The sequence below is a fragment of the Miscanthus floridulus genome, chromosome 3, assembly GCF_019320115.1.
Source record: "Miscanthus floridulus cultivar M001 chromosome 3, ASM1932011v1, whole genome shotgun sequence".
Lineage (NCBI taxonomy): Eukaryota > Viridiplantae > Streptophyta > Magnoliopsida > Poales > Poaceae > Miscanthus > Miscanthus floridulus.
This window is the reverse complement of record NC_089582.1, coordinates 122343283-122481155: the sequence shown is the minus strand read 5'-3', so window position 1 is coordinate 122481155 and position 137873 is coordinate 122343283. Positions and strand designations below refer to the sequence as shown.

Below are 137873 nucleotides of genomic sequence, written 5' to 3'. Positions count from 1 at the left end.
AAAACATTTTCTTCATGTTATCCATCAAATGCCTAAAGCATTCCCTCTGCTCTGCCCTTGGGAATACATGTTTAACTGTAGCCTCTAGACCCTTACAAGCATATGTGCACATAGCTAGTTTGTCTAATGGGCCAAGTGTCTTGCATAACTGCTCCATGAACCAAATCCAGTTCTCTTTGGTCTCAGAATCAAAGAAACCAAATACTATTGGGAACATCTAATTGTGTCCATCTATAGCATTGGCTGCAGGCATGTGTCCATTCCACTGCCCATTGAGAGTAGTGGAATCTATACTAATGTATGGCCTGCAACCCTCTAGGAAGCCATCTATACTACCCTTGAATGCACAGAAAAATCTACTGAAATGAACCTTCTTGCCTACTTTCACAATATCTATCTCAACAACACTATCTGGCGGATATCTATACCCGGATATCCGAGCCAAAGGATTAAGGAGCGTCACGTCGCCTCATCCGATGGTTAAAGGCGCAACTACGACCTCGTTCGACTCTGAGGGTGAAGTTTCCGCCTCGTCCGACCCCCAGGGGCCGGGCCATGCCTCGTCCGACTCTAAGGACGAGGTTTCCGCATCGTTCGACCCCCAAGGGCCGGGTGAAAGCTCTAGTTTGATTTTGATGAATTGATGAAACCCTAAGTGCTAACCTAGTTTATCAAGTGATCATGAGATAGGTAGCACACTCCAAGTTGCGAAGCAAACAAAGATCATAGCATGATGAAGATGATGTCATGGTGATGATCAAGTGCTTGGACTTAAAAAGAAGAAAGAGAAAAACAAAAGGATCAAGGCAAAGGTATAAATTATAGGAGCCATTTTGTTTTAGTGATCAAAACACTTAGAGAGTGTGATCACATTTAGGTTTGATAGCCGTACTATTAAGAGAGGTGGAACTCATATCGAAATACGGTTATCAAAGTGCCACTAGATGCTATACTCAATGCATATGCATTTAGGATCTAGTGGAGTGCTAATACCCTTGAAAATTGTTTGTGAAAATATGCTAACACATGTGCACAAGGTGATACACTTGGTGGTTGGCACATTTGAGCAAGGGTGAAGAAGATAGAGTTAAAAAGGAGTTAGTCGCGCTGGTTATAGAGTGACCGGACGCGTCCGGTATGGTGACCGGACACGTCCGGTATTTGGCAATGAACTCAGCGACCGGACGTGTCCGGTCGCTACACCGGACACGTCCGGTGTGAATTAGCAAACGTAGTGTTTGGTAGGACAGTCGATCGGACGCTGGCAGCATCCGGTTTGGTGTGACGGGACACGTCCGGTCGAGCGTGGATGCTTACTGTACTCCACCGGACGCTGAGGCTCAGTGTCTAGTCAGTTTCTAACAGACGCGTCCGGTCAGCCCTGATGGCTTACTGGACTCGACCGAACTCGACGGCTCAGCGTCCGGTCATTTGTGTTTGTGCGTTCGGTATGAGCGTTCGGTCGTCGGCAGAATGGGTAGCAATGGCTATGTTGGTTTGAACTGGACACGTGACAGTCTAGGAGCTACCGGACACGTCTGGTAGGCTGACCGAACGCGTCCGGTATTCACGAACGGAGCGTCCGGTGCTGCGTCCGGTCAATCGGACCAGAGCGTCCGGTCACCCCGCGCTGTACCCAGTGAAGGGGTACAACGGCTCTATTTCGTAGGGGCTTCTATTTAAGCCCCATGGCCGGTTGAAGCTCACACCTTTGGCCATTTTTATTGACATATCAACCTTGTGAGCTTAGCCAAAGCCCTCCCACTCATCTCCATCATTGATTCATCATCTTTGTGAGATTGGGAGAGAATTCAAGTGCATAGCTTGAGTGTTTGTATCTAGAGGCACTTGGTGTTCATGTTTCGCTTGCAGATTTTGCTTGTTACTCTTGGTGGTTGCCGCCACCTAGACATCTTGGAGCAGCGAGGATCGTCGAGCGGAGGTTGGTGATTTGTCTCTGGCTCCAATCATGGTGATTGTGAGGGGTTCTTGACCTTTCCCTGGCGGAGCGCCAAAAGGTACTCTAGTGGATTGCTCATGGCTTGTATGATCCTCATCTTGTGTTGGTTGTGCGGCACCCTATTGAGGGTTTGGCGTGTGATGCCAATTAGCGCGTGAACCTCCAAGTGAGTGAATTGCCACAACGAGGAGTTGCTTGCCGGCTAGCAAGTGAACCTCAGTAAAAATCATTGTGTTCATCCTTTGATTCCGAGGTGATTGGTCTTTATTATTATTCATCCTTGTGATTGATTGATTTCTTCATCTATATGGCTGTATAACCTTCTTGATCACTCTCTTTATTTTACTGCAAACTAGTTGATAAACTCTTTAGTATAGCTAGTTGTGAGAGCTTGCTTGGTTGGTTGGTGTGACTCTTTAGTTAGCCTTTGAGAGCACACTAACATAGGGTAGTGTCATAGCTTTTGTGTGAATAGACACTATCTAAACTAGAATTATGGTAGGTGGCTTATATTTTGAGTAGGCTAGCGCAACACTTGCTTTGCCTCATAACTGTCTAACCATTTTGTTAAGTGTTGTTGTAGAAATTTTTATTAGGCTATTCACCCCCCTCTAGCTATTAGGACCTTTCAAGTGGTATCAAAGCCGAGGTCACCGTGATTTGAGGCTTAACAACCTTCGGTGTAAAAATGGCTTAAATCAACAACACAAAGAAGTCATCCTAATTTGATGGCTCCAACTATCCCTATTGGAAGGCCAAGATGACAATTTATATCAAGTCAATCAATAGGAAAGTTTAGAAGGTGGTAGAAACCAAAATTGAGATTGAAGATCCAGAGAATCCCACCGTGGCTGAAAAAGTACTTCTCCAAAACAATGACATTGCTCTAAGTGCTATTCATGATGCAATTGATGAAAGGACATTTGAGCAAGTCAAAAATATTGAAATGGCTCATGAGGCATGGAAGAAGTTGGAAGAATCATTTGAGGGCACTCAAGTCATGAAGGGTGCAAAGGCATACATCCTTAAAGAGAAGTTTGCAAGCTTCAAGATGAAGAAGGATGAAAATATGCCAGAGATGTTTCATAGGCTTCAAGTGCTTGTCAATGATCTTAAAGCACTTGAAGAAGAGGTGAAGGACAAGGACTTCTCACATAAGTTTTTGAGATGTTTGCCCTCAAGATTTGGTACATTAGTCACCATTCTAGTGAGAAGCGGTTTGGACACCATGACACCAAACCAAGTATTGAGAGGTATAATGACCGATGATACTTATAGAAATAATGATGAGAAGGAAGAAAAGAAGGAAAAGAAAGATGACAAGAAGGATGACAAGAAAGAAGTCTTCATCCAAGAACAAAGAAAAGTCAAGAAGGTGCTTCAAGTGTGGAAGCAAAGATCATCTTATTGCTCAATGTCCATACAATAGCGACAATAATGATGACAACAAGAAAAACAAGAATAAGGACAAGAAGGAAAAGAAAGAGAAGAAGGACAAAATGGCCTTCAAGAAGAAGAAGAGTGGTTCATATGTGGTCACTTGGGATAGTGATGCTTCCTCAAGTGATGATGATGATAGTGATGATCACAAGACCACCAAGAAGAAGGTTCTAGCAAGCATTGCTATCAATGAGAAGTCTTCTCTCTTTAACTCTTCATCATGCTTCATGGCTAAGGCCACTAAGGTACAAACTTATGATGATGAAAGTGATGAAGAACATGATGACGATAATGAAAATAAAAATGAAAATGATAGTGATAGTGATGATGATGAACCTACTAAGGATGAATTATTTGACATGCTAGAAGATGCTAGAGAACACTTTGATATCAAGAGAAGGGAATGCAAAAGCTTGCATAAGGAACTAAAAGCCCTTAAGCAAGCCTTTGATGAGCTCAATGCATCTCATGAGAGGCTAGAGGAAGGCAATGAGAAGCTTGGCAAAGCTCACAAAAAGCTTAAAAAGGCTCATTCCTCTTTGCTTAATGAGCAAAATAAAAAGAAGCATGTTGAAACTTGCAATGTAGGTTTAACTTGTGATATAATTGATGAATCACTATCTATGCCTATCATTGTTGCTCCTACTAACCCTTCTTATAGCACTTTCACTTCTACCTCATCTAGTAGCGATGGTCTCACTTGTGATGCCTCACTAGTGGTTGAGAATGAGAACCTCAAGAAGGAGGTCACTAAGCTCACTCACACCTTAGCTAAGGCTTATGGTGGTGAGGACCGCTTACTTATGTGCTTGGGTAGCCAAAGAGCTTCTCTCTACAAAGAGGAATTGGGCTATACCCCTAAGAAAGGCAAGGCAGCCTTTGCTCCTCACAAGACTAGTTTTGTGAAGAACAATGATTGGTTTTACACTAGTTGTAAGCAAGTTGGTCATAAAGAGCAAGAGTGCAAAAACAAGAGCAAAAATACTAATGTATCCTCCCTTAAGCTTGATTCATGCTATATGCTTACTAAGGGTACAAATGATGTGAAGGCTAAGTTCATTGGTAAACCATGGATGGGCTCAAAGAAGAAAGTTATTTGGGTACCTAAGAGCTTAGTGACTAACCTTCGAGGACCCAAGCAAGTTTGAGTACCTAAAAAGAATTGATCTTCTTTTGTAGGTAAATTACAAAGTGGAGGAAGGCATTGGGTTCTTGATAGTGGGTGCACTCAACACATGACCGGTGATGTAAAAATATTCAACTCAATCAACACCAATGACAATGATGGTTATGATAGTATCACATTTGGTGATAATGGCAAAGGCAAAGTCAAAGGGCTTGGTAAGATTGCAATATCCAATGGCATGAGCATATTCAATATGTTGCTAGTAGAGAGCTTGAATTTCAATTTGCTATCCATGGCTCAATTATATGATCTTGGATTCAAATGCATATTTGGGATAGATGATGTAGAGATCATAAGTGTAGATGGCTCTAATTTGATCTTCAAAGGCTTTAGATATAAGAATCTATACTTGGTTAATTTTAATGCTAGTGAAGCTATATTATCTACATGCTTGTTCACTAAGTCTAGCATGTGTTGGTTATGGCATAGAAGGCTTGGTCATGTTGGAATAAAACAATTGAATAGATTGGTTAAGCATGACTTAGTTAAAGGCTTGAAAGATGTTGTGTTTGAAAAGGATAAGCTTTGTAGCTCTTGTCAAGCCGGCAAACAAGTTGGAAACACCCATCCTAAGAAAAGCATGATAAGCACTAGTAAAGCATTTGAGTTATTGCACATGAATTTGTTTGGGCCAACACAATACACTAGTATTGGTGGAAATAAATATGGCTTTGTGATAGTAGATGACTACACTAGATACACATGGGTATTCTTTCTAGTAGACAAAAGTGATGTGTTTGCAATATTCAAATCATTTGTCAAGGGCATTCACAATGAGTTTGAAACAACCATCAAGAGAGTTAGAAGTGACAATGATAGTGAGTTCAAAAATACTAGAATTGATGAGTTATGTGATGAATTTGGAATTAGACATCAATTCTCGGCTAAGTACACACCTCAATCAAATGACCTTGTTGAGAGAAAGAATAGAACACTCATTGATTGAAAGGTCTATGCTTAGTGAGTACAATGTGAGTCAATCTTTTTAGGCCGAAGCTATCAATATGGCTTGCTATTGTAGCAACCGCCTCTATTGTCACCGATTGAAAGAGAAGACACCATATGAGCTCTTAAATGGTAGAAAGCCCAACGTTGCATATTTTTGGGTCTTTGGTTGCAAATGCTATATCTTAAAGAAAGGCACTAGATTGGGTAAGTTTGACAAGAAATGTGATGAAGGATTCCTACTTGGCTATTCCACCACAAGCAAAGCATATAGAGTTTAGAATTTGGATAGTGGTACTCTTGAGGAAGTTTATGATGTTGAATTTAATAAAACCAAGGGTTCACAAGTAGAGAATGAGAACTTAGAAGATGTTAGAGGCATTCAACTTTCAAATGCCATGAAGAACATAGATGTTGATAAATTGAGGCCTAGGCAAGTGAATGATGATGAAGATGATTAAGTACAAGTGCTCTCTAACTCAAATGTGCAAGATGATACAAATCAAGCTAGTACAAATGGCTCTCATGACAATGAACAAGATCAAGTGGCTAGTATATCATCTCAATCCAATGATCAAGCAAGTGTAAGCAATCAAGTTCCAATACTCCAACCAACCAATGTTGTAAGGGATCATCCATTGAACACTATTATTGGTGATATTTCTAGAGGTATACAAACTAGATCAAGATTGGCTTTATTTTGTGAGTATTTCTCATTTGTGTTATCCATTAAACCAAAGAAGATAGATGAAGCATTGAAGGATATTGATTGGGTAAATGCTATGCATGAAGAATTGAATAACTTCACAAAAAATCAAGTATGGGGATTGGTAGAAAGACCAAAGGGACACAATGTGATTGAAACAAGAAAGATCAAAATGGGATAGTAGTAAGGAACAAAGCAAGATTAGTAGCACAAGGCTATACACAAGTTGAAGGTCTTGACTTTGGAGAAACATATGCCCCGGTTGCTAGATTGGAAGCAATAAGAATCTTGTTAGCATATGCTTGTGCCCACAACATCAAGCTCTATCAAATGAATGTTAAGAGTGCATTTCTAAATGGCTACATCAATAAAGAAGTATATGTTGAGCAACCTCCCGATTTTGAAGATGACAAGAAGCCCAACCATGTGTACAAGTTGAAAAAAGTATTGTATGGCTTAAAGCAAGCACCAAGAGCATGGTATGAGAGATTAAGGAATTTTCTACTCTCTAAAGGGTTCACAATGGGCATGGTTGACACCACTCTTTTTATCAAGAAGATTGGAAAAGATCTATTTGTATTGCAAATATATGTTGATGATATCATATTTGGATCAACCAATCAAGACTTTTATGATGAATTTGAAAAGATGATGGCTAATGAGTTTGAAATATCCATGATTGGAGAGTTAAGTTACTTCCTTGGTCTTCAAATCAAGCAATTAAGGAATGGTACATTTGTAAGTCAAGGGAAGTATATCAAGGACATGATCAAGAAGTTTGGCATGAGTGATAGCAAAGTCATTAGCACACCAATGGAACAAATGGCAACTTGGATAGTGATGTAAGTGGAAATATGGTGGATCAAAAGTTGTATCGGTCTATAATTATAAGCCTACTCTATGTGACCGAATCAAGGCCGGATGTCGTGTTTAGTGTATACATATGTGCAAGATTTTAAGCCTCGCCAAGAGAAAGTCATTTGAAGGCTACAAAGAGAATATTGAGGTACTTGAAGCATACACCAAATATTGGGTTGTGGTATCCCAAAGGAGCAAAGTTTGAGCTAGTTGGTTACTCCAACTCGGATTATGCGGGATGCAAGGTTGAAAGGAAGAGCACCTCGAGCACATGTCAATTGTTGGGAAGATCACTTGTTTCATTGTAACACCTCGGGTGTTTAAATATTAAAATCTGACATGTCATCATATGCATTGCAAAGCATTTGGCATTTGGTGAAAACTTTGATGTACATTTACTAAAACAAGTTTACAATTGTGTAATGAATGTTGAATTGTATTGTTTGACTCAAGTTCAATATTTGTTTGGGATTTTGAATTTTTCCAGAAAACCCCGCTTTTCAACATTTAAACCCTACCCTCAAAATCCATTTCAAAATCTAAGCATATTTTGGGGTTGGGCCCAAAAGCAAAAGTGTAGAGCTTGGCAAGTTATACAAAGTTTGTTTTTGGAGTTTTTCAAGTTGTTTAGAAAAATTTTGAGTAATTCAAAAAGGCGTAATTCATTAAATATCCCCTATTTGAATTTAAAAGATCATTTCAAAATCTAGATAGAATTAGGGGTTGGTTATAAAAGCAAAGTTGTAGAACTTTTGATTTTAAACAACTTTTATTTTTGGAGATTTTTGAGTTGCTATACAAATTTGGGAGTAATTTGAATTTGAATCCGAATGGCAAATCTGTAAATTCGGTGAACAGTACTCACCGCCCTAGCTACATGGCCGGCGATCTTCGGTTTGCTTCCAAGCGTGGTCGTGGCCGTCTCTGACGTCGCGCTGGTGCGGTGAAGGCCACAGCGCAGCTTCCTTGCGCTTCTGAGCCGCTCTACTTAGCCTTGGCCGTCGCCGTTTGCCTCCGCTCTCTTGCTCTGTTTTTCCGACGCCACGGCCATAACTCCGGCGAGCTCGTGTCGATGCCGTAGTGCTTCACCGTCGCTGATAAACTTGTCCTAGCTCTCATCCTTGCGCACCTAAATAACTAGCCCTGGTTGCTTGCCATCATCGGGAAACGCCGTGCGGCGCTTTTCTTCCTCACGGCCGGCAGCACCACCATGGAGTGCGCGTCGTCGTGGCTAGCGCGCTACGGTGAGTCTCTGCCCTTACTGAGTCTTGCTTCGGCTTCGCTGCAATGATGTAGTGCTTTGTGACCCATTGGTTTCTCATTTTGACCACCACAGCTATCGGAGCATCGCCGTCGTCGATGATCGCTCCGTCGTGACCGCTGTCAACGTCGACCCATGTCACCGAAGCTTATCCAGTCTCGTTCTTTGCTCCAACGTGTTCGTGGTGAGCTACTAGACCTTCCCATGCCCTCTGTTTTATCGTTTTCGGCTTCATTTCACCGGCATAGCATAGCCACGCCATCGTGGCCGCCATGGCCGATGTAGTGCTCGGTCCAGTCCATAGTTAGTCGGGCTTGTGCTCAAAATGGATGCGCCTAGTCTCGAGGAGGGTATAGGTACCTCGGCCGTCGCCGTTGGACTCACCGGCGGCGAGATATCGCCGGTCAGCGCCATCATCGCTGTAGTCAAAGCGTGAGGTAGAAGATGACAGGTGGGGTCACCATGTCAGTGACTCAACGTTCAAAATGAATTTTCTGTTTTTCAGATTTAAATGAATAGTGCTGTAATTTGTTATTTTTGTGTAGAATTATTTAGAGCTCCAAAAATTATAAAAAATTTTGTGTGAATTCTCTATGATGTATATTATATGACAAAAATTTGAAATATTGATTTTCAGTATTTTTGGAATATGATAAAAATTGCTCAATTAATTAATAAATGACTTTCCATGATTTTTCTAGGCTTATTTATTTATCCAAAAATTATGAAATTTATTTTGCCACTTAGTCACCAGGTAATGAACATGTACTAAAATTTTGAGCTCAATTAGAATAAGTTGATTTATTTCATAATTTTGAATTAAATAATTAATTCAAAAAAGCGAATAGTAACTTTTAATGATTTAGGTTTTTGTTTGGACTTTTGGATTGAGTGATGACCTTGGGTCATTAGTTGATAACGATCCTTGGCAATTGATTTGGGTGTTGTGAAAAAGGTTTGATTAGTTTGACTTGCAACTGTACCGCGAAGGAAAGTTGTATTCAAATTATTAATTTTGCATCCATTATAGAGCATCATGTTTCGTATTCCGCATCATGTTAAACATGGCATTGTTACTACGTGTAGTGAACAAAGGTGAACACGTGGTAGTTAATCAAGTCGTGGAAGAAGTTAATCCGTCTGTTGAGGTCGGATCGAATACTTGTGAAACATCGCAGGAACTGGACTTTTCCGTCAACGAAGGCAAGCCCCGGATGCATACAACCCTACCTTGTGTTTTACAAATTAATTTCGCTTTTGCTTTCCGTTACTGCATTAAGTGGTTAGGAGTTAAGTAAGAGCCTAATTGGTGCATTACCACCCTTGTTATTCCATATTTACCATATTACCAGTCTAAAACCCGTATATGCCTAGTTTTGCTTAGCTATGCGTAGAACGATGAAAGTCGGATGACTACCTGCCACCTGCAAGTAACAAATGGAACATTGGTTAATTTTGTTAGCATGTGATATGAGAATGTAGAGTAATAAATCTAGACCGGGCGGACTCGGTGTGTGTGAGCCACAAGACATGGAGGTCTTGTGAGTGGGTTATTTCCGCCTATGTCGATTAAGGCATGTCCGTTATTGAATTGTATGAGGTGAGAATTTGTAGTACTAACCACATACTCCGGTAAGCCTGAACTTGGAAATTCTATTATGAGAATGGCTACTCGCGCACTGGGAGTGGAGAGATGGCGGGAATAGCGTGTACCCACGTGGCCATGGGCTGGAATGGTGGAGTACTGTGTTCTCGGGTGGCATGGACCCGTTCTTGTTTTAGGGGATCTAAGGGTAGGTTGGTTTATGTAGGTCGGGAACCTGCATATGTCGTGTGGTCTGGAATCCCCAGCTGGGCTTAATCGATTCGAATCGTCGTTGCTCCTCGGTTAAGGAGACTCAACTCACTGTTCATCATCGTAGAATTAATAACCGGAACTTGAATAAGGCTTGTGAAGACGTTGGATATGAAGTTTCATGATCTCAGTGCGGATCGTGTCAACTTTGTATATAATTCTTGAGAAGTTTTCTATATAAAGAATGTTGTTAAAAGAGCTTTTCTGCAAAAGAACTTTGATCATTGTTAAAGCTATACCTTGAATCCCTGAGCCTGCATTACTGAGTTTATCAGTTAATATTTCGGATAAGTCTTGTTGAGTACTTTTGTACTCAGGGTTCGTTGACCCTTGTTGCAGGTGAGCCTCATGAGTAGATCTGTTTTGGATCGTGCTGCATGACTATCGTTCATTCTGACGATGAGAAGTAAATGTGTGATCCTTGGGCAGGATGTTTATTTTGTGTGATATGTCTATATTAATTATGCCACTCCACTACTACTATGGTTTGTAATAATTATCGAACTTAGTTTGTAAGGTTTGAAACAACTGGTTTGTAAACTATGTTATCGTAAGACTTCCGCTGTTTTTACTCTGGTTTTGATATTTGAATAAATGTTGTAATACTGCAATGACTCTGTAACGTGATCCTGCTTGGAAATCATGGATGATTCGGGGTTCCCCGAGGACACCCGATAGTCTTTTTAAGTTATTGGAAACATATGCATAAATGTCAAAAGTCATTGGACAGTGACAGGTACATGTGGGCCCTATAACTTAGGAGGTTCTGCCACATTCATGGTCATCAAAAAAGCAAAATAGTGTTGCACTATCAACCACCGAAGCCGAATACATATCCACCGGTAGTTGTTGTGCACAAATACTTTGGATGAAGGCCACTTTAAGTGACTTTGGAATCAAGTTCAAGAAAGTGCCATTGCTATGTGACAATGAGAGTGCAATCAAGCTAACCAACAATCCGGTTCAACATGCAAGAACAAAGCACATTGATATCCGCCATCATTTCATAAGAGATCACCAACAAAAAGGGGACATTTGCATTAAGAGTGTAGGCACCGAAGATCAACTTGCCGATATATTCACCAAGCCATTGGATGAGAAAAGGTTTTGTAAGCTAAGGAATGAGTTGAACATATTAGATTTCTCAAATATGTGTTGATGCACTCCCCACTCATATGACATGCCTCTCCTTCAAGCAATCCAAGATAAAAGTTGATTGGCATGGCATACATTTTTGCTAAGGACATGTTTAGTGCATCTAGTCATATTTTCAATCTTATTAGGACCTTCAAATGGTTCAATTTTATTAGGCTCATTCATAAAAATCAAATGAATTTGATGATCATATGGTATCACTATTGCTTCTATGCTTGACTTGATCTAGTGATGGCATATGACGTGTTTATGGGCTTGTAAACCTAGTGTTTAATCTAGAAAATGAGCCCTAAGTGTTTAACTCAATACGGTACAAGATAACCCTTATCTAGAGGTGTGAAGAAGCTTGTCCTTAGATCAAACCGAGTTAAATATCTTTGGCATATATTCTAGTTTGAACCAAATTTAGAACTTTGATCCTCATCCCATTGATTGACATTGATAATCTCGACCCTACAAGTAATACTATCTATATTTTAAACCTTTGTGGTCATTGATGATAAAGGGGGAGGGAAACAAAGATAGTAGTAAAGATAGTGAAAAAGGGGGAGAAATATCATAAAGGGAGAGAAACATAAAGATATCTTGATATATGACATAGGGGGAGAGATATGACAAAGGAAAGGGATCAATTAAAATTTTGAGTACACAAGTAGGGGGAGCAAGCTCATGAACTTGTATGGTGCATTTGAATGTGCATTTCATATGTTTGCTTGCATGGCATAAGTTCTAAATTCAAAATATCCATGCTTGTGTGATGTATGCTAGTTGTAAGATTGAATGATGAAAAGAAATCACTAGATAACTTTCATTTTTAAAGTGTTGTTTCCAAGTGGTATCAAGCTAACCATGATGCTAAGGATGGTATAATGGTGCACTCCGATTGGTATCACGCTTTAAAGGTCCATCTTTTATACCTTAGCATCATTTGGTAGACATTGACTCCTATATTTCCTATCCAAGCATATGTGCAAGCTACAATCCAAACTCTTAGCACATATGTAGGGGGAGCAATTGCTACCATTTGGGGTTCATGAAACTTGCTCATATCCTTTTACACATGGTAAATATGCCTAGGCAAGCAATATGGATTCAATTAAATTTCAATTCATATATTTGTGAAAGGGTTGTCATCAATTACCAAAAAGGAGGAGATTGAAAGCTCTAGTTTGGTTTTGGTGAATTGATGAAACCCTAAGTGCTAACCTAGTTTATCAAGTAATCATGAGATAGGTAGCACACTCCAAGTTGTAAAGCAAACAAAGATCATAGCATGATGAAGATGATGTCATGGTGATGATCAAGTGCTTAGACTTGAAAACAAGAAAGAGAAAAACAAAAAGCTCAAGGCAAAGGTATAAATTGTAGGAGCTATTTTGTTTTAGTGATCAAGACACTTAGTGTGATCACATTTAGGTTTGATAGTCATACTATTAAGAGGGGTGGAACTCATATCAAAATACGGTTATCAAAGTGCCACTAGATGCTCTAACTCATTGCATATGCATTTAGGATCTAGTGGAGTGCTAACACCCTTGAAAATTGTTTGTGAAAATATGCTAACACATGTGCACATGGTGATACACTTGATGGTTGGCACATTTGAGCAAGGGTGAAGAAGATAGAGTTGAAAAGGAGTTAGTCGCGCTGGTTACAGAGTGACCAAACACGTCCGGTATGGTGACCGGACACGTCTGGTATTTGGCGATGAACTCAGCGACCGGACGCGTCGGGTCGCCACACCGGACATGTCCGGTGTGAATCAGCAAATGCAGTGTTCGGCAGGACAGTCGATCGGACCGAAGCATCTGGTCACCCCGCGCTATACCCAGTGAAGGGGTACAACGGCTCTATTTCATGAGGGCTTCTATTTAAGCCCCATGGCTAGTTGAAGCTCACACCTTTGGCCATTTTTATTGACATAGCAACCTTGTGAGCTTAGCCAAAGCCCTCCCACTCATCTCCATTATTGATTCATCATCTTTGTGAGATTGGGAGAGAATCCAAGTGCATAGCTTGAGTGTTTGCATCTAGAGGCACTTGGTGTTCGTGTTTCACTATGGATTTCACTTGTTACTCTTGGTGGTTGCCGCCACCTAGACGGCTTGGAGCAGTGAGGATCATCGAGCGGAGGTTGGTGATTGTCTCTGGCTCTGATCGTGGTGATTGTGAGGGGTTCTTGATCTTTCCTCGGTGGAGCGCCAAAAGGTACTCTAGTGGATTGCTCGTGGCTTGTGTGATCCTCATCTTGTGTTGGTTGTGCAGCACCCTATTGAGGGTTTGGCGTGTGATGTCAATTAGCGCGTGAACCTCTAAGTGAGTGAATCGGCACAACGAAGAGTAGCTTGTCAGCTAGCAAGTGAACCTCGGTAAAAATCATTGTGTTCATCCTTTGATTCCGAGGTGATTGGTCTCCATTGTTATTCATCCTTGTGATTGATTGATTTCTTCATCTACATGGTGGTATAACCTTCTTGATCACTCTCTTTATTTTACCACAAACTAGTTGACAAGATATTTAGTGTAGCTAGTTGTGAGAGCTTGCTTGCTTGGTTGGTGTGGCTCTTTAGTTAGCCTTTGAGAGCACACTAACATAGGGTAGTGTCATAGCTTTTGTGTGAATAGACACTATCTAAACTAGAATTGTGGTAGGTGGCTTGCATTTTGAGTAGGCTAGTGCAACACTTGCTTCACCTCATAATTGTCTAACTATTTTGTTAAGTGTTGTCGTAGAAATTTTTATTAGGCTATTTACCCCCCCTCTAGCCATTAGTACCTTTCACCGGGACACGCCTCGTCTAGTTCCACAAGGAGGGCCCCACCTCGTTTGACCCTGGGGGGGTCAAATTTTATCTCGCCCGACTCCTAGGGAGAGATTTCTGCCTCACCCGATCCTTGGGGATCAGATCTGCTACTGGACCAAAATAGTGGTCCTAGAGTAGGGCTCGAACCACTTCAACCACTATAGCATGGAGGCAAATGCCTAGGAGCACGTCTCAGACATGCCCTGATGCAATTGGTGGTCACATCAAGCCATGCTAGGAAACTCATGTCGCCCATTGCGTCAACAGGCCAGCACTGTGCTGCCAACTCACTACCTGAGCATTGATCAACATCAGTCAACTAGTATTAGTTGACTAGCGCTGTACCACTAGCCCCTCGTATCGTCTTTGTCAAGGAACCCTCTGACCATTTTGTTAGCTCAGATGGGATGGAAGACAAGAATGGTGCATGACTCCCACACGTAAGTTGCAGTGACCAACAGGACCCCGGTACAACACTGTTGCCACCACGATCTATAGGGGTAGCGGGACCCATGTGAAGAGGAGGATGGTATACCCCTAGGACCCTTGTTTCTTTCTCTTTATCTCTCTTCCCTTTGGCTATAACCCCTACTTGCCCTTGGCCTATAAAAGGGAAAGCAGGGCGTCCCACTTAGGGCATCGGTTCACCGCGCTGCATCAGACATCGAGCACTAAGCAACCGAACTTGAGACTTGGGAGCTATCTCCCTCTCTTGCCAGTTTGTAACCCCCTACTATAAACTCAGTGCTGGTAACACGAGTAGCCCAAAATTGGACGTTGGGACATTCGGCCTGAACCAGTATAATCCTTGTGTCCTCTTAGCACACCATCCGGGTCTGACGCGCAATATACAAATTTACTAGTCAGTGTTTACTCAAAACACTGATAGTTGGCGCACCAGGTAGGGGTCTTTTGTGCGTTTCAACTTCAACATCAGGCCTCTAATGGCTAGTCACGGCATCAGCTGGGTCTCGGGCACACACATGCGCTTCAGGGACCTAGACTTCATCATCACGACAGAGGGAAAGCTACAGCAGGTGACCATCGTCATTCAACCCTTCCACTCCACTAGCCTCGATGCGATCACCGAGGCACTTGAGGAGCTATAGCTACATGCACCAGAGGCTCAAGCCTCCAAAAGCGACCAGCTCCTCGACTTTGACTACGAAAGGTTAGAGCATCAGCTCAGCGTCTTCCTAGGACCCCAACCGTTCCGGAAGGACCTACACCACCTCACCTTCTCACTTGCCAATGTCATGATGCAGCTTGCCGGGGGAGAGCCGCTCTCCCTAGAATATCTCATTTAGAGCGCCCGATAGTGCTCCCATTCGGTCTCCGCAACGCCGCAGAGACTGCTAGCTACCTTGTGGTGCAACGCATGATTTCGTCCCCCACGAGCGATGAGTTCATGGGGGTGATCAAACATGTCATGGTATCTTTCCATGACCTCCTCGCAGAGGATCCAGAGTTGCTCTCTGGCTCTAACTCCAGCAGGGGAAGCCATCACACCTCTCGTGAATGCTTCATGATAGGTACCCCCGAGGGACATGTCGAGAGCATCCACGAGGAGGAGGCTACCCCGACCAACAACCTCGACGACAAGGTTGAGGGGGAATGTAGGAGCCCCACCTCGCTTGTGGGTGGAGCAACTAAATGCCTGACACCAGAAGCTTGAGAAAGCATGACTCCAGCTCGAGCAGGAACACGCAGAGCTTGATCAAGAGATCGAGCACCACGAAGACGAAGGACGCGCACACACCATGGCCCATGACGTGAACTAGAGGATCGTCGAGGATGATCAAGCACTCCCGCACTTCGCTCAAACAAGCTAGAACATCACTGCTACAATAGCCTTGCTCTAGGGGCTTTCAGAGCCCACGATGCCCGAGGATCAATGGGCCCACCATGAGGTTCGAATGCTGCTCGAGCGTGCGGCTATGCAATAGGCTGAGAGCTCGTTGTCTCGGTGATAGGAGCTCGACACTAGCCAGCACTCACCCTCTGTGTGGCACGATAGGGACGCATCAGTCCACCAAGCATTGCACGGTGGCAAGCCGTGCATCACGGTTCTAGTATAGGAGTGCCTCGGCCGCAACCATGACGCGTAGGACACCCTTGACACTCACTGGTGTACCCACAATGATGTGGGGGAAGGGGCCAGCCATGGTGACCACCCTTGATGGGGTGGACGATATGACCATGAGGAGGACTAGAGTCATAGCCCCGAGCCGACAGGGCCTAGGCTTTCGGTTGGTAGATCCTCAAGGCAGCACTCCCGCCCCGATACCGCCCGTGGACTAGCATCTCGAAATACTCTGGGGAAACAAACCACGGCCTATGGCTTGAGGATTTCTGGCTCACCTGACGAGCTGATAGTGTGGTCAGTGGCGACTTCATCATCTGCAATCTCCCCCTGTTCCTAGCTGACTCGGTGTGAACATGGATGGAGGACCTTTCGCCCAACTACGTTCAGAGTTGGGCAGACCTGAAACAAATCTTCACGGGAAACTTCTAGGACACCTACGCATGCCCTGGGAATCCCTAGGACTTAAAAACTATTGATAGAAGTCGGGAGAGACTCTCTGCAAGTACATCCGATGCTGCTCCCAGCAGTGCAACGAGCTCCCCAACATCGCCAATGTCGATGTCATCGGAGCCTTCCTATTAGGGACCCCCTGTGAGTCTGTGGTCCACAAGTTGGGACCTAAGGGCCCACTGTAGGGTCGAGATGGTGGACTAGAAAGGGGGTGAATAGTCTTTTCTAAAATTATTCATGTCGGCTAATCGAAACATGTGTAGAATTAAAACTATCGGTCTAGCCAAGACTACACCCTTCTATCTATGTTCTCTAGCACCTTCCAAAGATACTAATTAAGCAACAAAGGTGCCGAGCTAGCTAGAGCTCACCTAACCAATTCTAGAAGCAAGGTCACACAAACATATGCCACTAGTACTTCAATCAATAAGGGAGCTCCTACACATGCTAGTAAGCAAAAGCATAAAGCCACCTAATGCTCACTAACAATGCTCAATAACAAGGCAACCAATGCTAAATTAGAGAGTGTAAATACTTAGCTACACAAACTAAGCAATGTGAATAACAAGGTTACACAAACCAAATTAGCCACGTAAGGGAGCTACTTCTATGCTACATAAGCAAGAAGGTAACTAGTGAGCTACACAAGCTAACTAATTACAAGAGCAGCTACATAAGCACAATGTATATAAAAGGAATCACAAGCTTGTGTAAAGGGATTGCAAACCAATGGGAAGAACAAGGTTAACATAGTGATTTTCTCTAGAGGTTCATGTGCTTGCCAACATGCTATGTCCCCGTTATGTCGGCCGCTCACTTGGTGGTTCGGTAGCTAATTGGCATCACCTACCAAGCCCGCACGTCAGGCACTGCAAGAACCTACCCTAAAAGTGAGGGTAGCTCAATGACATGCTCAACTAGAGTTGCTCTTCATGGCTCCCGTGGGGCAAGCACAATGCCCCTCACAAAGCTCTTCTTCAGAGCACCACACAAGCTTCTTGCGGGCTTCGACGGAGACCACCACTAAGCCATCTAGGAGGTGGCAACCTCCAAGAGTAACAAGCACCACCGGCTTGCAACTAGATCACCTAGTGCCACTCGATGCAACCTCATGATGCAATCGCACTAGAATCGCTCTCTCACACAATCGGATGATCACTATCAAGAATATGTGAGATGGAGGGCTCCCAAGCACTCTCAAGGATGGACACAAAGTCCCTTGAGGTGCTCAACTCTAGCCATGGTCGAGACCACCTTCTATTTATAGCCCCACGGGCTAAACCAGCCGTTAACCCTTCACTGGGCAAAACTCAGGATGATCGGACGCTCCGGTCAGATTGATTAGACATAGGACCCCAGCATTCGGTCGCTCTACGCCGTCCACGTATCGCTCTATGTTCAATCGGAGCCACCCGATCTCAATGGTTAAGTTGTGACCGGACATTGCTGCGCTTGAGTCCGATTGTTTCCAGAGAGCTCCCTGAGCCTTTGTTTTGCGACCAGACACGTCCGGTCCACCATGACTGGATGCAAACTAGTGTCCAATCAGTTCTGTGCCCGTGCGCCTAACTCCAGCCCTGCCTAAGTCACCATATGTTAGCACTGACCGGACACATACCTTGTGCATCTGGTCACTCTTCGCGCTAGCGTCCGGTCATGAGACCAAGACTGCACGCTCACTGCTACCACTAACCGGGCGCGTCGGTCCTATCGAGGCTAGCATCCGATCAGTTTTGTGAAACCCTATCTTTTATGTATAGGGCGTCGATGGAGTTTCGAACCTTTCTCGCCTCCATTCCATCGCCGAGTTGATACACATCAACTCCATCTTCATCTCCTTTGTAAATGTGCCAACACCACCAAGTGTACACCACCATGTATATGTGTGTTGGCATTTTCACAATCATTTTCCAAAGGATTAGCCACTCAACTTGCCACGCCACTCAATCCTAGCGACGATGCAAAGTTAGATCACTCGAGTGGCACTAGATGACCGATATGCAAACAAGTTCGCCTCTCTTGATAGTATGGCCATCTATCCTAAACCAAGTCATCAACTTCTCTACACACCTACGACCGGTGAAATGAAATGCCCTAGGTTATACCTTTGCCTTGTGCATTCCATTCCATCTTCTCCAATGTCGATGCAACACATGCACCAACATGATCAACAATGATATGATCCACTTCATATCATCATGTGATCATATTAGTTAATCAATCTTGACTTCACTTGCTTTTCACCATTGCCTTCATCCATCGGTGCCAAGTCTTGCTTAAGCTTCACCGCCACACGGTCCATCACTCCAAAGCCTCCAACTTGCCCTTCACACTTGCAACTAGTCCATCAAGCCAAGTCTTGTCTTGATCTTCTCCACCTTGATCACATAACTTAATGTCATGTCTTATGTGCAATGAGCTCCTTCATCATCACATGTGTGAGCTTTGCAACATCTCCGCGCCATTTTCACCTTCATGGCATATGTTGCACACACACATGTACCTATGGACTAATCACCTATGTATCTCACATAAACACAGTTAGTCCACCTAGGTTGTCACTCAATTACTAAAACCACACAAGGACCTTTCATCCACAAACTACCAAGTAACTCCTCGACATCATGACCAGCCACGCTTCCGGCGAGGAGGCGGTTGGAGTAATTTTTGATCGCTCTAGAGGCAAAGCAAAGCGGGACGAGGATGCTGACAAAGGCCCCTCCGACTGTTCCAATAAGAAGAACCGGAAAGAGCATGGGGGCTCGCTCATGGCCACCGCCGAGCGAAAAGTCAGTCATACGATGGCTAAGGGCATCCCTGATCACTTTGATAAGCTGCTCGAGGGGCCATGCCCGAACCACACCTTCCCCATCAAACACATGTACAAGGACTACTCCCTCATAAAGTGCTTCACCGGTGGCTCCAAGAAATGGGAGCAGAAGAAGAAGCCTGAGGCAGAAGTCGATGATGCTAGAGAGAAGGACGGTGGCTTTCTGTCATCGGATGGCTACCTCATGATCTTCGGTGGTCCAGAGGCATATGGCTCCAAGCACAGATAGAAGCTCGTGCGCTGGGAGGTCTATGAAGCTGAGCCCACCATGACCACTTTCCTCAAATGGTTAGGGTTTCCCATAACCTTTGACCGATCTAACCACCCAGACAACATCACACACCTAGGTAGGTACCTACTCATGGTTGACCCTATCGTCAGCATGAAGTGGCTCACTAATGTACTGATGGATGGAGGCGGCGGCCTCAATATCATGTACGCTGAGACACTCAACGCTATGGGCATCGACCGAGCACACATCTAGCCGACCGGGGCACCTTTCCATAGCATCATACTAGGAAAGCAGGCCGTACCGATCGGGTAGATCGACCTGCCCATCACCTTCAGGAATCCATCCAACTATAGGACAGAGACCCTCACCTTTGAGGTTGTCAGGTTCCCCCTGGTCTACCATGCCATTTTGGGGCGACCATGTTACGCAAAGTTCATGGCCTTCCCAACTACACCTACCTCAAGCTCAAGATGCTGGGCCTGCGTAGGGTCATCACCATCGACACTTCTTTCTAGAGGGCCTACAAGTGTGAGGACGAGAGCTATGAGCTCGCTTTGGTGACCCTCACTTCCAAGGAGCTTGCGACCATCAGGAAGGACAACACTGAAGGAGCACCCGACGCAAAGCAAGCGACTGGATCCTTTGAGCTTGCAGAGAACGTCAGGGAGGTCCTCATTGACCCCGACAATTCCACCAACAAGATGGTGCGCATCGGCACCACCCTCTCCCCCAAGTAGGAAGGCGCGCTCGTTGACTTCCTTCATGCTAATCGAGACATCTTTGCGTAGAAACTCTCGGATATGTCAGGAATTCTAAGGGAAGTCACTAAGCATGCCTTGAAGATTAGGCTAGGTTCTAGGCTGATCAAACAATGCCTGCGTTGCTTCAATGAGAAAAAGCGGAGGCTCATCGGTGAGGAAATCGCTAAGCTCTTGGCAGTCAGTTTCATCAAGGAAGTATACCACCTAGAGTGGTTGTCCAATCCTGTTCTTATAAAAAAGAAAAATGCAAAATGGAGGATGTGTGTCGACTACACGAGCCTCAATAAGTCATGCCTGAAGGATTCATTTCCTTTGCCATGCATAGATCAGGTAGTCGGCTCGACCTTGGGGTGCGAAACCCTATGCTTCCTTGATGCGTACTCTGGGTACCATCAGATCGCGATGAAAGAGTCCAACCAGCTCGTGACTTCTTTCATCACCCCATTCGGGTCATTTTGCTACGTTACGATGCCATTTAGACTCAAGAACTCTAGGGCCACGTATCAGCGTTGCATGACCAAATGCTTTGGAGACCTCATTGGGCGAACCGTTGAGGCTTACATGGATGATATCGTAGTCAAGTCCAAGCAAACCGACTAGCTCATGGCTAACCTAGAGCAAACCTTCAGGAAGCTCCGAGAGAATAGCATCAAGCTCAACCTCGAGAAATGCGTCTTTAGGGTCCTAAGGGGCATGCTGCTTGGATTCATCATCTCCGAGCATGGCATCAAAGCCAACTCGGTAAAAATCTTAGCCATCATGAAGATGGGCCCAATTCCAAACCTAAAGGGAGTTCAAAAGATTATCGGGTGCCTCATGGTGCTTAGTTGCTTCATTTCACGCCTCGACAAGCAGGGGCTCTCCTTTTATTGGCTCCTAAAGAAAACTGACCGATTTGCGTGGACGCCTGAGGCTCAGGTGGCGCTTGACAAACTCAAAGTGCTCCTAACAAAGGCCCTAGTTCTAGTCCCGCTGGCTGAGGGAGAGCCACTCCTACTCTACGTCACAGCTACGACTCAGGTGGTCAGTGCCACCTTGGTTGTAGAGTGGGGAGAAGAGGGAGACACCCTTAAGGTACAGCGCCTCATGTACTTCATTAGCAAAGTCTTGTCTAACTCCAAGACACGCTACCCCTAGATCTAGAAGCTCCTTTACACCATCCTAATCACTAGGAGGAAGCTACGCCACTACTTCAACTCACACTAGATGACTGTTGTGTTGTCCTCCCCCCTCGGCGAGGTTATCTAGAACCAGGAGGCCACAGGGAGAATCATGAAATAGGTGCTCGAGCTAATGGATCAGGGCATCATGTACGCTCCACGAATGATCGTCAAGTCTTAGGTACTAGCTGATTTTATGGCTGAACGGACTGAGACCCTGATGCCACCGATGGCCGTCGATCAGGAGTACTAGACGATGTACTTCGACAGATCACTGATAAAGAAGGGCACCAGGGTTGGGCTAGTTTTCATTTCCCCCCTTGGGGTGCACATGAGGTATGCAATTCGCATCCACTTCCTGGTTTCAAATAATGTGGCTGAGTATGAGACACTCATTAATGGCTTGCACATCGCCATTAAGTTGGGCATCCGATGGCTTGACGTCCGAGGTGACTCACAACTGGTCGTCGACCAGGTCAACAAGGAGTCAAGCTGTCACAATGCCAAGATGGTTGCGTATTGTCATGAAGTTCGATAGTTGGAGGACAAGTTCGATGGCCTCAAGCTCAACCATATCCTGAGGCCGCTCAACGAAATAGTCGACACATTAGCAAAGATGGCATCAAGCCAAGAGCCAGTCTCCACTAGCATCTTTGCTAGCGACCTGCATAAGCCCTCGGTCCAACACGAGGAACTAGAATAGATTGGCAATGAGCCACTAGTCCTAGGCTCGAGGGCTGACTGACTCTCAGTTCCATTTGACCCAGAGGTCATCATCGAAGACCTAGTGGTAGAGCCTGACCCTTTGACCGACTAGAGAACACCTTATCTTGATTGCCTCCTCCATGAGGTGCTCCCTGGCGACAAGATGGAGGTCTAATGGCTCACGCGTCGTGCCAAGTCCTTTGTTGTCATCGAAGGGGAGCTCTATAAGCTAGCCTCACCCGAATCCTATAGTGTTGCATCCCCACCGAGTAGGGGAAGGACTTGTTGGAAGACATCCATAGAGGGGTCTGTGAACATCATGCCGTACCTAGAGCCTTGGTCGGAAATGCATTTCGGCAAGGTTTCTACTGGCCGCCCGTGGTGGCCGACGCCGAGCAGGTCGTACGCACCTATAAAGGATGCTAGTACCACGCTCAGCAAACTCACCTATCGGCCCAAGCGCTCCAGACGATCCCTATCATGTGGCCATTCATAGTCTGGGGCTCGACCTAGTAGGGCCCCTCAAGAGGATGCCTAGGGGCTTTACACACTTACTTGTCACCATGGACAAGTTCACAAAGTGGATAGAGGCTCAGCCGATCACCATGATCAAATTTGAGCAGGCCGTGTTGTTCTTCATGGACATCATCCACCAACTCAGAGTCCCAAACTCCATCATAACCGATAATGGCACATAGTTCACGGGGTAGAAATTCCTCTAATTCTATGATGACCATCACATCCGCGTTGACTGGGCCACCATAGCGCACCCCCGCATGAACGAGCAGGTCAAGCGTGCAAATGGCATAGTCCTACAGGGCCTCAAGCCTAGGATCCTCAACTAGTTGAACAAGTTTGGTGGACGGTGGGCCGCCGAGCTTCCTACAGTACTCTAGAGCCTAAGGACGTCCAGTAGGTGGGCAACTGGTTACATGTTGTTTTTATGGTCTATGGCTCTGAAGCCATCCTCCCAACCGACCTTGACTATGGAGCGTCAAGGGTCAAGGCCTACAATGAGCAAGGAAACAAAGCATCTTTGGAAGACACCATGGACCTTCTTGACAAAGCATGCAACATTGCCCTGCTCCATTCAGCCAAATACCAACAGGCACTACGATGGTACCATAGCCGATGCATGCAGGGTCATACCTTCGACATAGGCGATTTAGTCCTTCGCCGCATCTAGAGCAACAAAAATAGCCACAAGCTTTCAGTGCCATGGGAAGGACCGTACATCATCGTAGATTTACTCTGACCTGGCACCTAGAAGCTCAAGACTGAGGATGGCAAAGCCATCGCCAACACCTAGGACATCGAATAGCTATATCGCTTTTACCCTTAATCTTCTAGTTCCAAAGCTTTCAATATGCTTATCAAACTAAGTGATGTTTTTGCAAAAATCGAAAAATGTTACCTCCTATCAGGTTCACTTTCGATCTAATTGGACTTTAGTAACACCCAACTCCGACGACTACCTAGGGTCGAGTTTTGCTCGAGGGCTGATAGGAGTATATATACTCAAAAACATTTTCCCATCCAACCCTAGAAATAAGAGTTGTCGAAAACTAACGATGAGTAAAACTGGTCGGAATGCAAAAAGCCTACACCCCGATGCCTACGGCATCGCTTGCTCACCAGCGTGATCATTACTTAGTCGCTCACAACCTATGTTTCTAATGATATAACATAAAACAAGGGTTGGATCACAACGAACTTTATATAGAGAGAGAGGGGGGCTAAACAATGTTTCTGGCCATAATAAAAGTCTTTACAGAAAGATCGACGCCAGACTCGGCTATCTAATTAAACATTCTTGGGTAGGATTTCTTCTTCAAACTTCTCTGCCAAGCCCCACATCAGGGGCTCTGCTTCCTTCTCAATTTTGTCTAGCTTGGCTTGAGTGTAGCCAGGTGTGAAGCCCTCACTAATCACCGGTAGGTCAATGTCAATGTAGTGGGAGCGGGCGATGGTGAACGCACGATGGACAAGCGTGCGCACCCAATCTAGGATCTGGGTAACCTAGACTATGAGCGAGCTCATCTCCATGGCCAGGGTGACCCTAAGGTCGTCGAAGACCAACCTGATGGTAGCGCGTAGGGCCATATGGTCATCGCTCTCTGACTAGAGTTGACCCCACACCTCAAAGAGTTGCCTCTGAAGGGCTACCCAAGCCGAACACCAAAGAGTGTCAAAAAATCAACTTTGAACGTCAACCAAAAAGGTAACCAGGGCCGTCTTCTCCCTTTGGAGCACGCCAACATCCTTGGCCAAGGCGGCGGCTAGGCCCTCGGCCTCTTCCTTCGACTTCTACTCATTTTTAGCATGCGCCGAGCAAGGTCGATGGCCGAGCAGAGTCATCCAAGCTCCGCAGCATCTTCCCCACCCTAGGCAGTCACAACCTTGAGCTTGACCTTAGCCTCATCAGCGTGTTGATGGGCTTCCCATTCCTTGGTCTAGAGTTTCGCCACTTCCTCCTGCAGTCGTGGCACTTCGGCAGCAAGCCCTCAGACCTCCCTCTCGTGATGTATGAATAGGGACTTCTCCTGGCTGCACATCATAAGGGACTATGACAAAATTAGGTTAGAATCATATAAACAGGGCTTGAAAGTAGAAAATGTGAAGACACAGCAAACCTGGCTGGCTAAGGCAATGTCATCCTTCAACACCCCCAATGCGTCGGTCAGGAAGCGGACTATGGACTCAAGTCCCAAGCACATGCTCATCCAGTCCTTCTCCTCTGTCAGGTCGTCGAGGGTGAACACCGAGTCACTCGGGTCTAGCCACCTGGCCCATCAGAGCTGGCCTCCTCCCCATGTGAGCGGATCGTCACCCGACCAGACAAGGGACCAGGAGGACCCAACCCCAACCAAAGGGGCGCCCATGGCAACCATCGGCGTCGGTTCACCACCATCGCTACTTCTTTAGGGGACGCCTCTGTCGCGCCTCCTCTTATTAGCCCCACCTTGGGCGCGTTGACTAGTGTGGACGCTGATTCCCTCAATGCCTTCCCTGGCACAATCGGTGCCTCTGCCTCCCCCACTTCCTCACATCATGCCATGTCCGCCTCGGCGCCATCACGGCGTGCCCCGATGAAAGCTCTAGTTTGGTTTTGGTGAATTAATGAAACCCTAAGTGCTAACCTAGTTTATCAAGTGATCATAAGATAGGTAGCACATTCCAAGTGGTGAAGCAAATGAAGATCATGACATGATGATGGTGATGATCAAGTGCTTGGACTTGAAAAGAAGAAAGAGAAAAATAAAAGGCTCAAGGCAAAGGTAGAAATAGTAGGAGCTATTTTGTTTTGGTGATCAAGACACTTAGAGAGTGTGATCACATTTAGGTTCGATAGCCGTACTATTAAGAGGGGTGAAACTTATATCAGAATGCGGTTATCAAAGTGCCACTAGATGCTCTAACTCATTGCATATGCATTTAGGATCTAGTGGAGTGATAACACCCTTGTAAATGTTTGTGAAAATATGCTAATACACATGTGCACAAGGTGATACACTTGGTGGTTGGCATATTTGAGCAAGTGTTAGGAACTTCACCGGTGCAGTGTCCATCTGTAGAGTGTGGATAGTCCAACGGTGCCACTGGCACCCTAGACAGAAAAGACGGAGGTCACTGTAAGTGACTAGACGCTGGTCTTGGTTCGACCGATGCATCCGATCAGTGGCAGCAGAGGGTGAGCAGCGTCGGTCTCTGACCGAACGCTGGGTCACTCAATGACCGGATGCTGATAGGGTGCATCTAGTCCTACTAATGTGGCAGTGGATAGAGGAGTCACCGAGTGATCGGACATTGGGTGTGTTCGGTCAAGCTTGACCGAACGCGTCCGGTTGTGAAAAGTCATCTCCAGATGCTTACTGGAAATGACCGGACGCTGGGGTTCAGCGTCCAGTCACTTTGAGCTGCTGCGTCCAGTCGTCACTTGACCGTTGAGATCGGGCAATCAACATTTGAAGAGAGGGGACACGTGGCACGCATTGCGTGATAGGATGCTGAGGTCCAGCATCCGATCAATATGACCGGAGTGTCCGGTCACCCCGTGTTGTGCCCAGTGAAGGGGTACAACGGCTTTATTTCGTGGGGGCTTCTATTTAAGCCCCATAGCCGGCTCAAGCTCACTCGCTTGGCCATTTGCATTGACATAGCAACCTTGTGAGCTTAGCCAAAGCTCTCCCACTCATCTCCATCATTGATTCATCATCTTTGTGAGATTCGGAGAGAATCCAAGTGCATCGCTTGAGTGTTTGCATCTAGAGGCACTTGGTGTTCGTGTTTCGCTATGGGATTCTCTTGTTACACTTGGTGGTTGCCGCCACCTAGATGGCTTGGAGCAGCGAGGATCTTTGAGCGGAGGGTGGTGATTGTCTCTGGCTCCAATCGTGATGATTGTGAGGGGTTCTTGACCTTTCCCCGTTGGAGAGCCAAAAGGTACTCTAGTGGATTGCTCGTGGCTTGTGTTATCCTCATCTTGTGTTGGTTGTGTGGCACCCTACTGAGGGTTTAGCGTGTGATGCCAATTAGCGCGTGAACCTCCAAGTGAGTGAATCGCCACAACGAGGACTAGATTACCGGCAAGCAAGTGAACCTCAGTAAAAAATCATTGGTTCATCATTTGATTACGAGGTGATTGGTCTTTATTGTTATTCATTCTTGTGATTGATTGGCTCCTTCCTCGACATGGTGATATAACCTTCTTGCTCACTCTCTTTACTTTACCGCAAACTAGTTGTCAAGCTCTTTAGTGTAGCTAGTTGTGAGAGCTTGTTAGTTTGGTTAGTGTGGCTCTTTAGTTAGCTTTTGAGAGCACACTAACTTAGTATAGTGTCATAGCTATTGTATAGATAGAAACTATATAAACTAGAATTATGGTAGGTGGCTTACTTTTTAGTAGGTTAGCGCAACACTTGCTTCGCCTCATAATTGTCTAACCGGTTTGTTAAGTGTTGTTGTAGAAATTTTTAATAGGCTATTCACCTCCCTCTAGCCATTAGGACCTTTCACCCGGCACCACACCAGCCAGCTCCTAGGGGGTTGGCCGATGCGCTAGGATCTTTTGCGGCGCCAACATCGGGGGTCTATAGGGGCTGGTCCTGCGGAAAGCACCAACGTCACAAAACAAAATCCGAGAACACAACAAAAGGACGAAGAAGTCGTTAACTCACCTCGATGCCATTACCCAAGATCATTTTGGGGGCTGGCCACTCAACTCTGACCCCACCACATCAATGATTGGCTGCTTCGATCCCCTAGTAGGGTCGGTCAGAGCAGGGCGGACTTGCTCCGCCAACCTTAGGGGCGCGTCCTCCCCCACCGATCTTAGAGGCGCATCCTCCTTAGTTTGCATCAAGGCGTGCTATGGAATCAGGGTCAAGTTGACCTACCTCGTGTTGGCCTGCTCATCCTCGAGCGCCAGCACACCCCATGGAATGTTGGGGTCATCCTCCTCCTCCTCCTTGTCATTGCTCTCCTCTGAGCCTTGCCGACACCTTCTACGTTGGAGGTTGGTTCTCTCCTTCTTTGCCTTCTTCCGATCCTTCTTCGCCTTCGCTGCCTCAACCGTGGCATGGTTCGCCGCCCTCCATGTCATGTCCTCTAGTAGTGGCGGGTTAGAATTATGGGTGATGAGGCTGGGCTACAAATCCCGACGGTTACAATTTGAGAACAGAGGCGGGTCGCCCAAAAAAAGAAACTCAAAGAAGGCTTACTAGTTCAATGAAACCCATGTCTGGCCACATTGCGGGATGCCTCGGGACTAGGTACACCAGGGCGAGATCCACCGATGGATCCATCAAGAACTCCATCGCCTCCTTGAGGCATTGTGCCATTTCACTGACGCTGAGGGCCTCACCGGTGACCATCACCGTTCCTTCGAACATGGAATTTGGTATCATCTTATACATTAGAAGGGCGTGTGCCATCAGCAGTGCCAACCTCCTAATGTGGTATGCTTCGATGATGTTAGTCCCATGAAGGCCACAGCGCTTCAGAGTCATGATGGCCTTAAGCAGGTAACTGAGCCTCTTCTGCTCCTTCTCGATGGGCCCGTATCTCCATGCCTCTGGCACCTCCTTGATCAGGCGGCCGGTGAAGATCGGTAGGGGGGCGATGGTGTCGTTCTTTAGGTAGAACCAGAGCTTATGTCACCCCTTATTGTACTTCAACAAAGGGATGGACATATACTCCGATGCCCGGCTGCCCCATAGACGGATGCTCGCGCACCCCATTGGCACCACCAGGTCCGGCTTCTTCTTCTCTTTCTTCTACAGCTTGATAGCAAAGAAGTACTTCCATAGCTCGAAGTGGGGCTCAATCCCTAGATACCCCTTGCACAGCGCAATGAAGGCCGAGATGTGTTGAATCCTATTGGGATTCAAATGCTATAGCTCCAGCCCATAGTAGTGCAGCAACCCTCGGAGGAATCGGTGGGGAGGAGTCACGAACCCCCGCTCATGGAAGGGGATGAAGGAGATGATGTAGCCATCAGGCGACAACACATCCTCACCACCAGGTATGATCCACTCATTCGTCGTGATCCTTACGCAGAGAAGGCCCTTCTTGACCAGACCCTCCATGCACACACAGAGAACATCGGAGCGAGGCCACGGCTCCATCGAGGAATGGGGATGGCAATGTAGAAGATCTAGTGGCAGCATAAGGCTGGAGAGCAAGAACTTCATCGGTGGTGGAGCGGAAATAGGGAAACAAAGGTTGGGACTTAGGAGCGAAAGGTAGAAAGATTGGAAGGGTAAAGGATACGGCTGCGCGTACGAAGGCTAGGAAGAAACCACTTTGTTTATAAGGTAAGGGCAGAACAAGCAAGAGGCAAAACGTCCACCTAAATTAACACGCCATAAGCCCCACCAGATTCATTTCCTTCGAGGCTCGAGCCCTCATTATTTCTTACAACATCAATCACCTCGCCGCCTCGAGAGAAGAGCGCATGCCTATCCCAATCTTCCCCATGAAGGATTCGTCGGGCGATGGTTTGACATCAAAGGCCACGGGCCGTCATAGGTAAGAGGGATACGGAGATAAAACGCTCCTACGACCCATTAACGCCCAGGAGTTCAAAGGCTGGCCCACTAGTGGGTTCACAGCCGCTCTAGGGCACCTTAGAGTGAGGGGAGGTTAAGGATGGGTCTACTAGCGGCCAGCACCTAAAGTGCATGAAGCGCCACAGGTGTCTCAACCCTTGTTTCGAGTCTTGGATGATGCAAGGTCCATGGTTTTTCTCCGAAAGAAAGGCATCGAGCCCTCGAACCGGTCAAATGGATCCAGGAACTATATGAAGCAGCCACCAAGAATCTAGAGTCAGTCATCAGCTGACCTCGAATTGGGCCTCCACAAAGGGCATGCCAGGGCTCCACTCGAACAAGCCTGTTAACAACGCACTGAGCATTGTGCTCTGTCTAGCCAGGAAAGCATGGCACGACTCAGCCCCTTCATTCTAGCGAATGAACGCATAAGGGATGATGATCACAAGACAAACCAACCCCCCGGCCAGACCCCTGCTCGGGGGCTCAGCATCGCAAGGAGACCGAAAACACGGTCGCAAACAAACAACGAGTGTCATACATAGCTTGCCATCCTACAAAACAATAATAACAAACAGTACTCCCATGCACCCTCAAGCAACGAATCACAAAAAGCCTTTGCAGGAGTGTCTCACTCCTCCAAAGACTCGGGGGCTACTATCAGATATCTATACCTGGGTATCCAAGCCAAAAGATTAAGGAGCGTCATGTCGCCTCATCTGATGGTTAAAGGCACAACTACGGCCTCGTTTAACTTTGAGGGTAAAGTTTCCGCCTCGTTTGACCCCTAGGGGCCGAGCCACGCCTCATCCAATGCCGAGGACAAGGTTTCTACATCGTCCGACTTCGAGGGCAAAGTTTCCACCTTGTCCGACCCCTAGGGCCCGGGCCACACCTCGTCCGACACTGAGGACAAGGTTTCTGCATTGTCTGACCCCCAGGGGCCGAGACACACCTCATCTATGGCATGGAGGCACCCCCAGGGTTGGATTTCGTCTTGCCCAGCTATCAAGGAGAGATTTTCGCCTCACCTGATCCTTGGGGATCAGATCTGCTACCGGACCAAAGCAGTGGTCCTAGGGTAGGGCTCGAATCGCTTCAATCACTATGGCATGGAGGCGCACGCTCGAGAGCACGTCTCGGACGCGTCCTAATGCAACTGGCGATCGCATCGGGTCATGCTGGGAAACTCATGTCGTCCATCGCGTCAACAAGTCAGCACTATGCTGCCAACTCCCTACCTGAGCACTGACCAACGTCAGTCAACCAGCGTCAATTGACTAGCGTTGTACTGCTAGCCCCTCATATGGCCTCTGTTAGGAAACCCTCTGATCATTCCGTCTGCTCAGATGGGACAGAAGACAAGAATGGCGCGCGAAACCCGCACATAAGTTGTAGCAACCAATAGGACCCCGGTACAATGCTACTGCCACCACGATCTACAGGGTCAGCAGGATCCACGTGAAGAGGAGGACGGTATACCCCTAGGAACCTTGTTTCTTTGTCTTTTTCCCTCGTCCCTTTGGCTGTAACCCCTGCTTTCCCTTAGCCTATAAAAGGGAAAGCAGGGCGTCCCACTTAGGGCATCGGTTCACCGCACTGCATCAGACATTGAGCACCGAGCAACCGAACTTAAGACTTGGGAGCTATCTCCCTCTCTTGCCAGTTTATAACCCCCTACTACAACTCAGTGCTGGTAACACGAGTAGACTGAAACTAGATGTAGAGACATTCAGCCTAAACCAGTATAATCCTTGTGTCCTCTTAGCACACCATTCGGGTCTGACGCGCAATATACAAATTTACTAGCCGATGTTTACTTGAAAAATCGACACTATCTGGGGACTAAAGCTCTATCTATACTTTGAACCTGAATAACCAATCAAATAAATCATCCCACTTACCAAAAAGCTTATCTATAGCCATCTACCTACCATACCAGCAAGTCTGGTAATTTATGTTGATCTTGTATTTCTTCTCAAGTTCTTCTTTGAGCTCCTTTGCCCCTATCTAAGACTTGTCTTTAAGCAGAGGCACTGCTCTCTCTGCAATCCATGACTAGGATGGCATCTTGTTCAAAACTCTCCTTCTTAAGGCACAAGTATGCACATTAGAGTTTAATTGTATCTGCAAACAAACAAGCAAGCAAGCAAGCCAACATTAGACTATATTTATGAACTATGTTTCATACAAACCATAGGACAAGATAAAAATAGTGACATGTCCTAGAACAAAAAAATAGTTAGTAATATATACCCTGACACTGTTATCTCTTTGAGTTCTAGCTCTAATAATACACTTGCATGCTTTTAATTTGCAAAATCCTCTAAACCTTTCAGGATCAGATTTCTCAGTGCCCAACTCAAACTCTTTGACTATAGCATGTTGCTTAACTACCAATCTGAATTCAGGCATTGATGGATATAGTGTGCCTATAGACATGTCAGGATTGTCTTTATCATAGAAAAACAAGGGCTCAATTGCTTTATTGTCATCAACAGGGATAGCTGCTGCTTCTATTTCTTCTTCCACCTCAGGAGAAATCTCTGATGGACCATCAACACCTGCTATCCCCTCATCTGTAGCTTTGAAGCCCATGACTTCATATATTTGTTCCTTATCTACTAAAACAGTAGCATCCCATCTAAGTTTTTCTCAGGTAATATTGTAAAAGTTGACCAATCAATAACAACATCATTTGATTTTGTATGCTCTGGACTGCTACAAGCATCATCTGTGCATTCAACATTTCCTTGCTCTGCTGTTACACTGGATGTGGCATGAACACTATGCTTATTTGGCACATTTCCTGCTGCTGCATCTCTGTTCTATCTGGATGATACCTTATCCTTGTCAAGTACTTCACAGCTAACATCCATTTCCTTCTCATCCCATCTAGCTTCTATCATCTCCCTGAACTGCTCATCAGTAGTAACCTTTTATTCTGTCCCATTCTTCTTGTCCAGACCCCAAACAACTAGCTGCTGCCCACTACCCCAAATGACCTTTCCATCCATTTCATCCATAAATTTAGATAGAGAGCAGTGACTGGTAAGATCAATCCAAACATCATGCTCTTGGTCATCCATTTCGATAGATCCATAATCAACATTGGTTGTGTACTTGGCAATGCTAACGTGGATTCTAAACGCATTGCCAGGATCAATCCTGACAATAATCATAAACAAATAAAGAAACATGTGAAGTTAGGAGACATCCAATTCCAAAACACTATCCTAAAAACTACACCAAACACTACAACACATCGAACTTACCAAGGAGGACAGTCAGTCCACTTCATCTTAACGCATACGATCAACAACAAGGGCTACCGAAACGTCACTACAATCAAATGGACCACCAATCAAATCGAAACCGAATCAAATCGAAACCCTAAATTGAGGAACGCAACTGGAGAAATAGGGTTTAGGGGAGTGTGGACAGTACCTATTATGGTCGTCCTGCGTCTAAGGAAGGGGAAGGAGACTCGATGTCGCCGCCGCCGTGTCCGCCACAGCCGCTGCCGCCACGTCCCCCATAGCCGTCGTCGTTGTCACCAGGAGTGGGGAAGGAGGAGTGGACCGGGTTTGACTCGGGGCTGAACCGTCTGGAGACAAAAGGAGGAGGCGAGGGCAGCGTGGTCATTTCGCATGCCAAGTTAGGCCTCACTGGCTCCCTACCACGCTGGCATGCCCATTTGGCGTGTCACCTCAGCAAAAATGAAAAAACGTAGGATGGTTACTGTTTATGATAACAAACGTATAGAGACGCGCACAAAGCTGGCTAACGAATGAGTGTCATCCTACGCATGGCAAAAAGTTAAAAATCGCGGAGCAGAGGACACGAGTACACCACTAGTGTGAAATCGGATGTACGGGTTCGAGCCCATTAGTTTCCACGTGCCTGTTAAACTATGGCTCCGTTTAGTTCACCTAAAATCCAAACTTTGACACTATGCAAAAAGAAGATTCCCCATCATATCAAACTTGCGGTACATGCATGGAGTACTAAATGTTGACGAAATCAAAAACTAATTGCACAGTTTGGTTGTACTTTGCGAGATGAACGTTTTGAGCCTAATTAGTCATCGTTTGGACAATTATTACCAAATACAAACGAAGTACTCCAGTGATTACTGTGGCTACAGTGTCTACGGCGGCGCCGATTTCGCCCGCAACTAAACGAGGCCTATACCAGGATAATGGACGCGTCCAACCTCCACTTGCCCCCGCAACACGGGGGTGATTTGTAAAAATAAGACTTGAAACATCGGTCCTTTCTGAAGCTATATTCATAAACACTTATGGATCACTGGTGATCCACCTCGTAATCAGGAGTCAATCTTTGGAGGATCATTTTTGCGATTTTTTTCCAACAACGAAGGTCGGCGAGAGCAGCAACCGCGGAAGCCATGGCGAACAAGGTGACGGCGGCGACCTCCTGGCGGTGGCAGCTTCTGCTACTGCTTCTCGTCACCGTGGCCGCCCTGTGCTGGATTCCTCCGGCGATCGCTGCGGCGGCGGCGGCCGCAGCCGCATCGACGGCCAATGGAGCGCGGAGGTCGCTGCTCGGCTTCGTGGAGGCGCAGGGGAACGCCTCCTACCACTGCACGCCCTCCGGTCCCTGCGTTCCCTGCCAGTATTCTGAGAAGGTTGGGCGATTCTCTCTTCTTCTGTGATTATGGGAACGCATTTTATTGGGGTTTCGCGTGGAGAAAAAAAATCGATCTTGGTAGGTGACATAAGAAGATCGTGTTAGGTTGCATCTTTCTAATAGGACCTGGGGATGGCGTGATTTCCTTATTTTCTGCTTTTCAGATGTAGCTTATGTGATTCGTGTTACTGGGTTAGAGCAGTGAAAGTTTATCATGAAAAGTTCAGATCTTGGTTAAAGTTTACTGCAAAAGACGAGCCTTGTTTGCTGCGAATGTTCTATCTTCTGTTACCTCGATTCATACATAGTAAATTTGCTTCGTGGCAGTGGTTAAAATCAGGTTCAAGTTTGGGTACAATTTAGTTGCAGAGAATCTCACCCTATCCATGTTCATTGTTTTGATATGATTGATATATTGATTGAGGTACCATTCATGAAGATGAACCAAAATTAAGGTAGCACGGAGCAATAAGAATTATCTGGTGATGTTTAGTCACTGAAAGATTTACACAATGGTTTTGGAGAGCACAAGTGGAGAACAAATGTAAGATCCCTGGATTCTAGTGCAGGACAAAATTCTTAAGGCGCACAACCTACAAAAGAGAGGGTGGCCACACCAAGAACACTGCGTGCTTCGCAATGGACCCTTAGAAACCGGCCTTCACCTTTGTTTGTGTTGTCCCTTTGCAAAGGCGGTTTGGGACCAAATCCTCTCTTGGGAGAACTTCACTGAGCTGCAGTCACACCTCCAAGCTGCCCCTGTCCACATCAGGACATTGTGGGAGGAGGCGGTGAACAGAGTGCCTAACTCTGAACGTAGAAGGCTGAACGGCGTGATAATCTACACATTCTGGAATGTTTTTAAAGAGAAACAGGAGAATTATCAACAACGCAACTGAAACAGTACTACAAGTGGCTGCAAGAATTAAGGAAGATACAGAGGAGAGAAAGAGAGCTTTCGCTTATGCATAGCCGCTGCCTCCCCTAGTGGAGAGTGCTTCCCTGTTTGCTCCACTATGGAGTGTGCTTCTCTTTTGCTTGTACATAAACTCTCTTTCATTCTTACTTAATTGAAAGGCAGAGCTCCTGCCATTGCGTTCAAAAAAAAAAACACAATGGCAGCTAGGCTAAGTGATTAGTGGATTTAGTTGACTTGATAATGGACAACTTCTCTTCAGGGAGTGATACATGAATGAGGATAATATGTTATAGCTAGTTATGCTTCATTAGTAAAATTATTACACCACTGGTCTTTGAAGCTAGTATAACGGTCTTCATGACATCGCAAAATGTAGTTCTTGGTCCATGAATTAGGAGCCTTTGTATTTCATTGATTTGTCAATCACATTGTCTGGTACCTTCATATCCTGATTTTCTGGTTTATGCTACAACATTTATGTCAAAATGTGCGATATAGTACTTAGTATGTTTTTGAAAGTGTGAAGATCATTTGTAGCAAGTAGGGAATTTCTATGCTTCAAGTTGCTCCAAAGGTTTCTTTGTGCCCCCCCTTTTGGTTGAAAACAATGTCATATAAGTTGTGCATAGAATGCAAAGTTTCTCCATTGGAACTGATGGTTGAACCTTAGTTTTTATGCTGCCTCTTTCTTGGCCTCATAGAATACAAAATGTTTCAAAGTTAATAGGGTTACATGAGTGCTACCCCTCATACATTGCATTTCTTTGATTGCTAAAATAATCTCCCTGTGGAAGTTGTTTGATTTACCCATAAAGATATTACAGCTTCAGACAAGGTAATCTTATAGACCTTATCTTTATTGGTCAGAATCCTAACCATCAACACTCGTCCTCACCCTTGTACCCCCCCCCCCCCCCCCCTCCAACTTATCAATTCTTTCATGGATCCTTGGTTCTAGTTTCAGAATTGCTTGTCGTTGAAAAAATATGACCTTAAAATGGTCCATAATATATTTTCAGAAAATAGGCTTATAGTTACGCTAATTTTTCACACTATCTGTTTGGAAAAAATGGCAACCTACTGAATAAATTGGTCTATTATTTTTTGATAGACCATGATTTGCTCAGAATTGAGGTAACATGAATTTTCCGTGGTCAGTAAGCAGTACAAACGTTCGGGCTTATCCATATATGCATGTATGAACATACTAGGAAATTTAAGTTGGATGATAGTATGTGCAAATACATGTGGCAAACAGTCACAACGTCTTTGCTTGGCCGTTGGCCCACTAGCGAACATTGCAGGTCTATCTACTTTTAGCTGGTGCTTTTTTGTATCTACTTAATTGCGTTGACAAGTACATGTATGAAGCCTGCGTTCAGATTACACTTTACAACCATGTAACACCATTTAGGCCCTGTTTGGTAGATTTATAATCTTCTAAACATGTAAATGTCTTCCAGGTGTAACTAGTGCACAAGAACCCGTGCCCTTGTAAAAGAGTTGTTTGGATAAGTGATAGAATTCTTGCCGTTCTCAACCTGATCCTGCAAAGCAGGGAAAAACAAAATAAAAACAAAGAAGCTAAATGAAGTGGCGGGGAAACAATGGAGAACAGAGGCTTTGGGAGCTTGCAGTGGCACTGGCAGATCTGTTGAGGAATGGTTGTGAACTGAAGGCCACCAATGTGTGGGATCATTACCTCGAGACGAACTCACAACTGCGCAGACTTGTTGCTCGACGCCCTTGCCAGCTGACGCAGGCTCGCCATAGTGCCACTTGGACTTGCAATCATAAAGGTGTAAAATTATTAGATTTATAACTCATTCAAACATGTTTTTTAGTGTGCCCTGTAAAAATTGCTGGGCCTGTATTTTAAACCGGTATTAGCCCCTAAAACCGGTTTAAGTGTTAACTAAGGAAATTTCATGCTTGCATATTTGTTTCCCATTGTACAGGTTCTACCGGACTGACAATAACATATCATTTTTTCAGAATGATGAAAAGTATAGCTGCAGCGAAACTGGCTATCGCCTGCCCTTGAAATGTGTAGAGGCACAAAATGTTACAAAAGAAGGAAACAAGAGCAAGCAGAGGAAGATATTGGATGATGCATCCACATCAGGTGGCACAAAATCCACATCAGGTGGTCCAAAGCATTATATTACGTACAGAAGCTGTGTGCCATTGGTTGGAGAAGAGAAGTTATCTGTTCTTGGTTTTGAGGTATTAAAATTGCAAAACTTCTCTTCTATTATTATAGATATTGTTGGACTTCTATCGAATTCTTTATTTACTCTATAATGTTGTTTTTCCTAATGTTAATGTAATGATGGCTGCGGTAAATGCAGCTGCAGCCGCAGCCGCCGCCATCAGTGCCGAGCAGGCTGGACATGGACTGAGACCAAAGAACTGATAGTAAGAAATAACAGTGGAAGAAAACTGAGGAAAAATCTTAGTAAATTGAGAAGCATTTCTGGGCTAGTTTGATAAACTTGCAAAACTGGGCTCTGAATCTTGCCCTTAAACATGCAACCAGACCTTACCTTTTCTTTGCAGCTGCGATAGTAGATATCTAGACCTTTTTGTTTTGAGCATGCTGTTAAATTCCAAATACTTGTGAAATTGAGGGTCCGTTTGGTTGGGCTGTTGGCTTTGGCTTTTTGCCCCAAAAGCCAAAAGCCCAACCAAAGGGGCTGTTTTTGGAGGCTGCTTTTTCAGAAGCTACTGCTTTTCCGTAGTATATTTTTGAAAGCTGGTTTGATCCTGCTTTTGGCTTTCTGCTTTTCGAAATTGGTGGAATAAAAAATTCTTCCATAGTTGTTTCAAGAGAGATAAAGATAGAAGGTATATTTTATACTTGTTTAACCAAACAGCTTTCAGCTTTTCTACAGTTCACAGCCCACAGCAGCTTTCCCACAGCTCACAGCCCACAACAGCTTTTTTCCACAGTCACAGCTCAACCAAACACACCCTGAAGCATCCGAGTGAAAGGCGAGCCTGTGTAGTTGTGTACTGTAAAAGTGCAAAGCATGTGTTGCACCTACCTTTGTAGTTGTAGCACAATCTTGCTCGTTCTTCTGCACTAAAAATGTAACATCCTGTTGATGGCTTGTTTACTTTCTAATCTTCATTTGTCAATGAGAATCCAAGCAAATTTGTCTTTATTTCTTAAAGCACGAATCATATAGTTATGTTCTTTTCCAGGTAATGATGGCTGGGATGTTGCTAGTAAGTGGCCCGTTTGTATATTACTGGAAACGGCGTACAAATCTTATGCAGGGAGCTGCAAGAATCCCGACAAGTGATCCTAGGTTCTAGTATGGGATAATAACAGATTGCATACTTATGTTGATTTGGTGTACCTTTCTTCCCCCTTGTCATTGTACTATTGTATTTTACACATGTAAGAGGCAAAGAGCTTGTTAGGTCTCACAGGAGTAGGAACCATGGTGGTTAGTCTCATCGTACCTGGTTTACTTGGGTCGGGTCAAATCTCTTGTGTTACATATTCAAATTTACTGTTTTGTTACCCAAAAAAAGTAGCTCTAACCGAGGAACTACTTTGTTGATGTTGATAATTCATGCGACCAGTGCAATTTTTATTTTTATTTTCTGAAAGCTGCAATGCTTAAGTTGAGTACTTGATGTGTCGAATGCGATGTCCTGAATATTATAGGCTGGACATGCAAAACTGCATTTTTCTGGGATAACATCATACACTGATCAGTACCTTCTGTATAATCCTTGGCTTTCGCTGGGAAACATATTTTCATTCACGTTTAATATAGATCCAAATCATAACAATTTTGTTTTGTTTATTGGATTCACGTCAAGTGTTAAAGACTTAAGACCTATGTTGATCATGTTTCAAATCGTAACAATTTGAAAGTTGAAGCTTCATTTTAGAAATACGAAATGTGCTGGATGCAGTTGATTACTTTATTTCACATTTGAAACCAGATAATTTACCAAATTTCAAAGAGAAACTGAGTTCCCTTTACACACAAGTACGTAGTAGAACTTCAAAATTTCCCAAACGGTAGTGTTGGAACATAATTACTGAAATCAGCAGGGTCTCTTGTGCAAACACCCCGTGCACAACCAATTCCCCATCGAGACGTCGGCCCGTCCGCACGAATCACTGCTCTGCGCTCATCCCCACACCGAACCTCACCGCCGATCTGACTGAACCGAAGGCGGCGGCGGTGATGGGCGGCGACCATGGCGGTGGGCACGCCGGCGGCGACTTCCGCCAGAAGGTATGGAGCATGACGGGCGGGCCCTACTGCCGCCCCGTTCACTGGCGCCGTAACACCGCCATCGCCATGTTCGGCGTCTTCCTCATCTGCATCCCCATCGCCATGAAGTCCGCCGAGCTCGAGGTATACATGCGTATCCCTATCACCCAGAGCGACTTCTCCTTACCGTACATGGTCTTGATGATTTGAGCTGACGCTTGGTCTATCCTAGATATTAGATCTGCGGCGAACGTCTCAATATTTACGGAGTTCTTGGTAGTGAGACTTTTCTTTGGAACTAGGAACAGCTTATCCATTCTGTATGGCACATAATTCGAATGTGGATGTGAAGGCCAGTTCGTTAATAGGGTACTTTTGCTCTTCATTTTGCTGTAAAATTCCAAGATTGTGACTGGTGAGTGCCAATGCTTGTGATTCTGTTGGAAGTGCCCCTTGAATCTTTGATCTAGTATTGCAATGAAATGCAGTTTGGGATGCAAGTTCCACTTATTTTCGGCCATTGGGTTGGCCCAAAACTTGCTAGAATGAACTAAAACGGCCTGCCACCTAATTAATTTAGGGGGAAGAAATGAACTAAAATGGCATACCACGTAATTAATTAGCTGAACCCCAAAACACCGTTGGGTACCCCTCTGCATCCCTAAATGCACTTTCAGAATATGATGCTACTTCATTGGAGTGGGCTGGCTAGAATGGTTTCTTTCAATTTTCTGCTATTTTCTGTCTGTACTGAAATGATCTGTGGTTAAATTCCTTGTGATGAGTGTGCTTGTTTCCATTTGGATGACGCGCTGACATGCTTATATTAGCGAGGCATGCACGACAGGTGCACATAGATGCTAATGGATCAAATAGCACCTAGAAGTAACTCCATTGAAATTCTCTGATAGCCATGATGCATGCTCTCTAGATAGCTAATCAGTGTAGGGGATGATGGAGGAGATAGGGGAGTGAGATGCTGCAATTTGAGGTTACCACTTACCAGTTGCCACTTGTGTACCTTAGCTGGTGGTGGCTATTTGATGCAAATTCATTTCTCCAGGAAAGCATATAGGTCGACCTGGTTCCAGTGATTTACATAATAAACAATCAGAATGTAAGCCATATGTAGAATATGGGGGCAAACCATCTTGTACTGTTTCTTGTAGTTTGTCTAAGTTCATAGCTGAGTGGCTGACCCTTTTTCAATTGTCTCTACTGGGTGCCATCCTGCTGCCCACCTAGTGGCCATGCTTTTAGAACACTGGAAAAAATAGCAGAATATCATGTAAACATCATTACAAGTCAAGCAATTCATGTATATATTTTGTGAAAAAAGCATTCACCAGGAAGTTAAATGGAGCATTTGTGCTTTCTAAGGTCCAAAAGGATTTTAGACTACCTATAACAGGCATGAGGGTGGCTCGCAAAGCACATAATCTACTTATTTCTGAGAAGAGTTTTACAGATGTATGATAGGTTTGTTCTGTCTTATGGTATCTTTCACAGAGAATGGAAATAACCAATGTAGGAATGTGCATTTTCTGTTCTGAGCAAATGATATGCTGAAACATGGATTTGTTGTACTACTTAGGGTATGGCAAAGGTGCAAATAATGTGACTGAAGCTAGGTGAACAATAAAATTATGTAGCATTTGGTTTGTCATTGTTTGATATGTTGGAAACTTCACCCATGTCTTTTTTGCCACCCATGTCTTGAATGGCATGTTGTGCACCTGTGAGAGCATGATAAACCGAGCAGAGTCACTCTGAAAAATGTGCTGCATTTGAGCAAATTCTTTTCTTTTTCCATTCGAGAAATGTATTGTGTTCACAATTTAGAACAATCTGAAAATTTCATATTATTAGTTTTTATGTAAAGTGGGCTATGAATACATGCTAAACTGAATATCTGCTTGACTGAAATCATCTACGTATATAATACAATAAGGAACTGCTGTTTGTGCTATATGGTTCAGGTTCCAGAGCTTGGCCTTGTTTGTTCAGGCTGGAGCCATGTCGCTAAGAGACAGGCATACTGACTTGATGTGTTCATCGTTTTGTTTTAAAATAGATTGTGGAAATCACATTGCTAACAAATGTAATATGATACTTTTATGCAGCAACGCCCGCATCACCCAGTCCGGCCAATCCCATCTCAACTGTGGTGCAAAAACTTTGGCAAGAAGGAATACTGAAGGACCTTCCAACTAGCATGAAGTGCGGGCACCTTGCTTCTGCCTTCTTTTTGTGAAAACTTGTGCTTAGCGATAATGCTGGGTGAAGTGTTACGAGCATACTCTGAAATGCTTCATGTAGTATCTTTTGATTCTCTTTCGTTTCGCTCAATCATGTTATATAAGGAATGCCTGTTGAACTCGAATAAACCGGTGATTCAAAAGCCTCTTATGAATTTACCTGAGGGGTTTGACGCTGTGATTGTAAACATGGCATGTTGTCCTCTGCACACTTAATGTTGAAGGTTGATTCATGATAAGCATCTTATATGTGTGGTTGACTGACGGTGATGGTGTGCCTTGGGTTCGTTTTCAGAAGCGAATCTACTTAAGATCTGATTTGATACATCTGTAAACATGAAACTTTTTTTTTTAACCTTGACGTATGGCCTGAACCCTACTCGGGAGCTTTTGGAGCATAGCATGTCGCAGTGATCGAGGTTTTGAGTACCAGAGCGAAAATAACAGTGGAAGACGGAAGCTGCCATGGGGCACGATGACGAGGAGGGGGAAATCCGTAAAATGCATATGGGGCTGTTGGGACTTGGATGATCACGGCCTCCTAGGCATATGAGGCGCTGCGCTCACCCCCCAGGTCCCCAATTTCAGGCTCCGGGGACGGTTCTCATGATGCAGCTATGTGACTGCATAGGCAATCATCTAACGTCTAAGAGAGCTGTATTTTTCTTTTGAACTGTCTATCTTTTAGAAAATTAATCCCTACTATAATTTAATCTCAACATGTAAGTCATCCATTTTATTTCTCACTAACTATCCACACTATCTCTCACTATTAGACATGTTATTATATACTCTTATAAAGCTAAACCTCACTATAGATTTCTCTCAACATGCAAGCTATCCACATCAACGATCCACTAGAACTTGCAGTTATACTCTTATAAAGCTAAACCTCACTAGAGATTTCTCTCAACATGCAAGTTATCCACATCAACAATCCACTAAAACTTGCAATTATAGCCAGTTAGCACATGTAATTATGATAGTTATCTTTTCATCCACTAACATGCATTTAGCTGTACACATCGATGTGTCAAACCATTCACCAAAATTAATTTAAGATAGTTTCATTCATATAACTATAAATATAAATAGTCTAATTTCTTTTTAAATTATCTAGAATCCCCGTAGCAACGCGCGTGGTATTTTCCTAGTTCTACTAACTTTTAATATTTTACAAGCTATCCACGTCATCTCCACTTAGTTTCATTCTAAATCCTTCATAATTCCTGTAGCAATGCGTAGGATATCTTCTAGTTACTTGTAAATCTACGTAGCAACTCTATGCATTAAATTATTGCACATGTTCATTTGTCGTGAATTCATCTAACGTCTAAGAGAGTTGTATTTTTCTTTCCAACTATTACATCTAAATCTATGTAGCAGACCAGCAGCTCCATGCATTAGATGATTGCACATGTTCATTTGTCGTGAATTCGTGCTAGGTGAACATGGTTATCCGATAAGGACCATTTTCACTGATTTTTTTTTTCTCTCTGGCTGTGGCTGGTCTCGTAATCCAAACACGCCAATAATACCATCATAGCTGGCAAAGATATGAGTTACATGCCACCGTGTACATCCTTTAGACGTCTGATCATTTTGCATTAGCGGCTTGGCGCTAAGGTGTGGTTTTCCCGTGTGTGGTCTCATCAACACTAGCCTCTTATGTCCAGTCCTCTCGCCGTCCCACGTCTACTAGCTAGTGCCATCGACGCGTGCCATATGAGCTTGCCGTGTACGCGATGCACGCAGCAGTAATCATGCATATACATGACACGAACGGAACAGTATGTACTGGTCCTACTAGCTAGCTCTCCCGTATGCTTAGGGTTGTTGGCGACTTGCGGCATGGCGTGCGTATAGTACTAGTTGCATGCATTGACTTGACTTACTTGACTATGGGTCTTCGCCGCCGGGTCTTCTCACCTACAACGTGTAATACATATGAGCTATCCATCCCAAGCAAGCCGGGTGTGAGTGAAGCCACGCCGTGGCAATGGACGGCATGCACATGGGGTGCATGGGCGCGGCGGCACGGGCGCCACGCCGGCGGTGCCTGCCGTTGCTTGTCGCCGCCGCGATCGCCATGGCGTGCTGGTGGTGTGCAGGGATGAACACCTGCATTGCTGCTGCTCCCACAACGCCGCCCATCAGGGCCGTCAATCTTGGACGGTGGCTCGTGGTCGAAGGCTGGATTAAACCTTCTCCGTTTGGCGACATACCAAACAACGTGCTCCTGGTGTGTGCTGTGTGCTGCATGCGTGTATATGCATACATACATATATGTCACCGGCCTGCATATATAATGGAGTTACAGTTATACACACGTGTGTCTGCCCGCAGGATGGCACGCAGATCTTCCTCAAGTCGTCGAGTAAGAACGCCTACTGGAGCGCCACGGGCGGCGGCGGCGGCGCGGTCGTCGTCGGAAAACAGACCGAGGCTTCGTCGTGGGAGACTTTCAAGGTGAGCTGGCGCCGTATACATATCCTTCCAATCTTCTCTGTTACGCTTTTCATCAATGGCTCAGTGCCTTTCAATAATTGGTCGGTCATATACGTGCTTAACCTGCATATGCTGCTGCCAGATCTGGCGACGGCCAGGCGCCACTGACTCCATCAAGTTCAGGCTCCGTGTCTTGGGCGGCGGCGGCCAGTTCGTCGGCATCGCCAAGGACGGCAGGACCGTGGTCGCCGCCGAGACCGACCCCAGAAACGAAACGCCCACGACTTCGAAATCATTGCCAATGCCGACGGAAGCAAAGTCCGGATAAAGGCGCCCAACGGAAGATTCTTACAGCTGCTCTACTGGGTCAATCGTTTTCAATTCACCTATGCTGATTTCTGGCCTTCTGGGCCGTTCATGTCATAATTGTTCGTTCACGCTCTACGCATGGCATGGTATACTAGGCCACAGGTACGGCGGATGCGTTGACTGCAGATTATGGTTCAGAGAGTACGAGCTGGGATGACAGTGACCCCTCGATGTTCCTCATGACGATTGACAAGAGGATGGAAGGCGAGTTTCAGCTCTGCAACTACTACGGACTGGATAGCGCTGCCACCGTCCTCAAGGCATGCAATTTTAATTTGTCTTTTCCTAAAAGCCTACCAATAATCTTGATACAATTAAATGGTCGAATATAACACAACACGCTTCCTATAATCCAGGTGACTGAAAACGATCGTCTGCTTCAGGCGACGCGCTCCCTCTCTCCCCATGTCGCTCTCCCTCTCCCCAAGCCCCTCCCCAACTCCGGCGAGCGGATCCGGCGGGGCGGTGGGCAGCGGCGGCGGCGGGTCGAACGAACCGGACTTCAGCTACATCTCGTCGCAAGGGCTGAACGCTGTGCGGATCCCGGTGGCGCGGTGGATCACCGTGCAAGAAGGCTCACCGGAGGCCACCGGTTGCCATTCTCCCTTCTATCCGGGTTACCTAGAGATGCTAGACAAGGCATTCGATTGGGCAGAGTAAGCATCTCACGCATGTCTGCATCTCTGTCTGTCTCTGTGATAAACCATTGATATCGTCCGATCAGTTTGGGCGTCATCCTGGATCTCCACGCAGCTCCTGGCTCGCAGAACGGCCACGACCACAGCGGCTCAAGGGATGGCTCGTTGCTGTGGCCCACCGACGCAAACATCCAGCGCACAGTGGCAGCCATCGCCTCGCTAGACGACAGGTCTGCTCTTCTTCTTCGGACAGACCCATCGATCATCAGCTGAGACTGAGATCGAGCTAGTAGCTGTCATGTCAATAGAATACTCTCTGAACCACGCCATTCTCTCCTTTTAATTTATTGCAGGTACTGTTCACTGTCAGTTGATCTCCACCAATAGGCCCAACGGCCTATTGGGCTCTATCTCTGCTCCCTGATCGGGGGAGCCCAACCCTAACTCGGTTGGAGGGCCCCTGTCGCATGGCACACATAAAAGGAATGTGGGGGTGAGGGCTCGAAAACACGAGGTTGACCGGAGCCGCCACACCCACCTACAGAGAAACCCTAATCCGATCCTAAAGCGTGCTGCCAGCGACGGGATGTGCTCGCCACCACCACTGTCGTCGTCTGCAGGGTCACCGCCGGCGCCACTGGACTTCTCTCCACCGCGCTGGACTACTCCTACTACACCGCGGCACCGGCGTCTACGTTGCTGTGCCGCAAGGAGAAACGTAAAGGAGCTTACCCAATCCTACGGTTATAGAGGTACACACACTTCGATCCTAACAATGGCATCAGAGCCAGGTTACTAAGTGTGTAACCCTAACCCTAATCGGGTAAAAGTAAAAGAAAGAGAGACCGGCTCATGGTGTACCGGTTATCACCGCCACCGCGCGTGGGGGAAAGGAGCCGCACCGTTCGACGGCGCACGGCAAAAGTAAAGGACCGAACAGATCAAGTTCGAATCTAAGGAATGAAGAAGGATGGGTTCAATTTTGGCCGAACTCTTAAACTCTAACCCTAACTAGGTTAAAGAATGGATGAAAAGAAAGAAAAGGTTTCGGCCTTGAGGAAGGGCCCTCGGCACCGAACCCTAACCCTAGATCTCGATTCGATTCGGAAGGTTCAAAAGTACCCTAACCCTAACTCGCGACGAGGAAGGGGAAAAGAGGGATTCGGTACAAATAAGAAAAGAAATGAAATGAAAAGAAAACCGAACCCTAACCCTAGATCTCGATTCGATTCGGATGAACTCTCCGGTTCGGAAAACAGAAAGAAGAAGAGAAACGGGGGTTGGCATACGAACCCCTAACCCTAACCCTATTCCCCACATCAGTTCAGACAAGAGAAGAACAACCAAATCGAAAAGAACTAGGGGAAGAAGAAAGGGAAGGGAGAAGAAACCCACCCGAATCGGCTTTTCGCCGGCGCGGGAGAAGAAGTGCCGAGCGGGGCAGTTGCTCGCCGGGCTCGGTCAAGGGGGCGCCGCGGCCAGGCCGCTCGACGGCGGCGTGCTCACCTGCAGGGGAGCACGCGCGCCGGCGAGGGGGCCGGCGACGGCGCCGTGGCTCGCTGCTCCACCGTCTCGCTCTCGCCGTCTTGCTCTCGGTCATTCGCTCGGGAGCCGAGTTGCTGCGCTAAGGTAGAGAGAGGAGAGAGCGGCGAGCGAAGAGAGAGAAGGGCAGGGAGCGAATGGCTTCTAGGGTTCGGGACCGTGGCCGGATTAGCCATTTTGTTCGGCCGAATCGATCGGATGGCCGTCGGATGAAATCTGACGGCGATGGAAGCATGGGCCGGCTTTCAGCCCAGGCGGGCGCGAGCCGCACGCAGCTTTGGCAGCCCAGGCCCAGGTTGCGGCCTGGGAGCCACAGTGATCGCGTCAAAGGAGTTGGGCCGGGCTGTTTTGGCGGCCGGGCCGAAAGAACAGTGAAATATTTGAGTCATATTTTTTCGGTTTTTCATTTTCCAGTAAAGGTTTCATTTCCTGGAAAATGAATAAATTGGCTCAAAAGAAAAATAGAAAAAGGTATTTTACCTGTGGGTAAAATTCAAGAAATTGAGCATATGTTTTCCGCTGCGAAAGAAAAGTTCATCCTCCAGTGATTTTGAACCGACATGATATTTAACTGGAGAAAAGAAAAGATTTTCCAGAAAATGTTTATTCCCTGGAAATTGATTAATGGATTAAAGAAAATAGAAAAAGAAATTTTCCCTGTGGGTAAAATTAAAGGAAAAGAGAGTTTTCCCACAGCTAAAGAAAAGTATATTCTCCAGTTATATTGAACCAACATGCTATTTACTTGGAGAAAAAGAAAAGGTTTTCCGCTGCTAAAGAAACTGTTGATTCTCCAGTTATTTTGAACCAATGTGGTATTTAATTGGAGAAAAGAGTTTTGATATAATTACGATGTTGTTATTTTCTGACCAACGTTGTTAATAACAATATCGTAATGATAATGATTTATGCATTAATTCTGCTTCTGCCCAACGGTGATGTAGAATTAGTGTATAAGAAAAGTTGATAATTTTAATGATTTATGCATTGATTCTACTTCTGCCCAACGGTGATGTAGAATTAATGTGTAAGAACAATTGTGAAAGTTAATGATTTATGCATTAATTCTATTTCTGCCCAACGGTGATGTAGAATTAGTGTATAAGAATAGTTGTATGTTTTGATTTTGATCAACGTTGGAATCAAGGCATGCAAATGGTGTTATTTCTATGTTAAGAAAAGTTTTAACCTGGTTTTTTATCTTGTTTGAGGTGGACTGGGTAGTCACCTCACCGTGTTCCACTGAGTTTGTGGCACCGGTGAGGGAGACAAAAGTGAATGATGCATTTGGGCAACTAAAGAGAGGGATTTTGAACCCCAAAAGATATCCTATGACTCCTTGGGCATAGGAAATGAATCACTACCAACAAGAAAAAGTTTGGCTGTGATAAAGAACATGATTGAACCTGCAATTGTAGGCTAAATCCCAGAGTGTGACACGGTCACCGAGTACCTCGATAGAATAAAGAGTCAGTTCACTGGCTCTTTAAAGACATATGCTACTCAGCTGAAGTGGTGGCATAAGAGAGCTCACGATGCGTTGTCGAAATTATGGCACTATCGTTCAGGCCATATTTCGAGGGGGAGAATAGAAAGACAAGTTAAGAATAATGTTCTTCCTCCATTAGAGCTCTCAGATTAAGAACAATGCAGAGAATGCATAAAAGAAAAAGTATGTAAAGAAGCGCATGAATTTTATAGATTATTCACACAGACATCTGTGATCAGCTTTCACACAGACATCTGTGATCAGCTTTCCTATAAAGAGTGTGGATGGTTATGATTCGTTCATAACATTCACAGATGATTACTCCCATTATGGCTATATTTATCCAATCAAAGAAAAAAAAGATGCATTGGATAAATTTAATCATATTAAAGATTAAAGACAGTCAGGTCTGACCGTGGTGGAGTACTACGGTCGGCATACCCTAAAAGAATGATATAGTAGCCCAGTATTCTATACCGGACGAACCTCAGCAGAATAAAGTAGCTAAAAGAATCAATCGTACCATGATGGATATGGTGGGCAGTATAATAATTTACTCCACCTTATAGTTGAGCCTATGGATGGAGGCGTTAAAACTTCCATTCATATTCTCAATAGAGTATCAAGAAAGTCGGTGCTCAAAACACTGTATGAATTGTGGACAGAAAGAACACCCTCACTTAACCACTTGCGTGTGTGTGCAGGAGCCCTGCTGAGGCTAAAGTGTTTAACCCAAATATTGGGAAGTTATATCCTAAAACAGTAAGTTGTCATTTATTTGGCTACACAGAAAAGTCATAAGGTTTTCGTTTCTACTGTCCAGAGAGATATACAAAGTTTGTGGAAACGAGACATGTTGTCTTCCTAGAGGACGAATTGATGAAGGGGAGCATGGTAGCTCGAGAAATTGACCTTGAAGTGAAGCGGGTGTAAGCGCCCACTCCAATGATTTATGAGCCAATTTTCTCACTACCTGTTGTAGCTGCACCGACAGTGCTAGATACTATGGTGCCAGCACCTGTTGTTATTTCACCTGTGGCAACAATGAATGAAAATGAGGAACCTGTTCTTCAGGATTCTATAGAACCTATTGCCACACATGAGGGGGAGCAACAACAGCCTCAAACAGAAGATGTGTCAAAAGTGGAGGCCCCTAGAAGGTCTCAAAGAGTTAGAAAATCAGCTATTTCTGCTGATTATGAAGTGTATAACACTAAGTAATTTCAAATAGAGGATGATCCTACCTTATTTGAAGAAGCCATGAGAAGTGATCATTCATCAATGTGGCTTAAGGCCATGGAAGATGAAATGAAATCGATGAATGTTAATAAAGTTTGGGTTTTGGAAATAATTCCTAAAGGAGTCAAAACAGTAGGCTATAAATGGGTCTACAGAACAAAACTTGGCTCTTAAAGGAATATAGAGAAATATAAAGCGCGACTTGTGGCAAAAGGCTATATGCAAAGAGAAGGGATTGATTATAATGAGACTTTTTCTCCAGTCTCATGTAAAGTTTCCTTCAGAATCATAATGGCATTAGTGGCACATTACGATTGAAAATTACATCAGATGGATGTAAAGACGGCATTTCTCAACGGAGACTTGGAAGAAAATGTTTACATGGCACAACCGAAAGGTTTTGTCATGGAAGGAAAAGAACGAATGGGATGCCGCCTAAAGAAATCCATTTATAGATTAAAACAAGCTTTAAGACAGTAGTACTTGAAGTTTGATCAGACAATAAAGAATTTTGGGTTTTAAAAGAGAATGTAGAGGACAATTGTGTCTATGCAAAATTTAAGAATGGGAAGTTTATCTTCCTTGTCCTGTATGTAGATGATATCTTACTTGCTAGTAGTGATGTCAGTCTACTACTGGAGACAAAGAAATTTGATATGAAAGATCTTGGCGAAGCCTCGTTCGTTCTAGGGATCGAGATCCACCAAGATAAAAGAAAAAGGGTATAAGGACTATCACAAAAGGCATACATGGAAAAGATCTTAAAGAAATTCAGTATGCACAAATGTAGTCTCTCATCTGCTCCTATAGTCAAGGGCGACAGATGTAGGGATTTTCAATGCCCCAGGAACCAATATGAGCTCAATCGACAAAGTGAAAGTGGTTCCATATGCTTCAGCTGTCGGAAGCTTGCAACATGCTCAAGTATGTACGCGCCCTGACTTTGCATTTGTTACCGGGTTTTACTTGGCAGATTCCAGAGCAATTCTGGAATAGAACACTGAAATTAGTAAAGAAAGTCTTGCATTATTTGCAAGGAATGAAAGGTCTCATGATGACATATGGAAGATCTGATTCACTCCACATGGTGGGATATTCAGATTCTGATTATACGAGAGTGAATACATATCCAGACGTGGATTCTCTATCATCTCGCAAAGGGGAGCTATTTCATGGAAAAGCTCAAAACAAACTATCACTACATCGTCCACAATGTATGACGGTTTGTAGCGTGCTATGAGGCAACGGGCAGGTGAACTAACTAACGAAGTTCATACCCGGTTTGAAGGTGGTTGACGACATCTATAGACCACTAAAGTAATACTGCGATTATAATCTGGCAGTACAGGATGCTCACAACATAAGTCAAGTGGTGCTGCCAAACACATTGACATAGAGTATTATGTTGTGAAAGATTAAGTTCGGGATCAAGTCATAAGTCTTGAGCATATAAGAACAGAAAGGATGCTCGCGGATCCACTTATAAAAGGCTTACCACCCAATATGTTCAGAGAACATGGTGTTCAGAGAACATGTAGCTAGCTTGGGTTTAAGGGAAAGCCTAAAATATTCCTGGACAAAAGAAGGCCCAAAGATAAGTATCTATTTCAGAACAGAGTAGTGAGTTGTAGCTATTAAGTCTATCGGCAATGGACCGTGACGATGAGACATGCTCTATGAGCTAATCTGTAATGGAATGAACAAAAGCAAATGATATGAAAGTGAAAGATGGAATGAGATCAAAGGGGAAAATGTTAGTTGATCTCCACCAATAGGCCCAACGGCCTATTGGGCCCTATCTCTGCTCCCTGATCGGGGGAGCCCAACCCTAACTCGGTTGGAGGGCCCCTGTCGCACGGCACACATAAAAGGAATGTGGGGGTGAGGGCTCGAAAACACGAGGTTGACCGGAGCCGTCACACCCACCTACAGAGAAACCCTAATCCGATCCTAAAGCGTGCTGCCAGCGACGGGATGTGCTCGCCACCACCACTGCCGTCGTCTGCAGGGTCACCGCCGACGCCACTGGACTTCTCTCCACCGCGCTGGACTACTCCTACTACACCGCGGCACCGGCGTCTACGTTACTGTGCCACAAGGAGAAACGTAAAGGAGCTTACCCAACCCTACGGTTACAGAGGTACACAAACTTGGATCCTAACATTCACGAGACAGCCTACTGGCTATCGAGCTCCTCAACGAGCCGAGCGACAGCATGTCAGCATCCCACTGCAGACGCTGGGCGGCTACTACAGCGCCGGCTACCGCGCCGTCCGGGAGCACACGGCGGACGCGTACGTGATCATGTCGGCGCGGCTGTCGCGCGACCCTCCGGAGATCCTCGGCGTCATCGCCGTTGGCGGCTTCCGCAGGCACGTCGTAGACGTGCACTACTACAACCTCTACAGCGACACCTTCGACCACATGACGCTGGAGGACAACATCCGGTACGTCAGGGACAAGCGGCCCGCGGAGATGGGCGGCATGCAGAGGGCGGACGGCCCGCCCGTGCTCGTCGGCGAGTGGGCCGCGGAGTGGGCCAACAAGCCCCGCGGCGGCGCGAGCAGAGACGACTACGGCAGGTTCGCCCAGGCGCAGCTGGATGTGTCCTGCGCCCGTCCTTCGGGTGGGCGTACTGGACCTACAGGAACGACGACGCCGGCGACCCGGGCTGGAGCCTCAACGAAATGATGCAGCGCGGCATTGTTTCCTTTACCTGACGGAGCTCAGCTCGTCGTAGGCCATATATATACCGAAAATATACGTCGTCTGCGTCAACTCGGTCGTCGGAACACGAGTGAACTATCTAATAAATATTTAATAATGTGGTGTAATAATATTGATTTCAGATTTGATGTTGTTTCAGAGCAAGTTCACACGTCGCTTTGATTAAAATCATGTTGAACTTTTGAAATTTGACTATTAGTAGCCTTTTTTTCCCCTTCGGTTTCACGGGCAGCTCCACTGGTGGAGCTAGAATTATTTTGGTAAAATATTTAGCTAAAAAACTTGTCTGGTATTACCAATTACCATGCATTGATAGGAGCTGGTAGCGGCTTGTTTTTTTTTTTAGCTTCGTGTGTGGTGCACTCCCGATGAGAGCACCATTAATTTAAGGAGCTTCGCGTGAGGAGATATTGAGATTTTGCCTTTTTGGTAAAAAAAAAAAAAGGGTTGACCTCTTTCAGAAGCTGGAAAAGAATATATACCCATCAGGGCCATGCTCTCCCCGTTCCAAATTAATTGTAAGTTATTTTAGCTTTGTTCTAAGTCAAATTAATTTGTTTAACTTTGACCGAGTTTATAAAAAAACATCTATAATGTCAACAAATACGCTATTAGAATATATTTCATGGTGCACCCAATGAATCTAGTATGCTGTTGTAAAGGTATGTCCATTTTTATAAACTTGGTCAAAACTAAAGAAGTTTGAATTAAGACAAAGCTAAATCTATACCTGATATCGAAGAGCTAAAATTTCTCTCGTTCGATCTATCGTCCATCACTCTTGGCCTCTCTTCTTCCACCACTCACTCCCCCACTCTTTTCTCTGTTCCTTTCTCATCCACCGTTTTGTCCGCCATTTTTTGTGTGCATTTTTTCTTTTTCTTATCAGAAACACTCATTAGCAGTCGTCTGATAAAACACTTTCGCGTTAGTCACCCGCTCTCCACGCCCCGCTCTCTCCCTCCCACGCTCTGCCTCGCCCCGCTCTATCTCCCACGCCCGACGACAGCACCTCTCTCTCCCATGGCAACCTCCCTCTAGCGACCTCCTCCCGACGACCGGGGCCGCGCCTACGCCCCACCGCTTCCCCGTGCCCCCGCGTCGAGCTCCTCCCCCAACCTACGCCGGCCATGGCGTATCCCGCGATGGCCATGGCGAATCCGACGAATCTGGCGGCGACCATGGGAGATATGGCGAGGTAGGCCTCCTCCTCCTCCTCATCCTCCTATTCCTAGATCTCGGAGTTTGGGCGAGCTCTCCCTCCCTTCTTCCCAAATTTCAGCGGGCTTAGAAGGAAAGTGGGTTTGGGGAGGAAGGTCGGCTAGGCAGTGGGGATGCCGGCGGGCGGTTTAGGGGCCCTAGCGGCGGTGGATGGTGGCCGGGCCAGGTCGGGACGAGGGCGCCATGGGCAAGGCGGCGGCGGTGGGGGCGGGGGAGGGTAAGAAGGTGGCACCGCGGGCAAGCTAGGGTTTCACCAGAGCTCCTAGCTCGCCACGGTGGGGCGGTGGGCGGCGGCGGGGGCAAGGACGAGGAGGAAAGCGCGGCCCTTCGGCGAGGAAGAAGAGGACCAGGTGTGGCGCGCGCGAGGACCGGACGAGGTTGAAGCATGGGACGGAGGGGGCGAGGTTGAAGACGACCTCAGCTTTGTTGGATTAGGAGCCAACGGCTCTCAGCGTCGCTTGATGGATATTCCATCTGTTTGTCGACTGTGCCTGAGACACACCCTTTTCTTATATGTTTTTCCTTAACATTTTTCTTCTTTTTTCTCTATCTCTCTTTTTTCCTCTTTGTCTTTTTTTTTCTTGATTTTCTCTTTTTTTTCTCACGCCTTTTTATTTTCTTTCTCTCACGTGCTTCCCCTCCCCGTGTGTTCTCCGATTTTCTTTTTGATTTGTTCGAAGCGGAGAAAGCAATATAAAAGAAGACAATAATGAAGGCAAAAAAGAAAGTTCTAATGTCAAGATAGGAAATTAAACTTATGACATTAGCTTTAGATACAAGCTAGGATTTCACAACCAAAGCTATTGTATTTGTGTTAGTTTAGTGCATAAATTTTCTTATTTAGCCGGCGGTTAAATCATGCCTAATAACCAAACAAATCAAACAATTTAAGAGATAAATCCAGCGAACTTTTGTCTATACTAATAGACATGCACATGCAGCACACATGTGTCTTAAAAATTATTTGAAAAAAGTGTTATAAAAATAATTTTCTATTAGTAAATTTCTATATGATACTTTTCCTTGAATTTATATCCAAACTTAGAATAAAAAAATGTCAACAATATTCAAAAACAAATATGGCATCACTTATTTTCTTGGGTAGTTGCATACTTGACGACAACAAGAATTTGCTCAATGGGGATCTAAAAACTGACATAGTCTCCTCCCCGCCGGCAGGTCGTGCCTCTTCCCTGTCGGCTTCTCTTGCCTGTGTGTCTCCTCCTGTCCCCCAGACGTCTCCTCCCTGCCGGCTTCCTCCCGCCCCCGCGCTTGAGATGGTCGAGTTTTTCAATGGCGATGAGGGAAGGAAGAGGATGGCATATGGGTCCCACATAACTATTCTATGCCGGAGAAAACAACAAAAATGAGTAGTATCAGAATAGTAGGGGCCCTATTTTAAGTACTAAAATGTGACACTATGCTAGAATTATATTATTTCTTAGGACGGAGGGAATAGAAAAATAGGAGCTCTATTTTAAATACTAAAACATGGCACTGCTAGAATTATATTATTTCTTAGGACAGAGGGAGTAGAAAAGTAGGGGTCCTATTTTAAGTAGTATTGCTAGAGATGCTCTAAACCTACCTTTATTGTCACCCCAAAACCCAACCAACCACTCACACGCCTCTCTCACTTGGAGGCCATGGAGAAAAAGGCATCAACGACATATAACGCTGGGGTGCTGCTGGATTGACATCTCAAGCAGGTTTGTGCTGTTGTGGCTTGAGACCACGATCTCAAGTTCGACCTCGACGACACACTGCTACGATCTACCGCAAAGATACGTCAGGGCCTCCTGCCCACGGGGTGCGAAGACACCTACATAGCTGTGGTGGAACCGACGGGACGCTTTGTTGTCTGTGTCAGAGCAGACGTCGGAGGTCACCACCCCAGCGCAGCATCATCGCTAGGTCCTCCTCTTCTGCAATACAATGGACGGCACCGTGCTCCCTGCCATCACAAATGTCGCTGCCCTCCACCACAGCAACATCGATATCATCACCGCTTCCAACGCTCACTACCTAGTGGCGGGACTCCACACAGACGACGCCGACTAGGCCAGCAAACTCTACTGCTTGCGCACCAACAGTGATGGCGAAGCCTGGATGCAGCTGATGCCCGTGAACTTTTCGTTGAATGCCCACAGTCCGTGGTGGGGGCACCACCGTCATCGCCCATGACGTGCAGGTTGTAGTTGTTAACGCTGAGGGAGGGGCGATATCTTTCTTCCAAAGGCTAGTATCGAATACCACATCAAATGATCACATGCTAGCCAAACAAACTTTAAACAATGTAATCCAATCCCACTGTAAACTGATACCAGGCTAAAACGCTTGAACCAAACATGTTATAATTTTGGATATTTGTCAACAGGAAACTACTGGGCTCTCTATTGATTCCAAGAGAGTGGTATATACAGTCATGCTCCAACCGCAGCAAGTTGCTAGACCTGAAAGTATCTACTACTAAACTTTGTAAGAGAGGACAAATGGGACAGAGTTCAGGACTACTATGTGGAATGATGATGTGGTTATCTCTTAAGGAAGTAGGCTTTGGTGCTGTGACTTATCTGATTCCTGCACTCTCCTCTTTTGCGATCCTTTTGTTATACGAGAGAAACTCGATCACTTAGTGGATATATGCCCATGTGTAAGGATGAACTCTATATTTCAAAGGACAAACTTGATTAGGTCACAATAAAATCTTCTATACAAGATCAGGTCTAACTTTCTCTCTTCATCCCCCCTCTAGATCCGTAAAACTAGAGCATGAGGTGCCCTCTCTACTTCTAATCTCCTCTAGATATGAAACACTTGGCTAGCCTAAGGAAATGACGGGTGGGAGAGATGACTGTCTTGGGCACCCTCTATCCTTATTTATAGGGCTATTACACATTTCAAGAATATCTCTAGATATTTTTTCATGAACCACTTAACCCTAGAGCGAAATGGTCCAAGTTGTTTTCTGAACACTTGACGACCACGACCCCTTCATGAAGAAGCTTCACCTTGACGCAAGCTCTCTGATGATTCCACGTGCCACCCCAAGATCCTCTCCTAGGTTTTGAGGCCCAAACCCAACAATCTTGTCGCCTACTGTTTTGAGGCTGAAACTGTCAAACCCAACTAGAGTCGTGTATCCACTATGCCTGCTCCATGATCTCGACACTTGTCACTTCTCGTCCCCGATCGCCCGATTACCAAGTGCTCGTGTTTCCGCCTTGATTTGGTCAGCCACCGTCTTGACTTCGGTCAACATCGTCTACGCTCCATCGCATGTACACTTGATTATCGACGTCGCCAAGTGTTAGCCATCCACGGGCCATTCTCCGGCCCTCGATCCCTCGGTCTAAGCCTCCACGTCCGTCCTTCACTGCTCCTAGCCCATCGGCACGAACTCACTTGACCTTCTCTATTGTTGTCGACCGTCTCAACGCTCAACACCTGCACATCACAAGACAAGAGACAGCCGTCTCCTCGTCCTCGCCTCCGCCACCTCCCCATCCTCGTGCCTCGTCCTCGTCGTCCTCGCGCTCCACCCCCGCTTGCCTCAGCGGCAGCCGCGCCCTCCTCGTCCCCGTCGCTGCCCACCACCTGGCCGCGAAGGTCCAACGAACCCTAGCGCGCCCATGGTGGCCGCCTTCTTCCCCTCCCTCCTCCTCCTTCCGCGGCAAGCTCCGGCCATGGAGCTCCCCCGTCCCGACCTGGCTCGGCCGCCTCCACCGCCGCCCCTAAACCGCCCTGCCGCCATCCCCACTGTCTGGCTGGCCTTCCCAAACCCCTTCTCTTCTAAGCCCGCCAGAGTTGGGGAAGAAGGGGGTGGGGCGGCCGTGGCCGCCAGGGAAAGAAGAGAGGGGCGCGGGGGGGGGGGGGGGGGGGGGGGGGGAGCTTTGGAGGCAGCCACTGACTGATGAAAATGCTTCACGTCAGGCGACTGAGAAGGAGTAAATCTGTTCAAAAATATGTATGTTAACATGAATCCAATGGACCATTGTTTTGTTTGAACATTGGATGCTCCACAAGTTGCAGCGGAAGAATGAGACCAGAGGAGGAATCAGACTATCAGACGCAGTGCCCAGCGGAAGAAGTGTGTGCGCGTGTGCGTTATGGAGCAGTAGTTACTTTGAGAGTTCGAGTCTGAATTTGTCGCTTTGTTCAGGTTATTTCATTCCTTCTATCCTTATCTTACGTTCCTTGACTTCGTTTCAAGCTTAAGGCTAAGGGCCACATTTACGTAATTTATGTTGCTGGGAAAGTGGGAATAACGTTGCAGATCACCCCTCTGCTCTTCCCATTAGAAAGATGATCATCATATGAAAAGAAAGCACGGCATATGTACTGATGTTTTCCTTGAAGCATTCATCAGATTTATTTCACCCGGACAATACAAATCATTCGATCACTCATAAGTTATAATCATAGGCTACATAATCGATTGCACAGCAAGTATTCAACTGGTATACATAATCACTGTCCAAACTACCACAGTAGGCAATCTCAAGCAAAATTGGCAATCTTTACCATGAGGGATTAGGCCATGGGGCCTTTGTCTTCTATACCACACGAAAGGGCAGTTGAATATGCCAAGGAAGCAGCACGAACCATTGGCATTTGGTGAAAATATGAAATGCAGAACCGCGAGTCCTTGACCCCTGCACCGGCCGGTCAATGGACTAGCTGGGCTCAGGCTGCCCTCAGCTCTGATTGGCGACGATGCTGGACTGGGGGCCAGGGACAGGCTTCAGTTCCATGAGAAAGAGATGATGCCAGACTTGGGTTGTCTGACGTATACTTCCTCGGCTTACTACAGCTTGCATCGGTTCCTGCACGCATTCACAAAAAGGTGTGGGGCATCCTTCTCTCTGTTCCTAGTTGGAAACCAACTCTTTGTAATTTCTTCTTAAACCTGTAAGAACAATATGACAACAAAATTAACATACAACTGAGACTGAGAGACTTTGCATGGAGAAAACCAAGCTTTACAGTATTTTTCTCTCACAACAAAACGACTACAGCTGGCTTATCAACCGGCTTTAATGCCAGCCGAACGTGCCCCAAAACCTTGAATGAAGAAGTGTTCTCAAAACCCAATGCTTTGCTATTTTGGTATTGAGTTAACAACATCACTCATCAATCTATATTTGTACCTGTAACTTTTGTTAGGTGACTTTCATGAGAACAAGTATTACCTTCTTAATACTAAGCATTGGAAAAGTGCCTCCCATCTGAAAACAGCCTCACCAATCCAAGCATAAAGCTGTACGGCTTTGGCATAGCACACTGCATGGTTTGATCTTATAAATCCAGAAATTAACCGCCTATGCTTGATTGTAGAGGTTTCTCGAGAAATACTCCAAGTCCCAAGTACTCTTCAGCAAAGAGTTCATCGTTCTTTGCAAACATCTCCGTCAGAGTGCAGTCTATGTTTCTACTCTGCAGTACCCAAAACCGGGGTTTGATCTTCCCCTCGAGTGAATAACTGAAGTACCTTGGGTATTCTACAACTGCTTTAAGTGGCTTCTTCATGGTATTCTACAACTGCTTTAAGCGGAATTGTCACTGTAGCCTTCTTTGGTTGGTAGGATTGAGCTGCAGGAAATTTGGAGGAAAGAATCCTTTATCATGGGTTTCTAGGAGACCGAGGAAAACAAACATCTACTTGGAGCTCTTTTTTTGCGTAGGACCGAGGCAAACACAGAGATTATGCAGAGAAGAATAGCTGGACTGCTGGAGCAGCTGGTACTCCGCACGGCAATGATGCATGTGGGAGAGAGAAAGCTAGCCTGCCTACTCTCGACGGAAACGTACGAGCACCTGGTACTCCCGATGCACGCACGGAAATGTTGGATGGAAACAACCAGAGTTGATTAAACTAAACATGAGGGGATTAGATGTTTCCATTCCTATGAATTTCCTATGCCCAACCAAACAACAAACTTTGAGTTTCCTATGGTTTTCAATCCTCTGTTTTCCAACTCAAATCCTATCCTATTTCTTTGTTTTTCCTATCCCTTGTTTTCCCCATCCCAAGTTCCAAAGGAACCCTAAAAGGTGTTCGACTCTTTTGTGGAGCCGAAGCCATTTATTTTTTTTATATAAAAATAGCTTAAGTGACAGTTTTATTTATGATTTGTGCCAAGTTTGTGGAAAGGAGCAGGAAGAAACTATATTTTCGTGGCTTCAGCTCCTATGAGCTTACGGCAAGGAGCCGTTTTTAGGTGCACCGTGGCACGGCTCCACCATAAGAGCTAAAAAAAGCCAGGCAGGAGACACCGTGCCAAATGAGTAAAGTTTAGCATAAAAACTATAGATATATTCTCTCTATCTCAAAATAAATAACCGCATATCTATAAATTATTTTGGGACGGAGGGGATAACGTTACAAACATATCACTAAATCATACCATGCAGGGTAATATGTTTCAATTCAGATTTCAGCAGCAAATCGTGGCTTTTTTTTAGCAGAACAAACCGTGGTTGTGATGGAACTTTTGGGGCCTGTTTGATATGGGGCTCCGGGGTGGCCCAGCGCCCTTCAGCTGCAACTTGCTTTGTTTGATTTGTTTGGCCCACTAACGAGCCAGGCCTGTGGGCTACAAAATACCCACTCTCTCATGGCCAGCTTCAGCACTCGCGCGATGCCTCGAGTCACCTTCCCAGCTCGGTGGTGTTTCTCACCCACCGCTGACCGCTCAGGCGCTCCCTTCCTCCTCTGTTTGGTGTCCTGGCGGATGCCCACCACCGATGCCCCCCGCACCCCAGCGACCACCACCGACGCCGCGTCGTTCGTCGGACGTCCTCCTAGGTGCAGCTAGTCAGCGACGGACACGAAGGCGGCGAGCTCGGCGATGAGGTGCGGGTTGGGGAGCGTAGAGGCGTCCCGGAGCAGGAGGAGGAGGTACTCGGCGGAGACGTCGATGAGCGGGTTGCGTCCGGAGGCCGGGTGCCGGACGAGCACGGCGAGGAGCTTGTTGCGGATGATGAACGTGCCCCGCATGAGGAGGATCCTGAGCCATGGCGGCGGCGTAGGCAAGCGGCGAGCATGACGCGGTGGCCGCGCGGGCGAGCAGCGAGCAGATGAAAGCTCTAGTTTGGTTTTGGTGAATTGATAAAACCATAAGTGCTAACCTAGTTTATCTAAGTGATCATGAGATAGGTAGCATTATTCCAAGTGGTAAAGCAACAGTGAAGATCAAGATGATGGTGATGCCATGGTGAAATGTCCTAATGGCTAGAGGGGGGTGAATAGCCTATTAAAAATTTCTACAACAACACTTAATAAACCGGTTAGACAATTATGAGGCGAAGCAAGTGTTGCGCTAGCTTACTAAAAATACAAGCCACCTACCACAATTCTAGTTTCTATTGTTTCTAACCACACAATGACTATGGCAATACACTAAGTTAGTGTGCTCTCAAAGGCTAACTAAAGAGCCACACTAACCAAACTAACAAGCTATCACGACTAGCTAAACTAAAGAGCTTGACAACTAGTTTACGGTAATGTAAAGAGAGAGAGAGCAAGATGGTTATACCGCCGAGTCGAGGAATGAACCAATCAATCACAAGAATGAATACCAATTAAGACTAACCACATTGGAATCAAATGATGACACAATGATTTTTTACCGAGGTTCACTTGCTTGCCGGCAAGCTAGTCCTCGTTGTGACGATTCACTCACTTAGAGGTTCACACGCTAATTGGCATCACACGCCAAACCCTCAATAGGGTGCCGCACAACTAACACAAGATGAAGATCACACAAGCCATGAGCAATTCACTAGAGTACCTTTTAGCTCTCCGTCGGGGAAAAGGTCAAGAACCCCTCACAATCACCACGATCGGAGCCAGAGACAATCACCAACCTCCGCTCGACGATCCTCGCTGCTCCAAGCCGTCTAGGTGGCAGCAACCACCAAGAGTAATAAGAGAATCTCGTAGCAAAACACGAACACTAAGTGTCTCTAGATGCAAATACTCAAGCAATGTACTTGGATTCTCTCCCAATCTCACAAAGATGTTGAATCTATGATGGAGATGAGTGGAAGGGCTTTAGCTAAGCTCACAAGGTTGCTATGTCAATGCAAATGGCCAAGAGAGAGAGCTTGAGCCGGCCGTAGGGCTTAAATAGAACCCCCACGAAATAGAGTCGTTGGCTTCTCAGTCCACTAAAAAATGGGGCGACCGGACGTGCCGGTCAGATCGACCGGACGCTGGACCCCAGCGTCTGGTCACGCGATGCACGCCACGTGGCCCCTGCTTCAAACGATGATCACTCGATCTCAACGGTCATTTGTACATTGAAGTTGTGACCAGACGCGCTGCTTCAAAGTGACCGGACGTAGGACCTCAATGTCCGGTCGTTTTCAGTAAGCATCCAGAGATAATTTTTCATGACCGGACATGTCCGATCACCCTTGACCGGACTCACCCAGCGTCCGGTCAGTCACCCTCTTCACTGTGTGCTGCCATGTCAGCAGGACCGGACGCGCCCCATCAGCGTCCGATCGAAGACCTACACCAGCGTCTTCGCTGCTTCCACTGACCGGACGTAGGACCCCAGCATCCGGTCACTGCGTGACCAGCGTGACTAACTCCTTTTCAACTCTATCTTCTTTACCCTTGCTCAAATGTGCCAACCACCAAGTGTATCGCCTTGTGCACATGTGTTAGCATATTTTCACAAATATTTTCAAGGGTGTTAACACTCCATTAGATCCTAAATGCATATACAATGAGTTAGAGCATCTAGTGGCACTTTGATAACCATATTTTGATACGAGTTTCACCCCTCTTAATAGTATGGCTATCGATCCTAAGTATGATCACACTCACTAAGTGTCTCGATCACCAAAACAAAATGGCTCCTACTATTTATACCTTTGCCTTGAGCCATTTGTTTTTTCTTTCTTTCTTTCAAGTCTAAGCACTTGATCATCACCATGGCATCGTCATCATCATATCATGATCTTCATTTGCTTCACCACTTGGAATGTGCTACCTATCTCATGATCACTTGATAAACTAGGTTAGCACTCTAGGTTTTATCAATTCACCAAAACCAAACTAAAGCTTTCATATGGTGATGATCAAGTGCTTGGACTTAGAAAAGAAGAAAGAGAAAAATAAAAAGCTCAAGGCAAAGGTGAAATTGATAATACCCCATTTGGATGTAGATATTGGGACTCAGGAATTGGAATTAGTATTGTGTAGCTGTCAATTCCGTTGTTTGGATGGCTAAGAATTCGAAATTGGTATTTGAACACAATACCAATCGTTATTGCCTATATCTGATCCTCCTCATCTCTAATACCAAGCCAGACCCCTTCGTATTGTGTGACATTCGTCCCTCGATGCCCCCCGACATGCCCCTTCTTCTCCATGGCCGGTGTGGCCCTGCCATGGCCCGTCGTGATTCGACCTGCATGGGGTCGAGCTCCCCCATGGCCGCATCTGCCGAGATTCGACCGCCTACCTGGGGTTGAGCTCCCCCATGTCCGCGTCTACCAAGATCCAGGTGCCTAATTGGGTCAAGCCCCCCATGGTCTCGGCTACCAAGATCCGACCGCCATGGCTGGGTTTGAGTTCCCCCAGTCCGCGGCTGCTGAGCCCGAGATTCGCTCGCCATGGCCGGTGTTAAGCTTCCCCAGCGTTTCAATTCCATGCTTTTGCATCCAAACAAGAAATGGATTTGGGCTACTTGCTATGATTCCAAAACCCAATTCAATGGTCATCCAAACAAAAATATTCAAATTGTGGCCATTTCAATACCATGGCTGCTTTGGTATTGAACTCAATTCAATTCTAGCCCCTCCAATATCTACATCCAAATAGACCCTAAGAGTTTTTTGGTTTGGTGATCGAGATACTTAGCAAGTGTGATCACATTTAGGATCGATAGCCGTACTATTAAGAGGGGTGAAACTCATATCGAAATACGGTTATCAAAGTGCCACTAGATGCTCTAACTCATTGCATATGCATATAGGATCTAGTGGAGAGCCAACACCCTTGAAAATGTTTGTGAAAATATGATAACACATGTGCACAAGGTGATACACTTGATGGTTGGCACATTTGAGCAAGGGTAAAGAAGATAGAGTTGAAAATGAGTTAGTCGCGCTGATCGCAGAGTGACCGGACACGTCCGAAATTGGTACCGAACGCGTCCAGTATTTTATCCACTCTTGGAGTAGTCAAACAGAAGTGACCGGACACGTTCGGAATCTGTACCAAACGCGTCTGATTTTAGACCCGAGGTGAGCGACTAAGTGAAAGTGATTGGACTCTAGCTCAGTGGAGTGACCGGACGTTGACAAGTTACTGTTCAGTGTCAGGTCAAAGTGATATAGCCCAAAGCAGGACTGTAGAGTGCATGTGAACTAGCTAGTCTCGGGTTTTCAGCGCAATAATTGATCAGACCCTGGGAGCGTCCGGTCCAGTGTGATCGGACACGTTCGGTCGGGCCTGAGCGGCTCTAGGAGCTCTCTGGACTCGACCTGACACTGCATCTCCTACGTCCGATCATTTTCTAACAACACGTTCGATCACGTAGTATTATTGTGCGTAGAGATAGCCATTGGGCGCCGATGGCTAAACAATTTGAAAGGGACACGTGGCGGTCAGGCTGCGATCGGACGCAGCGACCCAACAACTGTATTGTTTGGGTGTGTCTATAAATATCGTTTGGCCGGCTCTAGCCCACTCTCTTGGCTATTTGCATTGACATAGCAACCTTATGAGCTTAGCCAAAGTCTTCCCACTCATCTTCATTATTGATTCATTATTTTTATGAGATTAGGAGAGAATCCAAGTGCATTGCTTGAGTGATAGCATCTAGAGACACTTGGTGTTCGTGTTTCGCTGTGGGATTCTCTTATTACTCTTGGTGCTTGCCGCCACCTAAACGGCTTGGAGCAGCGAGGATCGTCAAGCAGAGGCTAGTGATTGTCTCCGGCTCCGATCGTGGTGATTGTGAGGGGTTCTTAACCTTTCCCCGTTAGAGAGCCAAAAGGTACTCTAGTGAATTACTCATGGTTTGTGTGATCCTCATCTTGTGTTGGTTATGCGGCACCCTATTGAGGGTATGCCATATGATGCCAATTAGCGCGTGAACCTCTAAGTGAGTGAATCGCCACAACGAGGACTAGCTTGCCGGCAAACAAGTGAACCTCGGTAAAAAATCATTATGTCATCATTTGATTCCAAGGTGGTTGGTCTTCATTGGTATTCATTCTTGTGATTGATTGGTTCATTCCTCGACTCGGCGGTATAACCATCTTGCTCTCTCTCTATTTACGTTACCGTAAACTAGTTGTCAAGCTCTTTAGTTTAGCTAGTCGTGATAGCTTGTTAGTTTGGTTAGTGTGGCTCTTTAATTAGCCTTTGAGAGCACACTAACTTAGTGTAGTGGCATAACTATTGTGTGGTTAGAGATTATAGAAACTAGAATTGTGCTAGGTGGCTTGCATTTTTAGTAGGCTAGTGCAATACTCGTTTCGTCGTATATTTGTCTAACCGGTTTGATAAGTGTTGTTGTAGAAAATTTTAATAGGCTATTCACTCCTCCTCTAGCCATTAGGACCTTTCAGCAGAGCACCGCGGCGGCGCAGGCGAGCGGCGAACAGGACGCGGTGGCCACACGGCCGATGGCGGCCGCGAAGGTGCCGTTGAGCTAGGACAGCCAGAGCAACACGCACGCGGCATTCTGCCGCGCGGCCGTATCTCTCCCGCCTCGACGATGCCTTGGTCTCGTCGCAGATGGAGACGTTGAGCAGCGCCGTGACACCGTGCTCCAGCAGCAACTTGACGGCAACATTCTGGCGCTAGGAAGGCTGGGAATGAGGTGCCATGGGCTTGCTCGTCATCTGCTGTTGTCGCCGAACTTGCCCCGGCCATTGCCGACTCAAGCTCACCACGACCATGGCTAGCGCCTAGCAAGTGCTCGATAGAATGCCGAAAAGAGAAACAGGAGGGTAACTTCACCATATTCCAGATGCAAGGGCATCCTATCCATCTGTACACCAAATCAAACGCAATTCCAACCTGACCTGACTCACTAGAAACATGACAATCAAATAAGAGGGGTTGCACATGGGAGCCCGGCTTTGGCTGGCCACAGCCAGGCCAGCCGTCGAGCCACCCAGGGGCTCCATATCAAACATGCCCTTGAATTCCGGGCTGGGCTCGGATGGGCCGGTATGCGACTAAGATATGACTCCACGGGCCCGAGCTGGCTGCCTTTTTGTCTAGCCCGCTGGCAGCTAGTTACCCGCGAGTTCGAAAATATGTCTCTTGCCTGTGGGCCCGTACCTATATCGTCACAATTTCACAAGACGACTCCTGCATGCGCTCCCGTATCTGTCCTGTAGTGGCAGGATTCAAACAAGGGAGCGAATCTCCGGGCAGTGTCACTGAACTGTGGGCCCACAACCTATGGCCCACATGTCAGGTACAGAACCACGGCGAAATCCGAATCCCGGCACCCAAAAGCGCGAAAGCTGCGGCAACTCGCCACCTCGATCGACTTCATTGCTCCGTTCACGGAAGCTCTCACGTCCCCTCTCCGTGACAAGTGGGGCTTCATCCTCCACATGACCCACATGTCAGCGCGAGAACGGCGTGGGTGAGAAGGGGAGAAGGCGCCCCCGGTGATACCGCCTCGGAGGCAGAGAGGTCAGGAGGACTGGAGGAGCCGAGGGGGGAAGATGACTTGTCCTCGGAGTTGGCGCTCTCCTCGGCGTGGGAGAGAGAGGAAAAAAGTGTAGAGAGAGAAAGTGAAAGAGCCGGAGCCCAACCAATTCAAATCCCTACTAGGCGTAGGCGAGGGCTTCCGTTCCAAGCCTGGGCGTGCTGTGGTGCTCCTCCGGGCGGGCTCTCGCACGGAGAGATCTCCGAGCATCCCTGCTACTCCCGCTGTACGCGCTGCTCCTCCTCAACCTCAACCTCACAACCTGCGTGGCATTTGCGGCTGCTTAATTAGTCAAGTGGGTGTCCTTGTTTCGCTACGCGATTTAGTTTCTGTGAGATTCCTCTTGGAGGTAGGACATACGGGAGTGGGGATGGAGCCGGGCAACCGGCGATTTCACAAAAATTTCCCTCCCAATGGTTGGTGGGAGTAGTGTGCTTCCGTTTTTAGGCTACTCTCGTATGCGTGTGATTTTGTTTTTCGCTTGGATGTGCCCAGATTGCTCTCTGATCTCTATATTTGTAGTGTTTAATGCGCGAGCAATGCGGCAAGTGTAAGGGCGAGATACGGGCCTGGTGTTGCTTATCTGAAGTTCACTGACGCTTAGTTTTTCTTGGTTGGTTTTAGTTAGTTATTTTATGTGTCGGTACATTTCTGAATCGAACCAGTGTTCCAATTGGATCTTCGTGTGGATGATCTTATTGTTTTCGGACTCAGATTTGTCATTCTCTTACTGAATGCTCAATTTTTGTTGCCTCCCAGGTGTATCTGATTCCTTATTTGAATTCATGTATGTTTTGTGTTTCAGATCAGGTAAAGGAATGGGTGGGCAAGGTACAGGAAACACTGCCTCTGTTCCCCTGTTGGGGAAGGCACTGTCCCTCTCCTTGTAAGTTTTCCTGTGAGCTCTCTGCTGCTGTTCAGGGAGCGTTATCCTGTGATAGTATCAAAGCACCAAGATGAAGTCCAGTGTGGTTACTACAAAGGGCAAGGCCGTATTTGAGTTGAAGCACAAGCTGTTCCAAGCTGTTAACAAGATTGGTGACCGAGACACTTACCAGATTGGATTGGATGAGCTCGAGAAGACGGCGGATACCCTGGCCCCTGACATGATTGGGCCCTTCTTGTCATGTGTCATTGACACTGATGCTGAGCAGAAGAGTGCAGTGCGGAAGGAGTGCATCAAGGTGATTGGCACTCTGGCACGACTACATGGAAACCTATTGGCACCACACATGGCGAAAATGGTGTCCAGTGTGGTTAAGCGCCTGAAGGACACCGATTCAGTTGTTAGAGATGCATGTGTTGACACTTGTGGTACCCTTGCAATGTGTGCCAGAAGTTATGGGGATGGTGGTGCAGCGTTGGTGACATTGGTGCGCCCCTTGTTTGAATCATTGGGTGAACAGAATAGATATATTCAGGCTGGGGCAGCACTGTGCCTGGCCAAGGTTATAGATGAGAGCAATTACTTCCCTGGGCCTGTGCTCCCACAGATGCTTGCCCGTGTTGTTAAGCTGCTCAAGAATCCCCATTTCATGGCGAAGCCCGCTGCGATTGACTTGATAAGAAGCATTATTCAGGTTTGCACTCTTGCTTTTGTTTGTGTAAGCAATACCAATCCACTAAGACCTCTTCGTGTGTAAGCACATTTTCACAGGCTTTTCATGTTATACAGATGACTTTGCATGTTCATCTGACCTTATAATTAGTATCATGAGAAAGAAATATTCTTCTGTGTAATATTTGCTATTTAATCAATGGTTAGTCAGATTGGAAATACTGCAATCTTCCTACAAAGCCGCATGGCTTTCTTGCTTCCTCAAGTCTAGATTCATGCATCGGATTGCTAGATTGATTGATCACTAATATATGGTGTAAATTCAGCAGCACTTCTTAATATCTTTCAAGAAGTACAGTAATCATCTTCATCTTCAGTTTGGTTTCATAGCTTATAACTACCAATCTACCATAAGATCTTACATTGTGTTAGTGTACTTGTTTTTTCCTGCGCCCCTCTTTTTCAGGCTGAAGGTGCTTCTACAGAGCAGGCGTTATCATCAGCTCTAACAAGTATTATGGATGCGCTGAAGAGTACTGACTGGAATACAAGAAAGGCTGCCTCACTAGCTCTTTCAAGTATTGCGGTCAGTTCTGGGTATTTGGTTTCCTCTTTCAGAACTTCCTGCCTTCGCTCCCTTGAGCGCAGTAAATTTGACAAGGTATTGTATCCCTTCACTCCCTTGTACCTGTGGAATTTATGCTGTAACATATTTCTTTTTTTGGTTTACTGACTTCATGCCTCCTATGCTAGGTAAAACCAGTACGTGATGCCATTATACATGCAATTCAGCTGTGGAAAGCTATTCCAGGGTCTCATACTCCTGAACCATCAGAAGCTGGATCATCAACAAAAGGTACAAAAGATGTTCCTTTAATTTACATTTAACAGTTGATATTGATCAAAACAGATATAACACTGTTTGTTTTCTTGATTTATTTCAAATCCGTTAATCTTTATTTTATAAAAAGTTAACATACATATATCTTTCTTGTTCTTCATTAAAAAATATTTTATTACCAAAATAAATAAGCTAAGCAGAACTCACATGATGTTTCTGTATATAAGCAACTCTATTCTCATTTGTCAACTCTTCCAAGATTATGCATCTTAACTCAGATAATTAATCAACTAAAAGAGTCAAATAACTGAAAAAGTATCCTAGTTGCTGAGGCAGCAATTGCTCTTAGATTTTTTTTTTTTTGCGGATCATGGTTAATGTTACACAACCCATGGATTCCAACCTTTCTTTGAGTTCTATTATTCAAAAGAAAGTGTGAGTTTAAATGGCTATTAAAGAATACTACAATACCATGTTAATGCCTTATGGTTTATGATTAACGTGTAATGCTGCTAGCTAATGAGATCCTTCTACTATTTTTTTCACATGTTCTCTTTATTGCTTCTGCATTTTGCTTGTAGTCAAACAGAGTCACTAACATAGCTTATTTTCTATTGCCTATCAATGTGTTCTCACAGAGAACTTCTTTGGAGACCATCATGACGCTAGAAGTATACATGATGGAGGATCAAGAGATACTTCTTTTAGGAGAACAGACCATGGGCCTTCCGTATCTGTTATCAGTGGTAGTTCTATCAGTTCAGCAAAGCGGAGGTCTCCTTTGTCTATCAACAAAGTTGCCCTAAACAATGCTGCAAATTTGCAGCGAATGAAGTCTGGTGATTGGCGTGTTGAGGTGTCAGTTCCAAAGCAGAATATGATGCCACTGGTTGACAATGATGAGAAGGGATCCAGTAAAGTCTGCATCCTAAAAGATGCAAAGAGAAATGCATATGAAAGCGTTGATGTAGACAGTAAGTTTGACTATGACATTATGGATGATAAACAAGAATGCTCCTCTGTGTCAGAAGTAGCCAGCAGGAGTTGTGAGACAAAGCATGTCACTACTGCTCAGGAATGCACTGAAGATTGTGATTCAACACAAGTTACGGAACAATGTCCCAGGGGTCGAGAAAGTAAGAGCATAGACTCGACAATTACAGATGTTACTGCTCATGGCGCACATAGTTGTTGTCTGAGTGCTATGAATGAATTGGCCATTGTTAGGAAGCAACTTCAAGAGATGGAGAGGAAGCAAACAATTTTTTTTGATTTGTTGCAGGTAACTGTCATGCTTTGAGTTGTGAAGATATTGTCAATTTGATTTGTGTCTATATTTACCTAATTATGGAGTTGTATATATATCGATCAATGTGGTAATAGTGTAAGTTATACTGCAAAGCTAATAATTCCAGCTATATGGGATGTATAATATTTTTTCTCGAACATGTGGGATGTATAATATCATTTCAAATTAGTTGCAGTTCTTCAGTGTGCACTTTATGTTCTTATACTAGCCTACAATATTGTTAAGCTTCTTGGTTATTTATGATTTTGTTGAACACTGGCACCCTGAACTGTGAATCTGTTGTCTTATTTTTACATTTTACTTTCTTCAAACTCTCCACTTGCCAATTTAAGTAAAAATGGCAATGCATATTGATGGTAAGGATGATCGTCATCAAATTCTGTCAAGTTTTACCTTGCCACTGCATCATGTAGGAAAAAACTATGCACCATCTGCAAATTCATATGAAGACACCATGTATGTAAAGAAGTGACTTCATATCTTTTCTCAAATGATTACCCCCCTCTCATTGTAGGAATTTATGGCTAGCTCAGCGGAGAACATGTCTGTGCTAAATTTGAAGGTGCACAACTTGGAGAATGCTGTAGACAAAACTGTGTATACAATTACTCAGAGCGAAAGCCGGTATCATCTTCCTGGCTCCAAATACTTTAAGAACCAAAGCGTCTCTTCTTTGCCTAGGCTTTCTACTTCTACACCTAGATCATCTGTGGATGTTAACTACAAGCCACCACCAATCTCACAGTTGAAACATGAGAAGAAGTGGATGCGTGATCTACCATCTCGGGGCTCAAACATGTGTTCTAAAGAGGGAGCTGAATTTCCAAAGGATCATGTTCGCAGTAAAGTTAGGAAGTTTGAGCCTGTGAGCTCAGAGAGTAACTTGGGAAGATATGTTCCAAGCTCAGCAAGAAGTCGAGCACCAGGGGTTAAAGGGACTTATCCAGTTTCATTTACCAGTTCCTGTGAGCAATCAGGACTGCGAAATGCATTATGTGCCTCTAATCAGCCTGGTGAGTTTCAAGATACTGATGGCATGGAGCCTGCATACATGGAAGCCCTGAACTGTCGTGATTATGATGATCTGATTGACCTAATGGATAGAACTGGACCAGTTCTTGAGAAGTTGTCGTGCGAGACAGCAAGTGAGCTTTTGAGGGTTATAGCCGACCAGTTTCTTAATAAAAAGTTCTTCGACTTGGCACTGCCTTGGCTTCAGCAGGTAACTTCACTAGAATTTGTTTTACATATTAGATTGGAACTCGGTTTCCTTGCTGTGCAAGGCTAGTCCAGGACTATATATGTAACCCGTAGCTTATTCCTTTCATGCTTTGCAATCCAAAAATTGCATCTGGGTATCTGCTATCGTACAGTAATGAGTCTAACAAAAGCTTGTGGAACTTACTCTTGCCACTTTGATTTGCATGTGTTGCCCCAGTTAGCAGATTTAAGCACGATTTATAAGCCAAGTCAGCTATTTGCATCTGTGAGAGCACAAAAGGAGTTCCTTTCTGCATTGGAGGAAGCTGCAGCAGGTGTATCCACGGAACCAGCCTTGAGGATTGCAATTGCACAGCTCGCATTTAAACTGACCAAAGCTTTTGAGCTTGGCCCATGCAGGTAATAAATGTTGTTCGTTGCCAAAAATTAAACTCATGTCATCAATCCTCCTACTTAATCTGGATGTCTTGTGTTACTCACACACCCATTCTGTTTTTGCAGGAAAATTTCAACCAGAGTGTGCAGAGAAAATGAAACTATCCTGGCCACTGCAATGTGAAACGTTCCTAGGCCATGAAGCAGTGCTTTAGTGAGCTTAAGTTCTTCACTTGTAGCTGTACAACCTTTGTAACGCTGTATGATCTGTTTAATTAGTGTGTGAAAGACTAGAAGATCTCTATAGAGGTTGATAGTTTGGTAGTTTAAAACATGCGTGTTTTGGTTCTGTACTGTAGGTCTGGAAGCTTTTGACGTGTAGCAATGTGGCATGACTGAGCTTGTGAATTTATGCTTGGTGCTTGTAGACGAGGCCGTACAGATTTTTGCTTGAATTATCTATGACCCAGAAACACTATCATATTCATACCTGCATTTCACTTCCTGTCCACAGCATCAGGTCTATGTCCTTTTCCATAGTTCTAGTCCTAACACAATTCTTACAATGGAAAATAAATGCAAAAGAAAGAAGAAGAGTAAAATACACCGGAGGTACATTAACTTTCGGTGAAGTGTCATCTAGGTCCAACTTTGAAACTGCATGTTTGGGTCCATTAACTTTCGTTTTGTGTCATTTAGGTCCATCAACTTTGACTCATGCATTTTTGGTCCATGACCTTTTAAAATGGTTCACTACAGGTCCACGCATGCATGCACGCACGTTGACTTTTTACGTCGGTGGAGCCATGCCTGCACTCGCCGCCGTCGCTCGTCTGCCGAGCATGCATGTGTGTTTTCCTGCTCGAATCATGACGAAAATGGAAGCTCCGACCCTACCATGGCTCATCTGCAGCGCCGTGGGGGAGGAGAAGGTTCGCGAGCTCGTCCGCTGCCTCAGCCGCCGCGCCGGGCGTGTGGCGCGTGTTGTTCTCGGGAGTGCTCAACCTCGTGTCCAACGTGCTCTTCTCCGAGGACATAGTGGACCTGAGCTCCGACCGCGTGCAGGAGCTGGAGACGCTGGTCAGGAACACCGTGGAGGAAGTCGTGAAGCTGAAGCCCAACCTGTCGGACCTCTTCCCTGCACTCTCCGTGCTCGACTTGCAGGGCCGCCGCCGGCGCACCGCCGAGCACGTCAGGAAGTTCTACGACTTCTTCGACCCTATCATCGGCTGCCGTCTGAGCGCAGGCGACGGCGACAGGAAAAATGATTTCCTGGATGTGTTGCTTCAGCTTCACTCGACGGATCAACTCAGCCTTGAAACGATCAAATCTTTTCTTTTGGTACGTGAGCAATCAGCTCGCTTGGAATTGATACTCTCAACTAATCAGTCAGGAGCATTTATTTTACTTTTCCATCCACGCGCAGGATCTCTTCGCCGCCGGGACGGACACAAACACGATCTCGGTGGAGTGGACGATAGCCGAGCTGCTCCGGCACCCGACCGTGATGGCCAAGGTCCGTGAAGAGCTGCGGGACGCGCTGGTCTCCAAGCCTCACCCGGACGAGTCGGACATCGACAGGCTGCCGTACCTCCGAGCCGTAGTGATGGAGTACATGCGCCTGCACCCGCCGAGCCCGCTGCTGATGCCGCACGAGGCCATGGCCGACGGCGCGGAGGTGGGCGGCTTCGCGGTGCCCGCCGGCACCAAGGTGATCATCAATCTGTGGGCGATCATGCGCGACCCAGGGGCGTGGCCACGGCCCGAGGAGTTCGTGCCGGAGCGGTTTGTGGGCACGGACGTGGACTTCCGTAGCAAGGACGGGCGGCTGGAGTTCATGCCGTTCGGGGCCGGGCGGAGGGAGTGCCCGGGCCTGCCCATGGCGACAAGGGTGGTGACGCTGCTCCTGGCCTCTATGCTGCACGCCTTCGAGTGGAGGCTACCCGAGGGGATGCAGCCGGCCGACGTGGACGTCACGGACCGGTTCGGCACGTCGCTTAGCATGGTCACGCCGCTCAAGGCCGTGCAAGCACTAACCCTGTCATGATTCGAGCAGGAAAACACGCATGCATGCCCGGTAGACGAGCGACGGCGGCGAGTGCAGGCATGGCTCCACCGACGTAAAAAGTCAACGTGTGTGCATGCATGCGTGGACCTGCAGTGAACCATTTTAAAAGGTCATGGACCAAAAATGCATGAGTCAAAGTTGATGGACCTAGATGACATAAAACGAAAGTTAATGGACCCAAACATGCAGTTTCAAAGTTGATGGATCTAGATGACACTTCACCGAAAGTTAATGGACCTCCGGTGTATTTTACTCAAAGAAGAATAAAAGAACGGAAGCTGTCTGTCAGAACCAGACAGCAGATTCTGTGCAGCGCTACATCATCCATCCCAGTTCCAGTGTATACGTTGCTTGCATGGAGCTGCATCCCTGCGCCGTAAGGGTGGGCGCCGGCGTGCATATATGGGTCGGCGAACGGATTGTAAGGAGCTTGTTGCTGCTGCTGTGGCATCGTCATCTGCTGTTGTTGCTGCTGGAGCATGAAGGCATGTTGCTGCTGCTCCATGACAGCTATCTACACGTTCCGGCAGTGGCGAAGCCACGTTCAGCCGCTGGGGTCGCCCGACACCGACGATTTCCAGCGAACGTATTATACGTACTAAATTTTCACCGTGGAAGACCCCAGTAAAAAAAATATACGACCCCAGCAGCCTCCACTAGTCCAGCGTCCGGCCCATTGTCCATCACCAAGTTAATAAGCCCATCGTTTAGGTGAAGCTAGCACGTTCAGGCTAATAAGCCCACCCTGATGGCCCATTTTGCACTGCACATGCCCATCGTCCAGAGTCCACCGCAGCAAACTAGAAGTCCAAAGTCCAAACGTCTCGTCTCGACGCCTCCGGCTCTCCTCTCCGACGCTACAGCTCCCATCGCTAGGGCGGCGGCGATCGACAGATTGCGACTCGCCGGCGCCGGCTGTGGCAGCCGGTGGCGCTCGCCGGGCACTGCGAGTCTGGGACATGCTCTCAGTCTCAGCTCTCTGAACTCTGAATTTGCCAATTTGGAGACAGGGCATTCTCGATGTATTTTAATCATATATATGGCTGTTTGCACATGAGCACATCAATATCGTCTACATCTACTTTAGCGTTTAATTATGTGACTAATTTGATAGGCAATCAAAGCACATTAAAACTTACAGAGTTCAATGATCGTTTCAATGAGGTAAACTCTTAGTTGCTCACTCAGATTGCTGCTTTCAACCCCAAGAGTTCTTTTGAGGCTTTCAAATTTGAGAGTTTAATGGAGTTGCTAAGTCATATCCTGATGATTTTGATTCAACACAACTAAGGGATCTTGGTCGTGAGCTTAATATTTATATTGATAATGTGTGAGCTGATGAAAGATTTGCCAACTTGAACACTATTTCCAAACTTGCTAAGTTGATGGTGGGTACAAACAAGCATCTGGGTTTTCCTTTGGTGTGCCACAATTCCAATTGATGATGCGATCATTCGCTTTTACAAGATGGAGGACCATAACCGCGGAGGGAACCTATAGGAGGTAACTACTACTGTGAAAGCTTTTTTCTAAAATTTGTCGGTTGCTATAATGCTATTTTATATTTTTTTATATATTATGTATGGTACTGCAACCTTAAAGTTAGTACTATGGTTTGTTCCGACCCCGATGGCAAATAATCCTGGCTTCGCCCCTGCGTTCCGGGCTGCGGCAATGGGATTTTGGAGGTGTTGAACGGGTCGTACATCGGCTACACTGGACCTGATGACCGCCTCGTATAGGCTGTCGAGGACGGGTCGGCCGTGGGAGCCTCCTTTCTGATCTCGCGGCCTTCAAATTAGCAGAATTTCTATCAAAACCATATGCAATTTCTGGTTCCTATCAAAACCAGTAGAAATTAGCAGAATTTCTAGTGGTTGCGTTGCTAGGCTAGCAAGATTGTTCATGCATTCTTGTACAAGAATTCTGGCAAAAGTTACATGAGACACAAAGTCACAAACAAAGAATTCTGGCGAAAGTTACATGAAACAAACAAAGAATTCTGGCGAAGTTACAAACTGGTGATAACGTAATGGTATCGTACTGTCGTATCTGGTCCTCCATTCCCTTCTCAGCAAATTGAGCGGGAGAACTCAAAAGCAATAAGAAATAAGAAATCAATTGTTACAGAAAGGTTACAGCTCCTAGCAGAACAAGGAAAAACCTCGGCATCCAGAGAATTGGTTATTACAAACAGCTTCAAATAAAAAATACAACATTGCAAGATTGGGTCGAGCCATCTGGGGGCTGCGCGCCTTCTCGATTCATTTTCTGACCATGCAATTCAAGGCCAAAAAGGGCGTATTTGTTCACCACTCCTATGCCTTCATCTTTCTCTTCTTGCCCTTGCTCTTGCTCTTCTTAGATTTGGCCTTGGTGGTTGCTTTGCTCTTGTAGTCAGGAGCTTTGTACTCGGGCACATCGCGGAGCCCCAGCTTTGACAGAACAAGACAGTACGAGTCCCAGTCGGTTCTTCGCAAGTATTTCAGGTATTTCTTCCTCTTTTGGACCATCTCCTGAAGCCCCTTTCTAGAATGTTTATCCTGCATCACAACAGTGCACACAAGTTACTTCTTTGAATCAAGATAAAACAGTTCCAAAATCATTGCTCCAAGATGTTGCAGTAAACCAGCAGAATAAATCATAAGGGAGGCCTAGGATTTTGCATACCTTCTTGTGGAGAACAGCTGACAGATGCTTGATTTTCAGAGTCAGTTGGGCAACTGCAAACGAAATATGGACATATCAGTAACACGCATCATGATTCACATACAAAAGGCAACAAAGCAACAAGGCATACAAATACACAATGCTCAACATCTTTAAACATACATCAGATCTGCTATGAGACCTAGAAAAATAAAAAGGGATAAAAGTTCTGATGCTTAGGTGATGCTTTTTCCCCAGTGAACAAGAAGGTCTGACAGCAAGGGATTGACAAAGCTGAAAGGTGTTCACTATTTAGCTCATATATAGCTACATGTTTGTTTCATATATATAAGCATCAAATAAACAACCAAACATTACAAATCAACTTCGTAGCATAAATAATAAACACACAGTTTCTGTATACGTATTATGCAACCTCAAAATGAACAAAGTGTGTGAAAACAATGAAAAAGTACTATCTAGTTAAGAACAAATACTGCGTTTGCTATTCTTATTTCCGCATAATTGTGACTACATCTTTCACTAGTAGAACGCCTGCTTGTTCGCTATTCTGATTTCCGCATAATTGTGACTACATCTTTCACAAGTGGAATGCACGCTTGAACTCGTGTTTACTTTGAAGAAGAGCGTAAAGTGTTTACTTCGAACTCAAGAAGAACAGAATAAAGTGTTTACTTTGAACTCGTGCAGACCCACAGTCATTCTCGGACATCTTGAACTCATCCCTCACCCTTTGGAACTCCAATTTCATCTTCTCTTCGGATGACATATGATCTGGATGGAAGTACTGAAGATAACAACTTGGATCAGCAGTAGTAGATCACATTCTAATCCTAAGATGTAAATACGCTAAGGAATACTTTAGTGACCAGGAAAATAAAAGGCCAATCTCACCTTCTCTAACAACTCCTCCTGCGGAGGCCGACTCATGTAGTCTAGCGTCAGCTGACCGCCAAGGTTCAGCAGTGAAGGTATGTTTAATGGCAGAGCCAGTTTTTCTTGTTTGTTCAGGTTCCCAATGCAATTCTTGATTTCCGAAAGTTGCCCGGAAAGCCGGTTCTCCTGCTTCTCCAACTCCGCCAGCTTGGCAATCCGCCCCTGCAGCTCCTTGAGCGAGAACCACTCCTTACCGTCTTTGACCACAACCGCTGGCCGGAGCTCCCCTAGCCTCTTCCCAAGCTCTTCGTAGCTGTAGTGCCTCAAAAGCGCAATGGTAGAGTCCTTCTCTTCCTTCTTCGCACCTACACCCTTCAAGTTCCTCTGTAGCTCTGGGTTGAAGATGTTGCTCTGCGGAGTCAGAAACGGCGTCGGCGGACGATGCGGCGTCCGCGGCGGGGAGCGCTTGAGACTCTCTCGGATGGCATCGAGGCCGGTCACCCTCTGCCCAGCGTTGGCGCCCTGGGCGACGCTGTTCTTCTTAAGCAGGTCCATGAAGGAGGGGCCGGCTCCGGGAGCGGAGGGGGACGGCGGGCCGCCGGTTGGGCGGAACTCCCCGAGCATCCGGCGGACATCTTCAAGGGACGGTTTCGAAGAAGGAGCGCCGCGCGCGGGGTTGGGGCGGGGCAGGTTCGTCGGAGTGGGCGACGTGGGAGACAAGCGGAGGCGATCTTTGATGTCCTGGAAGAGCGAGGACGACGGGTTCCGCGGCGCGCCGGGGTTGGGGGGCGGAGAGGAGGACGGGGAATGCGCGGTGTCGGGGTCGCCGTTCGCCGGAGGCGGGGGCGGAGGGAACGGGGGGCTCGAGGAGAAGAAGGCACGGGGGACGGGGAGAACGGGTCTCCTCCGCGGGGTGATGCGGCGGAGCGCCATGGCGGCGGCGGCGGCGGCGGGTGGAGGCGGACTGGCGGAGGCTCACTTCTTCTCCGGCTATATGGTTTTGGTGAAGACGACGAGAGTTCCGACGAGTGGAGGCGCGAGCGATGTGCTGCGGCCTGTCTGCGGAAGTGGGCCCTGCATATACTTTTGGGCCGTCACGTAGTCGGCTGGCGAACTGGGCTGAAGCCTGAGCCTGCAAGCCTTGTGGCCCATCTCTCAGCATTTTTTTAATTTTTTTTGCCTCTTTTTCAAATACTCCTATATATTTTCTGGCGGCAACTATATACCGCCGTTTGGTTTGGCGGTAGCAATATACCGCCAGTTCTCTTGGCGGTAAGATGTTTTTTTTTTTTCAAAAATAGCTGCACATATGTTTTTAGCTTATATGAACAGAATTCAATACAATTACAATGTCACTACTCACTAGAACACCCACTCTATTTTTACCTTACCTAAATTAACCGACTTGTTTGTTGCCACACTGTTTGAGCAACCAGATTGTCTAATAAAGCCTTTTCTTTGTACAATGGCATGACAAGAGCGGCACACCTAAGGTTTCTGTGACAGTTTCAGCAACTGGGCAGCAGCAAGATGGACGCAGAAGCAGAAGCAGAAGCATCACCAGTCAGAATCGTCGCTTCGTTGTGAGACGCTGCGGTGGCCACCCAACCTCCTGTTGCTGGTGGTGCGCTGGACGCATTGGAGGAGCGACTGCACCACCTCTGACATGGATGGCCGGAATTCTGGATCGGACTGCAACACCACCAGAAACCAATGTTCAGAGTAATTCAGTTCCGAGTTGATGTTTGTTTCAGGGGCCTTCAGCGTTGTAGCTGAAACAATTCATCACTGGATGAAGATCATCTCTGGGTATTTCGATCGATTCACCTGGACACAGCGGGCAAGGACACCAGCGAAACGGGACAATGCCTTCGGTGGATATAGGCCTCGCAGAGCTGGATCTGCCAGAGCTTCCAAGGCGTTGATGTCATGAAGCTGTGGAGTGACAAACTTGACCAAGGACTGCTCTGCTCTAGGCTTCGAGCTGGAGTCACAAAACGACATCAGAATATTAACTGCAGCCATGTTTCTGAGCATGGCTGACAAACACAATGTTTCACTTCCGCAGGCAAGCTTTGCTTGTTCTGGAATCACAAAATGTGCAGCCCAGAGTGGAAGGATGCTATCTTCTTTTTTCTTCAATTAATTACCTGTCGTAGGGCTTCCGACCGGTCAATAGCTGAAGCATGACGACACCAAAGCAGTAGACATCGCTCTTCATAACGTAACCTGATGACCTTGTGCACTCTGGAGGATCGTACCCTGGTCCCAGGCTCTCACTCGTATCCTGCAGAGAGTTGGTTATCACAATTTTTTACATTCATGCTTTGCTCAACAAATTCTTTAAGAGACATTCTGCAAACCTCATAGAAGCATGCAAGGCCGCAGTCAGTGAGGTGAGGGTTGAGGTCAGCATCAAGCAAGACGTTCGATGCCTTAATGTTCTTGTGGATCATTGGAGGTGAACACATGTCATGTAGGTACCTGAATCAACAAGAAATATCAATATCCCTTTCTTTTGAACTACGAACATCATACCCCCTCTGTGCCTGAAGCTGTATTATTTTTTTATCTAGGCCTAAATAAATATTACTAGCTGTCAACTTACTCCAGAGCACAAGCTGTACCAACAGCAATCCTTACGCGGGTGTCCCAGGTCAGCGGCTTGCTGTAGTCGTCGGATAAGTGCAGAAAGTCATAGAGGGATCCATTCATGTTGTAGTCATAGACCAGCATGTAGTGCCCAGGCTCTGAGCAGTAACCAACAAGCTCAGAGATTTTTGGATGGCGCAGCTTGGAAATGCTGTTCACAAGATCCATGAAGTCGCTGCTTCCTGAGAAGCTCAATGGATCAAACTTCTTAACGGCCAGCACCTGATTTTTTTTTGTGTGCGTGTGAGAGAGACAATAAGGACAACGGGAATGCAAGGTGTACGATCAGTATGAAGTGCCAACTCAAGATTTTGCTACAGAACATATTTGACGCGTATCGATAATAATTATAATCAAGTTCAATTCAACTATATGGTACTATACTAAAAAAAAAGGGCGTACCCAGTGCAGAGAGCTCCCGCTCTGTGCGGGGTTTGGGGAAGGGTGTCAGTGGCAAGCCTTACCCTCGCCTGTGCAATGCGAGGAGACCGCGACTCGAACCCGGGACCTTCCGGTCACAGGCGGTAAGACTCTACCGCTTATATGGTACTATACTATTGAAAAATAATTGGTGAGTAGCTTAGAACACTTTTGGACAAGATATTGCATGTGAAAGTTTAAATTTTATAGATGCAGAAGGAAGAATACTAAAGTTTTATCAGCAAACAAGTTCCTTTGGCATGGGTTTAACCGTTTAAGAAGGCAATGGTAAGGTCTTACCCTTCCATCAGCATATTTTGCCTTGTAAACGCCACCAATTGTCCCCTGACCTAGTAACCTGCTACTATGGAAGCTGCCAGTGGCTGCTTGTAGGTCTGATGATGAATAAGTAACAAGGTTGATTGGATCTGTGGTCCGCCTCGAATAGTTTAGTTTGTTCTCGAACTCATTGTCACTAATCGACTTGCTAGGCATTGCAGACGGTGTCCTACTGCTTATTGACGAGGAATGCTCCAGTGGCTTCATGTTGATCGCTGAAGCAAAGAAAGCAACATGAGCTCTTTACCATAAATGTTAAAAGAAAGCAAAATGAACTCTTTACCTTTCCCATCATCAACTAGCGGGGTAAATGACCGGTTGTGACCTGACTCGTCCATGATGTAATGAGATGAGGCAGAAGAGGTATGGTTCCTCTTCAACACAGACAAGAGAATCAGAGCTGCAAGAAGCACTGCTATCACAATCGCTCCGATGACGATACCGTTTATTCCACCACCAGTACCACCCCCTCCACCTGAAGAGCCTCCCAGCGCAGAGCCCTTCTCCATACCAGGAGGAGCTGACCCGGACGACCACTGGTTCCCTCCAATCCTTCAGAATGTGTCAAGGACTTTTAGAATTCATCAACAGCAACAAAAAGGATTATAGCGGATGGAATTACTACTTACTGTAGATTACTAGTGTCTTTTAGTTTACTTGGGATCCACCCAGTAAACTTGTTGTTCTGCAGATTCCTTGAGCACAAAGGGGAAGCCGTTATAGCTTAGTTCTCAGAAAGATAAGTGTAGTTTCCACAAAGTATGCCCAGTAAATAGGCTATAGAATACCCATTACATGCCTAAAACTGGCAACACAGTTTTCACCGCTGCCATTTTTTCACTGAATTATTAATGTTGTGCTGCTGTGCGGAGGCAGCGCAATGCATACGTGGAGTCATCAGGACAATATTGCTTTTTAATGTACTTGCGAAAAAGAGTAGTTTTTATGCAGTGAGTGTTTATTTTGAGATATACTTACAGATCCTCGAGAGGAAGTTTGGCTAGAACATCTATATGACCACTGAATTGGTTGCTCTCCAAATTCCTGCATACATTTCGAAAAGAATGGCACTCATTGCAGATCTGAAAGAGTGTGTGGATGAATTGCTACCATGTGTAAATTTCAGTTCCTTTAGGGCAGTCCCAATGCTAGAAACCAAAGGGTAGTTTCTATGTCTATTAATTTATGTAGACACTATATATAGGAACTATGTTCCCAATGGATAGTTTCTACATAATAACTTTTTGTCCAATCACATGTCTTCTCTCTCCATCATCTACCAATCGCGTCTCTTAGTGCCTTGGTTCTCATGTAGACATGGTTTCTTATAAGAAACCATTTCCTCATCTCTCTTCTATAATGAAAGTGCCACATCATCTTTTTGCTTAGTTGACCCTAATTAATGAACATAGAAACCATCTAGTTTCATGGTTGGGAGTGCCCTTACAGCGTCTTGAGGTCTTTTAGGTGCTGAAAACTCTGGGGCAGGCTGCCTGAGAAGCGGTTGAAGGAGAGATCCCTGATGAAACAATTGAGGTTAGTCATACAGGACAGGCTTACTGCAGTAACATTCTAGCAACTACCGTAGATAACAAATTCCTGTTATAGATACCAAAAACTTGGGAATTCGCTGCTTGACTTACAATGTTGAGAGCTTTGAAAGTTGTGAAAACATATCCGTCAACTGCCCACTTAGGTGGTTCTTGCCCACATTTCTGCAGTTTAATCAAATGAGGAATTATATGGTGATTGATGCAAACAAAAAATCACAGACGTGTGAAGGGAACAGAAAGCAAACAATTAAATAGAGTGCAATGTGAATTGGAATTCCTACAGTGTTTCCAGATCACCCATCTGAGATATCGAATATGGAACTCCTCCGGTAAAAGAGTTTCCGTAAAGATTTCTGCGTCAATAAGAAAAAAAAACATAAGAGAATGTGTTGGGTTAGGCATGAACCCACGCACGCAAAAAAAAAAAAAAAAAAAAAGTTGAATATGGATGAGAACCGGAAACTCACAATTGAACCACATTAGGTGGAAGCTGGTATGGAAGATCGACGTTGAGATTGTTATTGCTGACATCACTGTACTACGTAAAACAAGGAAAATTCAACTAAGTTACATTACCACGATGGTCAGTGCGGTACAGGAAATCACTGGGGCAACTCACAATTTGGTTACTGATTTCAGGCCTGATAACTGATATCCTAGCGAGCCGCTTAGTCCAAGCCCTGACAAGTTACTGCTCTATGCAACATGATTATTTATGGCGCTGTTAAAAATGTCATAGAAAACTAAAAGAAAAAAAGGTACTTTCATAGCGCTGTTAAATGCTGAACAAGCAGTGAAATCCTGAAGGCATTTCATTTGCGTACATTTCTGTGACAGATGAGCCGCTGCATTCTATCCCCTTCCACTCGTCATCGTCGTCGCAGGGATCACCACCGCTCGATTTCCAACCGGACAATTGCGATGGCTTGTTCATACTATCGAACATCACATTGAGCGCAGCAACTGATATTGCAGGACAGGACACACGATGTTCAGTCAGAACCATGACCGATGCATACACAGAGAGGGCACAAAGAATCCGGCAAACCCTCACCGTCAGACTTGTCGGTCTTGGCGACCGCGGGCGCCGCCGCAGAGAAGAGGACGGCCAACCAGACGAGCTGCTGCGGCGGCGGCAAGGCCAGGGGGCGCCGTCGTCGAGCCATTGCGCGCCCAGGGGAGCACGGCGCGGTTCAGCTGAGAGCGTGCAGGAGGAGACCCCCACGCGCGTACGTCGCCGATCTCCTCCGCCTTTCTCTCATGGATTCATGGGGGATACAGGTCTCGCGGTGGGAAAGTACGGCCTTTCCAAAATTAGGAGACGGAGGAAGAGACGGGGGACAGAGATGGAACGAAACCGTCGCCATTGGAGCAGCGCGTGTGTCGCCAAGCCATTGCTTTGAATGGTTCTAATGTAATTATTAGTTATACATTATGATGTCAATCATCAACAAGATCCGGGAGTCCCGGCAACAGAATTATTTTTCCCAGATGAACCGGACAAGGGATCATGTTACATTTGAAACTATTTTGAAATTTGAGACGTTTAGATGAATTCAGACTAATAATAATGCCATTTTGTGAGAACAAAAAACATGTTGTACATCTCTATAGAAAAGCAATATAGTATATCTACCCTACCCTATAATACACCAGTTAAAATAAATCTACAGCCACACAACAAATGCCTACTCTACAGTTATGACCTATGCTACATCCACATCCATGAATACACCCAGAAAATATAACACCATCAAAATGGATGCACCAGATTATCTCTTAGTCATTCTCTCTCGTTACTCATCCAAATCCAACGGCTCACGTTTAGTGTGTCCGCCCTCCCGCGGACCTCCCACGCGCATGCGCACCCGTGACTCTTCTCCGATCCCGCGACTCCTCCCGCCGCCACTCCTCTTCCCCACGACTCCTCCTCTCCCCACGCCATCAGGCCACCGGGCGCCGGCCACGAGGCTAGGGTTGCGTGGGGGGCCGGCAGTGGCATGGAGCGGCTCGATCCAGCATGGAGCACGTCTTCACCCCTCTCGGTCGCGACGGCGGCGCCCTCGCCCTCCCGGCTGTGATGGCACAGTGCCTAAATCGGCGGCGGCGCGCCCCCACACCACAGGCAAGAGGCAGCGGCGCACGGCGCGGCCGAGCGGAGCCGCCGGCACCGGAGGCAGGGTTGGGAGACGGCGGCGGCGGCTAGGCCACGCAGATCCCCCACTCCCGTGCGCATGCAGGTTCCGGACGCTTCGATCTACCCCTCCTCTCGCCCATACCAAGGCCTACTATGGCGGGCGAGGCGGACGGGGCGGCACGGTGGACTCGGTGGCGCGACGGATGCGGCTAGGGTTTCCCGGCCGCCGCCCCGCCGGCGCTTCCCCAAGGCCGGCCTGACCGCCTACACCCAACCGCCGCAGGTTCCCAGGGTGGCCGGGCCGGCGTCCTCGGCGGCTGCCGCAGCCCCGACACCCACCACCGCATGCGCGACAAACACCACTGCGGCCACGGCGGTGGCCGCACACGCCGGCACGTTTGGCTATTAGATGAGTCAGAGAATAAACTGCATCAGAGAATGGAAAAGCTTTACTTATCGACTCGTGCTGCTAAAGTATGAAGAAGGCATATTTCTTGTCTCCTTTTCTCTATTTACCTTCCTTTTAATCTGATTAAACATTGGCATCCTTGCTAGCATTTACAAAGGGACATTGTTCAGGGTGTGGACAGCTATGCAGTCACAGGATCCAAACAAGTCGAAATAGGTAGTTCATTCATACTATCTATCATTTACGGAAGTTTTTAAACAGTACTTGCCATTTTTATTGTTATATCTAAGTAAAGCTAATCTTAACTGATAAGTTGTGCAATGTGTATTAGGGAATAAATTGTCTGATATAGCCAGAAATATGGTGTTAAAAGCACATGTACAAGTGGTGATACTTTATCCGAAGCTGCTACGTACTTTGCAAAGGCACCTCACAGATGGAAAATGAGTGTGGCAACATGCTGAAAGCATTTGGCATAAAGGTCTGTGTTGCTTTACCCTCCACACTAAATCATAATCAAATTGTAAGATTGAAATTATTTCGTTTGACACTTCAACATAGATTTTCCTTAGTCTACTGATTTTCTTTGTTGTTTGCAGTTGTTAATATCTTGACTATCAAGCCATAATTGTCTTGTACACAAACATAGAAGTTTTGTAAATATCTACTGATATTAGTTGAAGCGTAATTTTTACATCAATGAAGCAATGTAACCAGCATGGCAGCCCCTGTCCTTTTTTATCAAGAATTATCGCACCTACTGTCCTTTTTTTGAAAAAAAAATCTTCAGTAAATGTACAAGCTGCTGTTGATTTCTAGGATGCTTGTCGAATATGGCTTTTTTTGTTCTATGCCCCGTAGCGTTAGCACGGGGAATATACTATTTAGTTAGTTGATCAATCATTTTTTTTGTTGGCCAGTGATTTCTGAATTGATTTCCATCCATCGGCATAAACTGAAATACTAATCAAATTGCAGATTATCCAACCTGTATTTCCAAAGATGCTGATGGCGTGGCCAAAGCCGAGAAGAAGTCATTGGCTTCATATGCCTCATTGGCTTCTTTTTCTTTGGTTGCATCTCCAGATGAGTCATCGGCCAATCATGCTGATAATTATTTGTTCATCCGGTCTTTAGTTCTCACTTACAACTTGAGATGGCTATTCTGAACTTTGCTGCATAAGGTGTTTGCTGAAATGGTTGGCGCTTAGTAGTTATCTTTGCCTTGTCGACAGGTGCAGTAAAGGTAATATCTGCTAAATTCTCTACCCTACCCTATAATACACCAGTTAGAATAAATCTACAGCCACACAACAAATGCCTACTCTACAGTCATGACCTATGCTACATCCACATCCATGAATGCACCCAGAAAATATAACACCATCAAAACGGATGCACCAGATTATCTCTTAGTCATTCTCTCTCGTTACTCATCCAAATCCAACGGCTCACGTTTAGTGTGTCCGCCCTCCCGCGGACCTCCCACGCGCATGCGCACCCGTGACTCTTCTTCGATCCCGCGACTCCTCCCGCCGCCACTCCTCTTCCTCTCCCCACGCCATCAGGCCACCGGGCGCCGGCCACGAGGCTAGGGTTGCGTGGGGGGCCGGCAGTGGCATGGAGCGGCTCGATCCAGCATGGAGCACGTCTTCACCCCTCTCGGCCGCGACGGTGGCGCCCTCGCCCTCCCGGTCGTGATGGCACAGTGCCTAAATCGGCGGCGGCGTGCCCCCACACCACAGGCAAGAGGCAGCGGCGCACGGCGCGGCCGGGCGGAGCCGCCGGCGCCGGAGGCGGGGTTGGGAGACGGCGGCGGCGGCTAGGCCACACAGATCCCCCACTCCCGTGCGCATGCAGGTTCCCGACGCTTTGATCTACCCCTCCTCTCGCCCGTACCAAGGCCTACTATGGCGGACGAGGTGGATGAGGCGGACGGGGCGGCACGGTGGACTCGGTGGCGCGACGGACGCGGCTAGGGTTTCCCGGCCGCCGCCCCGCCGGCGCTTCCCCAAGGCCGTCCTGACCGCCTACACCCAACCGCCGCAGGTTCCCAGGGTGGCCGGGCCGGCGTCCTCGGCGGCTGCCGCAGCCCCGACACCCACCACCGCATGCGCGACGAACACCACCGCGGCCACGGCGGTGGCCGCACACGCCGGCACGTTTGGCTATTAGATGAGTCAGAGAATAAACTGCATCAGAGAATGGAAAAGCTTTACTTATCGACTCGTGCTGCTAAAGTATGAAGAAGGCATATTTCTTGTCTCCTTTTCTCTATTTACCTTCCTTTTAATCTGATTAAACATTGGCATCCTTGCTAGCATTTACAAAGGGACATTGTTCAGGGTGTGGACAGCTATGCAGTCACAGGATCCAAACAAGTCGAAATAGGTAGTTCATTCATACTATCTATCATTTACGGAAGTTTTTAAACAGTACTTGCCATTTTTATTGTTATATCTGAGTAAAGCTGATCTTAACTGATAAGCTGTGCAATGTGTATTAGGGAATAAATTGTCTGATGATAGCCAGAAATATGGTGTTAAAAGCACATGTACAAGTGGTGATACTTTATCCGAAGCTGCTACATACTTTGCAAAGGCACGCTCACAGATGGAAAAGGAGTGTGGCAACATGCTGAATGCATTTGGCACAAAGGTCTGTGTTGCTTTACCCTCCACACTAAATCATAATCAAATTGTAAGATTGAAATTATTTCGTTTGACACTTCAACATAGATTTTCCTTAGTCTACTGATTTTCTTTGTTGTTTGCAGTTGTTAATATCTTGACTATCAAGCCATAATTGTCTTGTACACAAACATAGAAGTTTTATAAATATCTACTGATATTAGTTGAAGCGTAATTTTTACATCAATGAAGCAATGTAACCAGCATGGCAGCTCCTGTCCCTTTTTATCAAGAATTATCGCACCTACTGTCCTTTTTTTGAAAAAAAAATCTTCAGTAAATGTACAAGCTGCTGTTGATTTCTGGGATGCTTGTCGAATATGGCTTTTTTTGTTCTATGCCCCATAGCATTAGCACGGGGAATATACTATTTAGTTAGTTGATCAATCATTTTTTTTGTTGGCCAGTGATTTCTGAATTGATTTCCATCCATCGGCATAAACTGAAATACTAATCAAATTGCAGATTATCCAACCTGTATTTCCAAAGATGCTGATGGCGTGGCCAAAGCCGAGAAGAAGTCATTGGCTTCATATGCCTCATTGGCTTCTTTTTCTTTGGTTGCATCTCCAGATGAGTCATCGGCCAATCATGCTGATAATTATTTGTTCATCCGGTCTTTAGTTCTCACTTACAACCTGAGATGGCTATTCTGAACTTTGCTGCATAAGGTGTTTGCTGAAATGGTTGGCGCTTAGTAGTTATCTTTGCCTTGTCGACAGGTGCAGTAAAGGTAATATCTGCTAAATTCTCAAGATGTTGTTTTCCCTTAGTCGTCCTTCATAGCAACCATGCTTTATTTTTTCGACATGAGCACGAAGTGCTGGTTAAGGGTTGGTGATGATTGTTTTCCAGCATCAAATTTTGCTAGCTCATTTAGTTCCACAAAGGTGGAGATCTAGGCAAGTTGCTCATCTGTGGGAGTTTGCTCGAAACGTACTGATGTGGGAGTTTTTGTTTCAGGGGTTACAGATGATGGTTTGTAGACACGTGCATTTAGAGACCCAGTCGGCAGCTTCTATGGCTTTGAAGTCACCACATGAGTACCACCAATGCCTCCTATCCTGCATATGGTTTTTGGCAAGAGCCGCATCGACGCCCCATCGAGGCCGCGGCACCCCCGGGCGAGAAGCGACGCGACCGCTCCCAGCTACGACGCAGAACAGATCGCCGACCTCCTCAACCTCGCGTCCCTAGCCGCGACGTCCACCTTTTCGAACCCAGACACCTTGGCCCACGGCTCCATCTCGGCGAGAGGTACGCGTGCCGCTTCTTGCGCCCAGCACGTTGCAGGTGTGGATCATCATGGTGGGGTGTCGATGTGGCTCATCGTGAACTATGGAAAAAAAACATTGGTTGTTTTCATGTGCGTCTCCAAGATAAATCCGTTGCGTTAGCACGAGCATTATACTAGTATAGTATAGTAATGTAACAATCTCGTGCCTCCTTTGCACTTTCTTTCCCACTGTATCCTCTAACAACAACTGAACAAAACAACGAACGGCCCCTTGGACTTGATTCTGTATGGTGTAATGTATCCCTCCGAAGTCAGAAAAAAAAAGGAACTCTTTAATTAGCTCTCATGCGGCGGCGACGTGGTCACTCAGCTTTCGGCCGCTTGTTTCCAGGGGGAAGTATGACACGGCGATGGCTGAAGCCAGCATCACCGTGATGAATATCAAGATAGCTGCCATCTGGTGGCATGCGTGCACCAGACCGACGGCCACAAGAGGGCACAGGATTCCACCAAACCGAGCAATTGAGCTTGCAAACCCGACACCCGTGGCCCTAACAGCAGTTGGGTATATCTGCAAGGAACACGGCATAAAGAGGCAACGATGTTCAGAGGTTTCATACAAGGTTTATGTGGTAAAGAAGCACAGGCTATTGCAGGGACCAAACCTCAGGGGCGTAGATATGAAGAACAGTGAAGCTTGCTGAGATGCAAACCCGGGCACCGAATAAAAACACGGTTGTCAGAGATTCTGTCTGGGCGAACATAAGCGGAGATATGCACAGGCAACTGATGTAAAGCATGGAAGACATTGAGAGCTTGCGCCCGATCTTGTCGACAATGGCAGCCGACAGGAGAAGGCCAGGAACCTCTGCATCATTGTTGCCCCAAATATCAAGAATTCCCAAGACATGGTTTGTGAAAATGTTTGGTTGACCAGAGGGCAAGAACACACGTACCTCCAAAGCTGGTTATGAATACATTTCTGTAGAGATTTTCATCATGTATGTGGGCTGTTGTTGTCACTTCTGCTCCCTCTTCTGATCCACAGATCCTATTTCCATGATTCAATTCTGATGTTAGCAGAACAAGACCATAGTACAAAAAGGCATGACCAAGAAAGACGGTCCAAAGTAGAAGAGTCGATCTGATTAAGTTCGGAGATAGAAGCTTTAATATGGCGTTGAGGCCTCCAATCTCAGATTTGCTAGCATGATCAGTGGTATTATTTTTCTTAGATGTCATCAATTGTGCTGTTTCTGAGGAATCCCCGATATCATGAAGTTCTGTCCGAATGCCAGAGACAAGTCGACCAGAGGGGAGAGAAACACAATTCACTCGTGCCATTGTTTCCAAAACATGAACTGCTTCAGCTATTTTACCCTTCATGCATAGGTATCTTGGTGACTCAAGTGTCACTGGGTAGAAGAGTAGTAGAGCAAACGATGGCAATGATGAGAGTGCCAGCAGCCACCTCCAGCCAAAAGCTGGCATAACGGCCTGCAAATTGAGCAGATAAGTAAACAAAATTGCATGGAGATTTTGGAAATAGCAATAGTCACAGATTAGAATTACCACACATGCCATTTGACCACTTACACCAACATGGTGTCATTCATCCATTATATATTATATACAATATATATACTACCATGGTCGTCAATAATCACACCATCAAAACTATGTACGAGCAAAATACCATAGCAAATAGACCCAATTGATTGCACAGGAAGACCCATGCATGTGCTGGCTAAACTTGCTCAAATTATAAAAACACAGAAGAAGCTTCGCTGTTCCTTAGGATTCAATGGTATATCCTAATCTTAGACTTACAAGTACGGTAATAACGACAACAGAAGAACATCTGCATGGAGAGCTGTGACATGTAGCTGACACACATGGACTAGCACACTTGCAAGCCTTAGCTGGTAGCTCGGCAAGACTGCCACCGATCAAGGGAGTGCTCAAGAAGTGCCACCACCGGACCGCAGCACCTCACATCGCCGTCGGTCGCCGTCACTGCACCACGCCTGCACTGCTACGACACCGGCAGCTACGTCGCTGCGGCACCATGGCCGCAACTGCCCTAGGGCGAGGTACATCACCAAGCCTATCTAAGCCGAGTATTACCCACTGATCTGCACTGAGCCGTCAAAGATCCACCACAACATCCACTATTGGTAACTAGAATGTAACATCCATTGTAGGATGTACTGTAGCATCATACAGATAACCCCAGCATTTTATAACAATCTGATTTTAGTTTACGTTGATAACTAAAAATATCTCTCAAACAGCTAGTACTGTATGTAAGGCAAACATTGACATTATTTTTTTCCTAAAGAAATGGACTTACCCAAGCAAGAGAAGCTTCCATTATTGTGCCAACAGTCCAAAATGCTGAGAACATGACCATCCAAGTTCCTCGGTTAGGAGCAGGGATGAACTCTAGGAACCAAGAACCTAGAACCGGCCCACCACCCAGTCCAACACCAACCATAAATCTCAGTACAATCAAAGATAAGTAATTTGGTGCGAAAGCGCTAAGAAGACCAGCTCCTCCAGTAACAATGGCTGTGAAGTTGAACCCAACCCTGTAGAGAAGTATGAAGGGTCTAGAATGAGCAAAAAATAGTTACATGTTGGAAAATGGGAAACTATCACTACATAACATGCAGAGATGGGAAACAAACAGGACATTCAAGCATTAGAGCTGAACCCAAAAACCTAACCATGGAACAGTAAAGTGCCTAGTTTAAGGTTCCTACAGACATGGAACAGTGTGCAACACTCCATAATGTTTCAAAAAAGATTGCATTTTGTTAAAGGTTAGAACACTCATAATCAAGTTCCAATAGCCAATGGAACAAGTGAGGAAGAACCTGCCTTCTTCCATAGTTATCTGAAACTATGCCCCAAGCATATGCTCCTACAAGCATCCCCACGAAGACAACACTTGTTATGAGACTTTCTTCCTGTGCAGAAAGCTCCCACTCAGCTTGAACTGATTGCCCAACAAATGACAAAAGCATCATCTCCATTGCTTCAGAGATTTTAGCCATTCCAGAGTATGCAAGCACGAATGCGTGGAATTTCCCAAACCCCATGGACACAAGTGCCTCATCCACAGTATAAGTAGATATGCCATCCTCCATCTGAAATAAGCAAGCAGAAATGAAGAAAACAGATTAATTGATCCTATTATCATTGTCATGCACCAGGGCACTATATCAAGTCAGATGTGTGGATGGTGGATATGGACTAAGCTTTGCTAAAATAACTAAGAGTCTAAGACCACAGTTTTCCTGTTCAATGGTAAATAACTGGCACCATAGTCTAAACAGAATGAATGACGATCTTTTACTGATCAATAGCATCTGATATTCATAGCAACAGGGATCCTGATTGCACATTAACCTAGCACTCTGGATACTATACATATCAACAGTAAAAAAAGACCTGTACAACACCATCAATTAACCCTCTGTATTCACTCATATATAACTACTCGGTTTGGGGAAAATAACTGAATTTGGCACACGAGGGAAACAACCATGCGCATGCGCATCGAAATTGTAAGTTTGTAACAGCCACATACTTAGCTTACTGCTTAGTGCTTACTCCACCGTTACAAATTATAAGTCGTTCTGGCTTTTTTAATACAATAGCAATAGATATTCGTTATACATAGCTTTTACTATGTATCTGTTAAAATTCAGAACGAATTAGAATTTGGAACGGATAGAGTAACTAAGATTTTCCATTCAGGTGTGCAAAGTCGCCGGCGGCATTCTTTGCACAGTCCAACGGAAAAGAAGATTGCCACGCTAAGTTCAGATTTGTCTCCTAAAGAGAAGAGTGATTCACAAAAACAGGATAACGAAGTGGACCAAATTAAATTTCGCATATCCTAAACATTCGGAACATCAAAATAAAGCATGGTGGCACCTTAGAACAAAGTACTAGTCAAACATGGCGTCCCCTCACAAGTCACAAGGGAGGGGAAATGACAAAAGAGAAACCTGAATCACCGAATCGGGGAATAAATTGCACCGCGGGCTCCCATTACCAAATCTAGAACCAATCTCGCCTAAGCTAACCATATACTCGCAAAAATAATCCAACAACCACAGCAATCCCATACCAGAGAGAGAGAAACGAAATCGAAACTGCAGCCCGCGTAGCTGACGAGGGGCGGATGGGATCAGCGGACCTGCCAATCTAGGAAGCAGGCCAGGAGCAGGGACCGCGAGGCATGAATGGAGCGGGGAGAGGCTAGAGAGATGGGGGAGAGAGAGGCGGGATTGGTAGGTGAGTGTACCTCGTCGGAGCCGGCGGCGTGACGAGCGCGGCGCCTCGGAGGCTCCGACTCCCCGGGAACGTATCGACGAGGACGGGGGACTGGGGCGGTCCACTCCTTCGGTCGTTTTACATCTTAGTACCTCAGGATGTCTATATTTTCGTCCCATTCTAGAAAGTGTCACTTTTAGTTGGATTTTCTGGTGAGTTTCTTTTTTTTTAAAAAAAAGGAGATCTTTTGGTGAGTTCTCAGTTGGTACAACATCAACAAACCTTCGTTCTCACACAAGCAAAAGGCTTACTCAATCTTAGGACCTTTACGCAGTTGTCACCAATCTGCAATTGTGGAATAAATATTCTCTCGTTTTTTCTGGACGTACTGAAAATGAATGCTTTACAATTAATTTATCCAACAATATATTATATATTATATATTATTGCAAGACCAATATATATTAGATACAAATAATTAATCTGTAGAAAACTATTTATGCACTAACATGCATAAGCTTTGACTAACTATTTGTGAAAACTTAGGCCATCTCAAATCTTACACCACTCCATCTGTCCTATAATACTTGACTTTCTGGCTTTTTACACCTGTCCAAAATTAATTGGTATTCTCACTTACCAATGTATATTTCTTTTTTTTTTCCAATACATCTCTATCTCTCTCTCTTCTTGTTACATAGTAAAAACATTGTATATAGCAAAGCTAAAAACTCTTGTAATTTGAAACGAAGAGAAAAGAGTATTTAGTATGACAAAAAGAATGCAAGGGCCTCCTGCTTTGCCGGCTCTGACCCCCAAAAAAAAAAACACTATGAAACTGCTCATACAGGCCCTCCTGCTTGTGCTCTCTGTGGTTTTTCTTTCGCACGGACGCCAGTAATCAAAGAAGCGAAAGATCGTCAACGGTACTGTGTACCTATCATTATTATTGACTTGTCTCGCAAAACGACTGTAGGCCCTTTTTCCACTAGTGGTATTATATATTAATTAATATTAATCACCCATGGAAAATTAAAAAAATGGCAGCTAGCCATACGCGTGGGTCGTACGCATCCCTGATTGACTGGCCAAGTCAGCTAGAGTGGACACGTACGGTGACGTCTGGGCCTTGGGGACTATGATAACCATACAGACATAGAGAGACAGAGAGAGATGAGGCGGGCGGTGACTGGGTTTGATTAGATGTGCCACCCATTTCCGTGACGCCAACCGAACCCAGTCGCCGCCCGCTTCATCACTCTCTGAGTCTCTCCCTCTCTCCATCGGGCGTACCACTGACAAGATGATACATGCGTGTGTATAGATAGATAGATAGCATATATATTATATTATATATATAAGTACAGCCAGCCAGCTGCCACTGCCAGCATTGATCGCTTGCTCCTGTACGTGGGAGGAGCTCCTGCCGGCCGGATGCTGCAGCCTATATGACGATCGAGCCGCCCGTGTAGTTACATAGCTAACCATCGTCACCCATGCGGTCGTCGTCGTCGCGGCTGCTGCTTGCGGCGGCAGCAACGTCGGGCGCCTGCCTGGCGCTGGTTCTGGCGGTCGGCGTGTGCACGGCCAGCTGTGGCGGCGGCGGACTCGCGGCGCATGGACGACCACAACCGCGGCCGCCGTCCTCGCCGGTGCTTCGCGTGGATTCCCTGGTGAGCGCGCCCGCCCTGCAGGAGAATTGCGCCTTTGCCGCCGCCGCCGGCGGCGACGCGGCAGCCGCGCGGGACCTGCTCGGCGCTGCGGCGGCGGCGGCGGCGGCGGGACAAGACTACGAGTTCGTGGATCCGCCGCCGGACACGCGCCGCCGCGGAGGAACCGCGCCGATACCGCACAGCTAGCTGATCACTCCATCGTCGTCCCCGTCCCTTCTCTAATCTCTACGTACTACTGTACACTGCACTTGCATGTACAACCGTGTCAGTACGTGTATACATACCGGTTTTCCTCTCATCTCGTTCATGCTGTATACTGTGTACCTTGTACCTTGCATTGTGCGCGCTAACCAATGCAAAAATCCAAGAACTTCATAGACGCTATACAAGCTACAATATATAGTATTGCGTACCTAATTTTTTTTTTCAAGGACACAAGGTGGTGTGATAGGATTCTTAGGTACGGACCGTATGGTTCGCTCCTCATCAAGCTACTAGCAGGAGTGGTGAAGAGTACTGGTATAGCATGCAGTTATTTACAGGGAAGAAGTTTTCAGTTATATTTCTTTTCACAAGTTTCCATTTGTTAGCCTTTTTTGTTGTATGATTAAAATCTCTATCTATGACTATCTCTATCTACGTCTGTCTATATCTATATTTATATATATTTTTAATAATAAAAAATAATATCTGCAATTGTGGATGCGGGCACACCAACAGCAAAATGAAAAAAAAAATTATAATTAAATTTTCACCATATACGTATCCTCATATTAAAACTCTATGCACAGCATAACTCTCTTAAATTTGCTCGAGCTCTGTTCCTACATATGGACATAAGCAATACAAATCTATAAATTCATGATGTATGGTATTATCTCCTCCCGAGAGTCTGAAAGTTCGTTCTTGTCTTATGTTACCATCGATCTGTAGATCTTACACCTAACCCCATATTCATTATTTTTCTTTTGCGAAACCCACAGACGTATATGCTCACATATACGAGCGCACACTCACCCCTATGAACATACGCACGCACACCCTACCCCGGCTGGCAACAAACACCTACATGCAATAGTATATTTTTTGAATTGAATTGAATATCATTAGCGCACCTGTAAAACTTGTCGATTGTGTGGTTATCACAAAACTTGTCAAACTTGATGTAATTATCTTGTTTTTAACAAATACTTACTTTATATAAGAAAAAAGCAAGTCAAATATTTGTGTTGAAGTATAAGTGAAGTGTCCATATTTCTGCAACATATTAAGCTTTTGGGTTGAAGCGTTCAACTCAATATTGTATTAGGGTTTCAATTATTTGGAATCCTGGCGAGCCCAATAAAATAAAATAATTGTACCCAACTCTTATTTCTACATTTGGAGACCCTACGCATGAGATGAGATGATGAGAGCAACTCCAACCAAGCCCCTCTTGAGATCTCATCTGATTTTGAGAGCTCAAACACATGAAAAGCTCTCTAACTGAGCCCCCCTATCCATCCCCCGATGAAAGAGGGACTCTCATTTCTCTCTCTTGAACCCCCAGGAGCCCCTCGTCCTTCCTCTATTTCTCCTTTCTTTCTTTTCATAAAGCTAACAAGTGACACCGATAAATATGTCCATGACAATACAGTGTAAAGTAGGAAAAAATTTAGGAGATTGGTTGGAGTGCGCTGAGAAGTAAGGGATGAAATATGAATGTGAGGTTCTCGTTTGAAGGAATAGGGGGTCAAATTTGAGGGCTTGGTTAGAGTTGCTCTGAGGTCACTGGTGTTGAAGTATAAGTGAATTACTAATCTTTCGTTTCAATCAGTTTAATTTTTTGAGTTAAAATGATCGATAAATGGAATGTACGGGGAATATCGCCAGGGATAAGCAAGGAACACTAACTCTTATTTAAAGTACGGGGAAATTAGGAGTAATGCGGCTTCAATAATCAACACGATGGAGAAGGCATAATAGCAGGAACATGAGAATGAGATGATGCGAGCAATTAACAATAATCTGGGAGACCTGCTTTATTCTTGGTTACAGCCGAGGGCATGCATGCCTTCGAGGCGGGCATACTTGAGTCCGGCAGACAAGAATCATACTAGGACTACATTTTTTTTCCTTTTTGTCTTTAGACTTTGCTTTTTTTTTTTTACTTTGTGCCTAAACAAGTACCGATTAGATGGCTTCACATCTCCTGTCGCCTGTTGTTGGTCACGTCCCCTGGTTCCTTAACGCTTTGGATTAACTATGACCTTGTTTAGATGAGGCCCAAATTACAAGTTTTTCTAACATCTTGAATTTGGAATTTAAACGGGCTGGCTGAAAAAATTTTGGGCTGCAAAAGTTATGGGGTGGAAAAATTTTGGGCCCAGCCAAAATTGTCTCGGGGCGCACACTGGACGCCCTATACCTCTGAACCCCACGCCGCTCACCCCCCAACCCTATCCATTCGGCCGCTGTCTCCCCTAGCTCTCCCCCCGCGCTGCCGCTGTCTCCCTCCGCCGCCGCTGTTCTCTCCTCCCCTGCCGTTCGTCCAGATCTGCCGTCCTTCACCACAATACACACCATCTCCCTCTCCCTTATCCTTTCACCAACACCAGCTCCTCTCGCCTTCGAAACCCTAGCCGCAGCAAACGCCATATAGCACCGCCGCCGCCGCTCTCTCCTACGCCAGATCCACGCCGTCCTGAGCGAGATCCACCCCATCCTTGTCGAGATCCGGTGTCCTTCTACCCGTCGTGCGCTATGGAGGGGTTCAATGGGGACGGCAACGATGACCACCAGTTCAACGACGACGGCTACGCCTCCGGCTTAGGCGGCGGCTTGAACTCCGGCTACGGCGTTGGTGGCTTGAACTCCGGCTATGGCGACGGCGCCTTGAACTCCGGCTTCGGCGACGGCGGCCACACCAGGGACTTCCTGTCCCAGCCGCCGTCGTTCTCCGCCTCCGGTGCGCACACCTCCGCCGGCGCGTCGCCTCCTGGCTTCCCGTCTTCGAGCAACCCCACCCCTAGCCAGCTGAGGCTGGATTCGCTCGACCTCAACACCAGGCAGTCCTGGGCGAACATGCACGCCTACCAGGGAATCCTGTAGTCCGGGGCTCAAGACGGCGGCAGCGGCAGTTTTGCCCCCCCTGCTGTGCGCGTGCCTTCACGCAGCGGCAGGGGTTCACTGGGCCTTCGCCTGCCTCGCGGGGCCTCTGGTAGCGGTGGTGCCGGTGTCGTCCCTCCCCGTCAACGTGGCTCCGCATCTAGCGGCGCTAGCGGTTCTAGGGGCCGCGGTGCACGCCGCCGCCAGGAACCGCCTGCCGACGACGACTTGCCTCCTCCTCAAGTCCCGGTACAGATCGATTCCCAGAACACGATTGTCATGGTGCTGCTAGCATGCATGTGTAGTTTTCCTCAAATGTCTAGTTTTTCTCAAATTATCAATGTTCTAGTGGCATGCATGCCCTGTTCCTTATGGCCTGTTCCTGCGGTTGTCAAATTGTCATGGCTAGTTTTTTTACTTGTCACATGCAATGCATATTACAAAATGTTACAACATACTTAGTAATACAACTTTGAATGCATATGTATGTTCTGCTTATCATGATAATTTCAGTATCAGTTTCCATATGGTTGCCTCTGGTTATTAAGGCAATTAGGTTATGCATTATTTCAGAGCCGGCTTGACAGGGCAAAGTGGAGTCCTTTCCACACTAAGGTCTTCTGTAAGCTGTACTGTGAGCAGATTGACCTCGGCTACTGCAATAGGGGTCAGATGAGCAAGTGGGGTTAGAAAAATATCACAGAGGAGTACTTTAAAGCGACAAAGTTGGTTCATGACAACGTAACCTTTGGCAGTAAGGTTCGAGAACTGAAGAGGGAATGGCCAGCCATACAGAAGCTCCAGCACAAGAGCACAGGATTGGGCCATTCTGCTGATGGTTCTGTCGATGCTACCGATGAATGGTGGGAGGAGAACAGCGAGGTACACCTTATTCTTAGGTGTCCACAACTCCTAAGTTATCTTCGTACGCTTTCTGATAACCTCTTTGCTATATTCCAGGACAAGGAGTGCCAGAAGATGAAGGATGGGCTTCCTGAGTACCTCCCAGAAATGGACAAGATGTTCCAAGGCGTAGCAGTCACAGGGGAGAGCGCATATGTTCCTGGCGGCCGTAATGGGCCACAGTACATTAGCAGTGACGAAGACGAAGATGGCGACAACGGCACTCCACACAGCACTCCACACAGCAGTGGCAGCAAGAGGAGCTTCAGCAGCATGAGCACTCACAGCACTAGTACCAGTCCTAGGAAGAAGTCCAAGAGCCCAGCACTTCGTCAAATGCAGAGCAACATGAGGCATTTGAACGTCATGATGGAGAACAAGGCTACACGACAATCCCAAATCTGGGCCGACAGGCAGAAAAAAGAGGATGACAAGGAGGAAGCAAAGAAAGCCAGGAGGAAGCAAGTGATACAGATGGCCAAAGATTTGGTGGCAACTATGGGAAATTGTCACTTGTGGGTTGGAGTCCTCAAATTAGCCCGTCCTGAATCTGACATGGACACCTTTGAGGACGCATATGAAGAAGGAAGAAAAGTCCTCCTTGACCACCTCGCTAGGGTCGACAACTAGACCCTCTAATCAATGCATGCACCTGTGTGTGTTTGTGTGTGGTAACCTGTGGCATGAACCATTTGTTGTTGTGAACTTTATTGTGTTGTTGCTCGGTTGATGAATGTTTAAGTGATGTGGTACAATGGATGTGTGTTGTGTGAATGTGAGAGTTGGTTACATGTGCTAAGGTTAGGGTGCATCATTATGTTTGGTTATTGGAATATGTACTGACAACACTTCATTTGTACCAGGAACCTCAACAACCTGGTGCAGCGCTGGATGATGATGATGATAAGAAGCAGTAGTGGGAGGAGGATTTTTTTGCCATGTTGGCAGAAGATGATGACGACGAAATTGCATTGATATATGGTACGTATTCTGAGTATGCCATGCACATTGACAAGTACTACAATAGGGCAGACTAGAGGGTGCCAAAGATGAGTGGGTTGGAATGGGTAGAATGGAAGCTACGCAATGAAACATCCTGCTACAACATGTTTAGAATGACCCCAGATATGTTCTATAGTTTGCATAATCTGTTAAAAACTGAGTATGGCCTGAGAGACACAAAGAAGTCCACCTCTATTGAGGCTTTAGGGATGTTCCTCTGGATTCTAGGTGCTCCACAGTCAGTTAGGCAAGCCGAGGACAGATTTGAGAGATCACTAGGCACCGTCCACTCGATGTTCTATAGAGTGCTCAAGTGTGTGATCAAGTATGCGGACGATATCATTAAACCTAGGGACCCAGAATTTAGAACAAGGCATCGAAGGGTGATGAACCATCGGTTCTATCCTGAATTCGAGGACTGCATAGGAGCTATAGATGGCAGTCACATGCCTTGTGTAGTGCCTGCTGATAAGTTTGTACAGCACTTGTGTCGCAAGGGCCTGACAACACAGAATGTCATGGCTGCTTGTGACTTTGATATGATTTTTACATTTGTCCTTGCGGGATGGCCTGGCTCTGCTCATGACATGAGAGTGTTCGATGATGCCATGACTACATGGAAGGATGACTTTCCTCACCCACCCGAAGGTAGCCACCTAACTGTTAGTACATTTGACATTTCTAATTGAAGTATTTAACACTTACAGGTACGTGCTGTTGTAGGGAAGTTCTATGTCGTGGACTCCGGGTACGCAAACCGTCCAGGATACCTGGCTCCATACAAGGGAACCATGTACCATATTCAAGACTTCCAAAACGTCGCAGAACCACGAGGTAAAAAAGAGATATTCAATTATGCCCATTCATCGCTTAGAAATGTCATTGAAAGGGCATTTGGAGTTTTGAAAATGAAGTGGCGCATATTGTTGCAAATCCCTTGCTATCCTGCTAGAACGCAAACAAAAATTATAGTTGCTTGTATGGCTTTGCATAACTTCATAAGATTGAGTGGCCTCAACGATGTTGACTTTGGGCTGGTAGATGAAAATGTTTCCTATGTGCCGCCAGAGGCCTCGTTTGATCAGCCTGAAACTGTTGATGCCCCTGACAGCGAAGATCGTGCACAGATGAATGAGTTTCGTGATTATATTGCGGAGCACCTGTACAATAGGTTGTGAGAACTTGTATTTCATTTGTAATTGCTGAGAACTTGTAATAATGTTGCTTGTGGAGGACTTATATTTTAGCTTTATTTGCTGAGAAGTTGTAATGATGTTGCTTGCGGACTGTAATAATCTGTGGGTCTGTTAGTGCTTGTGAATTGTTTTATGTGTGTGTCATATGCATGCAATGTATAGGATGCAGTAGCAAATGTATACTCCCTCCGCCCCGTTAAGATTGTCGCTGAAGGAATGGGCGTGCATACCAAGACGAGAGAAGAAAGGCTAGGAAACCGTACGTGTTCGACAGATTCAAAGTTTTGTGCTGCAACATGCCTTCATTAAATGCTTACATCATGTCAATGCTACAGATACATTCATCGTATCAAAACCAGCCACGACACAAGGCAATTAGCACAGTAGTATTCACCGATTAAACATACTCCTATGGGCACAAATCGGCAAGCAGTGAAAAGTAGCTTTTCAGCATCAAAATTTTAGCGCCAAAACTCTGGCGCTCTTTGTTTACACACACAAGGCAATGCTTGAAACTTGAAATCCAAATATTGAATCAGGCGCCCTTTCTCACTTTTGTGAATTCTAAGTCACCGCCGGCAGCTTCATCTTGCACTATTACCATCCACTTAAGCCCACATCCAAGCACTTCCCTTCCACTTCAACCATTCACCTCCATGGCCATAGATTTGAACACAACTGTAGCTGAGGAAGGAGACCATGTTTGATCTCAACAATCCACCTGACGAAGAATATGATGAACTGCACGGTGGGACAAGGCCACGAGGGCATCATCACCTTGGTCTCAATCTTCAAGAAACAGAGGAACACCAAGAACATCATCAAGGTTAGCACATCTGCCTTTCTCCCAAAATGAGTGTACTTCTATCTACCTCTCCTAAAATGATGAACTGCCTATATTCTGTTTTTTTTTCATCTCCTAAAATAAGTGTTGCTTGTAAATTGTATGCCTTGTTTTAGAATTTTGTGTACAAATGAAAATGGAATTCTTTTCAAAAAATGGGGGAAAAGGTTTAATCGTGTATCAGTTCAAAGTGTCCTGGTATCTTAATTCAAGCCTAGAAGAAAAGTGATAGTTGCCATCATTGTTTATCAGGTTTTGGCTAAATGATGGACAACTCAACAGAATTAGTATGCACCTGCTTCTTGCTATGTGTTCTTCCTCTTTTTATTATGCACCTGTAGCCATAAAAAACACAAAACAGGGAGCATATTCATTAGATTACAATAAGAGGAAAATGCAAACAAAAATATTCATGATCCATTGAAATTATTGGTGCAGGTGACATTAGTGGGGTTGATCCTTTACCTGGCCTTATCCTTCAAGCTGCAAGTCAGATCGATGAAGTGCATGAAGGAGACAACAATAGAGGGTATCATTGGGGTCTCAATCCTGAAGAAAATGATGGCCAACAAGAACTTTATGAAGGTAACCACAGTTGTATCTCTTGGGTACAATAGATGCATTTTCAGCTTGTAGTAGCAAAAAATTTGTACTTACAGGAGACGATAATTCACAGGGGACAATATCTCACATGATGCTGGTCTTCCATTTGATTTAAATGATCCACAAGAAGAAGACAACCTGCATGAAGGTGATTATTTCCATCATTTCCAAGACATGTTACCAATATTAATTGTGTATGCTAAAATGTGTCATCATCCATGTACTAACAATATGCATGCACCATCTAATTTATTTGCTAGGCTATGGTGACGTTGGCTTACAAGATGCACAAGATGCCATGGACAATCTGATACACCAATTTGGCGTATACGCAGATGAGGTCAACGTCATATTTGATGAAGAAGAATTGACCGACTCAGATGACGAAGATTTTCAGGCAACACAAGATGAAGCACCAAATGCAACCAGGAATTTGACAGACAGACAAAGGCAAGACATATATGAAGATTTGCTTCAGATAAGCAATCATGGGAAATTAAAAAGGACACACACAACACATGTTGCTACAAAACACAATGTGCATCTGCGTACAGTACAACGTATATGGCAAAGAGCACAAAACTGCAAGGCACAAGGCATACCAGTAGATGTCAAATCAAGGATACCTAAGAATTGTCATCGCAAAAAAATTCAGGTGGACCTGTCAAGGGTTGCTGATATTCCCTTAAACAGAAGAGGTACCATAAGGTCATTAGCACATGCTCTAGGTGTACACAAAACCACTCTACATAGGTGGTTCACGGAAGGTTTGCTACGACGACACTCCAGTGCACTCAGGCCCTATTTAAAAGAAGCAAACAAAAAGGATCGGTTGAGCTGGTGTCTGTCTATGTTAGATCCAAGCACTTTGCCAAATAATCCCAAGTTCCGCAATATGGAAGATATTATCCATACAGATGAGAAATGGTTTAATGGGACAAAGAAGACCAAGACAGCTTACATGCTTCCCGATGAAGATGACCCACACAGGACAGTGCGCAACAAGAATTCAATTGACAAAGTCATGTTCTTTTCTAGTGTTGGCAGACCAAGATTCGATGATGAAGGTAGATGTTATTTCGATGGCAAGCTAGGCACTTGGCCTTTTGTGCGAACGGTACAAATCGTCTCTACATACGATTTGCAATCCATTTTCTATCACTTCTCACAATAATGCATATTATTTCAGGAACCAGCAAAAAGAAAAAGTGACAACAGGCCGAGGGGCACACCAATCACCAAAACAATGAAGGTTGATAGAGAAACAAGCAGATTTTATATAATCAATTATCTCCTACCAGCTATACAAGCTCGTTGGCCTCGAGAAGATGCACACAAGACAATATGGATCCAGCAGGACAATGCTCCTGCTCATATACTAGAAAATGATGCTGAGTTTGCTGCAGCAGTGGCCCGAACAGGACTTGATATACGGCTAAGGAACCAGCCGGCTAATTCACCGGACATGAACTGCCTAGACCTCGGTTTTTTCGCTTCTCTTCAGTCATTAACGGATAGAACCACTGCTAGAAACATGGATGAGCTCATTCAGAATGTGATCATGGAATATCAAAACTACGACCCGATCATTCTGAATAGGATATTCCTCACACTACAAGGATGCATGATTGAAGTTATGAAAGATAATGGAGGGAATAGGTACAAGATCCCGCACATGAGTAAGGAGAGGCTAGAGGCACTGGACATGCTTCCTAGAGTTCTTAGTTGTGATAGCCAGCTAGTTCAAAGGGCATTGGAGAAGTTGAGCATCTAATGGGCACTGTCATGTAAGTAGCCATTGTATGCTTGGCTTTGTTTTGGCAAGATGGGTTGTACATATGCAATGGTAGTCTGTAACCTACATATATATGTACGTAAACTAGTTCATATAATCGTTTCCTTCTAAGGCGAACTTTTATGTTATATGAGCGCTTTTCAATCCACAATCTCTGATTGGAAAATGTAACCTTCGTACTGCCGTCATAAATCACAAATAAAACATCCCAGTTCACATTCCAAATCACAAATAAAACATCCCATATCACATTCCAAATCACAGATAAAACATCCAGTTCACATTCCAAATCACAAATAAAACATCCTCCACAAACAACATTAGGGAAGCGCTAAGGTTTGCCACTCCACAAAATACCACAGCATGCGTACAACTACAATGACCAGCAAAAGACCTTCAGTTAAATCATACTATTGCAGCCTAATAGTCTAACGTTTGGAACTCCGCAAAACATCTTTGTATGCAGGAAATAAAGCAATGATCAATTCGTTTACCTTGTCTTGAAAGTCATCACCTTTCACTTGTGAACAGCCATGTGAATCCTCGCCATTCTGCACCCTACTGTCCTCTTCCACCCGCGAATGGCCGCGCAAGTCCACACCATCCTCCACCCAGCTGTCCTCTTCGAGCTGTGAATGGCCGCGCAAGTCCACACCTTCCTCCACCCAGCTTGCCTCGTCATCAGTTTCCATATCAGAGAAGCTAGCCTTTTGATGCAACTCCTCCTTGCTGTTGTCCTCATGCTCCTTTTTAACCTTGGGATTGTTCTTATGCTCTTTGTCCTCTGTGGCGCTGGCCTTATGGTTTTCCTCCTCCTTGGAGCATGTTGTAAGCTCATGTTCCTTGGTTGCAATTTGCCTTGCACATTGCTGCTCTTCCAGTATAATAATTTGCCGCCATTCATGAAGCATGGTACTGCAAATAGTACATAGGATTTATGAGAATCATTGAATTTACCAGAATGAAAACAAATCTAACGGGGAAGATAATATGGCTTACCCTAAACGAGGACGACCTTTGCTCACAGCAATAATGTCCTGTGGTTCCGTCTCAGGCACGAACTCATCATCGCCGCCATTTAAGGATGGACCGTTATCACCACCTTCTTCATCAGAATCTGGGACGAACTCAAATTGGTCTGCGCCCCCTTCTTGTGTGTCTTGGGCAAAATCCTGGCCTTCTATGGCGATACACTGCTTTTCCCGATCCCACCAAGTGCCAGGACGACGTTCCCGCCCGCGCGTGCGATTGGCAGGACGCATCCCACGGCTGGATTGGATACCCAAGGCACGCCTCATCTGCAAGCGGCGGATGAACCGGCTAGTCCCATGTGCCCCCTTGCCACCCACCATTGTACGGCCGACTGAAGCACAGGAAACACGCTAATGTAAGAACCTATAAAAATTTGAAAATTAAATATAGAGTTGCAATATCAGTCAGCATTACACGAGTCACCATATGGTTAACTTGATTTACCAAAAAAAAAAGAAACATAAGCCTAAATTATTCCTAGCATACTGCTTGGCCTCTAAAAGAATTAATCTAGACACAATGTGCTATTGTGTTTTTTCCGTTACCATCGCTAATCAGGACAAGCAGATTACCAAAGCAAATGGTTGTCAATCCAAAGACTGAAATAAAACAAATTCCTTAACATGTCTCCTCTGCTATTCAGGAAATTTTGACCTCCAATCTGAGCTCCCAACGCACGTACCAGATTACAACAGGAAGAGAGCGGCCCAAAATAAAGATGCAGGGGAGGGCATTTGGACATACCAATGGATCTGCAACAGAAACACGAATCAGAGTCGCGGAGATGCCGGAAGCAGTCCAAGTCGAGTGCTGTAGGGGGCGGCGTGCTCCACCTTGGCTTGCTCCAGGGGGCGGCGGCTAGCAGCTGGAGGTGCCGGGGCCCTAGCTTCCTGGTCGACCGGGAGGTACGGACTGCGGTGGCAGATGGCCCGGTGGAGGGGGCAAGCCGGCGGGGCTAGACGGCGAAGGGGAAGCAGCCACAGATAACTCCCAACCCACGGACTGGCTGGCCTGCCGATGCCTCCACCGGACGTCAGCGACTCCAGATTGGGGAAGGGGATGCCGATGACTCCGGAGTCCGGACGGGGGCGGCTGCTTTTGGATCCACGCGCCCGCCGGCGGCCTCGCGGACCGGAGGAGGAGGTGAAGTGTAGGGGCGACGCGGCCTGGAGGAGGAGCCGAAGCGGAGGGGCAACGCGGCGTGGAGGAAGAGGCCGCCGGCCTAGAGGATAGGCGAAGCGGAGGAGCGACGGAGCGTCACGCGCGGCATGGAGACTGGGAGGGATTTTTTTTTGTGAATGGAGACCGGGAGGATGGGATGAGACCGGGAGGATAAGGCTGGGTCTCTGTTGCTTTGCTTTCCCAGGTGTGGGCCCCTCGTTAGCTAGAACGACAATCTCGGTGGGACAACAGCCGGTTGCTTCAGCGACAATCTTAACGGGACGGAGGGAGTAGGATGCAGTAGCATGCACGGGACATGCAAATCTTTGAATAAATAGGGGCAGTTCTGTCTTTGACCAAGCTTATTTATTGCAATGCAAAGAATTGGAATTCTGAGTGGCAAAGATTTAAGATGAAAACTTTCTAACCCCTGGTGGTTAGAAAAATTTGGGTTACAAAAACTTGCAATCTAAACCAGGCCTATATATTTGTTCTACTAGCTAGCATATGATGACATCTACATTTAGTTTGTCAGCAGTCTGAGTCTGAGAGCCCTGCTGCATTGCCTGCTCAAATCGAGAGGCTGCTATAGGTAATAGCATTTCCCTCCTCGATCGAGTGAAAGAGACAGGAGATGGCCGTGGATCTCTCGGGTGCTGTACAATGGTGGGAAGAGTGGCAGCTGCGCATCCTTGTCCTGGGCAGCCTCTTCTTGCAGTTCGTCCTCTTCACCGGCTCAATGATGCGCAACGCTCGCACCCCCATGTTGAGGCTGTGCATATGGCTCGCCTACCTTGGCGCTGATGCCCTGGCGATATATGCACTCTGTCAGCGGATCGGTTCAACCAACAGCTAGAGTTCACCGAGTCTTCAGCAACGCCAACGTCCCGCGCTTATCGTGTCCACGCTGCGCACTCGCCGCGCACTAGCGCGTTCGCTCGCGCGCCCGGTCTTCACGGCGCCCACACTCCCGCGTAGTGCGCGCGTCCGCTCACCTGTATAGCAGTGGCCGAAGGTCACCATTGTAACCTATATATGTACACCACTGTCAATCAATACAATCCATCCAGTTGGTCACTTCCTCTCTACATAGTATCAGCTTCTTCGATCCTCCAGAAATTCTTCTGCTCGCTCTTCCGCACCAATGGCGAACTCTTCTGTCCACTCTGACTCTTCCTCCTCTGACGACGAGTTCGTCGCCCCAGCAGCTGCTTCTGCCATTCAAGGCATCTCCATCCGCCATCACGTTCCGGTTGCCCTCGATCTGGAAGAGGGCAACTACGGCCAGTGGCGCTGCTTCTTCAACTCCATGCTCAGCAAGTTCGGCTTAACCGGCCATGTCATCGAGCTCGACATACATTTCGTCCAGGAGAAGGTTGCCATTGGCGAGCTCCGCGTCACTCATGTTCCCAGTGCACGGCAGCTAGTAGACGTCTTCACCAAGGGACTACCTTCGGCGCTCTTCCTCGACTTCAGAGACAATCTCTTCATCACGAACGGCGACGTCGAGACTGAGGGGGTGTCAGCGGATCGGTTCAACCAACAGCTAGAGTTCACCGAGTCTTCAGCGACGCCAACGTCCCGCGCTTATCGCGTCCACGCCGCGCACTAGCGCGTTCGCCCGCGCGCCCGATCTTCACGGCGTCCACGCTCCCGCGTAGTGCGCGCGTCCGCTCGCCTGTATAGCAGTGGCCGAAGGCCACCATTGTAACCTATATATGTACACCACTGTCGATCAATACAATCCATCCAGTTGGTCACTTCCTCTCTACACACTCGCCACCCTCTTCAACCGCCACAAGCAGCCGCCGGCCGCCGATGGGAGGAGCGGCGCCCTGGAGGTTCTCTGGGCGCCGGTCCTCCTCATCCACCTTGGTGGCCAGCACACGTTTACGGCATACAGCATCGAGGACAACGAGCTGTGGAGACGGCACCTCGTGACCCTGGTATCGCAGGTCACGGTTGCCCTGTACGTCTTCTGCAAGTCCTGGCCGGCCGGTGGCGATAAGAGGCTGATGCAGGCGGCGATCTTGCTCTTCGTCCTCGGCATTGTCAAGTTCGCATGTAAGCCATGGGGTCTCAAGATTGCAAGCATCAACAGCGTGATGACATCTTCATCTATTTATTCAAAAAGAAGACAAGGAATGTTACAGGAGATCTGTGAGTTACTCTGCCTTTCCGCTGAAACTAGGTATGATTCTTTTGACGATGCGGAAGCAATGAAAGAAGAGAGGAGCATGATTTTTCGCCTGAAGAATATGTGCAGATAGCAAGGGAGCTCGTACAGGTCACGGAGATAGCTGAACGCAGAGAAAAGATGGCATTTGCCAACGAGTTTTTTATTTTTATTTTTAACACTTTTTTAAACTATTTTTAATTCTAACATTGTTTTTTTTTGTCCAAATCTAAACACTTTTGGGCGCACCTATTACCACGGCACGGACAAACAACACATGCATGAAGTATTAAATATAGACGAAAAAAATAACTAATTGCACATAGTGTGGCTAATTTGCGAGACGATTTTTTTAAGCCTAATTAGTCCATGATTTGACAATGTTGCGCTACAGTAAATATGAGCTAATGGCGGATTAATTAGGCTTAATAAATTCGTCTCGTAAATTAGTCTCCATCTATGTAATTAGTTTTATAATTAACTCATATTTAGTTCTCCTAAATAGCATCCGAACGTCCGATGTGACATGGACTAAAATTTAGTCCACGGAACCAAACACCCCCTTAGCCTGCCTATAGTAGCTAAAGAAACGTCAGCACGAATATATGCTCCCTCGATGACGATACAACAATCGCCTTTTTCGCTTCCTTATAAGCGTATTTTTAAGCTAATAAACAGTACTTTTCTCTCACAATAAATTAATCAATAATGCTTTCGGTCAAAACTTATCAGCCAAGTAAACAGAGCAAATGACTCTGACCCCAGCCCCAGACTACATAGTACATACAGGACACGCTAAGCGAACACACATATATAGATGTTCATGCAGCCCGAGGCACGACGACACACCACGAAGCCCGCTTTTTTTAGCCCGACACGAGCACGGCCCGGCCGGTGACGTGTGGGCCCGGGCTGGCCCGGCCCGAGGGAGTAGGCCGTGCCGGGGCCGCTGCTCAGGCCCGTGGGCTGGCACGGCACGGCCCGGCCTGCGTCGGTCGGCCCGACAGCGGCCCGCCTCCCCCCTCCCCCTCACTCCTCGCCTCCCCGCGGCCCAGCTGGCCGGCCCATCCATCCCCGCGGCCCAGTTGGCCTCCCCCCTCCTCATAAATAAGCGGAGCCGCACCCGCACGCCGCGGCCGCGGCGGCTCTCCCCCGCGCAGCGCCGCAGCCCCATCCCACCCCTGAACCCTAACTCCCTCCACTCTTCCCCTAGCCTCCGAGCCTCCCAGCGCTCTCATCCAGCGGCGGCGGCGCGAGAGCCACGCGGGCTACTCCGGTGACTCTACTGCGCCGTTCGTGGCCCAGCTGCTCGCGCTTCCTCCCCTTCCCCATCTCTCTGGCTGCTCGCGCCACAGTAGCCGCGCAACCTCTTGTTCGCGCGTCGCCCCGACGCCAGATCCGGACACGAGCTCCGCCCCGACGCCACGATCTTCGGCTGCTCGCTCACGCTTCCTCCCCTTCCCCCTCTCTCTGGCTGCTCGCAATTCGTCGTGGGCCCTGGGCTGGCCCAGCACGCTGAATGGCCGTGCTTCTCAGGCTGGCTCGGCACGAAAAACGGCCCAGCAGGCCGTGCCTGGGCCGTCGGCCAGGCACGAAGCCCATGGTGGCACGACCCGCAGGGCACGGCGTGCCTTGTCGGCCCGACCCCCATCGGGTCGTGCCGGCCCGTTGCCGTGCCGTGCCGTGCCGGGCCGGCCCGTTGCTACTGGCACGTGTTAGCATACGCGGGCTACTGTGGCGTTTTTTTGACATGGATAGAGTATGGTAGTTTTTTGAGACATGGATAGAGTATGGTAGTTTTTTGAGACATGTAGTGGTGTTTTTAATCTTAAGTCCATGATTAGAAATGCAGGATTACAATCTTTTTGGTATTTTTTAGACATTCTTTTTTATACAAGATTTGAAATGCAAGATTGGGGATGGAGGGAATAGGGCTTAAAATTACTCCCAATTTTTAAATGTTAATTAGAAAGGCTAAATGTCCATGATTAGTATATTATCACAAGATGGACTCACGTTGAACTAGCCTTGAGAACCAAACGCCCCCTTTTCCATCACCTTGCTTCTTATTCCACCCATTCCATCCATGTGTGGCTTCTGACTCGGTCGAGGTCCAATCCGACAATTGTTGATGTTGTCGCCGCCTATACAAGTGTTGACAACTACAATTGCCGGGCGATCCCAAACTTGCCACCAAAAATCACGCTAGGATGGTTCGTAATTTCTAAAAACACATAATGGACTCTATCATTATATTTCTCTCGTCAAGACGACTAAAAACCGCATATATATAAAATGTCAAATTTGGAGTCTGGATGAAGAAACCACGATCCTGAGAAGTCTCACTTGCAAAAAAACGGTTCAGGTTTTTGTACTGTTCAAAACAGCCCAGGCTGGGTTTTGCCGTCGAAACTGACCCGAGCTGGTTTTTCGGATTTTGTACTGTTCATGGGAAGGTTTCAATAGTGCGATCAAACGTTGGAATTTGAAACAAGACCCCAATACTACTAGTACGATGTACAGTAGTACTACGGAGTATACGCAACTGCACCCTTTTTTCTTCTTCTTTTACAACAGGAAGGTCCTCTTTGGAATACAGGGAGGCAAAGGGATTTCACATGAATACAACCGTAAAACATAGGATTGGATAATATAGGAAAAATTTACAATACGGTGGATGGGTATAGGAAATTTACAGGAATAAAAGGTCCCGAATGCATCGATTTTATTTAACTAATCTGAGCTACACACGTGCACCAGCAGTGCACTGTGCACAGCAAACAGGATCGATCTTTGTTTCCTTCTTGTTGGTTTACCCGGTCCCTAACTGCATCACCTGTCAGGCTGAAGTGAAGTGAGTGATCGGACGTGCCATCATCACCGACGTTCAAGGAGCAGTGAGTGATCGGGCCAACCAACCTGACGAAACCATCGTACTGTTTGTTTGGGTTGGTTTAGCTTATACGGCATGTTCGTTGGTTAGTTTCTGGACTGGTTTAGACTGGCTGGTACTGGTCCGTTGTAAGAAAAAAACATTGTTGGCTGGTTGAATAAGCCTGGCTGAAACCAACCAGCGAATAGGGTGATAAGTTATGGTTGAAAATACTATTGGCTAGTTTAGTACGAGAGAAAAATACTATTCACTGACTGATAAATCATGTCTTATAAACTAAATAAGACGAAGCGAACAAGCTGCGTAAATGAATCGGCTCACCTCACCTCACCTCAGCCCTGAGCAGAAGATTGGATTTGGAGGAGACTGCTAGCTATAGCGAGCTGCGAGCCCATGCATGCTTTCGACGAATAAATAACCATTGCAGTTGCGCATCCAAGTACGTGTGCAAACGGAAAACTCAACTGTACGCCATCGCACAACATGTGAGGAAGGGACGCGCCATTGGCCGTGCCACGCCAAGATGTGCGGCGCGGCAGCTCCTGTCACGTCAGCGGCCATGGCCCATAGAAGTGCCACGTCATCGCCGCTGCCGCGCCGCCATGTATGGCGCAACAGCGTTGTTTGGCGGCTCCGTGACAATAGGCGCGGCCAAAATATTAGATTTAGAGAGAGAGAAACAGTATTAGAATTAAAAATAGTTTAAAAAAATGTTGAAAAAAAAAAGCCAACGACATCGAGAGGCTGTTTGTGGACCTGTCAACTCCATATTATCGTCGGCTAAGAAACCTACACTCCTACATCAGATTCGATATTTTTAACATATATCATAATTTGATGTTCCACCTCTGGCTTGCATTTGGTATGATCTACACCAACAATAAAAGGGCAAGCAGTATTCCTGGTGTCCTTTTGCACTTGTTGCTTCCGTTCCTGGCCTTAGCTTCCCTTGTGCTCTTTGCTACTAGCCATCATCATCATAAAGACGATGCTGGTTATGATGAGAATGACGCCAGAGTAACAATGGTCCAGTTGTGTTGTACAGCTTCCCTGGAGTTCTTACCTTTGTTCCTCAGCCCTTGCATCCTAGGAAGTTTTTTATGCGCCACCCCGGTGACGGGAGCCGAGCATAATCTCATGTCGTTCTACACTCGTCGAAGCAAACCCACCCTGTTGATGAGAATTTCCGTTCTCATGGGTCTCAGCAGTTATATTAACAAGCATTGGTACATAGAGCAGGGGCCTCAATACGAAAAACTTCATATCCTAGAATTGGTTGTCGAGCATGTGAAACAAGGGTGGAAACTATATATATTTGGTGCTCCTAGTTACCAGAGATTTTGCAATCTCAGGGGGCAGTGGACGGTGAGCAGGTACAGGCTAAGCGGGCAGCAGCTGTTGTGGAGTTTGAAGGTGCCGTTTGACCGGAGCGTCCTCGTCTGTCACATAGCCACTGAGCTCTGTGCCTACCACCCCAGGACATCCGCCCAAGGTCAAGCTGATCTCGCTCGCTACAGCAGGGCAATATCCAACTTCATGATCTACCTGCTCTTCGTTCAATCAGAGATGCTTATGCCTGGGACCAGGCAGGGTCTTTTCACGGCCGCCTGCGATGAAACCGAGCTCATGCTCAGCTATCTCAGTGAGCCTACATTGCCATATGAAGTACACGTGGCCGAGCAGATTCTTGCCACAGCACGGTTTCCCTTGGTATATCCTGGGACTTTGGTTCCAGAAGCACGGGATCTTGCCGAGGAACTGATGGGGCTGCTGGACGACGAAGAGGAGAGGTGGAAGGTGATCCAGGGCGTGTGGGTGGAGATGCTCTGCTGCTCCGCCAGCAGGTGCAGGGGCTACTTGCACGCCAAGAGCATGGGTGAAAGCCTGGAGTTCCTCACCTTGGTCTCGCTCCTCCTGTCACGGATGGGGATGGAGACCTTCGCCGACAAGTTCCGGAGGCCCGGGCCTGGCCAACGAGAAGATGATATCGTCACAGGTGCATCACCATCAGGCCTGGAGCCCCAAGAGGACATACCTGTCGAAGAAGAGATTAGCATCGTCTGAGCAGAGGAAAAATATCAAGTGTGTTCGTTGTATACTTGCTTCTCACTGAATAATAAAACCAGTGTAATGTCGTTTGTTCATTGTTATACTGTACCAATGCCTGCAATGTTGATCAGCATCTCACCTGATGACCGATGTCCATGTTTACCTTCTCCGTTTGACAAGAGCATTACGACTGCATATCACCTTTTGTTGCCCTGCAGGCTCTTGTAGCTGGAGCAACTCAGCAATCTAAGATCGTGCCGTACCTGCTGGTGAATCCACCTGTGCCTGTCCGAGTCTTACCCTTGTGCAGTTCGATAGCCAGCCTTGCTGCGAGGCTTAATATAGAGGTTACTAGTTTCATAAAAGGAACGCGTGTAACACGATTCCAACAAAACAGAAGACATCCGAAACACAGTTACAATGTATAGAATTGGCCTGCATCTCGCTAATGGTGATGCATCTACATTGATTTACAGCAAAACCATGGCTATCAACCTGGGACGACTATCACAGTCTCACAGATAAGCTGAGTAAAAACCAACAGACAAGCAGCCCATGGCTATATCGTTCATCTTTCAACCCATTAATATATTTGCCTCCGTGTCCTAGCAAATTGACGTTAGTGTTGAATCATTGCTGATTTTGTTGCCTCTGCTGAGTGAAGTTGGGATTCTGGGTCTGATTCTGAAGGCCCACCATACCCTGTTGCATGTTCTGTGCACCTGCCTGCATGTTCCCATATACCCCTTGCTGCTGTTGCTGCATTCCCATCATGCTGCTATTTGTGGCTCCCATACCGAACACTGCAGCAGAAAACAGTACAGAGTTCAGTAGTACAAACTTGAGACGATCATTTTTGGCACAAAGTAAAATAGACCAATGACGATTCAAAATCAAAGGGCACTTTTCATCCGGCACTGGTTCCAAGTCCCCACACTACAGAACCAAGGAAGCTAGTTGTAGTAACTAGCACCAGAAGAAATGAAACATTAGTGGACCCAGTGTGCTAAAAACACTAAAAATCTTAAGAGGAAAGTGCTCTAACTTTTCCTAGTTACTGAATTCTTGTGTTTTTGTAATGACATCCTACCTTTGGATTACGGTAAATTCCAATATATTTTGTCCTTTTGATTTGAATTGTGATCGGATCAGTATCTAGATTTATGCGACTCAGAGGACTTGCCTCCGCAATGCGTACACATATTTCTAATATTGAGGACCAGTTTTCTACCAAATAACCCAGTAATGCCACCAAAACAGTTGATAGCCGAATATGATGTCTCAAATCCATGACTCCTAACATTTTCATTTTTATCTTTATCCATTTGACAGTTATAACTTGAAAATCTTACAAAGAGAAAGGAATACATACTTTGGTCAGTCAGCATTTGGGGATGACTCCTCTGTGGATGCCCACCAGCCATACCATACTGAGAAATAATCACAAAAATAATAATATATTAAATACAAGAAGTTATGAGCGAAGAATGAAACAGTCCGGGAACAGGACAGAGCAAAAAAAAAAAGCAACAAATACTGAAACCTTTATATTATATACTGCCCCTTCAGTAATCAGGAAATCATGCCCATAGTGGACAAGATATTGTTAGTATAAGAGAAGACCGTCTTTTTAAAAAAAAGGAAGATAACCTAAAACTGTAACCTTATTAATCAGACTACCATAAAATTGCAAGAGAAGCCAACAGCCCAAATGAAACTACCCTAGTCCATCAATTAGAGATGCATGTGCTGAACTTGTTTGGGACAAGCCAGCTATGCCATTGATAATATGAATCATGCGACTACAAAAATAATAGGCCTATATTAATCAGACCACCCTACATCAAACTCTCATGTGCAATGCAGTAACAAAGTCTTCTTTCCTGAAGATCTACGCAGGCAAAGGGGAATACAGACTGTCATTGCCAGTAATTGTGATCAATTATACCATATGTAGAAATTATTCTATTCGAATAGATGCAGAGAATTATTTCTGACGAAACCTGGATATAGAAAGACAAGAAAAAGTAACTTACCTGCATTTGTGGCATAAGTGACTGTGATCCAGGTATATTTGCCATCTAAAATGCAAAACCAAACCAGGCAAGATTAGCCAATCATGGGACCATGTACGAAATAATCTATAGATCAGGCTAGCAACTGAACAAACTAAGAATCTTTTTTTCACTAGTCCATCTCATGAGCTCATAAATGCATATCTATAAATTCCAACTATCAATTTAGGAAAATGAAGCGACTTATTTTCCTCACTAAATTATTAAGAAAAGGTATATCTGACCATTTGTGAGTTTGATGATGCCTGTGCAGCACTGAACATTGCACTATTTGCAGCTCCAGTAAACTGGCCCAAATGACTTCGTAGCTGAGTTCCTTGATTCAATTGACTCTGAGCCATGCCTGGTTGCATACGTCCAGGTTGCATCTGTCTGTTATGAAACTGTTGTGACAAGGCTTGGTTGTACTGCATTTGCTGTTGACCAGGGACCTACAAAAGGCTTCAGAAATTTAAGTTTTCATACGAAAGAACTACTTCAGCAGAAAAGAGGGAGTCAGTAATTGCCTGTAGTTTTTGTTGAGTCTGCCCCTGTAAATCTTGTAGCTGAGGAAGTGCGCTCTACAGGAAAAAATGTGGATTCAGAACAAGATCAAGAAGGGAAGCACATACTACAGAAACTCTATAAAACTAAAGCACATCCAAAGCCCTAAATGTAAACCTATCTTTCTACACGAACTTTGCGATATGGGATTCGAAATGAGCGAGCACGGAGGTGAGCGAGAGCCCCCACGGCCCCCCACGCCGGCAGCCACCCCGGCGCCGGCGGCCAACACCTACGCACGGATCCAGTCCATGCCCGCCCCCTCCCCTCCCCACCGTGCCCTGCTCCCGCTGGAAGCTGTGCGGGACAGTCCAGCCGTTCCCTCGGATGCTGCTGCAGATCTGGCCGCCATTACCGGCCTCGTGGAGGAAGAAGAAGAGCACCCTGATTCGAGAGACGAGGCAGAGGAATCCGATGAAGTGGAGATGGAGGGAGCACGCCCAGGCGAGAGACACCCACCACACACCCAGCCGCCGGCCACCCGGACGCTGGTGTCCACCCCCTGGCTGACTGTCGCGCCCCCTCCAAGGACGGCCGTGGACACCTCTCCAAAGCCCGTCGCACCCCATCTGCCAGAGGAAGCTGAAGACGAGGAGCTGGTGGACTGGGGAGAAGCCAAAGACTGACTCTGAAGAAGAAGCCGAGGATGATGTCGCCTCCCCCTGCGTCATCGATGAGGAGGCTGCAGATCGACAGTCTACGATGGCCCCGCAGGCCCGGACGCCGAGCCCTGACGTGCCTTCGGGATCCGCGTCCTCTCCACCAGCTGCCGGATCTGGTGACGGAGCTCCGATGTCTGCCTCCATCCATCCGCCCCCTGCTCCGAGCCCCGGCAAGCCTGCGCCGCCGGGATCTGCAGCACCGGCCAAGCTGAAATCGTTGCTGATCGAGCCTGACCGAGCGCCTACGTCCCCAGGTCGTCACCGCAGGCCAGTGTGGAAGCGGCTCGATCTGGTTAAGGATGCGCAGCCTAACACGCTTTCACTAGTTTGGCAAAAAGCGAAGAGAAGACACGGGTGGCGGAAGTCTGCTGCCCTGCCTCAGCAGCTGGGCGTGGCCGTGGTGGACATGGAGGGAGCCAGAAAGTCCCGGGAGGCCTTCTTAAAACGGCTCGCCAGACACTGCTTCCGGTGCCTCGCCGTCGACCACTGTGTCGCTCAGTGCCGAGACCCAGTGCGATGCCTCAAGTGCAGGGGCTTCGGCCACATCTCCCGCTCCTGCCCGTCTCGCCGCCCTCGCACCATCTCCGCTGAACTCCGCTCCTGCCTGAACTTTCCACCAGAGAACATCCATAGCCGCATCGTCTTTCCCCCGCTCCATCACCAACCCCATACCACCGCTGAGACGGTGCCTCCTCCGCCAACCGAACCACCTCACCCTCGACACGCACATCTGGGTGCGGATCACGAGGACTTCTTCAAGCGGCTCGCCGATCGCTGTTTCAGGTGCCTCGCCTTCAACCACCAGGTTGCAGACTGCCGGGACCTCATGCGCTGCTTCACGTGCATGGGTGTCGGGCACTTCTCCCGCTCCTGCCCTACCAGCCGATCGCGTGCCATCTCCTCCAAGCTCAGCGCCTATCCACTGCATTGCGACCGCTACGCCGACATCGCTGCCAAACCTGCAATGGACCTACGGCCTGATGGCCATGGCGACCAGGCCATTGAGCGCGGCCGCGACCAGCGTCGCTCGCCTATGAGGCGCGCATGGGGGAGGGACTACATCCCCCATGCCTCGGAGGACTGGGAGCGTCGCCGTTCACGCTACCCAATCCGTCGAGGAAGGGCCTGGGACGCGGATCTGAGGCAACCCTCCCGTGATCGCGTCATCCGGGCGCGCCCGCACTCACCTCAGGCCTTTCGCCAAGCAAGGTGGCTGACATGGAGCCAATGGATCGCGGGCGTTCCTGGAACCGCTCACCTTCAAGGCCTGCAGGCGGCCACGTCCAACAACACTCCTGGTGAGTCCAGATCCTCTAGCTGACCTGTGCAGGACGCTGGTCCAAACAGGAGGCATCCTTCGAGAGGAGGATCCCATGATCCAGGAATCCCTCTCCTGGACAGACGGCGCAGCTCATCCCCGCTTCTCGTCGAAAGGTAGCAAGGAGGCGCCTTGCTCCTCGGTGGACGAACCTGTCCCGGCTCTGGCAGACAGGTCGTCGGATGACAGCGAGGTAGACGACACCTCCCACCGTGCCACCCGTATGGAAGTCGGCACGGCGACGGTGCACGCATCTGCTACACTCACCGACTCCGGCAGGGACGGAGACCGCATGGTGGGTCACGACCTCTATGACGACCCTAACGCACACCGGGTGGACGACATCCATGACTTCTGCAGCGCCATCTTCAAAAACGTCCCAGAACCACTACTCCCGCGGCCGACCTCCCCATTGCAGCAAACGCACGGGAAGGAAGCTGAAGAACATGATCGTTACCCGCTCGAGCTTGGCATGTGCCTCGTGGCGCACCCATCAACAGTGCCGGTGGCTGAACGGGCCACGAGGAAGCTAATGCACGAACTCGACTTCATCAACAACCCGTCGCCGGCGCCTGATGCAACTGTCACCGCCTACGTGGATATGTATGCTGATGATCTGCCGGAGCAGGGCGTCATGGTGATTAGGGCTGCCATGCGCCTGAGCAACAAGGAGTTGGCCGAAGCACTAGCGGCTATAGCACAGGAGACGGAGGAGGTTGAGATGGAGGTTCCCTGAAGCTTAGAGGCAAAACCGGTGTTGTTGCGTTTGTGATCCATGTATTGTAGACTAGAGTCAGCACTGGCTGGTCTCCTGCTGGTGGAGCTAGGAATGTCTGGGTTCCTGATGAGTTCTTGTGAAAGGTGGACAAAATGCTGTTTGGGAGCTGGTGGTGGCGAACTTAAGCCTATAATGGTTGCACAACTCCTTAGTATGTAATAAGCCCATGTAGAACTTCAAACCTCCGTAGCCTAGGCTGCGGATGGTAGCGCCCCTCGCGCATGTAACAGCTGTTTGCTACCTTCTTATTACAAATCAAAGCCGGGAAACCGGATCATTCAATATATATATATATATATATATATATATATATATATATATATATATATATATATATATATATATATCTTTACCTGTGCTAGCATCCCAGCAGCTGATGGCCTCAGCTGCTGAGCATGCAGTTGCTGCTGTTGAGACGCTTGGATCAGCTTTTGCCTCTGCTGTTGTGGTGTTAGATGCTGCTGAGGGGAAGGGGTATTCATCATATTGGTGCCTGACCTAGGAGAGTTAGCATATGGCATTGGAGGAGTGGACACATTCTCGAAATTAGGGGTTCCTGTGGTTCCAGGTGATGGCGCAGGTCTTCCAAGTAACTGTCCTCCGGACGCCTGCAAGTAGTACGAAGGCAACGAATTTGAAACTGAGACAGAAATATCAAACATTTATCTGAGTTTGGTTATTGCCATTCCCTATGATATATAACTATCCTATCAATACCATGGGGAGATGATTGATGTCATGAAAAACAGAATGAACCATGCCAGTCAATCAGCTTAGAAGATGGAGCTCTTCTAATATCATAATAATAACTCAGTTATAATTATAGAACAGAAACCTGAACCTGATTTCCCTGGTTGTTGACATTATTAGGTGCAAATGTTGACGTATTTTTGGGATAACTACCTACAAATACAAATAGTAATTAGATGCGCTTTTGTGAAATACATCTCCAACTCCAATGCAAATGCCAAGGAGTTAAGCATACAAGGAACTTTTACGGAACATATCTCCAATTAATATGGCAAAGAGTTAAACATATGAGGAACTTTTACAGGTCGCATCTCCAATGCAAATGGTCATGATTTTAGCGATTGAGGATAAACACTAATCCTAACACAATAGGAGTTCGGTCTATAGCACATGAAAATAAGACAATCCATAGATGTCAAAACTCAAACAAGGAGAGGTTCATTGAGACAGTTTATATACACAAGAAAATCTACGTACCAGAACTATCACCAAAATTTTGTGCACCATCTCCTAAAGGAAGCACTTCTATCAGATGGATAGGAAGAGATTGTGGCTGCCTCTGATCTCCAGGTACCCGTAATCCTGACAATCAAATAATTTCAGTAAAGCTATAAGTACTGAAATTGTAACACAAAATAGAAGTAAAAGGACTATTTATTTTGGAAAGCTAATTGCATTTTTTTATCAACATTGACAAAGCATACGCCTTTCACCTTCACCATAATTTACTGCTGCTCTAAGTAGGCCTTCCTGCTCCTGTATCTTTGCAGCTTGTGCTTTGTCCAATGTAGGACCAAGATTTGTTCCCTGACGGGTTCCCAGCCCATAGCTCTTACGGCATTCAGCAATTACTTTCTCAGCAGTTTCACAAGCACTTCCAATCATGTCTATTCTAACCTGAAAGGAATAGTACCAAGTCCATTCTAATTAATAGATAGCCGATAAATCCAGCAAGCAACACATTGCTATAGGTTTCCATTCTTCAATACTAAATTGGTTACCTTTAATTTTTCAATCTGTGTAGGCACCGGTAGATTAGTTATGCCAGACAATAGTTGCTCTCTCTTTGTAGTTTCCTCAATTTCCATCTCAGGCAGCAGTTTTGATGACAGCATTACAGGTAGTACTGCAATATTCATACTGAACAGATAAGGTTTATGCTGCAACACTAATAACAAATAACTGTACAACCATTGACAGTATGCAAAATGGGAACACTAAATTGCAATGCATCATGAACAATTAGAGCGACTATTTCCAATACATTTTTGTTGGGTCATTTTCATTGTGTTTATTTATCTCAGAATAACTTGCCGTGCAATTAGGGCCATGACTAGTAGAAAACTTTGAAAGTCTGAGACCTCATTTAGAATTTTGATCAGTGGAAATAAACATCGGTTGACACTATAAAACTTGTGAGAAAAGCCCAAAGAAATGGCACAGCAAAAAAAAAAAAAAAAGTATTAGCCCAACTGGTCATACTTCTAGTCCTCATTCATCTTTACTTCAGAAACAAAATCATAGGGTATTTTTTCTAAAAATATATGGAACCATAGATGAATCAATCTCATCCATCAGGTGTTGAGCAATACTGGACCATGAACAACCAAAGACTATTTGTTGTTCGGTCAAATAAGGGGGGAAATGTTTGATGGATTCCTTTGAACTCAATACAGTTGGTTACCTAAAAAAACTTCAGCATAAACTGAGCAAAATTTCATATATTAGATAACTTCTTCCCAAATTTCATGCTTCCATTGATAATGTTTCAAAAAAGGTTGCCGTTCATGTCTTAATTGAACCAACCAAAATTTTATAGACAAGGCTAATGAACTCTTAAGATGTCTCAGGAAATTGGTGTCCATGAACTGGAAATGCTCTATTCCATAACTGAATCAGTAAACCATGCAACTGGAACATAACCAACAGATGTTAAACTCTTCTATGTTAGATCAAACTACATATTAATTATGATTTCTGAAAAACAAATCCCATTACGTGATAACTAAATTGACACAAAGATAAACAGAAGATATGCACATCCATAAAGGGGAAAATAAGAAGAAAACTCAGAAACATACTTGTAGCATTCTCGGCATTGACATTCCGGGGGTACACAACAAACACCTTGGACACATTCTTAATGTCCTCCACAATGTTGAAGAGCTCCATGCTCACCATCGAGAACTGCCCGAGCACGTCCTGCCTGCAATTCACCCAGAGGCAGCCACACCACACCAGTCAGCAATCGCGCAGCAACACCACACGAGCAGAGCAGAGGCATCCTAATTAAACCCTAGAACCCACTGCGCCCATCAACCGGTAGCCAATAAGAGGGGGACAGGACGGGGGGTGAAGTTACCACTTGGGGGAGGCGCTGGGATTGGTGCGGGCGATGACGTCGAAGTCCTCGAGGATGCGGGAGATGGCCTTGTACAGCCCCACCGCGCGCGCGCGCATCCCCTCCAGGTTCAGCTGCTGCTGCACCCCCGCGCTGAGCCGCTCAACCCGGGGAGCTGCCTGCTGCTCCCCTGCGGCTGCGCCCGGGGGTGGCGCGCCAGCGGCGGGTGCTGCACCTAGCGTGGCCGCCGCTGGGTCCATCGCCGGAGCACTTGCGTTGGGGGCAGTGGTGATGCGGCGGAGTGGAAGGGGGAGGCCGGAGGTGGACTCAAATCAGACTTTGGATCGATGCGTTGCCTGTGGAATGGCAGCACCAGTTTCCTTCCGTGTCTGGCTCAGACTGACATGTGAGGGCCCAGGGGCAGTCAAGTCAATACTCTGCAGTCTGCACTCTAGGCCATGTTTAGATGCCCACTGAATCGGCGCCGCCAAATTTCGTCCATACACTGTAGCTGCTGTAGCGTTTTGTTTTTATTTGGTAATAATTGTTCAATCGTTGACTAATTAGGCTCAAAACGTTCGTCTCGCAAAGTACAACTAAATTATGCAATTAGTTTTTGATGTCGTCAATATTTAGTACTCCATGCATGTACCGCAAGTTTAATATGACGGAGAATCTTCTTTTTGCATAGTGCCAAATTCTGAAATTTGAGGGAACTAAACATGGCCCTACAAAACCATCATGTGTCCAGAATCCAAAAGTTCATAATTTAGAGTTTAAAATTTATACTAGAATTGAAGCGTACTGAAGTCCTAACAAACTATATACCTAAATTAGATGAACTTATAGAGTTGTCATATTAAACTATTTTAAATTCAACTAAACTTAAATATAATTAATGTACTCATGCGAGCAGTTAGAACAATATTTATGACATCAAATTAGTATCACTAAATATGTTATGAAATATATTCTAATAGTGTACTTTTCTTGTCATAGATGGTGTTACCATTTTCTATAAAATTTGTGAAACTAAAAGATAATTTTCTTTATTCTAGAAATTGATTTGTTTAAGGACCGATGAAGTTTCATCTTGACTATATTGTGGAGTTTGATAGTTGAGAAGAAATAATTCTTTAGCGTTGTAAGTATGTAGAAATGAAATGTTATACACCATGATTATCATATTGTGGACGGAAGGACACATCAAGGTTTTCCGGTCCTCAACGGTCTTCTTCTCCTTCTGATTAACAATTTGATCACCAGTTCCTGTTTTCTTTGCACCAGCAGGGAAGTCACTCGGTCACTCCTGCTCCGTTGCCTCAGATGCCTCTCAAAAGTCTTCACTAGCCTTACAAAAAAAAAGTCTTCACTACCATAAGTCTAGTTTTGTTCTCTGGCATGGAGTCCAACTTGCCCCCCGCTTATTATTACGGTAAAAATCCTATCACATTACTAGAACAAGCATCGTTCAGTATAGCAGAACCACATCTCTTACTTGATACTCCCATGAATCAATTGGGTCCATGAAACAACATCACACCCATAAGTAACTTAGCTACAATCTACGGTTTCTCAAAAAAAAAAAAACTACAAATCTACAATATATAATCTGAACCCCAAAGAAACAAAAAAGAAAAGAAAAAAGAATCGCGTGGAGGATAATATTGGAACACGATATGACGATGGATGAAGAAACGATCCAGCGATGTCAACTCTGGGTTACTAGTGTAAATTCAAAGTCAAAACAGAGCACCAAGATACAGGTAGCAGAGTATGCTAAGGGTGCTCACGGCAACTAACAGAGTATGCTCACTTACAACAAACAAGAACGATGGAAAGAATCAAAATTCTTATGGAACACCTATGCCGTAACTGCAAAATTTCCGTTTCCCCCGTCATAGCTGGTTCCATCTCCAGGACCATCGCCGGCAAAAGTTCAGGCAGCCACGCCATCGTCGTAGTCTTGCACGCCTGACGTGTCCGTGAAGGTGTCGAGATCGCTCCATCCCTCGAAGAACTCATGTAGGTCGTCCATGTCTCCATGCGATTGCTCCGTAGTGCAGGATTCTTGATCCATTGGCAGCGGGAGATCGGGCGTCGTTGCAGGTGCCGTTGTCTGGATGCGCTCCTCGTGGTACGCGGCGTCGTCACTGACCGGTTGTATGGGAGGGCAGTGCTGCGTGCCCATGCCGCCAAAAAGCTGATCCAGCTGCAGGTGCAATTGCTCTTCTTTAGTAAGAGGCTGCCCTGAAGGAGGTTCTTGGCCTGCGTTTGATGATCCGAGGCCTGATGCCAATAGCATTGCGCAAAAAGCTTCGGCGGATGGCACCCCATGGTTCACGAATTGTTCTTGATGATAAGCTTGCGGCTGGTTTGAGAAATATCCTTGGTTCTGAGCGAGTTCCTGATCCAGCACAAAGGGTTCTTGATGGCTTGTTCCGGCGTCAGGGTACCAAGGATCCAGGATGGTGATGGATGATTCTTGGCTAAATCGGATAGATGATTCTTGGCTGAATCCAGCGTCTGAGCCCCAGAAATTCCCAACCGATGATGTCATCTGTTGTTGATTCTGCGCACGCGTCTCCCGGAGGCCGTGATCCGGCGTCGCCGTCGTTATCACGGAAGACGCAGGCGTCGACGCGTTCGCGGTGGCGACACGCTTGCGCCGAGGCATCCCGGGTTCTAGTTCTAGCTCTTCGCCCTCGCCGCCGTCGTCGTCGGGCACGCGCTGGCGCTTCTGGCCGTGGCCGGTGAACGCGACATGGCAGAGCTTGACGGGGCACGGGGGGCACTGCGGCGAGGCGATGGTGTACTCGTGCATGACCCACCCCGTGCTGCCGCCCTTGCGCCGACCCTCCTGCAGGTTGAGCGAGTACTTGCCCCACGACACCTGCTCGCCGCGCAGGGGCAGCACCTCGTCCGGGAAGCTCTTCTGCCCCACCCACGTCCAGCGGCCGCCGCCGCAGCTGCGGTCCTGGCGAGCAGCAGTGCCGCCCTTGGCGGCGGCGTCGCCGCTCGCGATGCGCTCGAAGAAGTAGGCCTCGTCGTCGTCGGTGCGCCGGTTGCGCGTGAGCAGCTTCCAGGGGTGGCGCGAGCTAGTGGTGGCCTCGGCGTCCTCGATGATGATCCCCGGGACCGCGGTGGGCTGGCCCAAGGCGCGCGGCATGAGGTAGAACTCGACGAGCTCCTCGGCCGTGGGGTCGAACCGGACCCCCGGCGGGAGCCCCAGAGCGTCCGCCGCCGACATGGTGGAGAGTCGGAGGAACGGAGGCACTGTGCGTGACGTTCCGTGAGACGGTGGCCGTGACCTCGATCGTTTATAGGCGGCGGACCGCGGATGTATTGCAGTCGGAGGGATGGATCGATATGGTTACTGCCAATCGGACTTGAGTCTATGTTCTCCAATAAAGTGTCGTTTTTTTTTTCTTTTTTCTCAGCAACTTCATTGCTTGCGCTGACATTCTGTACTCCAAATTTGTTATGGAATTTATATGAACCACTTTTGATTATACAGTTACTTTTCCTGGGTTTGACTATACACAGTTTTTTAGGCGAGTTTTGGTGAAACGTGTAATTGGCTAGTTTAAAGACACAGTCTTAGACTGTCTCCAACGGGAAAACACAAACACGAGACCTATTCCAAGCATTTAGGTCACATACAGGCAAAGGGTCACGCACCCAAATCCTCCCTTCTCCAACAGCGACCTAAAAGGAAGCCCAGTTTCCTCCATCTTCGTCTTCCCTGCGTCCGGCCACCGAGCTGCGAGCTCCGACGCGAGATCCGGCGAGAAAATCAAATAAAAGATTTGAGCAAGCAGTGAGCAACGAGCAAGGGCAGATCCGTGAGTCGTGGTACCTTTGGATGCTGAGATCAACGAGCTCCTAGATGGCGGCGCGTAGAGGTGCCTCATGGCGGCGTCGACGGCGGCCTTGTCGTCCTCCCCCGCGGCGGTGTAGACCTCGACGAACCGGCGCACGGCGCGGTGCCTGAGCTCGCGCGCGTCAGCCTTGGAAGCGGCGGCTGTCCCAGATCCGGTGGTCGAGGCAGAAGAGGGCTTCCACGCGACGCCGCGCTCCTAGATCCGGTGGAGGCGGCGGCGCTGCTGGTCCTCGAGCGCCTAGACCGTGTCCCAGCCCATGGGCGAGGTGGAGGGCTCGGGGGAGGGGGCCGGGGAGGACCAGGCGAGGAGCGGCAGCGGCGGAGCGGGGGCTGGGGACGGCGTCGCCGCTTCAAGAGGGACGGGAGATGAAAGTGCATCTAGCCCTTTAGTGGGTTTTGGATGATTGAATGACAACGTGATTAAAGGACTAACCCGTTTGCTAAGTGTGAACAGGTAATAGGTTATCTCACAGGTACTTAATGAAAGCCAAAATGATGTGTTATTGTATAAACAATCTAGTTCAAGCACAAGACAACAATGCAAATGGAATTCATGTGAAGGCTTATTTCTTGTGGGATTTCCATGTACTATGTGAAAGCAAGCTCGTGATTCTTAGTTAATGAGACATGAGGGATTGCATATGGAATGGTCTCATATTTAAAGCTTGCTAAATAAAAATGAAAAAGATAACAATACATATGAATGGATGATTCAACAACAAGATGTGACTTGATGGCTTGAGATGGTGAAGATAGCAAGGAAAGGCTTCGAGGTACTAAGCAAGGGTGAAGGGCAAGCGACGGCTTGGCGGCCGAAGAACCTAGCTAGGGTGAAGAAGAAAGTACTTGCATTTAGTTGAGGTACTAATCAAGCTAAGATGGTTATATTAATGTGAAGAATCAAATCTATAATGAAGTATTTGATGGAAGTGACTTGATACATTTGGGATTATTCAAACTTGATGAATGGAATCAAGTCACATGCTCAAGATGGCTATGCTCAAGTGAAAAGATCAACATCAACATGTTAGCACCCTTACTTGATGAAGATTGGAAGGGACGGCATCAATTCAAAAGAACAACTCAAGTGGTACAAATTCATATTTCCGTTTATCTTGAGTTTAATAGGTATGCCGTACTATTAAGAGGGATGCATCATGTTGATAGATAATGTTTCATAAGTGATCAAGCCAACCCATGTGAGTTTTGAGAATTTGAGCGACAAAAGAGCTAACTGATTTGTTGCTGGTCTGGCAATACCGGACGTGTCCGGTATTCATACCGGACGTGTCCGGTATTTGTCCAGCAGCTGTAAAATTGTTGTTCTCGAGTTGGTTAGTCAGGAGTTCCGACGTAGGTCGGGAGTTCCGACGGTCGGGAGTCCCGGCATGGGTCGGGAGTTCCGACGTGTCGCACTTCAACTGACTTGGAGGGTTCACTGTCCTGGTCATACCGGACGTGTCCGGTATTCATACCGGACGTGTCCGGTATGGATGACCAGAGGCCAACGACTAGTTTTCAAAAGCCGTGAGAGTCGGGAGTTCCGACGTAAGTCGGGAGTTCCGACGGTCGGGAGTTCCGACATGTGTCGGGAGTTCCGACACCTCACTAACTTTAACTCAGTTACACGTTTTTCAAAATTGCTGAGGGTCAGGGGTTCCGACTTGAGTCGGGAGTTCTGACGGTCGGAAGTCCCGGCGCTCTTCGGGAGTTTCGATGCCTCACAACTTCAATGTAACTTAGTTACCGTTGGCGCAGTGTGAGTCATACCGGACGTGTCCGGTATTGCAACGACTATAAAACGGCTAGTTTTTCAAGGGGGCTATAAATACCCCCAAGCCTCCACCTTTGGAGGCTGCTGATTTTGCTGAGATAGACACACATTTTTTAGCCTTGCCAACTCTCCTAAACCCTCTCTTAGTGAGTGTATGATCCAAATTGCAAAATCAATTTGTGGGTTGAGAAAGAATTTAAAAAAGAGAGCAAGCCACCACTTGAGCACTTATGCATATTGTCAATCTCATGATTCGCATTTGTTACTCTTGGACACTTCGGTCCTAGACGGCTAGGCGTCGCCGGAGAGCAACCGAGAGATTGTGGTTGCTTCGGAAAGTTTGTAACGGTCGATTCCGCCGCCTCGGAATCAAATTAGTGGAAGGAGGAAAAGGAGTTGGAAAAGACTCCGGCTAGAGTGACCTTCATGGTACCCTCTAGGGCTGACCTTCGCTGGGTCGCCCGCAGTCCCCCTCAACGGAGAGTAGGACTCGAACGAGTCCGAACTTCGGTAAAACAAATATCGTGTCTCAATTCGCATTTCATTTGATATTTATGTTGCTCTAGCTATTCTGCAGGTTCTCTGTGTATTTTGTCATCTCCATCAGGTGCCTGTAGTTTGGTTTGAAGATAGAAATCGAAAGGAGCAAGTTCGGGGCCGATCTACAGAAATCGTGTATACCGGACACGTTCGGTATTCATACCGGACACATCCGGTATTTCCTGCCTGCACTGAAAATATTTATTCTCTATTCTAACTTGGTGTTGCAGGGTTGTAGCTTCTAGATATATTCTTTATACCTTGTTTACTTTGTGGCTAACTTGTGAGGGGTGGTAGTACTCTTAATTTGGAGTTTCCATTTTGAAAACCCCCCTTTCTAATTGTTTCCGCTTTTAAAGGTGTTAATTTTCAGAAACACCTATTCACCCCCCTCTAGGCGGCATCCTAGGTCCTTTCAATTGGTATCAGAGCAAGGTTCTCACATAAAGCTTCACCGCCGTGAGAAAAGGATGTCGACGCCTATCGAGTTGGAGCCGGTCCTTCTCCAAAATGATGGTTCAAACTTTCTACCTTGGTCAATTCATGTACTCAATGCTTTTAGACATATTAGTCCTATTGTTGAGCATATTGTGTTTGCAAGCATACCTCTTCCTATAGTTGATTGGAGCAACTATAAGAATTTATCAAAAGAGGAAGAGATATGTGTGCAACTCAATGCTCAAGCTATTAATATCATTTTGAGTACATTGAGTGCAGAGGTTCAAGATGAGGCAATATTCAATGGACAACCACCTCCAGAGAGTGCTCATCTCATTTGGACCAAACTCGTTGAGTTATATGGAGAATCCAAATGCGATGATGCACTTGAGGTCGAGTCAATGGAAGGTATGTCCATTGTGTCTTCATTCAGCAAAGAAGCCTCACAAGACCTCATGAGCACCGAGCTGGAGCAAGAAGTGCAAGCAGCACATGACGTGTTGTCTGCCTGCACATACCGGACATGTCCGGTATGCCTACCGGACATGTTCGGTATGGCCGAGGCAACAGACCAGCAAGCAGCTATTTGCAGCGATGCTCAAGCCCGATGGCGACCAAGTGATGAGTCAACCTCAGTATCTCATGATACTCATCACTTGTGTCTCATGGCCAAGAAAAGCAAGAAGAAGAATAACAAGAAAGATCAAGAAAAGGAGAAAGCACAAGTAGATGATCAAGATAAGAGTGATGTTAAAACTGAAGACAACTACAACCTTGATCATCTCAACCATAAAGACAAGTTCATCATCATGAAGATAGTTGAAAAGAATGATGAGCTTGAAGAAGAGATTGAGAAGCAAGAGCAATCGCTTCAAAATCAAGAAAAGTTTCTCATCTCCAAATTGCAAGAGCTAAAGGCAATAAATGAGAGGTATGAAAAATTGTCAATTGAGCATGCTTTAGTTACTAACTCCTCTTCTAGTGTTTCACAACTAGAGAAGGAAAACTTTGAGCTCAAGGCAAGGCTAGATGAACTATCAAGCAAGTATAATGAGCTACAAGCAAATTATGTTCATCTAAAGTGCTCTCATAAGGAAGTAGTAGAATCAAGCATCATGCTTGAGGTGGCTCATGAGGTTGTGATTACATCGGTAAAATTCTCTCAACCTCTCATACATCCGCTCACTAGTACACCATCTCAATTAAATATTTCTTGTACTAATGAATGTGCTACTCAAGCAAGCCAATCTTTGATTGAGCTAAATCTTATAGAAAACATAGAGCTCAAAGAAGAAGTGCAAAGATTAAAGAAAGATGTGATTCGGTTGAAGGATAAGGAGAAAGCACAACCTTCTCAAGATAACCGTGATAACATGATGAAGAAGCTTGAGAAGGGTTCAAACCTTGCTTCCTCCAAAGCCCAACAAAAGAATCACATCTCAAGCAAGGCCAACACAACCAAGAGCAAGAAACATGGAAAAAGGATGTGCTATGGTTGTGGATTGTATGGACATGAGTGGGCTATGTGTCCACACAAGAGTTGGGCCGACAAGGTTGAAGCCGCCAATCAAAAGGCTTCTACCAAGGAGGCCAAGCAAATGAAGAGTCATGGACAAAGTGCTTGTCTCATGAGCAAGAAAGTGGGGCATCCTACCAAGAAATGCTCAATGTACAAAGAAGCAAGAAAGAAAGCCCAAATTGCAACTAGAAGATGCTATGGGTGCAATGAGATGGGCCACAAGGTTGATGGATGTCCATACAAGCAAAACAAGCATAGAGCAAACAAAGGTCGCATATGCTATGCTTGTGGAAGAAAGGGGCATCTAAGCTATGATTGCCCAAATGGTAACATCCCTAAGCCGAACACATTTGTTTATGATAATATGCTTAGGAAGACCACAAATGGAATTAGCACTAGCAAGGTGATGTGTTCATCACAAACTAGTACTAAAGCCATTTGGGTGCCTAAGCACTTGTTGACTAACCCAAAAGGACCCAACAAGAGTTGGGTACCAAAGTGTGCTTAGGTTAATGATGTAGGTACTTGGTGATGAGATGAAGAATTCGGGGTGGTTGAGCAAGCAAATTGAAAATATTCACTCAATCTATCAATCAATTCTTATCATAATCTCATATATGGTTGACCCAAAGATAAATCAATGACCATATCGTTTACTTCATCTCTACCATTGGTAACAAGTACCTAAAAACCTTATAGGATAGCCACTTTGTGTTTAGTGCTCAATGGCTCACAAATAGGTACATTTGTGAAATAATGAAAGTGGCTAATTAATTTTACTTGAGATTTATCATATTTGCCATATGATGCCTTTATTAGCTCTCTAGTAGAGTAGTTTATTTGTTGAGATGCAAGTATACAATAAATAAATATTACAGTTAAAACGAAGAATCACAAGCAGCAAATTAATTGGTTCTGTCTTGCACCTATCGGACGTGTCCGGTATTACTATCGGATGTGTCCGGTATTGCATGGACCAGAACACTAATTATGTTGCAACTGAGTATTCGATCCATACATTTTTCATATATCCCTAACATACTCAGAAGCTTGTGTTTTATCAAATCTAAGTGGATTGTGAGCATCTCTTAAACTCACTTTTAAAAATGGCAATCTTATTTGGTTTATGGTCAAAATGAAAATTGGCTCTCAATTTCTTATCAGAATAAAAGCGCTTGTTGAAAGTCATTCAAAATACTTGAAGCACTTATTTAGGGGGAGCTAAATTTCTATTTTGCACCATTGTGGACTAACAAATTTATTTAGCACTCTTTGTAGTCCTTTGGATGAAAAATTGAATTTGTATCAAGCATGATTACTTGGCAATCAAGGTCAACATAAAGATTATCATGCCATGTATCTTCTTAGTGGTATTCTTGTGGGCTCAAGGCAAAGGTATGTTTTTACATACATGTATTGTAAGTGCATCTAAGGCTCTTTACATGTTAGAATGTGCATTTGTGTGACATAGGAGAGATGTTTTTCAAAACCCATAACTAAGCATGTGTAGGTGGTGTGAATTTGAAAAACTATTTGAATCTTGGTCTTTGTGACCTAGCCCTGTCATGTGGTGATTATAGCTCTCCTTGATTGTTTGATCGGCTAATCACACATGACATGGTTTTCTTAAGTCCACAATCTACTTTATCTCACTTTATCTCTCTCAAGCAAGCAAATTATAGATTATGCCATATATTTGGAAAAGAGAAAATAAATTGATGGCATTCGATAAGAAAAGTGATAGTACTCGGTTTGGATCAAGATCATACACCTTTTTGGACTGAGCAACAACAGAGAAAGGGATTGGAAGAGTGAGAACACATTGTGGAATTTTTTGGGGCCAGCTCACGTATACCGGACGTGTCCGGTATGCTACCGGACGTGTCCGGTATGAGCGGGACTATAAAAACAGAGCATACCCCTTCGGCCCAAACAGACTTGCCTCCTCCAAATCAACCAGCCAATGCCCTTCTTTCCACCTAGGGCAACCAAGGATTTCACCAAGGAAAAGAGAGAGAGGGAGATTGCATTGGAGAAGGCTTGGATCAAGGATTGAAAGCCCGTGGATTTGGATTTCACATCGCTCTCTCTTCTCTTCTCTTAAGGTACCCTAATCACGGACCTCGTCCGATCTACTTGGTCAATACATGATTTGAAAATTCCTTTGATCAATATGCTGCATTGGTGATGGAGAAGCAATGCCCAAAGTTTGGTATTAATCCGTGTTGGTTTGAATCAAGGAACCTTGGTTAGGGTTGCTAGTCGCCCATACCGGACGTGTCCGGTATGCTACCGGACATGTCCGGTATGACCCAGCAGAGCAGGCTCTCTGCTTCCTTTGATTCAATGCTATCCTAGAATTGTTTATTAGGCACAGTTTCTTCTGTATCTATGTTTTGCAAACCTTGTGACAATGGTGTGTCGAGGTGATTGTAAAACCTTGGATAAAAGAATCTAGGTCTAATTACAATTCAAGAATAAGCTATGGGCATGTATCTAAAATTATTTGGAAATATTTGGATACAGGACAGCAGCCATGAGTGGACGACAGGAGACGAGGTCCAAGCACAGGCATGATCCAGCACTTGAAAAGTACAAGAAGGTGAGACAGGATATGCATCCTGGATTTCAGCCGACCAGCAGGAGGTCCACCAGGGCTGCCTCTAGTGCAGCAGCTCAGTATGCAGAGGGGTCCGAGAGCTCTTCTTCTGACACAGACACTAATGAGTTCAGAGTGGAGTCTAGAGATGAAAGAAAGAGGAAGAGCACTGATAGAGGATCAGATGGTGACAGCTCAGATGAGGAGCAGGAGATTGAGGAGGAGGAGCCAGTTCCTCCAGTTCAGCATCAGCCTAGTTAGGGGATGCACTATGGTCTTCTTGAGACACGTCTACCCAATGTACCCTCCTATGTTCCTAGAGTTGATTACAGAGGAAAGGGTATGACCAGGAGAGCTAGAGATGAGCGAAGGGTTGATCCGAGAGGCTTACCTAAGGTTTAGTACGATCACCGCTTCCAGACAGCTTTTCACCTAGACTTCTACTCCAGTGTGATTCTCACCAGGAACCCTATGATTGCCAGGTCTTAGTGGATTGACTGGCAGTACGTCAGAGAGTTGCAGAAGGCCTCAGTTGATCATGCCATTGCTATTTGCCAACACACTAGGGTTTATGAGATCATGGAGTTCTAGCATGACTAGAACACAGAGGTAGTAGCTCAGTTCTATGCTACTCTGTTTGTTGAGGAGGATGAGCGGCGGATGCACTGGATGCTTGAGGGCCAGTGGTACAGTGTTGACTATGATGTTTTTGCCGCCCACCTTGGCTTCTCAGAGGATGATCTCCAGAGGGACAGGATCCACATCGAGCAGGTGTTACCCCCTGAGCAGCTCGCATATATGTATCCTCCTGGTGGTGAGAGAGGAGCTATGGGGAAGGTTCTAGGTCTTCACCCTACCTATAGGTACCTAGACAGGATGTTCAGGAAGACTATTGACTGCAAGGGTGGAGACAAGGGCAACATTGCTGATTACTCTAGGAACCTACTCCATAGGATGGCACCTGATGCTCGGCCCTTCAGCGTGTTTGATTTTATTTGGTCCGAGATCAAGAGTGTGGGAGAGAGGCCCCTCAAGGGTTGTGGTTTTGCTCCCTACATCATGCATATGATTGAGCAGGTGACAGGGTACACATTCGAGTATGATAAGATTTACAAGGCCCTAAAGATTATTGTAGATTTGCCTAAGACAGGGTTACCTCTAGCAGGACTAGGAGGAGCAGCTGCAGCACTAGAGGCAGATGCACCTGGGAGTGGTGCACCAGCAAGAGCTTCACCTTCACCACGTGCTCCTTCACATTCTACTTCACGCCGTGGCAGTCCTCCCTCGCCTATCCGCAGGCTTTTCAGCTCCATATTTGGGATGTGCCATGACATCCAGATTAGGCAGCAGAAGGAGAGGGAGGCTAGGAGGAAGGACACTCGGACTTTGAAGCAAATTGCTTCTAATCTTGAGCTTGATCCTCCTAGGTCTCCTCTATCAGATGAGGCAGCTAGTGAGCCTGAGACTGAGGAGCAGCAGCAGGCTAGATATGATAGAGAGTATGTTGAGTTCATACAGCGACAGTAGCAGCAGCAGGCACCTGAGCACCCTGACACTCTACCACTTCAGGCTCGTGTGCCTACTCACTCTCAGCCACGTCCCAGCACTACAGACGACTATGCTACAGATTGGTGGAGTGACCTGACAGGTGGTGGTGGCTTCTATGGGTCTGGTGGCTATGACCCGTCTGGTGCGGGTGGTTCTCGTCCAGCCGGTGTTGCACGCTCAGATGATGAGGATGCTGGTTGAGATGATGATGATGAGTGATCTCAGCTTTCTGTGATAGCTTGTAGCCCCTTTGTCCTTAGTATGTCATTGTTGGACCTTTGTGGTGATAGATGACAAAGGGGGAGAGAGACTGATTAAAGCTTCAGGATAGTTTCATTTGCTTATCTTTGTACCTGAAGATATGTACTGCAGGCTGTAGTTTGTTTTTGAGCTTCATTGATGTATCTTGGATTTGAGATAGATTGTATCATGTGAGAGATGAGACTTACTTATGCTTTATCTATGTATCTCTTGAGACATGATCTTTATCTATATATATCAGTGGTTTCTGGACTTGAGAAAAATTTGTAATGAGTGCTATGTGTGAATTACATGTGTCATATTTATTTTTCATAAGGACAATGCATACTAGAATGAAAATATTTGATGTGATGCCTTTATATTTATTCTTGTATGATATATCTTGTCATATGCATCACAGTTTCTCTGTCACACACACATGCACCCCACGGATGCAATGATTTAGGGGGAGTCTCCTATTTGTTTTAGTATGTGCAATTGACATTTGAGGTCATTTTGTAGATTCTGATCATAAGCACATATTAAGGGGGAGCCTCTCATAAATCATTGAACCCAAAAGTTTAAATGTTTATATCATGTTGTAAGCTTTAATCAAGTTGTCATCAATCACCAAAAAGAGGGAGATTGAAAGTGCATCTAGCCCTTTAGTGGGTTTTGGATGATTGAATGACAACGTGATTAAAGGACTAACCCATTTGCTAAGTGTGAACAGGTAATAGGTTATCTCATAGGTACTTAATGAAAGCCAAAATGATGTGTTGTTGTATAAACAATCTAGTTCAAGCACAAGACAACAATGCAAATGGAATTCATGTGAAGGCTTATTTCTTGTGGGATTTCCATGTACTATGTGAAAGCAAGCTCGTGATTCTTAGTTAATGAGACATGAGGGATTGCATATGGAATGGTCTCATATTTGAAGCTTGCTAAATAAAAATGAAAAAGATAACAATACATATGAATGGATGATTCAACAACAAGATGTGACTTGATGGCTTGAGATGGTGAAGATAGCAAGGAAAGGCTTCGAGGTACTAAGCAAGGGTGAAGGGCAAGCGACGGCTTGGCGGCCGAAGAACCTAGCTAGGGTGAAGAAGAAAGTACTTGCATTTAGTTGAGGTACTAATCAAGCTAAGATGGTCATATTAATGTGAAGAATCAAATCTATAATGAAGTATTTGATGGAAGTGACTTGATACATTTGGGATTATTCAAACTTGATGAATGGAATCAAGTCACATGCTCAAGATGGCTATGCTCAAGTGAAAAGATCAACATCAACATGTTAGCACCCTTACTTGATGAAGATTGGAAGGGACGGCATCAATTCAAAAGAACAACTCAAGTGGTACAAATTCATATTTCCGTTTATCTTGAGTTTAATAGGTATGCCGTACTATTAAGAGGGATGAATCATGTAGATAGATAATGTTTCATAAGTGCTCAAGCCAACCCATGTGAGTTTTGAGAATTTGAGCGACAAAAGAGCTAACTGATTTGTTGCTGGTCTGGCAATACCGGACGTGTCCGGTATTCATACCGGACGTGTCCGGTATTTGTCCAGCAGCTATAAAATTGTTGTTCTCGGGTTGATTAGTCGGGAGTTCCGACGTAGGTCGGGAGTTCCGACGGTCGGGAGTCTCGACATGGGTCGGGAGTTCCGACGTGTCGCACTTCAACTGACTTGGAGGGTTCACTGTCTTGGTCATACCGGACGTGTCCGGTATTCATACCGAACGTGTCCGGTATGGATGACCAGAGGCCAACGGCTAGTTTTCAAAAGCCGTGAGAGTCGGGAGTTCCGACATGTGTCGGGAGTTCCGACGCCTCACTAACTTTAACTCAGTTACATGTTTTTCAAAATTGCTGAGGGTCGGGGGTTCCGACTTGAGTCGGGAGTTCCGACGGTCGGAAGTCCCGGTGCTCTTCGGGAGTTCTGATGCCTCACAACTTCAATGTAACTTAGTTACCGTTGGCGCAGTGTGAGTCGTACCGGACATGTCTGGTATGCATACCGGACGTGTCCGGTATTGCAACGGCTATAAAACGGCTAGTTTTTCAAGGGGGCTATAAATACCCCCAAGCCTCCACCTTTGGAGGCTGCTAATTCTGCTGAGATAGACACACATTTTTGAGCCTTGCCAACTCTCCTAAACCCTCTCTTAGTGAGTGTATGATCCAAATTGCAAAATCAATTTGTGGGTTGAGAAAGAATTTGAAAAAGAGAGCAAGCCACCACTTGAGCACTTGTGCATATTGTCAATCTCGTGATTCGCATTTGTTACTCTTGGACTCTTCGGTCCTAGACGGCTAGGCGTCGCCGGAGAGCAACCGAGAGATTGTGGTTGCTTCGGAAAGTTTGTAACGGTCGATTCCGCCGCCTCGAAATCAAATTAGTGGAAGGAGGAAAAGGAGTTGGAAAAGACTCTGGCTAGAGTGACCTTCGTGGTACCCTCTAGGGGCTGACCTTCGCTGGGTCACCCGCAGCCCCCCTCAACGGAGAGTAGGACTCGAACGAGTCCGAACTTCGGTAAAACAAATATCGTGTCTCAATTCGCATTTCATTTGATATTTGTGTTGCTCTAGCTATTCTGCAGGTTCTCTGTGTATTTTGTCATCTCCATCAGGTGCCTGCAGTTTGGTTTGAAGATAGAAATCGAAAGGAGCAAGTTCAGGGCCGATCTGCAGAAATCGTGTATACCGGACACGTCCGGTATTTCCTGCCTGCACTGAAAATATTTATTCTCTGTTCTAACTTGGTGTTGCAGGGCTGTAGCTTCTAGATATATTCTTTATACCTTGTTTACTTTGTGGCTAACTTGTGAGGGGTGGTAGTACTCTTAATTTGGAGTTTCCATTTTGGAAACTCCCCTTTCTAATTGTTTCCGCTTTTAAAGGTGTTAATTTTCAGAAATGCCTATTCACCCCCTCTAGGCGGCATCCTAGGTCCTTTCAGGAGAGCGGATGGGAGAGAAATGGAGGGAAGGCAGAGAGAGGGAGGAGCGGAGGTAGGAGAGTGGACGGCTCAAGGATTGCGTCGTCTCTTCGCCGAGACGCTTTTTTGCGTTTTGGAACAGATCGAATGCAAAATGCGTCGTCGGTTTGGGTTATCCGTTGGAGTATGTTTTTTCTACCCAAAACACTGTGCACGACCTATTTTTAGGTTTGGGTAACTTCGTTGGAGTCAGTCTTATTCGTGGTTGTTTGCCCTCCCCCCACAGTGCACGATTATTTTAATCATTTCTTAAATTTCAAGAGAGAAAGTTAGGGAAATGTCTAAACTAACATCGTCTTCAAACTGGCTCCTCATTGATATTTGTCATAACACATCGTCACCGCCTTTTCTTCTCCGGCGAGGTCTTCAAGGCCGGCGATTTCGTGGTTCGTTTTTCTAGCCCGTCTTGCGCAGCAGCAGCGAGCCCTAGTGCTAGGCATCTCGTCCTACTCCCCAGCACCGGCGAGCCCGTCGCCACTTCGTGCAGTGCTGTTGACTCGCCCAAGGTCGAGTACTTCATAGATGGATGATGCGGGTGCTATGGAAGCCGCCCGGTCTCCTTCGGCTGCGTAGCGAGAGTGGTGGCCGTGAGATGTTGCAGCTTGCACCCGGTCTCCCTACAGCACCGCCGTCGGCAGCCACCTTAGCCTCGGCCTCTGGCCCTCTGTGCCGCTGCCGGAACCTACTCCGCTCATGCCCTGGCCACCATGGCCCTGCTGTCAGCCGTCCGCCGGAGCCTCCCTGCCTGCTCCTGCTCCCCTAATAACCCTACAGCGCCGCCGCTTGCGACCACCTTGGCCCCGGCCTCTGGTCCTCCGCGCTGCTGCCGGGTTTGCACGAGGCAACGACGGGCACTTACCTCGTCGGTGTAGAGCTCAGGTTGACGGTATTGAGAGGGATGACACCACCAC

At 46.3% G+C, this 137873-nt stretch overlaps 13 protein-coding genes and 2 pseudogenes across 22 annotated transcripts; 11 read left to right on the top strand and 4 right to left on the bottom strand.

The window, feature by feature from the left end:
- Nucleotides 1–33644: 33644 nt before the first annotated feature.
- On the top strand, nucleotides 33645–38637 carry LOC136546735 (uncharacterized). 2 transcript variants are annotated; one of them, XM_066538707.1, is made up of 4 exons: nucleotides 33645–34094; nucleotides 37011–37241; nucleotides 37367–37433; nucleotides 38223–38346. In XM_066538707.1, exons 1-3 carry the CDS (start codon nucleotides 33855–33857, stop codon nucleotides 37415–37417), a joined length of 522 nt encoding a protein of 173 aa, XP_066394804.1. In that variant the 5' UTR covers nucleotides 33645–33854; the 3' UTR covers nucleotides 37418–37433; nucleotides 38223–38346. The 2 variants fall into 2 exon arrangements, with proteins under 2 accessions (XP_066394804.1, XP_066394803.1); XM_066538706.1 differs by lacking the exon at nucleotides 37367–37433 and having other exon boundaries at nucleotides 33649–34094; nucleotides 38223–38637.
- Nucleotides 38638–39111: 474 nt separating this feature from the next.
- Nucleotides 39112–41776, top strand: LOC136546734 (uncharacterized). Its single transcript, XM_066538705.1, has 2 exons — nucleotides 39112–39400; nucleotides 41380–41776. Exons 1-2 carry the CDS (start codon nucleotides 39227–39229, stop codon nucleotides 41452–41454), a joined length of 249 nt encoding a protein of 82 aa, XP_066394802.1. The 5' UTR covers nucleotides 39112–39226; the 3' UTR covers nucleotides 41455–41776.
- A 1658-nt stretch (nucleotides 41777–43434) lies between these two features.
- LOC136546733 (uncharacterized) lies at nucleotides 43435–45893 on the top strand. The gene is made up of 6 exons (XM_066538704.1): nucleotides 43435–43756; nucleotides 43861–43983; nucleotides 44105–44591; nucleotides 44688–44987; nucleotides 45056–45199; nucleotides 45323–45893. The coding sequence occupies exons 1-3, from the start codon at nucleotides 43514–43516 to the stop codon at nucleotides 44288–44290; spliced, it is 552 nt and encodes a 183-aa protein (XP_066394801.1). The 5' UTR covers nucleotides 43435–43513; the 3' UTR covers nucleotides 44291–44591; nucleotides 44688–44987; nucleotides 45056–45199; nucleotides 45323–45893.
- Nucleotides 45894–51213: 5320 nt separating this feature from the next.
- On the top strand, nucleotides 51214–51959 carry LOC136544321 (uncharacterized; annotated as a pseudogene).
- Nucleotides 51960–65843: 13884 nt separating this feature from the next.
- On the top strand, nucleotides 65844–71641 carry LOC136546732 (TORTIFOLIA1-like protein 2). Of its 2 annotated transcripts, none has more exons than XM_066538703.1 (8): nucleotides 65844–66108; nucleotides 66693–67462; nucleotides 67907–68101; nucleotides 68194–68296; nucleotides 68920–69563; nucleotides 70105–70812; nucleotides 71029–71210; nucleotides 71313–71641. In XM_066538703.1, exons 2-8 carry the CDS (start codon nucleotides 66839–66841, stop codon nucleotides 71368–71370), a joined length of 2514 nt encoding a protein of 837 aa, XP_066394800.1. In that variant the 5' UTR covers nucleotides 65844–66108; nucleotides 66693–66838; the 3' UTR covers nucleotides 71371–71641. The 2 variants fall into 2 exon arrangements, with proteins under 2 accessions (XP_066394800.1, XP_066394799.1); XM_066538702.1 differs by having other exon boundaries at nucleotides 66688–67462.
- A 414-nt stretch (nucleotides 71642–72055) lies between these two features.
- LOC136544318 (cytochrome P450 76M5-like) lies at nucleotides 72056–73249 on the top strand (annotated as a pseudogene).
- Nucleotides 73250–75143: 1894 nt separating this feature from the next.
- Nucleotides 75144–77828, bottom strand: LOC136546731 (uncharacterized). The gene is made up of 4 exons (XM_066538700.1): nucleotides 76819–77828; nucleotides 76600–76711; nucleotides 75925–75977; nucleotides 75144–75797 (listed from the first exon to the last, which is right to left on the bottom strand). Exons 1-4 carry the CDS (start codon nucleotides 77731–77733, stop codon nucleotides 75573–75575), a joined length of 1305 nt encoding a protein of 434 aa, XP_066394797.1. The 5' UTR covers nucleotides 77734–77828; the 3' UTR covers nucleotides 75144–75572.
- Nucleotides 77829–78112: 284 nt separating this feature from the next.
- LOC136546730 (protein STRUBBELIG-RECEPTOR FAMILY 5-like) lies at nucleotides 78113–83155 on the bottom strand. 2 transcript variants are annotated; one of them, XM_066538699.1, is made up of 16 exons: nucleotides 82819–83155; nucleotides 82589–82727; nucleotides 82384–82460; nucleotides 82232–82297; nucleotides 82046–82117; nucleotides 81855–81926; nucleotides 81659–81730; nucleotides 81190–81255; nucleotides 80841–80906; nucleotides 80495–80763; nucleotides 80173–80426; nucleotides 79409–79674; nucleotides 79164–79284; nucleotides 78951–79087; nucleotides 78628–78784; nucleotides 78113–78492 (listed from the first exon to the last, which is right to left on the bottom strand). In XM_066538699.1, exons 2-16 carry the CDS (start codon nucleotides 82613–82615, stop codon nucleotides 78358–78360), a joined length of 1857 nt encoding a protein of 618 aa, XP_066394796.1. In that variant the 5' UTR covers nucleotides 82616–82727; nucleotides 82819–83155; the 3' UTR covers nucleotides 78113–78357. The 2 variants fall into 2 exon arrangements, with proteins under 2 accessions (XP_066394796.1, XP_066394795.1); XM_066538698.1 differs by having other exon boundaries at nucleotides 82384–82455.
- Nucleotides 83156–83627: 472 nt separating this feature from the next.
- LOC136542279 (SH3 domain-containing protein 2-like) lies at nucleotides 83628–88396 on the top strand. 5 transcript variants are annotated; one of them, XM_066534632.1, is made up of 8 exons: nucleotides 83628–84375; nucleotides 84457–84526; nucleotides 84642–84791; nucleotides 85289–86550; nucleotides 86632–86701; nucleotides 86817–86968; nucleotides 87466–87733; nucleotides 87964–88396. In XM_066534632.1, the coding sequence occupies exons 4-7, from the start codon at nucleotides 86422–86424 to the stop codon at nucleotides 87622–87624; spliced, it is 510 nt and encodes a 169-aa protein (XP_066390729.1). In that variant the 5' UTR covers nucleotides 83628–84375; nucleotides 84457–84526; nucleotides 84642–84791; nucleotides 85289–86421; the 3' UTR covers nucleotides 87625–87733; nucleotides 87964–88396. The 5 variants fall into 5 exon arrangements, with proteins under 5 accessions (XP_066390729.1, XP_066390730.1, XP_066390732.1 ...); XM_066534633.1 differs by having other exon boundaries at nucleotides 83628–84526; XM_066534635.1 differs by having other exon boundaries at nucleotides 83628–84791; nucleotides 87973–88396.
- On the bottom strand, nucleotides 88394–92677 carry LOC136542277 (organic cation/carnitine transporter 7-like). 2 transcript variants are annotated; one of them, XM_066534629.1, is made up of 6 exons: nucleotides 92556–92677; nucleotides 91121–91389; nucleotides 90591–90828; nucleotides 89194–89734; nucleotides 88903–89105; nucleotides 88394–88808 (listed from the first exon to the last, which is right to left on the bottom strand). In XM_066534629.1, exons 2-6 carry the CDS (start codon nucleotides 91387–91389, stop codon nucleotides 88581–88583), a joined length of 1479 nt encoding a protein of 492 aa, XP_066390726.1. In that variant the 5' UTR covers nucleotides 92556–92677; the 3' UTR covers nucleotides 88394–88580. The 2 variants fall into 2 exon arrangements, with proteins under 2 accessions (XP_066390726.1, XP_066390727.1); XM_066534630.1 differs by lacking the exon at nucleotides 92556–92677 and adding an exon at nucleotides 92379–92524.
- Nucleotides 92678–99236: 6559 nt separating this feature from the next.
- LOC136544317 (protein ALP1-like) lies at nucleotides 99237–100367 on the top strand. The gene is made up of 3 exons (XM_066536522.1): nucleotides 99237–99851; nucleotides 99897–100023; nucleotides 100162–100367. The coding sequence occupies exons 1-3, from the start codon at nucleotides 99237–99239 to the stop codon at nucleotides 100365–100367; spliced, it is 948 nt and encodes a 315-aa protein (XP_066392619.1).
- A 199-nt stretch (nucleotides 100368–100566) lies between these two features.
- On the top strand, nucleotides 100567–103780 carry LOC136546729 (uncharacterized). Its single transcript, XM_066538697.1, has 6 exons — nucleotides 100567–100644; nucleotides 100721–101211; nucleotides 101668–101814; nucleotides 101906–101980; nucleotides 102093–102949; nucleotides 103022–103780. The coding sequence occupies exons 2-6, from the start codon at nucleotides 101085–101087 to the stop codon at nucleotides 103604–103606; spliced, it is 1791 nt and encodes a 596-aa protein (XP_066394794.1). The 5' UTR covers nucleotides 100567–100644; nucleotides 100721–101084; the 3' UTR covers nucleotides 103607–103780.
- Nucleotides 103781–106454: 2674 nt separating this feature from the next.
- LOC136544316 (uncharacterized) lies at nucleotides 106455–108090 on the top strand. The gene is made up of 2 exons (XM_066536521.1): nucleotides 106455–106641; nucleotides 107594–108090. The coding sequence occupies exons 1-2, from the start codon at nucleotides 106455–106457 to the stop codon at nucleotides 108088–108090; spliced, it is 684 nt and encodes a 227-aa protein (XP_066392618.1).
- A 3565-nt stretch (nucleotides 108091–111655) lies between these two features.
- Nucleotides 111656–113069, top strand: LOC136542276 (uncharacterized). Its single transcript, XM_066534628.1, has one exon. It carries the CDS (start codon nucleotides 111727–111729, stop codon nucleotides 112951–112953), a length of 1227 nt encoding a protein of 408 aa, XP_066390725.1. The 5' UTR covers nucleotides 111656–111726; the 3' UTR covers nucleotides 112954–113069.
- A 197-nt stretch (nucleotides 113070–113266) lies between these two features.
- On the bottom strand, nucleotides 113267–121760 carry LOC136542275 (mediator of RNA polymerase II transcription subunit 8-like). 2 transcript variants are annotated; one of them, XM_066534626.1, is made up of 12 exons: nucleotides 121427–121760; nucleotides 121146–121270; nucleotides 120066–120190; nucleotides 119778–119961; nucleotides 119542–119646; nucleotides 119150–119217; nucleotides 118668–118922; nucleotides 115520–115573; nucleotides 115238–115444; nucleotides 114975–115019; nucleotides 114311–114368; nucleotides 113267–113741 (listed from the first exon to the last, which is right to left on the bottom strand). In XM_066534626.1, the coding sequence occupies exons 1-12, from the start codon at nucleotides 121663–121665 to the stop codon at nucleotides 113569–113571; spliced, it is 1638 nt and encodes a 545-aa protein (XP_066390723.1). In that variant the 5' UTR covers nucleotides 121666–121760; the 3' UTR covers nucleotides 113267–113568. The 2 variants fall into 2 exon arrangements, with proteins under 2 accessions (XP_066390723.1, XP_066390724.1); XM_066534627.1 differs by having other exon boundaries at nucleotides 119156–119217.
- Nucleotides 121761–137873: the final 16113 nt, after the last annotated feature.

What these genes read in the sequence shown, in the direction of transcription:
- LOC136546729 (XM_066538697.1), top strand. Translation starts at nt 101,085, where the DNA reads ATGTTTGATCTCAACAATCCACCTGACGAAGAATATGATGAACTGCAC. An exon ending in CCAACAAGAACTTTATGAAG is followed by an intron (nt 101,815 to 101,905) that starts GTAACCACAGTT and finishes GATAATTCACAG; the next exon opens with GGGACAATATCTCACATGAT. An exon ending in AGAAGACAACCTGCATGAAG is followed by an intron (nt 101,981 to 102,092) that starts GTGATTATTTCC and finishes TTTATTTGCTAG; the next exon opens with GCTATGGTGACGTTGGCTTA.
- LOC136546731 (XM_066538700.1), bottom strand. Translation starts at nt 77,733, where the DNA reads ATGGCGCTCCGCCGCATCACCCCGCGGAGGAGACCCGTTCTCCCCGTC. An exon ending in TGGGTCTGCACGAGTTCAAA is followed by an intron (nt 75,978 to 76,599) that starts GTAAACACTTTA and finishes TTTCGTTTGCAG; the next exon opens with TTGCCCAACTGACTCTGAAA. An exon ending in CAGCTGTTCTCCACAAGAAG is followed by an intron (nt 75,798 to 75,924) that starts GTATGCAAAATC and finishes GTTGTGATGCAG; the next exon opens with GATAAACATTCTAGAAAGGG.
- LOC136546735 (XM_066538706.1), top strand. Translation starts at nt 33,855, where the DNA reads ATGGCGAACAAGGTGACGGCGGCGACCTCCTGGCGGTGGCAGCTTCTG. An exon ending in CCTGCCAGTATTCTGAGAAG is followed by an intron (nt 34,095 to 37,010) that starts GTTGGGCGATTC and finishes TCATTTTTTCAG; the next exon opens with AATGATGAAAAGTATAGCTG. An exon ending in TATCTGTTCTTGGTTTTGAG is followed by an intron (nt 37,242 to 38,222) that starts GTATTAAAATTG and finishes GTTCTTTTCCAG; the next exon opens with GTAATGATGGCTGGGATGTT.
- LOC136544316 (XM_066536521.1), top strand. Translation starts at nt 106,455, where the DNA reads ATGGCCGTGGATCTCTCGGGTGCTGTACAATGGTGGGAAGAGTGGCAG. An exon ending in TGATGCCCTGGCGATATATG is followed by an intron (nt 106,642 to 107,593) that starts CACTCTGTCAGC and finishes TTCCTCTCTACA; the next exon opens with CACTCGCCACCCTCTTCAAC.
- LOC136542277 (XM_066534629.1), bottom strand. Translation starts at nt 91,389, where the DNA reads ATGGAGGATGGCATATCTACTTATACTGTGGATGAGGCACTTGTGTCC. An exon ending in TGGAAGCTTCTCTTGCTTGG is followed by an intron (nt 89,735 to 90,590) that starts GTAAGTCCATTT and finishes CTCAATTTGCAG; the next exon opens with GCCGTTATGCCAGCTTTTGG. An exon ending in TTCATATCTACGCCCCTGAG is followed by an intron (nt 88,809 to 88,902) that starts GTTTGGTCCCTG and finishes TGTTCCTTGCAG; the next exon opens with ATATACCCAACTGCTGTTAG.
- LOC136546733 (XM_066538704.1), top strand. Translation starts at nt 43,514, where the DNA reads ATGGACGGCATGCACATGGGGTGCATGGGCGCGGCGGCACGGGCGCCA. An exon ending in TACCAAACAACGTGCTCCTG is followed by an intron (nt 43,757 to 43,860) that starts GTGTGTGCTGTG and finishes GTCTGCCCGCAG; the next exon opens with GATGGCACGCAGATCTTCCT. An exon ending in CGTCGTGGGAGACTTTCAAG is followed by an intron (nt 43,984 to 44,104) that starts GTGAGCTGGCGC and finishes TGCTGCTGCCAG; the next exon opens with ATCTGGCGACGGCCAGGCGC.
- LOC136546732 (XM_066538703.1), top strand. Translation starts at nt 66,839, where the DNA reads ATGAAGTCCAGTGTGGTTACTACAAAGGGCAAGGCCGTATTTGAGTTG. An exon ending in AGCTGGATCATCAACAAAAG is followed by an intron (nt 68,297 to 68,919) that starts GTACAAAAGATG and finishes GTGTTCTCACAG; the next exon opens with AGAACTTCTTTGGAGACCAT. An exon ending in TTTTTTTTGATTTGTTGCAG is followed by an intron (nt 69,564 to 70,104) that starts GTAACTGTCATG and finishes CTCTCATTGTAG; the next exon opens with GAATTTATGGCTAGCTCAGC.
- LOC136542276 (XM_066534628.1), top strand. Translation starts at nt 111,727, where the DNA reads ATGTTCCACCTCTGGCTTGCATTTGGTATGATCTACACCAACAATAAA.
- LOC136546734 (XM_066538705.1), top strand. Translation starts at nt 39,227, where the DNA reads ATGGGCGGCGACCATGGCGGTGGGCACGCCGGCGGCGACTTCCGCCAG. An exon ending in TGAAGTCCGCCGAGCTCGAG is followed by an intron (nt 39,401 to 41,379) that starts GTATACATGCGT and finishes ACTTTTATGCAG; the next exon opens with CAACGCCCGCATCACCCAGT.
- LOC136542279 (XM_066534632.1), top strand. Translation starts at nt 86,422, where the DNA reads ATGCGCGACGAACACCACCGCGGCCACGGCGGTGGCCGCACACGCCGG. An exon ending in TATCGACTCGTGCTGCTAAA is followed by an intron (nt 86,551 to 86,631) that starts GTATGAAGAAGG and finishes CATCCTTGCTAG; the next exon opens with CATTTACAAAGGGACATTGT. An exon ending in TGAATGCATTTGGCACAAAG is followed by an intron (nt 86,969 to 87,465) that starts GTCTGTGTTGCT and finishes ATCAAATTGCAG; the next exon opens with ATTATCCAACCTGTATTTCC.
- LOC136546730 (XM_066538698.1), bottom strand. Translation starts at nt 82,930, where the DNA reads ATGGCTCGACGACGGCGCCCCCTGGCCTTGCCGCCGCCGCAGCAGCTC. An exon ending in CTTTCAAAGCTCTCAACATT is followed by an intron (nt 81,731 to 81,854) that starts GTAAGTCAAGCA and finishes TTGTTTCATCAG; the next exon opens with GGATCTCTCCTTCAACCGCT. An exon ending in GCTAGTTGATGATGGGAAAG is followed by an intron (nt 80,427 to 80,494) that starts GTAAAGAGTTCA and finishes TCTTTGCTTCAG; the next exon opens with CGATCAACATGAAGCCACTG.
- LOC136542275 (XM_066534626.1), bottom strand. Translation starts at nt 121,665, where the DNA reads ATGGACCCAGCGGCGGCCACGCTAGGTGCAGCACCCGCCGCTGGCGCG. An exon ending in CACAGATTGAAAAATTAAAG is followed by an intron (nt 119,962 to 120,065) that starts GTAACCAATTTA and finishes TATTCCTTTCAG; the next exon opens with GTTAGAATAGACATGATTGG. An exon ending in CACTTATGCCACAAATGCAG is followed by an intron (nt 114,369 to 114,974) that starts GTAAGTTACTTT and finishes ATTATTTCTCAG; the next exon opens with TATGGTATGGCTGGTGGGCA.
- LOC136544317 (XM_066536522.1), top strand. Translation starts at nt 99,237, where the DNA reads ATGAGTGGGTTGGAATGGGTAGAATGGAAGCTACGCAATGAAACATCC. An exon ending in CCGAAGGTAGCCACCTAACT is followed by an intron (nt 99,852 to 99,896) that starts GTTAGTACATTT and finishes TAACACTTACAG; the next exon opens with GTACGTGCTGTTGTAGGGAA. An exon ending in AAACGTCGCAGAACCACGAG is followed by an intron (nt 100,024 to 100,161) that starts GTAAAAAAGAGA and finishes CAAAAATTATAG; the next exon opens with TTGCTTGTATGGCTTTGCAT.